This window comes from Petromyzon marinus, chromosome 38, assembly GCF_048934315.1.
Source record: "Petromyzon marinus isolate PM22_M1 ecotype Great Lakes invasive population chromosome 38, UKy_Petmar_22M1.pri1.0, whole genome shotgun sequence".
In the NCBI taxonomy this organism is placed as follows: Eukaryota; Metazoa; Chordata; class Hyperoartia; order Petromyzontiformes; family Petromyzontidae; genus Petromyzon; species Petromyzon marinus.
In genome coordinates, this window is record NC_133704.1 from 10,870,007 (window position 1) to 11,000,593 (window position 130,587).

Sequence of the window (130,587 nt, forward strand, 5' to 3'; positions counted from 1 at the left end):
TAAATACAGAAATGTGCCTCCGGGATCTGGAGACCACCTGGAGAATATTCCAGGCATTCGTTGACAATGACGGCGAACAATTGAAGACGGACTTTTCAAAGCTATTAACGCATTTGTTATCACGTTGCAGCGTATCGTCCGTTCTTTTTCCATTAAAAACGATAGTCCGAGGTGTTAACATGTTTTTTGAAGCACCCTGTATATACTGTGATAGGCGACATTTTGGGCAACCAAGCCCATTTTCTTCACATCACACAAATGAATGCGCTTTTAGACTCACCCCTGCCATAGGAACGTGACATTTCCACCACCAGCTTCAAGGGGGCTGTTAACAGGCGACGAGCTCCCGCTACCGCATTGCATAGTCCGGGGGGGTGGGGGGGGTGTCATTTGCTGTTTGTGTCTGTGTGTGCGCACGCACGCGTCATACCGAGTTCAACACCAAAAGACAGCGCGTGTGGGACCAGCTTTGCTAAAGTGCCATTTTTATTATTTATTCATATTCATTAAACGAACCCCCGCCCCCTCTGTGGAACCTTTTACACATTCCTGAGCGGTTGTATTTGCTGTCAAGTTGGAACAATTTTTTTTTTAAAGCTGCACTCAGTGACTTCTACTCGAGCATGCACACACACACACACACGCGGGCACGCACGCACGCACGCGCTTGTTATTTGCACGCAAAAACAATTATTGACAATAAAATAATCAGTGCACTTTACAGTTCAAATCTCAGTGTCCGTTCACACGACGTGATGTATAAATCTTCCAAAAGAAAGTTGTCATTAGGAAAAACGCATACGGCAATAAGCATCTTAAAAGTTGTAAAACTAAATATGAAGCCTGGATAAAAATCACAACTACAGTAATTATATCATCGAAATCATTGCACAGGCTCGATTCGTCGGGCATACGGTATTCAAATGTCGATTAACGTTAAAGAGACTGCGGACGCCAAAAGGGGCTAAATCACCATCTCAAAAAATAAATGTTTCCACGGGCTTTTAATATTCACTTCGGTCCAAGGCAGATGAATCAAATTTTCATTCCGATAGTGAAGGGCTTAAATTTTGGGACTCTCATTAAGTTTGGATCGCCTAAGGAAAAGCAAGATGCAAATCATCACACTTATCGCCCATGCTTATGAGCTGACTTTGACAACATTCACCACTTGGCAAAAGTGTGTGACCATCCAGTAGGAGCTAGGTGCTCAAGAGTCATCATCCCAGACGTCTGGGATAGAGACGTCTGTAATTGTCCTACTCATTTCCATGCACAACTAGAATGAAAATAATGCAAAAAATAACAGCGCTTTCGTGAAGAATGCATAGCACTCTCAACGTACACAATGCGCGAGGGGCGTACGCAGCCACAACGAAAAACAAAACCTCAAGATGGCTCTATGAAAGTCGAATATTAATGTACTGCATTTCAAATAGCGTTCCAACGAAGCAAACGCGAAACAAGCAAATAAAACAAAATTGGGCCAGAAACCGCACTCACGTGCCCGTTCACCTTATCTGCACTGGGCGGAAATACATTTCAGAGATATGTTGTGGCACTCGTCAATATCGCTCGCCGTTAATTGGTTTCAATCGGATTCTTTTTGTTTTTTAAACGCATTGTGTCACATCTTAGTTTTCGACCGTGAAAATCAATGCAATTAACAAAGTGCATTTCGCACGCACAGACAAACTCTTACAAAGCACTTACGCCTTCAACGATGCGCGCAGAAGGACGACTTGAAGAAGCGTGTTATCAAATAAACCTTTACTACCGGCCACTAAAAACTGCATCAGTAAGGCATTTCAAAGTCTTTGATTGGCCACCAAATTATTTGACACGGAAATTATGGGAATCGGTTGACATCGTTGGGTCCATTGAAACCAGACAACAAGTTCAGGCATTGAATCTCAACAAATCAAGCAAAGGCTGAAAAGCACCCAAAATGAAACGTGGCGAGTGAGAATCAACGCTGGGCCCAGCAATCCGGGAAAAGTCTCTCCGAAACTCATTTTACGGAACATACATTTTCGACACATGGCACATTGTCACAATTAACGAACACCAGTCGTGTCCGCCCACCAATGGCGTACATTAAAGCAAGATACACCTCGGTCGCTCTATGACCAGAATTCATTCTAAAAGAGCCGGCGGATTCCATTGAGCACACATCACCACCTCGTTGAACCCGCTACACACATTTCACACATCACGAATCATCAACTCTCCTTCCCCTCCCCACCCCCCGACATCGCTCTTCGGTTTTTCAGTCCGTGTCCTCACTTTGCGATTTGTTCTTAAGCACATTTATCATATTGAGTAGCTGGGCGCAGATCCATGGAGGTTATTATTTTAATCCGGGGAATATGAAAAAAAAACTTCCTAAACACGACATTGACAAATTTACTTTTCAACGCAACGATGCATTCAACGCGAGAGCCTCCTGACGACGCTGTCTCGCCTTTTCCCACCTCCAAACAATCCACGAAATCCCGATCACAACTGACAGCATCACAGCGGATAGTGAGACCACACAACAACGCCAGACATCAGTAGTACCACATCTGCATTATCTGTAACAGTATACATAACAAAGTTGTACATTGTTGTGTATTTTATGACAAAAATCATACAAAGGGCTTAGCCTCCTAAGTACAACGCATCTATGAAGTTGAAATCTGTTAGTAGAATCTTACATTGCTATGCTATAGTGTGGAAGCCATACCACAAACTCTTTGTTGTTTAAAACCAAATTTATCTTTAGAATCGATGCAACCAAGTATCCACCGATTTTGTGGAAAGGAGTTCGAAACGACGGGAGCCAACTGGACGTTGCAGTGGGTGACAAGTAAAGGTCCCGTGACAGTAAAGGTCGCGTGACAGTAAAGGTCGCGTGACAGTGAGGTCGCGTGACAGTGAGGTCGCGTGACAGTGAGGTCGCGTGACAGTAAAGGTCGCGTGACAGTAAAGGTCGCGTGACAGTAAAGGTCGCGTGACAGTAAAGGTCGCGTGACAGTGAGGTCGCGTGACAGTGAGGTCGCGTGACAGTGAGGCCGCGTGACAGTGAGGTCGCGTGACAGTGAGGTCGCGTGACAGTAGAGGTCGCGTGACAGTGAGGTCGCGTGACAGTGAGGTCGCGTGACAGTGAGGTCGCGTGACAGTGAGGTCGCATGACAGTGAGGTCGCGTGACAGTGAGGTCGCGTGACAGTAGAGGTCGCGTGACAGTAGAGGTCGCGTGACAGTGAGGTCGCCCCGCCCTGCAGGATTCTGCGATGGCGAGTGACCTCCAAGTCGTCCCCTCTCCCCCCCACCGCCCCCTGGTGGGTGCACGTGTGGCTGTGTCCGTCCGGTCTCTTTTTTAATACTGAAAAAAAAAAACACTTTAACACTGACACTACAAAGGAATTAGTTCACTTGGAGGAAAACTATATAATTATTAAATAAACCGCACTCCACTCTTTAATTGGTTTGCATAAATTAATATCACATATATTTTAAACAATCTTCCAAATATGCATATAGCAAGTCAGCGGATTTACCTGACGCCGATTCTAAACGCGCCTGCCTACATAATGAACGCGGCCCACGGAGTAACAGCAGTCGAGGCTCTGGGCAGAGGGCAGAGGGGGCAGGCGGGTATAGATGCACAGATATTATCATCATCACGTGGTGCCATGTAAACAACTTAAATATGCTCTTTTATAAATTCATAATAAACAGAACAATATATACAAACTTCCAGTTTAGCTCCACAGCCCTTCCAGTTGGGGCTTGTTCAACAATACCAACATTTGTCACGGGCAAGCAGACTGGATGCAAGGGGTGAAGTCTTACACGGATGCCATTCCCAACTATTCCAACAAAACTGTGTCTCTGAATATCAACAATTAATTCGCGCTCTCTCTCGCAGAAAACATTTCCTTGTGCAAAGGTAAGGGTGCAGCCCCGAAATTGCTTTGCGTGTACGCTGAACTTCTTTCGCACCGCTACGTAAGCTCACCCGTGCTAAATCGGGAGGCGGGGGTGCTTTCTCACACCACTCCTGCTCGAGCGTATTCTCCCGACTTGTCTATGTAGGACAGACGTTCTGGCAGAGGTGGGAGCATCCACACTCTACCCCACCACATATGGCACCTACCGAATGACTAACTGCGGTGCACCCAATGTACATTGCCGGCTGGACAGAGGCAGTGGCGGTGGCGGTGGTTGGGGCGGGGTATTTAATCATCTCGCCACATTCTTTCGACTGCCGCGCCGGGAGATCAACCCGAACCGGTGAACCTCTGCATTGCGAGTCCCGGCGCGCTCGCCAATAATTGCCGTTTCGGAAAACGTCGACAAAGTTGAACGATCCCTTATTACGCGACCCACGAATTGACGCGAGACGACACGCGCGTCCCCCACGGTGCCATGCGTGCGGGGCTTGAACGTAACTCCGCGAGAACACAGGTCTGGGCGCGCGCGATTAAAAAAAACAAACCACGCCGTCACGCGCCGGGGGCTGCACACAGTGGCTGGGTGAAGATTCTCTTACGCCTGTTGTCAGTCGAGGCCGGGGATTTCAAATCGCTGTATGCATTTCTACACACGGGTACGTTAATAATAATAATAAAAAAGTTATCGGCTCCGTCTATAGCAGCGGTTCTTCTTAACCTGGGGTGCACGCACCCCCTGGGGGTGCGAGATGCCCTTTCTGAGAACCAGGCTGGAGTAAAGGTGAAGAACCACTGCTCTATAGGATAATGCATGGGGGACAAAAACAAACCAAGCCTGCTTATTGTGCTAATCAGAGGCATTAACCAGGAGGCTATATACATCCTTGTGTTTTATATATAATGTATAGGCAGTATACAGCAGATATATGTCGATGCGTGAGGAATCTGCATGTAGCATTGCATGCAAGTCCCATTTTTGTTGACGGGAGTCAATCGAAATCACCGAATCATCTCGTGGCCTTCATCCAGCAGCGGATCGAACATGGCCCGACGACGATGATAATTACAAATGAAGTAAAACAAACGCACAGGTGGGTACGGCGCGGGGTGCAGATGGAAGTCCTGCACAGAATAGCCCCAAAGTGCCAAGCAGCACGGCAGAAAAAAAACAAACCCCAGCACTTTTAAAGTTGTAATAAATAAGACCCGAAATAAAGGTTGTAACAGATCCACGTCTAAAAGCGTGAGGGGGGGCTTGAGAAACGCGGATGATTTGCAGCGGAAGAATGTCACAGCTAGAATTGTTGTGGAACTTTGATTTTGAACCTTTCTTTAAATATACCCCATTTCAGGCTACTCTCTGCAGCAGCCTACATTGGAATAATCAAGAGCACGACCTTTGTAGAATCGTCAACAGATGGAGCGGCACGAGATGGAATGCATTTTTTCTTCTCACATTTGATTACGCGCCGATGACAACAAAGGGTTGTTGTACGGGGCGTGACGTGACGTCGACAGTGTAGACAATTCTGAAAAGTGAATCTGACTTGACACGTGGAGGGGAAACGAATCGTATTGTGGTTCGACGTCAATTCAAAATGAATAAATTTAACTATTTAGATGGGACGCTCGCAAAGGCTCCAAAGCAAGACGCTTCAACCACACCAAGGTTTGCAGTGGAATTAACACGTCAATGCCTCTTCCCCCCCCCCACCGGGTTTGTTGGAGCTCAAAATTCTCTGTCACGTGTCAACCCAAAGACTGGAAACCCGAAACGTGACCTCCACAAACGTTGTTCGCATGGTCGGCCAAGTCTAGTGGCACACTCCCCCCCCCCCCGTTAACCAGCTATTTGGAGACAAGGGTCCATGTGTAAGATCTGGTGGTAAGAAGTAGGTACGTAGAGAATAAATGAGAAAATAACGGCACCCTGTGTAAAAGGTAAAAGAGAAGCCCTGCAAGTTCATTCTCACACTCCAAGCTTTATTGGAGGGAGCTGAAAGTGCCCCCCCCCCCTCTGAAGGGTAATTTGGCCGACTCCTCGATGCTAACCAGACGTCTTGCAAGAGCTGTGAGTAAATCTGCATCGCACGGATTTGTGAAACTCCAAAACCCGTAGGACTGCCAGGTGGTCGATGGGGGGGGGGGGGGGAACGAACTGGGCTCATGAGCTCATCTGTGTGGACCTTAAGAGTTGTTCCCCTACAGATGCGTGGATTTTCTCTGTATAATTCCAGATCCTTCCCATAACTCCTTAAAAGGAAATTGCCAAACATTCCAATCCAGAACCTTCATGAGAAAGCGCCTTGAGAATCGGCGCGACGTTTCTGGATGAACAGAGAACATTGCTTGTCGTGTTCTCACGGCGTATAATGGCACGTGTGGATTATCTCCCGTGTCTGCGAGGCTTAATTGGTCCATACGGAAGGGTTTTGTTCACCTGTGTGGATATGTACTTGTGGATCCATGCACATGTTTTTACGAACGCGCACGTGTACGCGCAAGGTCCGTGACCGAGTTGCGCTTGATCCGGTGAATGCGCGGCCATTCACCCGTACGCACACGGACGCCGGTGCGGGAGTGCAAGTGCGTGTGCTTATGCGTGTGACACTCTGAATTCAACTGATGAAAACAGTTCAGAAGTGGCCCTCCTCCGTCCAGACCACATCGGTAGAATTTGCCCTAATCCCGCAGGTCACATGTCTGCGTGATGAGGGCACGGCTAAAAGTGCTCTCAAGAGTAACCGGTCAGAACCCACTGGGTGCGAACAGCCACAAAAACAGGTTTATGAAAGCAACAAACCGACACTTTTCTGAGAAGTGCATACGCAATGCGGGCTCTACATGGCAATGCGCGTGTGTGTGTGTGTGTGAATGGCACGCCTGTCTTCACGGCATGGCATATCTCGTCCCTAACACATACTGCACCGAGGCTCCCTCCGTTTCCCTGGCACTGGGCAGGCGTGGAGGGGTTGGCAAAGGATCACCAGCCAACATTTGTCCTTGGCCTGGTGTCTTGCACTGCGTCGATAAGAGTCCATGCCAACACTTCGTTCTGAACCCGGAGCTCTCTCTTCAAGGGCCTGCAAGCAGACGCACTTTCCTGACACGGCCGTGGGTTCTTTTGATGTCAATAATATTTGTGCTGTGATTTATCTGGGACACAAACACACGTGCGCATTCACGCCGGTATCCTGTGGGGGGTGGGGGCGGGGGGGACGAGGGTGGCACTTGCTGGGGCAGGTGTGGGATAGAGGCCACGTGAGGTCGCTTTGTTTCACTTGTTTGGTCCCGTGTTGACCTCCAGCTGGTACTGCTCACATGACAATAAACCCCGCAAAGCAAAGCTGCTTCACGTCAACGAAAGCTACCTAAGATACCGGATGAACGAGTAGCTGTACGGAAATTTCTTTCAAGGATGCTCGGGAAGACTGCACTGTGGACACGCACGGTGCATGCCAGGGGAGAAGCACGTCTCAAACTTGGACACGTGGACTTCAACAAAGAGCTCTACAATTTCACGGGCCAGTATGCTCCAAGAGACTGGGCTTGACGATGGCTGGAACAGCAACATGCACCACTTACTTGCACCATTTTTCGACGCAGAATTTGGAAAGCCAACGGCGCGGCAACGGCAGCGTGTGTTCGTTCCGCGTTGACTTCAAAGAATGAACACGGGCAGACGTCGCGTGTCGAGGGGACAAGCGCCAGCCTTGGGGGAATTACGTTTGCGAGGAGCGACGCTGCGCGACGGCGCTCGTCCGGTCGTCGGCGCGGCCCTCGAGACGACGTTGTGCGCACAGGACACGCGGCCGCGCCCCACAGGTCCAAAGGTCGTCGTCGTCGTCGTGGTGCATGCTGGCCCAGAAACGCCCGTCGGCATACGCTTGCACGCGACATTAACGGGCCCACCCCGGGATCGAGACGCGCGCAACGTTCATCGGAGGCCCGAACTCAAGTGCGGCGTCCCAATCCAGCGGCGGCGGGGGACCTCTCCCCGGTCGTCGCAGCGGGAGCTACTGGATGACGCAGTACTTGCGGTAATCGGACTCGAAGTCCTCGTCCAGGCTGCTGGTGTCGACGGGGCAGCGTCCGTGCAGGGTGGGCAGGAAGGCGCGCCCGTCCAGGCCACGGCGCTCGTAGAAGAGGAGGTAGGCCGAGTCCGTGTCGATCTCGTCCTCGTGGACCTCCTGAGGCCGAGAGGACAAAGCGCCAGGTGAGCAACGGGTAATGTTGGCGGCGGCGGCGGCAGAGAGAGCAACGAAAGGTACGAGGCGGAAATGTCATTCGTTAATGAAAGTTGCCGTTTGACTACTGCGCTGGGGTTTCCGTGCTCGTGCTGCATAGCTCTCCCACGTGTTTTCGGGTCGAGGCGCATTTCGTTCCAAGTTCTGAAAGGTTCTTAAGTTCCTGAAGAAGGTCCCAGCAGGTGGAGAGAAACATCGGGACCACCCCATACCCCCACCCCCATCATCAAGCTTGAGAGAGTTCCACAATTATGTGAAATCCACCAACCCTCGCCCTCCACGGTGCTCTCGGCACTGCGGGGGCAGCATCCACACACAGCGATGGCAACAGCTCCAAGTGTCCTGCTGCTCACCTTGCAGCTGCTGTCATTGTAGCAGTACCACTTGGTGTTGGGGTTTCGGGCATAGGTCACGTAGTGGCCTCCGCCCATGATGCCAGAGTGACACTGCGTACACAGACACACACACACAGCAATACCCGCAATTTGCCATTGAATGACGGTTACGTCACCACGGTGTCTGTGCCAGGCCAGGTGAACCTTGAGGCCATATAATGTGGGAGCCAGAGGACATCCCTGTCGCACCCCCCACAAGGCCCTTAATGATTTCTAGCGGAGAGTCAGGGACTCCGAAAGCACCAATAACAGCCCAGAACCCTGGCCTGTTTGATGCTTACACATACGTACATAAAGACAAACGTAAAAATATACATATACACACACACACAAAGATCCCCTTAACAGACTGTTGGGACGAGTGCTGTTAACGAGAACCAATGTTGGCTAGCAATGCGTACGATGGGGTGGTGTGGCTAACACCATGTGCTGATGTTCATACAATGCACCAGGTACTCACTTAAAGCTGATCTTTACCTAGGGGAGGGCCGGGAACGGTATCGCTCGCAACAACTGTAAACACCGCAGAACCGTGGAAACGAACAAGACTGAACGATAATATCCTTGTGGCTCTCCCGTTCGCGTATTCTTTTTTGAAATGGTGACTTTCAACTTCACCGCTCAATATTAAAACCATTCACATATGTATAACTTTCAAATATGAGCCGGTTGTGGAAATTCCACATTCGCATTGCAGAGTGCAGCATCTCTACAGGTCTATCACTACTTGCTTCCCACAAAGGGCTATTTATTAACTTTAAAATCATAGGCAAAGACAATGCTCGACCAGGTTTTTTAAGTAAAGTCCTCTACACCAACTCAGTCATACTTATATATAAATTAAATATCATTGGCACACATACACAATGCAAAGACAAAGATCCACCATATAGCCTTAACAGACTGTTGGGGCAAGTGTTGTTAGTGAGCACCAATGAAGGTCAGAACGGTACACATTGGCGTGGGTGGCCAACACCACGGAGACCGCCTATGTCTCCCCAGTGGTGATGTTTATGCACTGCTCCAGGTACTCATTTGAGGCTGATTCGATCGAGTGGAGGCCCAGGACCGGTTCAGATAATCATCGGCGATGTTGGTCGTGAGGTGGGTTCATAGCGCAGCACACTAACCGCTACACTACGGCTCCCCACACACACACAACCGCACGCACTCACGGGCAACGCCCCCCCCCCCCCCCTACCGAAATGGCGTAGAGATCATAGATGGGCTTCGTCTCGTCAGAGTCTTCAGAGGTTTCCGTTTCACAGTCGCTTCTGTCCGCACTGGCGGACGGCTCCAGAGGCATGGCACCGATGCCGGGGGCTCCGTTGGGGAGTTTGTCCGAAGCCACGCTCGTCGGCCACATATCACCACCGCAGTCCTCCTTCACCCCATCCTACACAGAGAGAGAGAGACGCGCAACTCTGTCACACACACGCTCATTATTCCCACTGAACCTCATCGGCGATAATCAATGGAATGGCCTCCCTCCCGAAGCCTCTGCCATCTCGCAGAATCCCGTGATGTACGAATTATCCTAGCACCTGCATATGAGCAACTTTTATCACTCCATCTCCAGAGTGGATGTCCTCTCAAACAGATGCCATTCATTGGCTCACACTGCGTCATTAGTCTCGCCGAGCGTCCCCGTCTGATGATGTGTCTTGCCCTGGCCCACTCACTTTTCCGTCTCTCGCCATGACCACTTTCGCCGCACACTATTTAGTCCCCAATAATTGAACATTCAAATTATGCGAACATGGTCTCGAGCTTTTAACTTTAAGGCGACTGCACTAGGGTCTGGTAACAGAAAACTCAACATCCGGAAGAACACTTAAGATTACAAGTGGCTGCGAAAACAAAAAAAACCTACGAGCTAAATAAGAAATAGATTTACAAGCAATTGAGTCTTACATGCACGGCTCATTGAATGATTTTAACAGATTAATTGATACATAATTAAATCTGTAGCTCTAAAATCTTATTTTTGTTTGAAAATAAACACCTGTCTCATCTAGAAATCCCTCCCACGGTCTTGCCCCACCCGATCTTTCTTCTCTGATATCTTACGGTGTCCCATCCCGTTCCTCTCCGCTCCCAATCTCTACCATCCGTCTCTGTGCCTCCCTCGCCCTGCGCCCAGTCTCGCTCTCGTTCCTTTGCCCTTCTTGTTCCCCTTAACTGGAATAAACTCCCACTGCAGCAAAAAACAATCGTCTTCTCGGACCTGCTTCCGCTCCCATCGCTTCTCCCTTGCCTATCCTACTACTATCTAGATTTGAAGTTTTCGTGACTGCAGGGATCCATACTCTTTTGGTAAAGTCACGTAGGTATAATTTATTTTATTTTTTATACCTACGTGACTTTACCGAAAGAACCAAAGAGTATCCTACTACTGCTCCCTGCCCCCACCCCCCCACACCAGTTACAACCAAGCCCACCCCAACCCATATCACTACCCCAACCCCTATCACTAACCCTAGCCTTATCACTACCCCAACCCATATCACTAACCCTATCACTACCCCAACCCATATCACTAACCCTATCACTACCCCAACCCCTATCATCACGAACACTTGCCTTATCACGACCCCAACCCATATCACTAACCCTATCACTACCCCAACCCTTATCACTACCCCAAACCATATCACTACCCCAACCCATATCACTAACCCTATCACTACCCCAATCACAAACCCTCCCCTGTCACTACTGCAACCCCTATCACGAACCCAACCTCTATCACTCACCCAACCCCTATCATTACCCCAACCCCTATCACTACCACAACCCCTATCACTACCACAACCCCTATCACTACCCCAACCCCTATCACTAACCCTACCCAAACCCCTCCTTAACCACTCCCACCTCTTCCCCAAACTATCAACATAACTACTACACCACCACTTTTTAATACTCCCACTCTTTATTTCATCCACCATCATCTTATTGTACAATGGTATAATTTTTCGATTTAAAGCTTTCGTGACTGCAGGAATTCATATTCTTGGTTCTTTCGGTAAAGTCACGTAGAAGGGAAATAATAAAATAATAAAAATCAAACAATTAAATTCTCACGACGTTTTAAAAATAAAAAAACCGCCACTTTTTTCAAATTTTCTTGCTGTGGTTTTCACACCTGATGATGATTGCTTGTGTTGCAATCGAAACGTCGTGAGCATTTAATTGTTTGATTTTTATTATTTTATTATATTCCCTTCTACGTGACTTTACCGAAAGAACCAAGAAAAATGGTATAATTGTTGTAAAGTGCCTTGCAACAAGGCGTTATATAAATAAATATAAGACACAATGATTGATTTAAGGCCAGGTTGCTTTGGATCAGAGGAAAGACATGTTGTGAGACAACATGTACGGAATGTCACTGCAGACGGCAGGGTTCACCTGGGCAGAGAGGTCCTCCTTGCTGCTGAAGCCACTGCTGCTCGTGTCCAGCGTGTCGAGGCAGCTCACCGCCGCACCAAGCGCCTCCCCGCTGCCGCCCTCCAGGGTCTCGCTGCTGCTCCTCTCTAGGCACACCTCACCTGCCACCTGCACGCTCCCCTCCGCGTTGTCACCGTGGTCGCTTCTACTGCCGCCGCCGCAAGTGCTCACGACCTCGAGGCTCGCTCCGCTACCCGCCCTGCGGAAAGCGTCCCGCAGCCGGGAAGAGTCGCTGCATTCAGGCCCCAGGCCGCTTTCGCAAACTCTCACGCAGCCTTGCCGGCCGCTCTCTGTCGAAGGAAGGCACTGCTGGCCGCTGTCACCGTTGGGATTTTGGTCATTTGGCAAAACCAAGGACAAGGCGTCTTCGCCGGCACCGCCAACGAAGCCGGCTCCTCCGCCCCCCGCCGCCGACACGGCGTCCGTCGAGCTGGCCTTGGAGTCGCCCCCGTGCAGCGGGGCCTGTCCCTTGCAGGGGGCGGCCGAGTCGACTCCCTGCAGGTTTTCCCGGCTGCCCGCGAGGCCGTCTTTCTTTTTACCCCGAGCCAGGCGCAGGGGACCCTTCCCCGGCGCAAACTGCTTGGGCCGCAGATGCGAGCGCGCCTTGGTGCCGAAGCGCGGGCTGCCGGCGGGGCTGCCAGTCCTGCTGCCTCCGCTGCTCGGGCTTGGGCTGTTGGAGCCTCCACCTGAAGCTGTCAGAAAGAGACCGGTCGGGTTTAAAGACCGGTCAGGTTGTGTTTGTAAGATTAACGAGTGAAAGTAAAGAATAACCACCGTTCATCAAGGTGTGGATTAAAAGCAAAAAACGGTCACACGGGTAGTTCTTGCACGGACCAATCTCTAACATTCGGGGGGGGGGGGGTGGGGTTGGTGGTTGCGCCGGGTCTGCTTGAGTTCCGAACTGATAACTAGTATCAGGGGACATGATGCTACAAAAGCACAATTGGAATAAGGCTGGGAAAACTAGAAACTAGAATGAACAATGAAGCTCGCACAAGGGTGCTTTTTTATCACAGATCCTGAGCGCAGACAAAACTGGCCAAGTGGTCAGCAACAAACAAAATTATTGAAAACGAGGTCAAGAGTGAATGTTTCTTAAATTGAGTAAGATTATACGAGACGATGGGAGGAAATTCCAAAGTGGAGGAGAAGTGTGGAATGAAGCAAAGAGAGAAGACGCATTTAGACCTGCAGCGTGCCGCTTGAATGAACACAGTGCGGAGGAGAGATGAAACGGTCATTCTGGTCAGAGGCCTCAACGTGGCGAGCAGGAATCAACGAGCGATGGTCACGGGAACGGCAACCGCGGTCGTAGCGACCGGAGAGTGATCAGGAGGCGGCCGACCGCCGGTGAGCCGAGCGGGTTCGAGTCGCGGTCCAACGAGTCGACCGGAGCACGGCGGCCGCCGCAGGACCGCTCACCTTTCGCGCCGACGGCAAACCCCGAGTCGGACGAGGACGACGAGTGGACGGCATCGAGGCCGCCGTAGAGATTCGCGCCTGGCGCGGCCGCCGTCCCCCCGCCTATGTCGTGCTGCACCTCCTTGAGGGCCGCGATGGCCGCCGCGGCCGTGGCGAACATGGCCGTGGTGGCGGCCGCCTCGGCGGTGGCGGTGGCGGGCGAGACGGCGTGAGCGTCTTCGGGGTCGCGGCGCGGGGCCAGGAAGGCGCTGGGGTCGAGCCCACGGCGGGGGAACTTCACGATCTTGTGCGACTTGATCCAGCGACCGTTCACAAACTGGAACCGCTTCAGGTGGATGATCTGTGCACGGCAGCGAGCCCACAGGTGACGAATCACTCGGTCTCACACTCCATTGTGGATATGCCCACCACACCCCTGCACTGACTAGCAGGGTGAAGTATGCACAAAATAACTTCCCCCCCGCCCACCATGACCAACAAGGCACAGGGAGGCAATGGACTAACAGAGGCCCGCATATTATTATTTTTACGCCGAGCATTCATCGTGGCAACACGCCACTGCCAAACGCGGCCACAGCAAGACAATGGAAGACGTTCTATTCGTGGACCTCAGCATTTCCAGAAGAAGGCCCGTCGGCCGAAACGAGTGCCAGCATTGAGAAACCTGTCGTTGAAAAAATAAGAAGAGGTTTTACCCTTTCTGGCAATAAAACAGGTGTTAAGATGTCCAAACACCAAATAGAAACATTTTGCAAGGAATCAAGTCTGCATTAACCACACACAGTACTACTTGTGTTGAACATGGAAACAAACAAGCTCTGATAATAAATAAATATATGCATTGCTTTTGAAACTGGAAGGCTATCTCTGGTGCAGTCCAATCAGTTTCAAATGCAATGCAGATATTATCAGAGCATGTTGTTTTCCATGTTCATACACGGCATCTGCTACACAGTGGACGTTAAACATCCCATGGACGTCATTCGCATAAATAGGCCGTTGTGTGCCAGCGTCGTGGTCCAAATAAAAAAAAATTCCACATTACTCGGATTGGAAAAAACAAAGCAATCATCGCACCCCCACCCCACCCCCCCTTACTGTGGAAACTTGGCAGGACCCTCCTGAAAAGGAGTCATGAGAATCACTGGGACTTTGCTGGATAAACGAGTGCCATAACAATTGTTATTTTAGGGGTGGCGGAATGGACAAAACTGTTAAAATGGAGACAGAAAACGAGAGAACAACAAAATCGTTCCTTAAACTTGAAAGGAAACTTACAAACATTAACAATCACTGGAGGGGGTGAATCACATCAATAATATAAAAGGAATTCACGTAAATGTTATTTGTTGTAAAGTGCTCTCCGAGTTGCCTTTACGGCGTAAAGTGCTCTATAAAAATATAGATCGACGGAATCCGCCTGACGCGTAACATTGAGTGGGGGGGAGGGGGTGGCATAAAACGGGTAGCGCGGGGGAGGCTTACGAGGCTGGGCGGGAGCCTCCAGATATCCAGCTTCTTGCTGGCCAGGCGGTGCGCCCTGCACTTGGAGCAGTAGTAGAGCTCATCCTCGCCCAGCTCCTCCTCCTTGGTGAACGCCTGCAGGCAGCTGTTCAAGCTGATGGGCTCCGTCTGCGCACGGCGAGACTCGCCCACGCTCTCGTGCTCAAGACACACCTGGCAGGCCGCCACGCACGCAGGAACGCGCACGCACGCACGCACGCACGCAGGAACACGCACGAACGCAGGAACACGCACGCGTTGGTGGAGTGGGCCTAGTTAGGCCTTCGTGGAATTAAAGGGGTTTTGTCAATACAACCTCTATACTGCGGCAACCCCCACTAATTAATTAACCTAGTCCTTGTGAGGACATACTTAGCATAGACTGTACCATCAGACAGTCAAGATTCACCATGCGGACACAGTCTGCTTTGTGTTAGTATAACTATTAAATGCATCACATGCTATGCCAATGCAACAACAGCACCTACCAATGCCCTGTACTAGCGGTAGTGCCCCGCAAATGTGGGACGAGAGAGACGCAGAGCGACGATGCAATGCCGCAGTGAGCGCTTTGCTTTACCCGTTCCTGTGCCGTCTGATAGCGCAGATGCAGGGCTGTGGGGTCCCAGTCGATGGCAATGTACACTCCGCTGCTTCCAACAAAAACCACGGTGTTGCACTCGATCTTGCATCCACGGCAAAACCTGTGAAGTGTGCGCAGGCAGTCCAATCAAGACACGAGAACGAGACACGGCAGGGCTGTCACACTCGCAGCTGTCAACGCGAAATGGCATAAGTGGATGCTGCACAAACAGGAGCGCACAAATGCACCGCTATATGCGTGTGGGCGCACCAGGAGACATGACGGGATGTTTGCAGACGCAACGAGAACAAATGTGGAAGCGCAAGGCACACGTTGAGACGTGCAAGTTGGAACATCGGGCTCGGTCACCTCGAGCTTACCGATCGGACATCGTCTGATTCAAATACTACAATGAATCATCAGAATAATGATAATACATCGACAATAATGATCAGCTCAGTGTCCAACTACTGCTGCAGCAACATGCGGCTGAGTGCAGGTCGGAGAAGTAGGACCCAAGCCAGTTCAGACCTCACTTGCCACTGACATTAGCCATTGATGGGAATCGAACTTAAGTCACCGGCTTTATAGCCAATGAAAAATGTGACTTAAAATAAAAATTACATTTCGTACACTGCCCGTGACTCCCTTGCTCCTGTTCAAACGCAGGATATAGAGAAAACTTCCTTTTATTGCTCTGCCTCTGACATCCTCCCTCTCGAGAAGAGATGTCCACAGTTTCTGCAGGGCATCTTGAGATGTGGTCGCATTAAGAAGCTATATAAATAAAAACTGGTATAATATTATTTATTTGTAAACAAATAGTGTATCAGGATTGTTATTGCATTGCCCAACATAATACATTGATAAGATACATACAATATGAACCTTATTAATGGCCTATGTGAGAGCCCATTTGAAGGGGAGGCCCTGAGGCCACAAGGTAAAGAATGAGCACCGCTGACTTGAGCCATCCAGCAGACAAAGAGCCCTGACAAACGCACGTTGGAAAAACTGAGAAACGGTCTAACGCGTCTGGGGACGTACCAGCGTGGAATAACCCCCAGACACTCACCTATGGCTCCGACATATACTCATCCTGGAACAGGAGGGTATACCAAAAATTGCCCATAAGATGGACACTACCAGGCAAAAGGAAACCTGGGAGACCCAAGAACAGCTGGCGCGAGACCGTGAAGTCCGAGCCGGTAGCAGCGACCAACCTCTCTTGGGGCGACGCCCAACATGTTGCCAGGGGCAGGAAGAAGTGGAGGGAACTCAATGCGTGTCCCACAGGGGATGAAGAGGATTCACTAACTAACTAACTAACTAACGCACCTATACCAAGGGCACCAGGCGCACGTGACCCCGTCCTTTTGCACAGCGGACAGCGTGAAGGGGTACTGGTAGCCCAGGCTGTCGTCACTGCAAGGGGGGGGGACACACAACAAGGGCAGGGGGTTGGACCGTTGCACAAGATCAACATTAATTCTGTTGGCAGCGTTGCACCCACATGGAGGAAACCTTCAAACGGGCATAACAAGAGTTCAACCGGCGATGGGGGCACTGAAACAAGCTGTGGTAGAGGCTCATGAAAATAACTGGGCGACAAAATACAGTTACAATTCTTGATTGGGTTTATTTTGAATTAGGCCGTATAGATCTGATCATCTGATGTCAATTAGAGCTAAAACCCATCCACTGCCTGGCACAATCGTTGGAATCCAGTTGTCATGTCAGAATCTGAATCGTTACTTAGACTGGAGGAATCCGATGAGCTATGAAGCTCTTTTTCACAGATGTCCATCCGGATAAATGTGGGAATTGATTTTCTTTACAATTAAACTTACAATTAAAGTTACCTCTAGAACACTGTCACTTTCGGCAAAATAACATGCAAACGGTAGTATAACATGATTATGACATGATATTTTAATTATGACGGGCAAAAGCTAATTTAGTTAACTATGCTAATAACCATCAAAACATGAAACAAAAGTCAATGTCGTGTTAGGGGAAATGCAATGGTAACTGCCACTTGGGCACAAATAATAATGAGTGCAACAACGGCCCTGCTATCACAGTCATCACACCACTGCTTATACCCCATAACAATACGAAATTACATTTTAACTTTCTGGACTGAGCACAATAAAAAGGAACTAAACAAAACTGTTCACAAGACAAATAATTTGTCAGAATTGGCAATTAAATAGCGAGTTAGGAATACTGCAAGTAAAGCTGTATTTTTCACAATTATCCTGAGCAGTAATTTACTTTTTTATCCAGGAGAGCTACGCTGAGCTAGAGGACTCTAGTTCAGGAGAGTCCTGCATTGGGTCTTTATTTTAAGATGTTTTCAGCCAATTAATGATGAGAGTATTTTATATATATAAGCAGGAGGAGAGACTGGAGCACCCGGAGAAAACCCATGCATGCGAGGGAACAACATTATCTCCGTACGGATGGAAACAGATGGCAATTTAGTCCGCGTACTGCACTGCCTTCTCCTCGCGAAGCCAGTGTTTGGCTCCTCAGTGCCCGAGGTGTGGCACCAATACTTGTAATAACTGCATGGTTTAACATCTCCATGAGTGCGTGTATTAGCACCGGGGAGTCAAACGTGGCCAGGCATGGTGTTTAACAACACCACACCCTTGTGTGCCGTGCCAGCCTCAGTCGGAGCTTGCAGTCCTGGCCACGACAGCTTGTGAAAGGCTACACGAGAGAGGATCTTTGTGTTTTTGTTGTTGTTGTGCGAGTGATGCGCGGGTGGCATTACCAGTCCTGTGCATGGTTGCTGGCCTCCTGGGGTGGCAGTGGGCTGACGAGCCGAGCCACCTGGCCCCACACCAGGTCGTACAGGTGGCAGTGCTGCGTGCCGGCCGCACACGGCACAATGAGTGGCATCCCAAACAGGCTCGGTCGGTTCTTGTGCGATGACAGGAAGTAGACCTCCATACGCATCTGCCACGTGCAGAGCACCAGATCAAGCTAGAGGTCAAAAGGCCGTCACAGATAATATTATGGATGCCACTGCACGTGGCTATTGCTTTCTTCCGCTATAATCTGGAGCCGTTAAACAGTCGACAACTGACCTCCAAAGGACTGTGTTGACAGTATCTTACCTTCTGGCTACAGGTCCTCCTTTTGGATGCTGACCTCTAGGTGCCACTCCAATACATTCATCAATAAACTTCCCACTTCCACCATGCTCAAGTTTCTCACCCATTACAAAATTGCAAACCCTATCTGGCCATACAATTCCTATAATCCTCCGCGATCGAAAGGCACAACACGAAGATGCGCAGAGTAAGAGAAGCGAAACGAATGCTCAGCCCATGCCATCACGTCGCAGACATGGGTGCATTTGATAAACCTCCAAACGCCCAAAAAAATGTGGAAAATGTATAGGATAGTATTTATTCATAAAAAGACATTGTAAAAAGTACTAAAACTAAACTTTATATTGGATTTTGTCAGGTAAGGCCTCCTGAGCTATATAGATATTTTTCTGCAGCGACCTAACTACAAGTGATAGCTCAACGAAAAGGCTTATCGTCACGAGGAAATTTATAGCAAAAAAAAACTTGAACCGCATGTTTCTAAATGTGGAAGTAAAAACTGGCGGACCCGGAGAAAAAAAACCGCACGACCACGGGGAGAGAGACGTGCAAACTCAAAAAATACAGGCGTCAGGGCCGGCATCGAACCCACGACCTCCTGTATACCAAGTGAGGTAGTTAACATCTCGCAACCGCGGCGCCCCTCCGACTCCTCTTCACCACGTGAAGAAAACAACGTCAGATCGGCTGTTCCCCATATAAAACAGGTTTTGTGAATAAGATGATAATCAAAAACAGGATTTTTAGGCAAATATGTTTACAAAATACTGCAATAACATAAAATACTGTTCCCCGAATAACTGCCGACATTGGCCAACGAATGCCTCAGCTGTCATTGCATTAAAAGCACAGCTTTTACAGAGACACTCAAGCCTTTTACCGTGACACGGGCGTTTAAAAACAATCCCGCTGAGCGGCACTATGCTTAGAGCGCTTGGCTCGCAATCGGAAGGCTGCACACGCAAATCCTGGGCTAAGGTTGATCACGCCCCATCATTCATTTCCTTCATCTTCTCGGCCAAAAGTCCCATGACTGGATGACTGGGTGGTTGTCGGGCCGCTCGGATTTTCTTTCTCCACCCGCTTCCATTCTGCCGCGTCTCCTCCGGCCGCATACACAGCGCCTCGTGCCTCGTTCCGTGCGCATGAGAGGCGTGGGGGTGAGGACGGTCTACCCGCGGGAAAGGATAATCAGCCCGCGGATAACCCGAGAGCGAGCCGTGCGAGCGAGCGCGGCGAGTGGGTACCATCTTGCGGTGCACGGCGATGGCGTATCCGGAGGGCTGCACGCCGCCGAGCTGCTCCGGACGGCAGGACTGCGCCAGGTGCCCGTTGGTGAGCCCGTTGGAGGCGCTCTTGGCCAGTCCGCCCGCACCTCCGGCAGGGGAGCAGCCGCTGCTGCTGCTGCTGGGCATGCAGCTGTCGCTCTTTGCTTTGCGCAGGCAGCCCACGTCCGCGGGTGCCAGCGCATCGCTCGCGGCTCGCTCCTCTGGGAGGGTCGCGCAGTTGGGGGACACAGTTCACGCGGAAGTCGGTTGTGGGCATGGTTGGTGACACACCTGCGGTAGTTTGCTTGTGCTTATGTGTGCGGTTGGCGCAAAGCATGGTGGCAGGAGGTTATCGTTTAACACAATGAATGTAAAAACTTTATTTGGTGCTTTCGTGACTGCAGGCATTACTCTTTGGTTTTGTCGGTAAAGTCACGTAGAAATAATAATAAAATTACATAATAGCATACGGCGTTTCGATTGCAATGCAAGCAATCATCATCAGGTATAGAAGAGCTAAATTTAAGAGAGAGAGGAAACACAGAACCGCAGATATATATACAGACACCTAAGTAGAGGGAGTTAACACAGAGACACAAAGAGACATAACGTACGGAGCACAGAGAGATAGGGTCTCTGTGCCGAGGCCTTAGGATGTAGGAGAGACAAAGAGAGATGGAGAAGCACATCAAATCGAACAAGATTTAGAAAAATTTGGAAACAATATAATGCAGCACAGAGGGTCGGTCAAAACACAATTAACGCATGGTCTGGCTGATTGCGTTATTTCAAAGATTGCTAAATTATAGGTTAAGAGTGATAGAGTACAGATCGCAGACACATATATAGACATCTAAGCAGAGAGAGTTAGCACAGAGACACACAGACCTGACCACAAATGATAGCTCAATCAATTGGCTGATCATGTGGAAATTTATAGCAGCCAAACACTCTTAAGACGTGTGATGATTTTAAATGAGGGAAAAACCAGAAGACCCAGAGAAAAATCCAAAAGACCACGGGGGAGAGAGACATGCAAACTACAAATATACAGCAGGCGTCAGGGTAGGAATCGAACCCACGACCTCCTGTAGACCACGTGAGGCAGTTAACATCTCACCACCGTGGCGCCCTACAGAGACACAGACTGCAAGAAGCAACGAACTGACCTCCGATGGGTGTGAAGTGTGTGTCGGTGGGCGACGTGGAAGCAGGGTCCCCGGAGAGCACCGGTATCTCGAACGCGCACAGATAGCTGGTGGCACCGGACCTCACCTTCTGATTGTCGTCCGGAAAGTTCTGGCCAAACAAAAGGAAAGTTCAACAATCCGCCTCGTGTTTGCACACAATAGCCCGGTGACGCAACGTGTGCAAACTGTGTTGAGCCAAGAGGTAAGTGGGACTCCATAGTTTCACCACGGTTTTGATGCACAGAAGAGGTGGCGGTGGGGGGGGGGACTCTTTCCTTAATGAGGACAAAAATAGAACCTTTGGTGGACCACACCATTAACACTCTTCCCCCCGGCATCATAAAAAATGCAAATCCCGTGTCTGTCGACCGAATATAAAGAAGCCCAGATTTATTTACACATCTGACTTGTGTAAATTTTCTTTTACTTATACGTCGTTCGTACTTTTGTTATTATTTGTATGCACTGAAAACGTTACAAATGGATCATGATAATGCTCAGATAATAATGGAGGATGACAATGATGATAACACTCACAGTGATGACGATGACAATGATGATAACACTCACAGTGATGACGATGACAATGATGATAACACTCACAGTGATGACGATGACAATGATGGCATACGATGGATGATGATGACCTGACGACGATGAGGGTGATGATGCTCCGTTGACGACGATGGATGTCAATGACAATTGCCGAGTTTGCAACGCCTGCCGATGACGATAGCAATGTGCAGTGGCTTACGGCGATTATAGTATCAACGTGTTCTTTTTATATTTAGCATCAATCATGAAAATTGCGTCTGAAAACGCTCGAGAATTTGTGACGCGCACAGATTTCGCACGGAGGCGTAGGCAACCAAGGACAAGTGAGAAGGGAACTAGAACCAGCGACGGCTCCTGCCCAAGCTCTGTGGTCCTATGATAATTTTGTGCTATTTACGGATCTTTGGCCAACTCCATGAATGAGCGTTTATACACAACAGGAGGAACCCAGAGTACTTGGACAGAACCCACACGGGCGAGGGGGGGTAACACACTCAATCCCAGTGCAGATGGAGTAAAGATAGACATAAATCCACTTAAATTTTGATTTAAAGCTTTCGTGACTGCAGTGATTCATATGCTTGGTTCTTTCGGTAAAGTCGCGTTGAAGGGAAACAATAAAATAATAAAATATATATAAAACAATAAAATTCTCACGACGTTACGACTGCAACACAAGCATTATTTTATTGTTTCCCTTCCACGTGACTTTACCGAAAGAACGAAGAATATAAATCCACTTACTCTGTATTACCATCATACTCTGGGCCAGCCAGGAGATGGCGACCTCGATACCCATGAGTAGGGAGTGTCACGAATTTATGCGTTCCACCAACCCTCGCCTACGAAGTACTGGATTACAGGCATGCGCGCCTGAGGACCATGCCGATCAGAATGATGACGGTGATGACGGTGATACTGATGATGATGATAATGATGATGACGACGAGGATGCTAACAATGCCGCCATCGCCCCATCCTGTGAGGCTCACCCTGATGTTGGAGGAGAAGACCTCCGCCAGCAGGATCTGCTGGGGCTGCAGGCTGCACAGCTCGCTCAGCTGCTGCTTCAGGCCGCTGTACTTGTCCTCGACGCCCAGGCGCAGCCCGTACCTCACCGGCACAGAGCCGTCCAGGCGGATCACTGCGGCAGGGCAACCAGCCGGCCAGCAATCCACAAAAGCACACGCGTCAAAACGGGCTTCCCGCTCACGACGAGCGTGCGCAGTTGGTTGGAGCCTGCTCGCCGCTCGTGTACCAGCCCTGTGCCGGCGGTGAAGAGGTATCCGCGAGGCTAACAGAATCCCAAGCAGAATCTTTATTTAGACTGCAGGAGGCATCCGATGAGCTACGATGCTCTTTTTAAAAAGATGTCCAGTATGGGGCACGGGGTCGGCAAAGTTACAACTACTTTGGGGACTCCTACGACCCCTTCGCCGGAATGCGCACAATCTCGCCAGATCACGGAGGCCTAGCAGCTTTTGAGAAGTGCTCATACAAAATGTTATCGGATGCTGGGGCCACATAGCAGTGGGCAGCAGTGGACAGTGCGGCAAGGTCGATTATTGTATTGTACTTCTATGCTCCTCACCAAACGCAATAATAACACTGTGACCTTAATTGAAATATATATAACAGGTGACAATTTGAGCATTGGCCCTTCTTCATAACACAATGACTCTAAAATCTTCTAAAGTTCTACTGTTAGCAATGGACCAGTATAATACGAAAAAGTGTTCAACACACAAACAGTTTATCGCACAAACAGTTGTGAGCGAATGCCATTTCAAGGTTTTCATTAACTTCCTAATCTCACTGCAAGCGGAGTTAGATTTGGTAAGTGTGCACGTGCAATTTGGTAGGTGTGTGTGCACAAGTGTGCACATGTGGGCACATGTGTGCGCAGGAGCCATGCCGGTCTCCATATGTGCTCACGAACAGCACTTGCCTCAGCAGCTTGTCTGACTACAAGAGGGATCTTTGCCTTTGTGGCGGATCAGTAGTGCAGTGGTTAGTGCACGTTTTACGAACCCGGTGGGCCCGACTTCGATTGCCGGCGACTGCTAAAACAAGGGGCAAGTATCTGAACTGTGGTCCCAGGCTTCCCCTAGGTCAACTTAACCTCAAATGAGAACCTGGCGCGGTGTGTAAATATCTGCACTGGGGAGACAAAGGTGGCCGGGTGTGGTGCTAGACAAACTGCCCCCTCTTGCGCCATGCTGGCCTTCATAGGTGCTCACTAACAGTACCGGCCACAACAGCCTATGTGGCTATACAGGGGAACTTTCTCTCTGTTTAAGCACACGAACGTGTGCGTGAAATGTCTCTGTGAGATGTGTGTGGGAAGCGGTAGTGTAGCGGCAGCGTAGCGTTAGCGCGCTGCGCTATGAACCTGGCGACCCGGGTTCGATTCCCGCTCACGGCCAACACCAGTGTCGATTATCTGAACTGGTCCCAGGCCTCCCCTAGTTCGACTCAGCCTCAAATTGAGTATCTGGTGCAGTGTGTAAACATGACCACTGGGGCCAGGCGTGGTGTTGGCCACCCATCCCCTCGTGTGCCGTGCCGGCCTCCATAGGTGCTCGCTAACAGAACTTGCTCCTACAGTCTGTTCAGGCTATACAGGGGATCTTTGTTTTTGCTATGTGTGTGATGTGTGTGATGTGTGCGTGCGCACGTCTCAGTCCCACGTTTACCCGTGATCTCCACGTGCATGGAGCTGTCCATGGGCAATGGCAGCGACAGGAAGTTGAAGGGGTCGAACCGCACGCTCACGTGGTCGCACATCTTGCAGCGAACCTGGGACTTGAGCTGCCCGTGAAAGAGGTCCACAACGATGGACTTGTTCCTCAGAAGGTGGTTCTCCCAGGCCTGCGATGCAGGGGGCAATGAATTGGCCACAGGTTTTAAGGTGCTAAGGGGGTTTCAGGTAGGCGGGTAACGTGCGAAGATAAACTTCTTTCCCTTAAGCTTCCGCGCGCACCTGAGAATGTGTCCGATCTACACCTTTTTTTCCAAAAAAACGATTCCACAAACCGTTCAAGTGTATCGGCAGGGATGGTGGGGCAATGGGCGTCACGACGCACTCACCTCTGTGGCGACCTCGTGGTCGGGGCGCCCGTCGCTGTCCTTGAGCTCCACGTATGGTTTGTCGTGCACGCGGTTCAGGTCTTCGTGCAGGCCGTCCAGCAGGAAGGCGAGCAGTTCCTGGGAGTCCTGCTGCTGGAAGCCGTTGAAGCGAGGGGCGTACTTCCCGATGGTCCACTGCGGGTTGCAATCCAAACCTCGATCAAGCACGGTTTGGCTACGTACGGTGTGAAATAAGTTCTACGTACGGTGTGAAATAAGTTCTACGTACGTATGCGCGTGCGTATAAACTTGACACCGCAGACAAACCATATGCAGGAGGTGGCCGTGTGGCTCACAGGTTGATCACCCATTACTGCGCAAGGTGATCACCCATTCAAACACTAGCCAAGAGTTATCCCCCTATTTTAAGCTTCTGAGATCTGATGAGATGGGGCGAACCGCCGGGGTGATTTTTTTTGTCATAGTCCATTGCAATTCAACGCCGGAGCCGTGGGTGTGCAATGCATCCTCACTCGCAGCTTGAGCGGTGCCACGTTCTTCTGGGTGCCACTCCACAGCTCGTTGATGAGGTCCCCATAGCACTTGGCCATGTGGCCCTTCATGCCCAGCGGGTTCGTGCTGTGGAGAGAAGTGTGACGACACCAGGCAGGTTTATACTGCGTGACATCAACAGTTGAGCAGTAATTCATATTCTTAGTTCTTTCGGTAAAGTCACGTTTAAGGGAAACAACAAAATAATAAAATCTATATAAATATATATTACATGTTATATATATATTTATCTATTATATATCAATATATAAAATATAGTAATATATTATATATAATATATAAATATATATTATATATGATATATGTATATATTATATATTAATATATTATATATTTTATTATTTTGTTGTTTCCCTTAAACGTGACTTTACCGAAAGAACTAAAAATATGAATTACTGCAGTCACGAAAGCTTTAAATCAATATTTAGTTGAGCAGTAGTGACTGTGTGTGTGTGTGCGTGCGTGCATGTGTCCACGTGTGTGTGTGTGCATGAGTTGAGTAGTGGCTGAGCGTAATTGTAGTGTATTCATGGAAGCTGTGTGTGAATGTATCCGTGTGTTAGTTGCATAGTGGTTGCATGTATTGTGTGAATGGTCTGTGTGTTAGATTGAGTAGTGGCTGGGCATATTGTACGATTGGTAGCTGTGTGCAAGTTCGTGAGTAGTGGCTGGGCATAATGTACGATTGGTGGCTGTGTATGCGAGTTGGTGAGTAGTGGCTGGGCGTATTATAGGATTGGTGGCTGTGAGTTGGTGAGTAGTGGCTGGGCCTATTGTACGATTGGCAGCTGTGTGTGTAAGTTGGCGAGTAGTAGCTGGGCGTATTGTACAATTGGTGGCTGTGAGCTGGTGAGTAGTGGCTGGACGTATAGTTACCGGTTGAGCTCGTAGAGGTGCATCCCAGAGAGGAAGTACTGCGTGAGCTGCCGCGTGTTGCTCACACACTGGATGCTCGAGTTCATGAAGCAAGTGTTGCCCAGATTGCTCAGCCCGGTCGCTCCTTTTTCTGTGGGAACTGTAACAAACACACACACACACATATCCATAACTCAGAACTCTGCAGGGCCTCATGCCTTGCACAACATCTCCCTCAGCAATCAATTCCCGGAATACATTTAAATAAAGTATTGATGTCCTATACAAGATATTTTTTTTAAAATCCTTTACTTTACCAAGTACTTAAATGGGGGCAACTATTTTGTCATAGTAATACGCAGTGTCTTTATAATGCCAAATGGAAACATCAGTTTTGGAAATCTTTTGCCAATCCCCATTAATGTTTCAACAAAATATCCAAATGTCACATCTTCAATGGTACTTCCGTGTGCATGAAACTACCAAGTCATGTTAAACATATAAACAGTTGTGAGCACAGAAACCCTCGGGCGTGGATTCATATCCTTCAAGTATCAATACAGAACTCCGCAACACTGTCCTCTTATAAGCACTTGTGCCAATGCCATCCAGGCACCGATTCCTTCACAAAATACATTTGCACAGCAATTGCGGCAGAATAACGACAATTGATCATTTCAAAATATCAGTATTGTCTTTAAAAATGTTGTTTTGGGGGCACCTAGCTTGCTCCGCTCCAGGTTTTTGCGGTTCGCCAACGAGGACATCTCTTCGGGCCAGCTCATGTCTTTGTTCCGCACTGCAGGAACAAACCAGCAACAAAGTGATCGGAACACGAACGACCCAGGAACTGCCCTGACAAGTGCAAAGAATAATAACGATAGAAAAACACCCGCACGTTATTTTCACAACATTTTTAATTCGTCAAAATACGAGCCATATCAAAATAGATGTCCCACTTAACGATTAAACCGTGCACGTAAAATATTTTGCATTCGTTATATTTGGATCCAAAAGCTTCTTTGTGTCAATCAGAAACACCCAAGAGGTAAAGGTGCAGCCCTGAAATTTTCTCCACACCACTGGTGGCGGAAGGTCCTCCACTAGAGGGAGCTCTTGGGACCTCCCATCTAAGAGATTAGTTGGGCCTATACTTATTCCGCTTGCCATATATCTTGGAAACGGTGGGAATACCCACACTTTAACCCACTGACCCTACCCATCGCCACAACTCTGGGGTACCGATGTAAACTGCTAGGTCGACAAAGCAGCGGGGCGGGGGGGGTTCAATAAACTCTCACGGTTTCAATTTCCAAGCCACGAGATTAAATCAGCGACCTCGGTATTGCAAGTCAATGTGATAACCATTACACCATGCCAGCTTCCCCAAGAATTTGTTTAACAAACAATATAATAAAAAAAATAATGTATTTCTACGAACAAACCTCAATATTATTTAAATAAATATTCGGTAAGTAGCTGGTGCTGCAGTTAGAATGCTCAATTCACAAGCAGAACGTCAGGAGTTTCAATCTCTGCTGTAGTTCAACTCATTTTATCATCTGTCCGAGGTCAATTATTAAACGAGTACCATGCGTGGGAAGTCACGAGTGGTTAGCCAAAATTTGAGCGAACGGGCCCTGCCACAAGAAGGTAAAATGTTCATGATGAGCATGGACTTTGAACAAAGATGATTGCTGCTCCATTATTAATTTGAGCAGGGAGAGAGACGTGGCACTTTCAAAGTAATAATACAATTGAAGTTAACCTCTAAATACCGACATGTGTGTTAATTTGATTGATATGCACAGGAACCACAAAGGCTTTAGAAAGTTGCATTAATACGCCAATCGATTATTTGTGACACAACTGAGCTGTAAAGCGACGCCATCACTTATGGCTTGTTCAATATTATCAACATTTATCGTGAGCACACACATCTCACGCCAAAGTTGCGCACTAATGGAATCTGTTTATAAGCAATTAACTTGTTACTAAAAGCTTTCTTTTGATAACAAAGCATTTTAATGCACTGCATCTGAGAGGACAGGAGGTTGTAAAACCCTGTGGATATTTTGACACGTAGCTGACATTCAACAATTCCTTTCACAGTGCATTCACATTTTCCAAGCCGAAGTAGGCTTGAGTCTGGATATTGCTGGGATGGACATTACCGCGCATAAAACAGGTCTATTTTTAAGAGACTCTTACAAGGCCTACCATCTCTTTCGCCCGGCTTTCGAGTGACAGAGCTTGGCTCCGCGCCTCAGAGCTACGGTTTTCTATGGCCGTGAAATACTGTGAAACTACATTATTATTTTGAACACCTGTTAATAGGCAGTGTTCCTCACCTTCACCAACCCACACTGCTAAGCGTGGGGAAATCTATTCAATTTTCATTTTACCAGGAAAGGCCCACTCTGAGCTATATAGCTCTTTTTCATAAGCGACATGGCCACAAATGATAGCTCAAGGAAGCGGCTCATCATGTGGAAATGCATAGCAGCCAAATACACTAAACGCTTGTTCAACAAATGTGGAGGGAAAAACCAGAGGACCCGGAGTAAATTCCACGCGACCACAGGGAGAACATGCGAACTCGAAACCACGACCCCTCGTGTAAACCGGGGCGAGGTAGTTAACATCTAGCCACCGCGGCGCCCCTGAAGTAAGGTCAAATAACCCACCTCCACGACCCGCACGGCGTTGGGAGGCCCTCATCTAGTGGGGGCTTAACATAGGGCTGTACATCAGCGCTTCGCAATCTTTGTCATTCGACGGTACTCTCGTCGAGCTTACTCGAATTTCGCGGCACACCGAACAAAAAAAGAAAAATCGCTTTCAGCCCTTCATCCAGCAGTGAATTGATCGTGGGTGCTGATGATGTGTGCCTGTGTAGCAGGCGTCTCTTTCTCAAGTGATACTTCGCTACGGTCGGACTCGGTCCCGTTAAGGAAATGTGGAATTTCCACAACCTCGTGTGTTGCTCTCCGCTCGAACATTGCGTGTGAAGCTCGGGTTTAATGTACGTATGTATGCTGAACTTCTTTCGCACAGTACGTAGCGAACTGTGTTAATCGCCGGGGCACCCGGCTCAGCCAATTAACTAAGAGGGGGAGTTGTGTGTTTTATGTGCGTCCGTCAGTGCAATGCATGTGTCCGTCTGTCTGTGCGCGAGCGGGGAGTAGTAGGGGCCTACCCTAGCTTGGCTAGGCCCCAAATGCGTACCTGATGCGGTGTGTAATCATCGCCACGAGGGAAACAAGGGCGGCCGGGCGTAGTGTTGGCCACCCACCCGCCCGTGTGCCGTTCCGGCCTGTATAGGTCCTCACTAACAACACTTGCCCCAACTGTCTGCTAAGGCTATACGGGGGATCTTTGACTTTTGTCTTTAATTGGTTATTGTTTGTTAGGGTGGCCATCTGTTTTTCTCGTTCATGCTTTTATTTAGATTTCTGTGTCTATCTCCTGTATTTATATCAACGCCTGTGTCGATTTAATTGTATTATGCTGATGTATGTGTGTCTATGTGCTTGTCTGTTAATTATTTAATGTAACTGTGTGTCTGTTGTTTTATTTCAATGCCTGTGTGCGTATTTAATTACTTTACGTTGACGTCTGTGTGTCAATGCGTTTACTCTTTATTTTATTTCAATGCCCGTGTGTCTGTTGATCAATTCCAAATTACGGGGCCACAGCGGTTGCAGAGCGCCCTTGTACGTGATAGGCTTCATATTTGCTACGTCCAGGAAATGGTACGCCTGCCAGCCGAATGGAGAACACTTCACATGATAAATAATGATAATTGGAAATAGAATCGCTATGAAACTTACTACAGCTTGCCAATACCAATGCCCATATCTATACAGTTTTTTTGTAAGATTGGCAATGCAATACTATCAAATAAATATTTTTCTAATTAAGACATTTTTTTAAAACTGCGATTAGTATGTGTGTGTGTTAGAATGTGTGTGGATGAGCGGTAGTGTCGTGGTTAGCACGCTGCGCTCTGAACCTGGCGACCCGTGTTCGAGTCCCGTTCACAGCCAACACCAGTGACAATTATCTGAACCGCTCATCGGCCTCCTCTAGCTCGACTCAGCCTCAAATGAGAACCTGGTGCGGTGTGTAACCATCGCAACTCAGGAGATAAAGGCGACCAGGCGTGGTGTTGGCCACCCACCCCCTCGTTGCTGTCAGCGAGCACCTTCATAGGTGTTCGCTAACAGAAACTTGCCCCAACAGTCTGTTAAGACAATGCAGGGGGGGTATTTGTCTTGTGTGAAGAGCATGTGGCCTAATGTACGCATCCGCTGGTACGTGTTAGACCCTAGGGCCAATTTACCGTTGCAATTACAAATCTAATGTTAAACTGAAATTAAAATCACATTGCAATTCATATTCATTATGAATTACACGATTACAATGGTAATTGACACGAGGCGTGTTGTCTCTGGTCTGTGCCTTTGCATGTTTGAGTGCACACATTTCGTTGCAAAGTCGAACGCAATCACAAACAAACACAGGCCGGCTTGTTTAGGCAAAGAGGTCACCCCGAGGCCAAAACTCACAATCGCACGTACACAAAAATTGATGAGCGAGTATCACGATATGATGACCGCGCGCAGTTCGAACGAATAAAACGTCATTCAATCAACTCTCAGCGTTCAAATGTCGTGCATAATGACTGACTGGTGTGCCCTGATGGGACAAACCTATCAGCTAGGCGGATTTGTAAATCCCAATTGTATTGCACTGTAGGAATTCCTGAGAGATGAAAAGCCATGCCATTCGTTGGGCAAGACCATCCGATTTAAATTGAACATTGGCTGGTTTCGCGCAAAATCAATAACATGCCCTTTCAACGCAGTAATCACTCTTCAAAATCTATTACTAAAAGGTCAAGTCAATTGTGCAGTGTTGAAATTAATAACAGTGGCGTACAAATGAAATGCGCAGTGGTAAGGACGGTGAATACACAGGCAAGGCGTCAACAGAACCATTATATGAAACAGGAGGCGTTAAGATGTTCAAACACCAAATATAAACCTTTTGCAAGGAATCACGTACTGCATTAACCACACAGTACTGGTGATGAACATGCAAACAAAAACATGTTCTGATAATAGATGCATTGTCTTTGAAACAGATTGGTCCAACACCAGAGACAGCCTTCTTTAAGGTTCCATGACAGAACAATTATATATACTTGGTCACCTTTGGATGGCCTAGCATTTGCTATTTTTAGCCAATGATTGATTAATCTGATTTACAGGGCTCATCTGCCAAAGCCAAATAATCGCCGTCTCCAACAGAGGTGCGATGGTGCGAGGTGGCCGGCCAGCATGGCACAAATGCGGGCAGTGGTCCTAAATATTTTACAGCTACTAAACTAAGTAATATTTAAAAATACTTTTTTTAAAGCACTCTTTAATTAAATGTACCGTACGAGTAATGGCAAAACTCCACGACTCCAGGAAGTGGCCCCGAAGCTTGCCACAACGTAAGGGGGACAGTGGTGACTTACAGCCAACGTCAGTTGAGCGTGGACAATTAGACCCAAGCCGAAACATTAAAAAAATGGTTTAAGTTTTTAATTTTTAATGACAGAATATAGTATTGTCATCAGTATGACATAAGTATACCAAGTTTGCGGTCGATACCACTTTGGGAAGTGGGTTAAAATTGAGTTACAAGATTTGAGGATACAGCAACAACAGACAGACAGAGTGAGTTAAATAAAAGCGTGTAATAATAAAAAATAACCTATTCCAGTGGTGTAAATGCACTTTCAGCACACTGAAAGAGGCGTTTCCTCTGAGCAAACTGAAAAAAACTTGCTTCCACTACAAAATGAAAACGTGTTGACTGACAGATCAACGAGCATAATCAAACAGCTAATCAGTTTTAAGCAAATAAATTAAGTAGGATATGAATATGGTGGATACTAGAATGAGCCCTGCCTATTCGTCTTTGACGGCAACTCCCGCTCAGAAAAGAGTTGAGACACTAGGAAAGGGCACCGCATAAATGTGTTTCAAAAAATCTACAACCAAATCACCGGGAATGTGGCCAATCTTATCAGATCTCAGAAGCTAAACAGGGTTGGGCCTGAATAGGGCTTGGGTGGGAGACCATCGTGCACAAGTCAGGCTCTCATAGGCCTTGGGGGGCTACATAGCGGGCAGAAGAGGGCAGTGTAGCAAAATACATTGCCGTACAGTACTTCGAAGCTCCCACGTCTTCTGTGCTTCACGGCTTCATCAACCCTCACTGACCGGCTTGGTGAAGTTACACTCAGGCAATGCCCCAGGACGCACATGGACTGGACGGACCCTCATCCAACAGTAGACTGCCAAAAAGGTTGTACATGTAACTCACGATTGGGTCAGATCATGGAGGTATAATGTCAATTTTTTAAATAATAACCCAACCACCACCCGGCAGCCAACGAAATCAAACTGTCACGTGGGACAATAGGCCAATTGATGTCGTTTTTCAGTAACTGTTTTGTGGAGCGTTTTGTCAGCGATTACACCCAGCACCGTCAGGCCTTGACAACAGCGCAACTGTCACGTGGCTCCTCATGTACATGATGGGTGTTGCAGCATCCGTACCTTCAATCAGGATCTGTTGGTTATCTTCAATCCTCAGACTCTTTATTGTTTGCTCATCATCGTCCAGAAGAGTCAGGTTGTTCTGATAAGAATAAAGTGAAAAACCTTAATCAAAAACACAATTATGAACTTGATTCTTCAACACCAAATATCAGGCTATGGGGGGGGGGGGGAGACAGTATCAATTTACTTCAGAATCTTTATTTATCCTGCAGAAATCCGATGAGCTATGAAGCTCTCTTTCACAGACGTCCACAAAGGCTTGTTTGCCTGCTTAGTAGCTCACAAAATAAAACTGTTTAACCCATCCATTTATTTTCTCTCTCCAAACGATGCCTGGGCTTGTGACGAACGGCTTCAGCCATCCACTCCCCCGGAATTCCTCCCCATGTATATTGGAGGGTGTGCCTCGTGCTGAGGCTTCAGTGTGTGTGTGTCCCAGGCTGTGTGGGACCTATACAAGGACAAATGCACCCCCATCTGTATATATACAGAAAAGCCTCACCCGGGCGTCAACTCTTTTTTTAGGAGCGGTACTTTTTTGGGACGTTTAACCAGCTCCTTTGTTCGAGTACTTTGCAATGTGGAAGGAACCAGGGTGCTTGAAGGTACCCACACACACTTATGAGGGGGATACGACTCAAAGGAGCTTCACAGAGATGGTTTGTTGCGAACTCCCTGCAATGTCACCTCTAGCTGATAACTTTGGCGGCCAAGCGGATCTCTACGTCTTGGTGTACATGACGACAGTGGTCGCAACAACAAACCCCAAACCCTGCCGACAAAGCTGGATTACAGATTACAGGTCTTACGACCTGAATGCACCTGTTCTTCTCGGATCTCTGATGCGAAACTCGATTGAACCGGGTTAAGTACCGGATGGGTGACCGCCAGCACACGCACACATGTAGTTGTGGGAGCGGGGTTACCGAGTGGTCAAGAGATAGTAGGAATATAGTAATGGATTCAATCGACAGACTGAGTCAGTGTTATTCGATTATCTGTGCACTGAATTTACCCATGTGGAGCTTCAAGTGCTATCTTCTCCTATGTGTTTTTTTGTGTCCCCCAGCTCCTCCGGGGTTTGCTTCCACACGCCATACATCCCAATGCAGGATCCCTTCTGGAAGATCTTCAACTGAAACTCAGCGAGGCTTTCCTGGGGAGTGGTGCCCCGGTGATCATTACACGATTCTGAATTTGATTCCCAGCCACAGCAAACATCAACGGAGAGTGCCATTCAGACCTGCCGTGGACCCTCCCTTCACCAACGTCCCACGCTAACCAGAGCGGTGAAGCATGGTCAAACAACCTCCAAGATCGACAGAGCATGGGGGAGGCCCTTATCCAGCAGTGCGCGCGTTGTTGTTACATTTACATCTTGATTATCCGTGAGCACATTTGTACGAGTTGCAGATCATACTACTTTAGTGCTTCGGTTAAATCATAAGTGGACACCGATGCACTCAGGACGTTGACGCTAGAACACCATTCTAGTGTCCTAGCACTCAGGGATCTAAGCTCATGCAAAAAAATGTCATTATGCATTTAGGAGTGGGGGTACCCCTCCCGCTCTGGGAAGGGGCCAGAGGTCGTGCCTCCTCTACCCACGTGACCTCCCCGATTACATTAACAAAACACGGTGAGAAAACACACCCGCTGACCTTAATCAACACTGTCACTCGCTTTCCCAGTGCCTTTACACGCCACACCTTACTCGGGTTTGAAGAGCAGGATTGATAAATACTCGATGGCTACAGCCGTTACTTTACCAAGCTGATGAAGAAAAAGTTCCCGTGGCACCGAGCCAGGGAACTTTTAGCCCCGAGGATGATGGCCGAGGGGGGGGGGTGGGTCACGTAGGTGGAGGCTCGATCCCTGGCTCCCTAACCCCAAATGTTATGAACGAGTGCAGGCACTGGAACGGTGTTCTAATGTCTGTCCGGAGTATGAATAAGTATGAGTAAGCGTGCTTGCGAAAGAAAGTAATACAAAAAATATTCAACGTGCACGCTGGTTCTACGTATTAGCTTCCCCTCACTCATCTAGGGGTACATAACAGCACAGTTCTGCAAATAAACCGATTGCTTTAAGAGACTATAAACACAGAACAAAACGTTCCGTGTCTTCACCCCCATTCAACACACACCTGTGTGGCCTAATTTATTACCTTGGCCACCAGTACTTGCAAACAATACTCCGGATAATCAGAAGTTGACTGTATTTGTTAACGTACCCGCTGCCGATAAAGGCGTTCACATTGCACTTAAGTTTTACATTTTGTGTGCGCTTCCATTATCCGGAACATGCCTCCCCCTTCCAAAGTCTCACCAGAGGCAATCCTGAGTTGATAGCACCATTCTTATTATTACTATGACCATTTATTTGCGGGCACGACTGCAGGCGTGCGGGCATCGAGGGACCTCGCTCTTCACCTCGTCTTTGAGCAGCCAGAGGCGCAGGTCCTCCTGCCGAAGGCGCAGCCTCTGCGCCAGGAACTCGTGGATTTGACGCACGCTCAGCATGGTGCTGAAGCACGCCGTGTAGGCCAGGTAGCGCTTCGGAGGCGCCGGCGCCGAAGCTACGCCACCTGCAGCAGCAGCAGCAAATGACAACAATAACGAGCCGCTGTCAAGCAGAAGGCCTCCACCGTTAAGTGAGAAAGGCAGGTGAAGGCAGGCGGTCCCCATTGAGATGTCAGTCGCATGGGGTGAGGCCAATATCCGGTAACGTATGCCTTACAATATGCACGATGCTATCACATGCGTCCATCCATCGGGCAATTCCGGTGAATTTTAATTGTGGCTTCTAAAATCGAGTCGTTGATTGACAATTATATAAGTAATGTGTAAGATATTGACGTGTTATATAACTATTGTTCCGATATTAGAACGTGTTCCAAAGTAATTTGAGCATTATTGCAATTTTTTGTTAATGGTTATAATACCGATTCTGTGATATTTTTTTTTCTCTCGTCTTACCCTAACCATTTAAATCACACAGGCAGAAAAAGAGATCCAACAACATTTTGGCGTTTACAATGAAATCAGCGCTGATGAACACGCACGTGTGTAAGCGCGTTTGTTGGGTATTCTAAATTGAAGACTCGTTTCGTTAGAACTGCTTCTTCTATTTAACTTTTGGTCCTTCCCGGCCGCACCTCCGACGAACGCGGTTGGCTCTGTCCGGAGCGAAAAGAAGTCGAACGTACACGCGCTACGTACGTACGGTCGTGCACCGAGCGAGTGAGCCTGCGCGGTGTGCGAAAGGCGTGGACGCTATACCGAACATGCTGTTGTGGATGGGCCGCGCGGACGTGGGGGGCTGCTGGTGCCTCAGCAGGTAAATGCACACGGGGTAGAGCTCCAGCTCCAGGGGACGTCCGTTCACCTGGGGGATCACCTAACAGGAACAACACATCAACTTATTTAATTATTAACCACTCCCTCCTACCCCTCTCTCCCCCACCTCCCCCATCAGTCTAGGCCAAAACAGTTACTTAAACCTCCACACCGTCACCCGCTAGGTACAACACATCCACTTAATTCATTATTAACCACCCCCTTCCTCCTCCTCCTCCTCCTCACCACTCCCACTTCTCCATCACCGTCTAGGCCAAAATATTTACCCAAACCTCCACACCGTCACCTGCCGGAGCAACGCAGCCACTCAAACCCCACTGCCACACTGCGTCCGTGCCGCGTGCAAAAGGTGGTGCTGTGGTTTGAGCGCTCTTCTCCTCGTAGTCGGATATGTGCGAGTTCTAATCCATTCCTGGGTTGACTCAGCCCAACATTATCATCTCTCCCTGGGGTTGGTTAAATGAGTACAAGTGACCCTGAAGTAAGCATGGGGCTACGAGATGGCCCAAAAAGAGTAGGACTCCCAAATGTTAAAGGAGTTACAGGATTGCTGCTTGTAAATGCTGCTTGAAAACAATGCCCATTGGCTGATGCTGTTTTGTCTTCCTTTTGGTCGTGAATGAAGACCCGGTCCTCTTTATTCATCGTTTACTCTGCCTATTCTCCCGACCAATGCTCTGCATGGGGCTCACTTGTTCCACATTAAATTGCTCAAAGTTCATGTCCACCAGTCTGCAAAGTGTTACTTCCTGGCTAGATGACACCAGACTTCCGGCCATGCGGCAGTCTAACGCGGTCCCTTAGTTTTCTAATGCAAGAGGCAGTTCTGAAAATACTCGGCTCGGTCCGAAAAACTGGAATGCGTGGAGGACCTGCGCTGTGAGATGCGTGCAAACCGATGCAAATGTTCCAAGCGAAAGAGAGAAAAAAAAATCACCGTTCTTGGCAGCACGATGTTGTAGCCATACCAGTGAGAGAGGGAACGCCACACTGGGTCTGGCACAATCTCATAATCCTGGCCCCACATGAGTGGAGGGCTGCACTTCAACCTGCCGCCCTCTGCCGTCAGCGTGGGCACCTGAAGGGAGAAGCGATCATGAAAGGCGACAATTTCGCATCACGCGGCTCAAGGTACGTGGCGGACACTTGTCGGCCAAGTACCACACTTTTTGTTAGAGTATTGTTATTCCGGACACTCCAAAGGCACAAGTACAACTGACAATGAAATCCAGTCAAGTGGGACGGGTTTTAATTAATCAGAATGACAATGAAGATAAACTCAGCTTATCATCTCTCTAGGATCAATAAAACGAGCACCGCTTTGTGGGAAGTCAACTGTGATTTTGTTCTGGACTCATCCTACCACCATAACGATAAACACTCCACTTGCTAGGTCACCACCCCCACTGTTTATTTAAGAACGGAGACGCATTGATTTTTCAACTCCTAATGATTATGACAGAGTCAGAAACCCTCGACTCGACGGTTCCGACGTTTGTCAGCGCGGGTCAATCCGAAGCACACCTTGACGGCGTCGCTGTTGATGAGTGGCACATTGTCGATAACCCCGGGCTTCTGGGGTCCAACGGACAGGCAGGCTTGCTGCGGAACGATGGGCTGGCTGGCGGAGGACGGTACGCTGTTCCCAAAGCAGCGCGTGGTGGCACCGTCGGGACTCAGGCTCTGGCTGTGCGTCAGGAAGCAGCTCTCAGTGGCCGGCGTCAGCGGCTGGGGAAAACCTGCGGGGCGCGGCGGGGGAAGGGAGGTTACGCACGCGTGTACGGTGCACAGGCGTGCATCAGGGGGGGGGGGCAAAGGATGGGTCGGTTTACATTGCAGTGTTTAATGGGTTGGTAAATGAAAACCCGAACCGAAAAGAACAAATGGCCCTAACAATCTGTTGACAGATACAATTATGAGAACAAACAGCTGCCATCGTATATTTGCGGCACCTTAGCATGCCACGTCAGTTTGAAGCTTCTCATTGCGAAATAGAAGTTTAAAATTACTTTCAGACACGCTCTAGTGATGTCATTACAGTCACTTTAAAAAGTAGAGCGGTCACAAATTGATGCAAGTTACCTCCAGGATTCCTAAAAGCAATTTTAAAGTTTTTGTTTTCTCTCTCAATACATGAAGCCTCAAAACTCACATCGGGCAGCCCAGAAATACACAGACCGGATAGGCGTATGCCTTTTATTTTGGGTTTTATTTTCCTCTAATCAGATCCCAAACATGACAACACCGAGGTTGGTGTCGGTGACAATCATCCTAATATTTCCGCAATGCATTCTGGCCCGAAAGCACTGCAGAGCGGAACGTTTCAACTTGGAGCGATTCCAGCGCTTACGGGCGCCTGATCGCATGCACGCTCGCGGGAGAGCACACGGAACGCACACACACACACATACTGCTCTCTCTTTTCCCTCTCTCGCACGCCACACAAGCGTCTTCTCACCCATGCTCTCGGAGGCCTCGGAGGCGAGGGAGACGCTGTCGAGCGATGAGCCGGAGGGCGTGCTGTGCGGCGGCGCATCTCCGTTCTCCCAGGCGCGTGCTGCGGAGCGCCCTCGCGAGCACGACACCGACAGCGGCTCGCTGACCACCGGCTTCGTGTCCTGCGAGGACAAGAGACCGACTCGTAAATGTGCTGCAAGGGACAAAGGTCGAGGAGTGGGGTTGCTGCTCATCTCCTCTTTCCAGATCTCGGTTTTTGGTGGAAATTCCGCATTACCGTGGCGGGAGGCGGGGGTGGGTGAGTGAGTCTATTCGTAGGAGAGCCACTCTTTTCATTTTCCATGAAGTGGTACTCAAATTAAGGCCCCTTCAGGGACTAAGAGCTGCGTTAACCATTGACATGGATTTCAATTCACAACCTTCCAATTACGATTCGCAGCAGGATTTTCTCGCAAAAAAACTCTTCTCTCCATGAGCTCTCTCTCAACTGGTTATAAATATCAAGTTTATATTCATATGGATAATGCCAATAACGCTCTTTACTCAAGAAAGACCCCTTGCATTGCAACATTTGGGCACTTCCAAACACATGCGTGGCATGCACTCTTAACCACCGAGCTACCCAGTCCAAATGGCAGACCAAAATTTAATATCACGTAATAAGCATAAACCAGCAATCCTCAAATATTCCATCATGGGAGCTGTAGAGAGCTGTAGGTGCTCGCTAACAGTACTTTCCCTAAAAGTCCGTGCAGCTGAATGAGTAATGTTTATTTTGCCTGTGTTTACGTCTGCTTTAAAGCCCATGACCACTAAGCATTTAAACTCAACCCTGCGAGTAGTTTTATTTTATGCAAAATAAAACAGCCTATAACAATAAACCGACATTGATGTTTCAATGCATTCATAAACTAGGACACAACCCAAAAGGATAAACACCTCTCATCTTATAGACCCGTATTTAAGCGCTGTCTTCTAGGGTTGTCTGGAAACCATTTGAAGCTTCGAGTGCATAAAAACAAAATACAGTAATGAGTACTGTCCCGACACCCTGCAGTGCAGATGCATTGAACAGTATGGAAGGGATGCCATCAAAGTGCTCCTCAATCACAATTATTTGAAAGCAATTTCCTCCTGACCAAAGCTTCATATTCGTGCAGAGAAACAGTTAGATGTCTCAGTGGGTCGCGGCAGCCAGTGCTGGATGTGCGCCGGGTGCCCCGATTGGACGAGTTAAGGACACGTGGCCGAAAGCGGTGCCTCGATTGGACAAGCTAAGGGCATGTGACCTGAAGCAGTGTCTCGATTGGAGGAGTTAAGGACACGTGGCCGGAAGCGGGGGCGCCGTCCTTGATACAGTAAGGGGCGGGGGCCGGGGCCAGGGGATAAAAGGGGAGCGCGTTCGGGGATTCGGGGCTCGTTCAGAGATGAAGAGCGTAAACAGACAGGCACATAGTGAGCAGCCTAGAATAAGTTAGCCACACTTTGAAAAATAGATTGGAAACACTGCAAGCTAAAGGTGCAGCCCTGCAATTGCTCACGCCACATGCCGGAAGAAGGGCCTCCATGCCAGGAACGCTAGAAAGCACCTCCAAGGGTATTTGGCCTTCTCCTTCACCACGCTGGCCAGACAATTTTTTGGAAGAGTTGGAGGCAGCCACACTTAACCCCACCTCACACGACGATGACCTGCCGATCAACTCGCAGTGGCGAACCCGTTGATACCGCTGGGCGGAAAGAGGCAGCGGTGATGGTGAGGGGCGGTGATGTAAAAAAAACACTTACACCACTGCTTCAACTGCTATGCCGATGAGATCGAACCGGTGACCTCCGGATTGCAAAGTCAAAGAGCAAACCGTGACGCCATGACGGGTTCTCTCCCCGCGACCCCACCACCCCCATGAGTCCAAAACTAAATATTTGCACACCATTCAACTCAAGGTGGAAATGGGAGAAGGCCCGTGAAGAGACAAGGTGACTCACGTATCTGACGTAGTCCTTCCACTGCTGCCACCACTGCATGGAGATGAGATACCAGAGCTGTCCTGGCCTGAAACCCTGCCGATGTTCCCTTTCCAGCCATCCCCTGCGCATATCAACATGCACAAAGGGTTGAATTAAATAAATAGATGCGCATATACTCATGAATTACAATATTCCCAGCAACAACAACTTCCATTCACCACTAAGTGGCGGTGACGTCACCATGGCTCTTGTGCCAGGCGAAATGCACTTTAAGGCCACATTTAGTTTCGAATAGCCTTAGAAAATAGATCAAATGACAAGCACACGCGCACATACAAAGATGCCCTCGAAGCTTTATAGAACGTAATGGCTGTGCTCGTAGTGAGCAGCTGCTTATATCAGCATAGCACACAAAATATGTAAGTGTGGCTCAGCCCTCCTATTCGCCTACTCCTAGAAATTCCACATTCTTATGGTGGGGGGGACAGTTTACCAACCATTGTGTATTGTTTTTTTAATCTTTCCCCCAAATGTGCTCTCGGTGTCAAGTGAAGAGTTGAAACATTCATGCGTATCTCTCGATGAGCAAATCCTGCGTTAGATAGGACAATCCTGCAGAAGTGGAATTCGGAGAGCTACCTTTGAGATTCATTCAATCGAACCACTGTCCTACACAGTTTGGGGGCATAACTTTCCCAACGAACTCCACCACTCAGAGTAATGTTTGTCGCATGACATTCAAACATAGCTTTTTATTATTATTATAATTGTCAGAGCTGGATTCGAACCCAGCTCAGCCCACAGTCCCTTTGAGTCATCCGGCCACATCAGGACAACCTGTTGACTTCCCGACAAGTGGCACTCACTCTATTATCCCAGGGGGGAATGACAGGCCAAGGTGACCGACCCCTTGATCAGAGAGAAAAAGGGTTCAATGACAGTTTAGAAATTAAATTTTGTTTATACTCGTTTGTTGTGTACATTGTCTACACCGTATTGCTTTAAAGCGTCGCATTTGGTCTGCAATAATTTCCTAACCGAGTATTTATGTACTACACTGCCGTTTCCCTGGTGTCTCCAGATGCACTGCATTTGGGGTGCGCGGCATAAATAATAAACGAAGATCGTGTTGATAGAATGTAAATCAGACCGCTCTTTTAGTGCCACCTGAGCAAAGCCTCTCAACGTCGTTTTGTTATTAGTTCATCAAGAAGAAACATATTAAAGTGAAGAGATCAAAAGACAGAGCGTGTTGGTCACCTTATGATCTGCCCTTCTTCCCCAGGGCTCGCTGGCCTTAGACCCAGCACTATGTGACAAACCTGCAGGATGCAATACAACATTAATATTCATTATGGCTTTCAATTTACACTTCGTTGGGAGAGTTCCTTCGTTTCACGATAATTTTACATCGTATATGATTTGGTACGTAATTATTTTTCATTTCTAGCAAAAGTCTTTTCGCAAATGGTCATTACAGGAATTTCACCAGGAAATAAAAACACACGATGATCACACCATGCTAACCGTGGTAATAAGATCGACTGTTATCCCCAACCCATAACTGAAACAAGCAACCACCACACACACATGCTGCTAATATAAAATTACTCCATGATCACAATCAGAATCTTTATTTATATTGGAGGAATCCAATGAGCTATAATGCTCTTTTTCACAGATGTCCAGTAGGGGCACGGGGTAAAAACGTTACAACAACAAACAGTGAGAAAACACGATCGGACCGCAAAGTACAAGGAAAATAAATAAATAAATCGGCCAAACACTAACAAATACAACAACTAAACCATCCCCATCCTACCAGGCAAAGCAACCTGAGGTATTAACCTTAATTTTCAGAAGAGACCTGGCCACAAATGATAGCTCAACAAAGTGGCCCATCATTGGACATTTATAGCACCCAAAATAATCTAAATAATCTCAATGCATGTTTCTAAATGCGGAGGGAAACATCGGATGACTCGGGAGAGAAAAAATCCACGTGGCCACGGGGAGAACACGCCAATTCCAAATATACAGATGTCAAGGTCAGGATCGAACCCCTGACCGCCTGCATACCAGGCGAGGTAGATAACATCACACCACCCTGACGCTTACAGAGTCCCATAAAATTACCTTAAACTAAAAAAAAAGTAAGTTTAAAAATGAAGATTCTTGAAAATTAACAGGGGAATGGTCTATTACCAGCTGCACACCTAATTCCTTATTAGGAACACTCTCAGTGACCTCCTGTTTAGAGCACGTGTTTAGCACGGAGGGCATAGGAATGCCCGGGGTATGTATGTCGAACTTCTTTCGCACCCTACGTAGCCAACCGTGCTAATCGGAGGTGCGGTGCGCCCAGCAACTGGGAGACTAGGAGGCTGTGCCCACCTGGAAGAGAAGCGTCAGAAACTCGTGGGCCAGTGTGCTGGTGACGCTCCATATCTGATAATCCTCAAGACTCAAGCTCTTCTCCTGTCCCGAGGAAGGAGAAGACAAAGGAGCGTGGGAGACACACGATCACAGTGAGGTGAGAGCAGCGGCGGCAAAAGGGACACTCTGGGTGGGGACCTGGATACATCGTTTAATTTTCTGGAAGCACGTGATAGTGGATGATTTGATTCCACAGAATATCTTGCTGCCATGGACTTTTCAGGAGGCATGGAAGTTACAGAACGGCATTGCCCAGAAATATCATTAATGCGCCCACAATTCAGCAATGTAAGACTAAATTAAAGACATTATTTTATGATAGCGGAGGATTATCTCAAAATAAGAAACTTTATTTTGACTGGAAGAATCCGATGAGCTATGAAGCTCTTTTTTCACAGATGTCTGGTAGGACATTAAATTAAGTGGACAAAAGAGAGAAAGTCTCAAACAAAATTTAGCTTTTCAAATGGTTTCTCCCGGTTTGCTGCTGCGTATACTGTCTCTATTGTTTTAGAACATCATATTTTGTCTGCGATCACGTCTTTGCAGAGCGACGATCTCAAATACCCCTTTGGCACCTCGACACGTACTGTATGGGAGGAACGATATAAATGAGAAATTATTCTAATGATCAGCAAATTTGACGACGCATCGTCTGGGAAGCCATTTCCCTTTTAAAAAGGGCAGCGTTTGCAGGGACAGCAGTATCATCTTGTACTGGCTCAATATAAACGGGCGAGGGTCACCTGCTCAGGCACAAGGAAACATTCTGTCGCCTACACCTGACTGGATGTCAAAGGCCAAGGAGGATTGCCAATAAATATTTTCACATTTTCTCACCTGGTTGGTGTCGTGCATCTGCAAGATTGCATTGACCACAGCTGCCGTTTCCATGTTCATTTCCTGCAAGAGGAAAAAAGTGGGAATTCAAAGAACTGCTTGCTCATCAAATGAGCGATTGTGCAGCTCTTGCCTCTTTTGACAGGAGCCAGTTTGCTTTTGTGGAATGATGAGAGGCTATGCGCCTCACCCAATTGAAAGTTGTGATGACGTTATTTCATTCTGTATGTTTCATTTTTATGGAAGGATATAAAAGCACTTTTTTTGTAAAGCCAAAGTTCAAGGGTGCAGTTATCAAGTACTTAACTTCATTGCATTTTTGACGTGTTGTGCAACATTCCACATTAAACAATGTGACTTTGTTGCTGCTGTTTGGCAACGCAGTATCGTGCTACAGATTCATTAAACTCAACGAGGGCCTATCTCTCATCATCACTCGAACTCTGGTCATCCTCGTAGCGGCTTTTGGCTGGCCATTGAACAAAGACGGGGTCACCGCATCACGCGCTTTCAGATTGCGCTTCTGCGGCCGTCTGGAACGCTCTTCCTTCCGATGTTTGGAAGCCACTGAAGTTATCCACTTTTAAATCAAGATTGAAAACTCATTTCTTTAAAACTGCTTTTTGTGTTTAGTTTGTTGTCCCTCCCACGCACCTCCGATTTGCACGGTTGGCTCCTCATGGTGCGACAGAAGTTCAACATACATACATCTCATTGTGTTGAGTCTCTCTTAAGGCAAAAATAGGAAAATAGAAAATTGCATTTTCACAGACAGATTCTTCGAGATTTCTTAACAAACCACAATCCCATGAAGCCAATCGGTAAGCGAAATATTTCAATGGCTTTTGGAACAACGTTTCCCTGTGCTGTAGGACAAACTGCCACTTCACTCAATGTCAAGCAACACAGACAACAGAAAGTTGCTCGCATCGTTACTGCGTTTTAACGTTTGCTTTCGTATAAATCCTGCACTATGGCACACCGTGATCACATACACTGTTTGATATTAAAAAGGTGACACCGTCCGAAATATTACTTTAACATTCGAACGATTTTGGTGGTTAAAATTCGACTGCAGTGTTATTTCTTACGCTTTTCAACCAACGTTGAAAACGTTCGTGAATTAGCTCTGTCTATTTATCTGTAATGGGGGGGGCAAGGGTGGAGGGGGGATTGGGCACACTGAAACTCTCGTAAAGAAGCTCCAATATGAACAAAATGTGAGGTTAAAGTTGCATCGCAAAACTGGCCACGGTGATCAAAAGGTTGCCCCAACGCTTTGGCGACATTAAAAAAAACCCGGCGCTAAAAGTATTGGCATTCGCGATGATATCACTGCGTGCAACGTTGTCTCGGGCGAGGCCACTCTCGCGTGCCCACATGCCGACGACACGCCGACCGTGAAAATGCAGCGGGGGGGGGGGGGGGTGGGGAGCACTTACGGGACACAGCTCGGTACGGTTGCCACACCACACAATGAGCAGCGCCTCCACCATGTCGTGAAGCTCCAGCCACGACAGCAGCCCATCCCGGTCACGGTCAAACACCTTGAAACAAACTGCAGGCACGTACACATATGCCAACACACACGTGCGCGCGCACACGCACACACACAGAAAACAATGATGAAGATACACGTAGATAAATAAATATGCCCGGTATAGCCCTGTTGGGGCAAATTCTGTTCGCCGGCAGATATGTTAAGACCGGCACGCCGCACGAGGTGCAGTCACCACCGCGCCTAATCCCACTTATTCTCTCCAGCGCCAATGTTCACACACCGCGGCACGTACTAATTTAAGGCTAAGCCGACCTATGGGAGGCCCAGCACTGGTTCAGATGTTCATCACTGATGTCAGCCGTGAGTGGAAATCGAACTCAGGTCTCCAAGTTGGCAACACGGTGCGCTAACCACTGCTGTACCCACACAGACCGACACGCGATTGCTCAATATGCATGATGCATGGGCCAGTGCAGAGCAATTACATTACCAATAGGCACATCTGACTTGCCCTGAACAAAGGAGTGAAATGATAAAAGATATGATCTATAATGTCAAAAGCTGGCCTATTTAATCCTTTACACGCATTATTATGCAAATGCTGCCCTTCCGCCTATTTCAGACGCATTCAGTGTTAATCCATACGCTAGGAGATTCTGTCAGTCAATTTCAGTTTACCCTTTTAATTCTGCAATGCATACTTCATAATTGGAACAAAATGCTCGTCACAAACATGTCTTCAACGATCTCTGGTGCAGACGGACCACGGAACGGTGTTCACGTCATGAGGAATGTGTCAGCTGCTGTAGATAAGTAACATTTGTCATACATGTGAGCACTGTGATCTTTCCTCTGACTGCAAATAAGCGGTGAAGGCGGGGTTGCCCTGCAGTTTGGCTCGCACCACTGTTGGCGGAAGAAGGGCTCCACTGGAGAGATCTTCAGGGAGCCCCACACTAGAGGTTGTTTTGACTTTCTCTTCCACATCCTGGAATAGGTGGGGGTACCCACAATTTAACCATCGATCGATTAAGTGTGGTGTACCCATTGATAGTACCGGGTGGACAGAGGCGGGCAGGGGGAATTTAACCCTTTCCCATTAAATCAAATAACTTTATCGGTACGTCTTCAGGCCGGAAGATGTCCCGGGGCTCCCACAAGGCCATGCGGAAGGGCGTGTGGCCCTCCCTCATGGCTTCTGCGGTGAGTATAATGTTTTTAAAAACAACGGCACTACGCCTCTTCAAAATAAAAATTAACGCTAACCGCTTGCACGTTCCGAGATTTAGCGGTGAAGGGGACCCACCCTGCAACTTGCAGACGTCTCAGAGTGTTAAAGAGTGAAGAGACATGCCCATTTTCTTCAATTGCCTCATCGGGAGATTAACCTGTGACCCCTAGATTAACACGTCCAGTGTGCTAAGCTTAACACCGTGGCAGTATCCTCGACTGTAAAAGACCCCTGTTATAATTGTCAACGAATCTGATATTCACTCGCAGCTTCATACATTACATTCTCATGTATAGCAGTTTAAACCCACCGTCTAAATAGATAGTTTCAAAGTTAAAGAAACAAGTCAAAATATTACAGCGAGGTAAATGAGCTTAATCATTAAACACAACATCAAAAGCACATCATGACCGAACAGAGTGGGCGTCTTCTGAGATTGACAGCGTTGACTGAGCGTACAGGACGTCCGTTTTTTTGTATCTATTTTCGTTAGATCAATGCCGTGACAGATAAGGCCATCACTCTCAGGATTTATACTCACCATTGACATTATGTGTGGGGATTGTAACATTTTTCAGTGAACAAAATTAGATTGGGTTATGGTCCACGAAACAATGCAGCTTCACATTTATAAAGTGACTGTTTAATAAATTGGGTTGAGAAACCAATTGAGCACAGTAGACTCTTAAACATCTAATCGGAAATGCCAGAGGAGGAGCTGAACTTGAACAAAACAACCAAAAATTTAAAATCTGGCCTCCGAGTACAAATGCACACCGATGATTCTTGGAGGAAAAGGGGCAAGCAGCGTAAAACCTCGAACTAAGACTGTGGTAAGAGGGCGTCGTCATATATGTGTGTACAGAAAGAGGAGGTTTGCGATGGGTGGGGTAACAACACCTAAAACCAGATGGTGGGATTATTGCTGTAAAGAGCAGACATTGGTGATCGAGTGTCAACTTCGCAACAGTTGCAGGATTAAGCAGAAGACAGAAAGTGACGGCAAGGTGAGGCTGCAACGACGTTATCTGGCCCCTGGCGATGCCTTCACCTTACTCAGAGCAGAGAACAGTAGCCAACATTTAAAAGTGCGTGCTGGTGCGATTGAACAAAAAAAATCGGTTGTGTAGATTTTGGTTTCGTCGGTGGCACATCGAGAACACGATCACACGACCAATGCTGTAAACCGGTCGGCACACAGACACTCACATTTCTGGCGCTCTGCCAAGGGCCCGCGGCAGCAGGCGGACAGGCCGCACGAGATCTCCTTGAAGTCAATGTGGTTGTCTCGATTCTCGTCAAAAGCGTTGAAAATGCCTGTGGGCCGAGCGCGGCAGTAATGCATCAAAATTGACAACGGTGTCTGCAAGGGCATTATTTATGGCTCTCAACAACCACCAACTCCACGGGTAATGCCCATTAATGTGTTGATCCGAGACAAAGACAAGTCGGAGCGTCGCCATGCTCCAAAAAGCATGGGGTAACTGTTGACGCGCGTACAGTATCTTGCATGTCACGCACAATGCACTTGTACTGAGTGGATTGTGCTACATTAGGAACAGAAGAGCACCCCACTATATTTTTCGAGCCAGGATATCGCCCAAAAACAAAAAACACAGCCCCCTTTTAATAAGGTTCATCATGTCTCATCCAATCTCCCGTAAAAAAATGTCAATAACTGACACTATCAACCTGGGGCAGAGCAGTAACATCCATTGCCGTACTATACTATGCTCCCTGCCTTCACCAACCCACACAGAGCAGCGTGAAGTATGGACAAATAACCCCCATGACCCGCATGGCATCAAGGCCCTCGTCCAGCAGTAGATTGTCAAAAGGACCACGCATGTACATTATCAATCAGCAGCCTGGCTGTAGTTAAAAGTTGGTCTCTGCAGTGCGATACCACCACCCACCATCAGTCTCACGGTGCTACAAAGCACTCATAATCTCATAGTGTGGCCATTACGACATCAGATATATATGTTACCACCTATCCTCTGCCACCTTCCTGCTCTCATTATATTACTTATGCTTCTGCTGCTACTGGGTGTCATACATACCCACAGTGATGGGCCCCAGGTGCCGGGTGCCATTTGCCGTGTGTTATTTGCCGTGTGCCGTATGGCGTATGGCGTGTGGCGTGTGTTATGTGCCGTGTGTAACGTGTCTGTGCTGTGTGCCGTGTGCCATGTTATGTGCCGTGTTCCATGTGAAAAGCGCCATGTGCCATGTCCCGTGTGTTATATGCCGTGTAGAGTGTGCCATGTGGTGTGTGTTATGTGCCGTGGGCCATGCACTGTGCGCTGTGTGTCGTATGCCGTGTGCGGTGAATTATATGCCATATGCTGTGTGGAATGTGCCGTGTGCCATGTGCCGTGTGTTATTGCTGTGTGCCGTGCTCTAATGTGCCTATTGTTATATGCCATGTGCCGTGTTGGTATGTACTGTGTGCCAGGCGCCGTGTGGAATTTTACTCTGTACGCACCTTCGGTAAGTGATGGCGGTAGAGGGGGAGACACCAGCGGGGCAAATGTCTCCAGATCGAAGTGTCCGGTCCTCGACTGAGCTTTGAGCAACCAGTAGCGCTTCTCCAGGTCAATAATGTCAGACTCCTCCACTGTTATAGGAAAAACAGGCGAGTCCCTTAGCAACGCGTGCTTCGTATGAATGAACGGCACTCTACAATATTGGTGAAAAATGAAAATTCCTGCAAGTGTTGCCTCCAACAAGAATGTGCGCATTGCACCAAAGCGATAATTTTTTACAACATTAATAACGGACTCAATGCTTTTATTGACCTAGTAACTAGACAACTGTGGTACATTCGTACCAACCGTACATTAGTGCACTTAACACATCAGGATAAACAGCACAATTAAAGTGTTGGAAAAAATGCAAATATTGGGCAGAAAGATTGCCACATTCCCACATCAAGCAGGACCGACTCAATCATAGCCAAGAGACTTCTAGAATCCCAACACACAATTTAATTTATTTCACCTTTATTGTTCCAGAGTCAGGGGCTTATCCATGACAATGCTGCCGTGCACCAGTCAAAGTGGCTCGCAGGCTTATAATCATACTATTAAGACCACATTCAGTCCTCGGACTCGTTTTCAGCAGCGTCCCGCATTGAGTTTTTATTGTAAGATTTCTGTTTCGGCCAATTAATGATGATGATGAGTGTTTATACAAGTGGGAGGAAACCGGAGCACCCGAGAAAAACCCACGCCATGTGCGGGGTGGCAACACTATCCCTGCACAGATGGAAACAGGTGGCGAATAATCCGCTGGCCGAAAGGCTGGATTATGGACCGGGCCAGTGGGGACAGTGCCCCGGGTCCTCGGACTGCCAGGGGGCCTCCAAGCCTCAGGCCGCGCACGGTGCGTGGCCCAAGACTTCCGAAGGAAGCTGAACGCCAGGGCCCTCAGTGCACACAGCGCAAGCTGATCACTAGGCCCCTGGGTGCTTATAGAGTGAGCTAACCACTCGGGGCCCCCCAGACCCCTCAGTGCTTACAATGTGAGGGCCCCCCAGACTCCTTGGTGTTTAAAACGTGAGCTGACCACTAGGGCCCCCCAGACCTCGCAGCGCTTACAGTGTGAGGGCTCCCAGGCCCCTTGCCTTTTAAGAGTGAGCTGACCACTAGGGCCCCTAGGCCCCTGGGGTTTAAAGCGTGATCTGACCACTAGGGTCCCTGGGCCCTTCGGTGCTTAAAGCGTGAGCTAACCACTACTGCCCCCCGGGCCCCTGGGTGCTGACAGTGTGAGTTGAGCAGTAGGGCCCCCCGGGCCCCTGGGTGCTGACAGTGTGAGTTGACCAGTAGGGCCCCCGGGCCCCTTGGTGCATACATTGAGCGTAACACCTGGGCCCCTTGGTACATACGGTACATGCCTAAAACGAGAGCCTCTTGGAGAGTACAGTGCTTCTGTACAACTGAGCCACTGGTTGACACGCCACAACATGCTACAATATTCACCAACAAGTCAGTTCATTCTGCATACCAGGACAGTTTGGGCGTCATATTATGGCAAGCCGTTCGTTATTTGACTTACGGTAACTAGCTATCCCTTTATATTAGCTAGCTGCCCATTTTCCCCTGCTAGCCCATATGATTCAGCTTAACAGAAATTAGTTAGCTAGCTGCTATTTTTGCCAGCTAGCTGCCCTTACAACCAAATTAATGCACTAAAAAGCCAGCTAGTGAGACCGAGGGCTCGTCGTTTGTTGAGAGCTTAGTTAGCCGTTGACAAATCAATTATTAAAAATACACCACGGTTTTGTGAAACATTAAAAAAATATGCCAAAAGCTATATTTTTTCATACACTAACGCATATATAAGAGACCCAATCCATACTTAAAGATGAAGGAAAATCTTGACTTAAAGCTTTCGTGACTGCAGGAATTCATAGTCTTTGGGTTTTTCGGTAAAGTCACGTAGATAGGTTCAAAGAATTTAACAAAAGACTATGACGTTTCGATCGCAACACAAGCGGTCGTCATCAGGAAAAAGGGGTTATCTTCTAAACCAGGGGTCCCCAACCTCCGGACCGCGGACCGGTACCGGTCCGTGGCCTGTTAGGAACCGGGGCGCACAGCAGGAGGTGACAGCGGTGAGTCTACGCGTAGCCCGCCCCATTATTTTATTATTTACCACTTCCGTCCGCGCCTCTTTCCCGCACTGCACACTTGTCTCAGTCAGTGTTGGTAAGCCCACAAGCTAACCCCTAGCCACAATGAGTAAAAAACAAACGTCGCTGGAGAGCTTCTTTGAAAAGGGGGAAAGACCCAATGATGAACCCCCCCCCCCGGTCCGTGAAAAGATTGTCTTCCACGAAACCGTTCCCTGGTGCCAAAAAGGTTGGGGACTGCTGTTCTAAAGGGAAACTGTTAATAAAGATTTGAAATAGGCGTAGCCCAAATGTCAGCAGCATGGGCGGGGCAGCTTATGTTAATGTAAGTGGTGGGCAGCGACCGTGACGGTGGTGGGTTTTCCACCAATCAAAGGGCTGCCAGGTAAAAATTAGCATGTTAATGTAAGATTGGTGAGCGGCCTCCACGGCGAGCGTGCTGAGGTGGCTATGTTAATGTGAGAGATAAGCATTGGCATCCTAGAATTTCTATTTGACCCATTCTTTGCTGAACATATTAAAACGTTTGGCGGAAAAGGAAGAGGAACAGTGTCCCTATTTGTCATCGACAATATGTGAACAACTCATTGAGCTAATGGGTAAAAAACTCGCCAAACAATAGCAGATGAGATTCGGGATGCCAAATATTTTTCCATAATTGTTGACTCCACCCCAGACCTGTCACATGTGGATCAATTGAGATTTATATTCCTGTTTGTTAACAGCAGCGGGAATGTGGTGGAGCGATTCCTGGACTTTGGGCCTTGGGTTGGACCTCTCACACTGTAGAGGTCAGTCATATGACAATGCAAGCCACATGTCAGGAAAATATAATGGGCTACAGGCCCACCTGAAACAAAAAAACCCTCTCATAGAGTATGTGCCTTGCGCAGCGCATTCACTTCATATGGCAGTAGCCCAGAGGCTGACGAGTTTTTTTACATGTTGCAGTCACTGTACACATTTTGCTCTTCATCCACACACAGATAGGGGAAAGTCTTTCGGAAGACAGATGTCAGACTGACATTAAAATCGCTGTCCAGTACTCGGTGGAGTGCTCGGGCAGAGTCAACCAAGGATAAATTACACCCACATTAGAGAGGCCTTCAGTGGTATGTGCAATGATGATAATGAGAAAAGAGATACTCGAATTGAGGCGGCTGGACTATGTGCTAAATTGGATACCTTATAGATGGCGTTCATGGCACATTTCTGGGACGTCATAGTTGACCGGTTCCACAGCGAGACCAGTTTGAGGCTTTTGAAAGGGCAGCCTTAAATGTGACAGGCGTCTCTCAGTCATATAAGCACGATCTTCAGCGAAACATTTGCAGATGAGAGCTCAGAGCCAGGTATGACACTTGTGGGGAGAAGTTAAAAATAGAAACATTTTATGTGGTAATTGATAAGCTAGTGGTATGCCTTGCACATCGCTTGGATGCTTACAAGCGTTTGACCAGTCTCTTTGGAGTTCCATTTATGTCAGATCAGGTGTCTAACAGTGATGTCATAGTGGAAAAGGTAAATGCTCTCTCCGCTGCATATCCATCAGACCTGGACATGAACTTTTCCAACAAACTCATCCAATGCAAGTCTTTCACGTCCGACTCTGAGGGGGTGAGAAGTGCCCAACTAAATTTCTTGAGACGATGCAGGCACATAATATGCAGTCAGTGTTTTCGCAGCACTTCGGATTTTTCTAACTTTGCCAGTGACAAACTGCCAGGGTGAGCGGACATTTTCCCTTTTAGGCTAGAATACAAATTGAGCTGCGGGGTAGCCAAACCAGCCAGAGAAGACAACCATAGTGGGGAGTTGGAGCACCGACACCAGTTCACGTGCAGTAGTCAGATGGAGCGTGATAACGCAGGACCATGGCAGATGGAGGATGTGAAGGGGAGGCCTTCATTCCAGGTGTGCATTGATAATGGACTGCTGACGACAATTACCATAGCCAGCGACACGTATCATTCCGTGTGGCTTTTCCACGATTCTACATTGCAAGAGTGATAAGGTTCTGTGCATTAGGCACTGTAAGCGTGCTTTGCATGCACATGCAATATTCGACCGGATAAATACTATGGCAGCCTAGCCTCGGGAGGATCCAGTGAAGACCGTCCCTACGTAACAAAAAGTGTACGGAGCACCTGGTGGTGTGAAACGGAGTTTAAGTCTGCCAAACCGTAATGGGTGCAGTCAGACGCTTTCCTCATAGAGATCTGTTGACATCGCTGCACTTGTTGTATTTAACACTTGTAAACGTACAGGATTGACTACACTCACGTTTGAGAAAATACGTTTCATATACAGTCGAATGTAAAATGATAATGACGGGGAGGATGAACGTAGACATTAAAAAATATGCATTTTCCGCGGATCTCTATGCCAAAAAACACTAATTATGGATCAATTATGTGTAAGTTAAGAAAATTGAGTTTGTCATCACTGCGCGTGCTCAATGATAACACTTTCCTGCTCCAGCGCAGAAGACTCTGCCCACTAAGTGGATGATATCAGAGCCACGCCAATCAACATCAATCAAACTCCGCTCACCGTTGTAAAGATATGCAACTACTGTACTGTGGAGGCGATCCGTGGATATTGCATTAACCGGAGCACAATATTTGTTCAGTTATCGTGGATAACCCCTAGATATCTCCCCTGCTAACAGAAACTTGAAGCAATGACCCGGGAGTGACCTCAGCTGATGTGCTCGCTGCGAACTTCCGCCCTCTCACCAATCTACTCAGCGGCAGAGGATTGTGCTCGAGCCTGGTCTGTGGAGCTTGTACACAAAACTGCCAAGATGCACAATTGAAAAACGCAACGCCCTTCATAACCGGAACACTAAAACCGACACCAAACCCCTGGTTCGCCGTTCAGGCAAACATTCTGCCACCAAATATCCACGGAGACATGCACACTGTAAAGGAGTCTACATGTTTCACTGCCAACGAAAACCACATATCCATCAACCGTGACCTCAACGACGATGTACCTCGCCGCGAACTCAAGTTCTGATTTCCCTTCTGGGAATCAATGTGTTGCCATCCTAGAATTTCACCCAGATCAGGAGAATAAGCAATATTTTAAAACACTTTTTTTAAACATGCTTTAATTAAATGTACCCTACTAGTAATGGAAGAACTCCACGACTCCAGGAAGTAGCCCCGAGGAATGCCATAACATAAGGGGACCGTGGTGATTTACAGCCAACGTCAGTTGAGCGTGGACAATTAGACCCAAGCCGAAACATAACACATAAAAAAGAATGTTTAAAAATATTTTGTATTTTATTTTTTATGATAGAATATAGCATTGTCATCAGTATGACATACATATATCAAGTTTGCAGTCGATACCACATTGGGAAGTGGGTTAAAATTGAATTACAGGATTTGAGGAAACAACAACAGACAGAGTGAGTTAATAGAAAGCGTGTAACAAAAAAAAATGGAAAACACAGGCTGGAACAACAAGGACGTCCAGAAAAAACACCTGTTCGTTCGAGACCCAAACATCGCACTCCCCTGGCTTTGACATTCTTCCTTGAAGACACGAGTGGTGTAACCATCATCCTCATCAGAACATCAAAAGGGTGCTGCACACGTCTCGTTCATAAACGGAAGCTTAAAGGCACCGTTGAGTAAACCACTGTAGTCTGCTCTACTTCAAGTGGAGGATTACAACTTAAACGACAAAAAACTCTCTCTCAGAAGCCCTCTCGCGGCAAGAAGAACTCAACATTGTTTCTTAAGCTAATGGACATATTGCCACAGGCAAGCATAGAAAGCGATACAAGTTGATTGAATAGATTGTTGGTGTCACATCATTATAATTAATGGCTAGATGGTTTACTGGCATTATATATATTTAGCAAAGTGTTATTTCGTAAGGTTAATAGAATTAGTTTGTCTTCTTTGGTTCTTTCAGTAAAGTCACGTAGAATGAGAATAAAATAATAAATTGACAAAATAAAATAACACAATAAAATTCGCACGACGTTTCGGCCACAACACAAGTGGCCTTCTTCAGGTGAAGGGACGAGACTGTCTGGATGACAGCGCTGGAGCTCGTCCCTCCACCTGATGAAGGCCGCTTGTGTTGTGGCCGAAACGTCGTGAGAATTTTGTTGTGTTATTTTATTTGATCAATTTATTATTTTATTCTCATTCTACGTGACTTTACCGAAAGAACCAAAGAAGACGATTCCTTGCAGTCATGAAAGCTTTAAATCGAGAATTAGTTTGCTCGGTGGCCGCTCGTCCGTCTGTATTGATGGAGCGCCATGGGCAACAGACCCACTCAACGGTTTTCGTCGAGTAGCTTTTAGGTTGAGCACACACAATCTAACCCAAAAATAAATTAATTATGCACCAGAATAGATTCATTTATTTAGGAACTCAACAGATTTCCTTCTTCGGAAGAGAGTCAACAGGTCAATGCGATTAATGATCAAGCTTCCACCAGCATGTGGATCGTAATGTCGGACACGATGCAACACGTGGCAAAACCCCGAAAAACACACACTGGAGGAGGGCTGTATAAAGCACAACCACGAAAATCTATGCACTAGTAAATGTGTCAAACAATGCATTTTAACATCACGTTGCAGAGTTTTTGCAACAACAAAAAAGTGTTAGAAAATGACAAACAATAATTGATTTTACAGTATTTATTTTTTAAATATAAAAGTAAAATATTGCAGTGAGTAGGTAGGGGGAAGGCGGGTGTGAGAGGCGCCAACCCTTTGGAGCCGTGCAGCTCACGGAGTATCGGGGGGGTGGAGACACAGACCGGTTCCACGTTGTTGAAACTGAAACGCTAAATGGGCCGAAGAAGAGCCCACTTACAAACGGCCAAGGAACCATAGCAAGAGACTCCCCTGGAGACAGCTGATTAAATCAAAGGGCGCAATAACCGATGACAGGTACATCGTTCGAGCACATTCACCGTTGGCGAGTACGGCACGGTCGGTTCATTCTTTGGCAGATGTATCGATCGAGCAAGAATTTAGATTACTGTGGCGCAAATAGGATCACTCGCTGGCGAGTGATCATGAAGTAACCGTCCTGAGATTCACAACAGTAATCCTAAGCAAGAGGCTTAGTCCATCACCTTAATCTTTAAAGAGGATTCGTCGTCGACTTTCTGGAATTAGAAAGTCCAGCTCGAAGCATTACACAAAAATGCATAACACAACTTACTGATGGCCTCATTTAAAAAAGAATGCTTCTGGATCTAAATATTTGCCACATCTACTGGCAATTGCATGCAAGTATTCTGTGACATATGCAAGGCATTGGTAATATAAAGAGACTGGTCACCGCTTATCGGAACGTGGAATTTCCACCAATGGCACAAAACCACCAATAGAGAATGATTGTGGCAACCTTTTGACAATTTTTAATCTTAGTTCGTCCTACTTTGTTGTATAATTATAGTCAGGGTATTTTATTTTACTCCTTCAAATATAACAGGTTATGTTTATTGTTTAATGTTAATTATGCAAGGGGTATTTAAAATGATTCTTTTTTAATTACCTCACTGCTTCAAAGTGTGTGGTGCAGACATGGGATCAATTATAATCACTATTCAAGCAGCGCCGTTAGGTGTAGCTACAATTACAATGTGATTGAATTTAATTACGCATGACACAATTAGAATAGTAATTGACCCCAAGTCAGATGTGCTGCATAAGTTTGTGCACATTGAGACCTTTTCACTGTTGTGGAGAAGCCTGGAAATCTTTCTCTTTCTAAATCCCATCAGCAATCCACAACATCCACACACAACCATTGCACTTCTGTGTGTGCAGTCGTCAATAACACTCATCCTCTCTATCATGAATGCTACCGTATAGGAATGATTTCCTTACTTTCTGAATGTGAAGAAAGATGAAAATTGGACCGAGATACAAAAATATAGGATTATCTGAAAAAGTTTATTTATGATTGAACCGAATGTGACATCAAATGGGCAACAAAGACGGATTTTTTTTCCCTTAAAAAACAGAAATCACATTTACGCTATGCACTACAGCTCACAGCCAATAGTCCACAGCAACAAAGACCAACATCACAACCCGAAGGAAAGACTGCCACAGTCATGTCACACAGAAGGACTCCCCCTGAGGGTAGTGTTAATGCCTGAAGTTCATAAGAGCGAGGATGAGGCTCCTCCTTTAGGGTAAAAAATGTGCTTCAGCTGTGTATTGAACCACTGTCTCGGTTCGTTCAGGGCTATGGATTTCTTTCACTGAATGTGGAATGGTCACATTTTCTCAATTTCATTGAGTTTTCCAAAATAGTGTTTTTTGGGTTAAATCGCATACATATATATGCTATGGTTCTTTCCGTAAAGTCACGTAGATATAAAAAATAATAATAAAAAGTGAATAAAAATATCACGACGTCTCGATAGCAACACAAACGGTCGTCATCAGGAACAGGGAGATAAATATAATTGCATCGTTAAACCCGCCAATACAATTAGTAAGGTTTGTCATGTAAACAAAACGTGCCAATTCGTTAACGACACATTTCTATTTACGCGTTCTAACCCAAAAGCCCCTATTATGGATAATAAATGGTCGCGAAAGCCTACCGGGTGTTAAACGTCTTTGAGTTTAAATGTACGAATGACAAAATGACCACACACATTCAGTTGTTTTCAGCTGGTGGCCTGGAAAAGGCTGAGGGCTTCTGTATGCGCACCGCACCATCGTCTTTGTGTGCAGTGAATATATTCCACAGACTCGTCAAGTCTTCGTCAAAAAAAATGACATCACGTGACGGCATCCTTGTTGGAAAGAGCACAGAAAATTGCTACCGAGCCGCTACCACGGTAAACCTCTCTTCCGCGCTTTTTCCTGACAAAAGTTACGTCAGGCAAATGACACTTTGATAACGTGTCACGTGCATTTTGGCTCAAATTATTGGAGCAGGTTCTTCATATGAAAATGATTTTAACAAATTGTGCCAATGAAATGTTACGGATTTTTTTTTTAAATATTAAATTATAAGTCGAAAAAAATTGACATTCAGCGCAAAATGATGCAAAAGTTGATGTTGAAATAATTTTTTGGGGAAAAATATCAAATTAAATATTAAACTGGGCCTAAAAATCCAATTTCCAATAAAATGACACCTGAAGCTCATCCCGACCCACCTTAACCCAGACAAATATATACACACGGCATTTTAACATTTTGACATTTTGCGAAATGGTCCTGCAGAAAAAAAGGCAGAAAGATCGACCTGTTGGAGACAGAACTTTAAAAAATACTGCTGGTGATTGGTGATGGCGGAAAGGGCAGAAAAATTGGAACACCGATAACTGGAGATTTCATTTTACAGTGCGCCACTTGTCAACCACTGGAAATTTGAAATCAGTTCACTAACAATTTTTACTCCACGCATGAACTGTTTCCCATTACACTGCGGCCAATCTTCCTGCCCCTTCTGCTCTGAAGAAGGGCCTGTACCCGAAACGTCAGCCCACTATTTTTTTTTTCCTGCGAAAAGGCAACGATAATGCCAAAGGTGGCGACCTGATTTTGCGTGGGCTAGCAACACCACCGTCAATGCACTCCCCATATTTATTCGACCGTTTTATTCATTTATTTTTGACATAAAAGGAGGTTGTGCAAGGCTTCAGGTGTCATGTGCAAAGGGGCTAACACTGGGACAATGGAGCCCAGTGAACGCGGTGGAGGTAATTTGGCAGCAGAACGACTGTTTCCAGGACCCTAATTAGCACATTGTGAAGGCAAGAGCCCCCGAGAGGCACTCAGACACCGACTAAACTGCCAAGGCATGCTAAACATATCAGAGGGGACAGAGAAGCACTTAACCACCGCTATGGAGAGCGTGCGTTACTACGCTGTATTTACCAAACAATACTCAGGAGGTGCGCGCTCCACAATGCGTAATAAAAAAAAGTATAATTAAAACAGCTTAACAGAAATACAGTTTGCAATGCTCTATTTCTGAACTGTTCTAAAAGCACGCGAATAATTTTAAACGGCGTGGCCGGTTTTGCGTAACGGCGCCCGGATGATTTGTTTCCCACCCCACGTATCGCGATTTTTAAACGCCTACGGAGGAATCTGCGCCGAAGATGTTTTCTATGCAACTTGGCCGCTGCTATTCCATTCTGATTAACACTCTAAAATATGATAAGCGGCGGATCATCCGACTCGCGGATTAACCGTGCGTGCAATTAAACGAACGTAACCTTTTAAACGTGCGCGCCGTTTCAACTCGTAGCTGCTCCCCCCCCCCCTCGTCTTCGAGGGGTCAGCGACTCACACAGCTGCAAAAACTGTCGGCAAGTCGCACTTATTATTTTATCATTTTAGGCGGCAATACTAATAGATTGCACGTTATATGTCTTCACCCCCTTCTACGCAAGTGAACAACAAATAATTGATTTTTAGCTAATTTACATTTTTCTTATTACAATCCGTGTTTCTGTTTTATCTGGGCCACCCCACCACGCCATTACCCTGGATAACAGACAGCTCATTGCAAGTTCTGTATGGGAATTAATGCAAGCCCATTATAGGCAGCAGCGCACAAACAAATGGGGCAAATGTAAAGTATGAATATACATCAAATGCATTCAACAGAGATCGAATAAATATGCTTATAATTAAAAATAATTAAAAGTTTTTTTTTATGAACTGGGATAAATTTGACAAGTTAAACTTTTCGCGACGCTCGAATGCCCCGCCAAGTGGGCTCGCAACCTTTGCTCTGCTGCACGCGGTTGGCAGTTCCACTTCTGCTGGAAAGAGCAAAGTCAACATTTATGACCCAGGGACATCATCATTCACGAGCGTAGGTCACCGTGTGACAGTTTTCACATTACTGTGACCAAAATACGAGAAAAAACAAATAGGCAATTTCCTTTCATTTTATTTTTTGATCCTACAATTGCTAGCATTACACACGAGCGTACGAGTTTTACGAAGACACGAATAATATTTATCATTAGTTTTTTTTTCTGATAATGTGGCAAGTGAAATTAACTGGGATGAAATCGGCACATTTAAATTGAATTTAGAAGTGGATTGTCTCACAGTAAGGGACTCTTCCAACACAGACAGGCAAGTCTGGCGGGGTAATGGTGATCACCGATTGCCCAGAGGCCTAACTGCCCTGGATGGTTCCCAAAGTAGGCTACTCACTTAAAGCTTTATCTGCCATTAGAAGTAACATATTATTTATTTTTAGCCATTAAAGATACCAATTTATCTCCTAAAAGAAAATAATTTGGTGATGCTGCATTGATAGAAGTGCATAAGCAGAATCAAGGCCGTAGCCATGGAGTCAACATTGGGGGGGAACAAATCCTCCAGGGGGTCTGGGGTCCCCCCTCAGAAAAAATATATAAATTTGAAAACTAATTTCCTGTCATTTCCTGCCTAAAATATTACAAAAATTCACTAACCACTGGGATGGACTTTTAATTTATTTTGTTACAATAATGTCTAATAGTGAATTGTATTATATTGCTGTTCTTTTTTACCTTTTCTTATTTCATTGTACGTAATGGCGGAGATTAGGGATTCATAAATGACTTGGAGAAGATCTTCAAAGAGGAGTGGGACAAAATCCCTCCTGAGATGTGTGCAAAGGTGGTGGCCAACTACAAGAAACGTCTGGCCTCTCTGATTGCCAACAAGGGTTTTGCCACCAAGTACTAAGTCATGTTTTGCAGAGGGGTCAAATACTTATTTCCCTCATTAAAATGCAAATCAATTTATAACATTTTTGACGTGCGTTTTTCTGGATTTTGTTGTTGTTATTCTGTCTCTCACTGCTCAAATAAACCTACCATTAAAATTATAGACTGATCATTCCTTTGTCAGTGGGCAAACGTACAAAATCAGCAGGGGATCAAATACTTTTTTCCCTCACTGTATATGAAGACAAGTCCACATATTGTGGCCAAGGTTAAGCAAATTGTTGTTTTTTACATATTATTTTTTTAAAATTTTTTTTTTTAAATGTTTATACCAATATATTGGGGGGGGGGACATTTTGAGCATATTTGAATATTGGGTGGGATGCGTGTCCCCCAATATATATTATAATTACGGCCTTGAGCAGAATTAGCAGTAAAGTTCACAACATTCATCAATAACACCGTAGACTTTAAAAGTAAAAATATATAATAGCCAATGTTGCGTGCAATTGCCTTTCTGCAGAGCATATAAAAAAGGGTCACTGCAGAAAATGTGCCTATTATGTTTTTCCTTTAAGGCCACAGTGTGTTTTTTTTTATGTAAAGCTTTCGTGACTGCAGGGATTCATATTCTTGGTTCTTTCGGTAAAGTCACGTAGAAGGGAAACAATAAAATAATAAAAATATAAAACAATAAAATTCTCATCATTAGACCTCCTTTGCCAGTACCTAAATGTAGTAATATTTTTCCCCTTTTTATTCTGGCAACAAAACTGAAACCTTTTTATGAGGATCATGTCTGCATTAACCACAATACCTGCAGTAAAAATGCAAACAAATAACATACTATGATAATATATGCATTGCCCTCTTTGGTTCTTTCGGTAAAGTCACGTAGAATGAGAATAAAATAATAAATTGATAAAATAAAATAACACAATAATATTCTCACAATTATTTTTATTATTTTATTCTCATTCTCATTAGACCTCCTTTGCCAGTACCTAAATGTAATAATAGGGTTTTTCCCCTTTTTTCTGGCAAACAAAACTGAAACCTTTTTACAAGGATTCATGTCTGCATTAACCACAATACCTGCAGTCAAAATGCAAACAAAAAACATACTATGATAATATATGCATTGTCCTAAAATTCTCACGACGTTTGATGATTGCTTGTGTTGCAGTCGAAACGTCGTGAGAATTTTGTTGTTTTATATTTTTATTATTTTATTGTTTCCCTTCTACGTGACTTTACCGAAAGAACCAAGAATATGCCACAGTGTTATTGATGAATGTGTTTAGTTTTATTTTATTTAATCTTTAACAGTAGTATCCTTTGAAAAACAACTATAACTATAACCACAGGCACACCCATATATCAAATTTCAAAAGAAAAAAACGTGTTTTAAGTGATATTCATGTATTGCCGTGTTTATGCCATCACCAAGACAAAAGTCATTAATCTCGATTAACCATCCTTTGGAGAATAAAGATTTCAACAAAATGAAAGATCTTTCGTAAAGCCTGGTTTTGTTTCAGAACCTTATAATCTCATTAATCAGACTGCCATTTAAAAGGAAAGTCTTCAAAGGGGAAAAACTGTAAATTTCCCAAGTTACATTTTTAAAAATGCGTTCGCTTAAAAGGTGTTCACACGAAATATTATTTCAGCATGACACAGTGATTCGCGCTCAAAGTGGCACCCTCTAAAACCAGGAGGATTCACTCACACCGACAACTGCAAATTCCCCCTTGAAACTGAAGACGCATCGTGCAGCCTCATCTCAAAGATAACGAAGCAACAAACAGAGCAGCTCTCGCGGATTTGAACGTCCACAGAGCGACAAAGGGAGCAACGATATTGGCAACAGCCGCTGTGCTAGAAATGTGCTACGCTTCGACTGGGCATTCGTAAGAAAAGGTGCAGTCTGGGCAGATCAATGCACACAGGAGCAGGTGGAACGAAGGGACTGGCATGCAAGGAAGGAAACCAGCAGGGAGGCACAGGGTAGGTGGTCCCTACCTGCTGGCACGACGCGCCACGCAGAGCAGCACAACAGGCGTTTGTGCCGGTCGGGGTCTCGCCAACCCGCATCCTTTCCTGGGCTCGAGCCCATGCATCCTCCTGAGCGGCCCACACGCGCGGCACTAGCAGAGCGCGGCGCCAGATGCGCTTACTCGTCCGCGCGCCGGCCGATGCTGACCGTCCGCTAAATCCCCTTGAGCGATCGCACCACCGTCATTCCCGGAAGTTTGACGAACATTGCGCGTGAGAGTGACTCTTCGGGGCACAACGAAAAGAAACACTTTTGAAGAACGCCGTACGAATTGTGTAAACACGTTTCTAATAGGTTTCTAAAAGGTTTGCAATAACAGCCCAACCTGTCAGCGATCAATAAACGACTGTTAAATTTGCCCGCATTATCACTACCCCCCCCACCCCCTCCCCCCCCTTTGGACCGCGAAGACACCACAGGCGTTACACGTTAGTCGGACAGACAGACAACAAGCTGGAACTGCTTGCGGTGCTCGGAGGCGAGGCATGGCCACACGCAGAGGCACATGGGCCAATTACTTCAACGCAATTACACCACGAGGGATGTATGCCACAGCAGCGGCGGCAGAAGCAGCGGCGAGTGCGGGAATTCCTGTCGTTTGAGGGAGATGGGGGGGGGGCTTGCTTGCATGTGCGCTGCAAGCGCATGCATGCAAAGAGACGGCGCTTAGAAAAAGCCAGGATGTACCCTGGAAGCTGCTCCGCCCGGACCGATAATCCAACCAGTGGAAGAATTACTACAAATCAATAAAGCCAGCGAGAATCAGATTATATGACGGGGGACAGCCTGCTGATTGCCTATATGCCCGGGAGAGAAAAAGGCTTTGCCGATGCTGTCCAGGGTTCTTAAGGCTCACACTGTACCGTGACCGGGCGTAATGCAACGGGGCGATGAAAAAATAAATCGCATAACCACGAGGCCCAGGGGGATGGTTTTAACGGAAAGCGAAACTCACAAACGAGTGCATTAACTGGCTTCAACAAAAGACACGGCCACATCACAATGAAGTGCACCTGCTTAAAAATGGGGTGCTAATGCTTATGGTGAAATATCATTATTCTGCATTTGTTTCGTTCGTTCGTTCGTTCGTTACTCAGTCCGCTTGTCCTGGTGAGGGTCACTGCGGTAGCATGTTGAGTCGGGTGGTCCAGACGTCCCTTTCCCTGGCCAAAGACTAGCTCTTCCTGGGGAATTCCCAGGCGTTCCCAGGCCAGCTGAGCGACATTGTCCCGCCAGCGTGTCCTGGGCCGGCCCCAGGGTCTTCGCTCATGGGGAATAAGAAATTCCCCATAATAAAATATTCCCCATAATAAAAAAAAATCCCCCTGAGCCCTTAAGAGCCTCTACAGTTTAGCATAAGCTGTGCATGCTGTACTAAACATCCACAGTGCATTGCCACACAAAGCCTGTCGGCTCGCCGCTACAAGTGCTGTGTAATATCTCACCTGGAGTGGACTGACTTAACAAAGTTGTTAGATGAAAATGCCTCGAGTTATCTCAAGTTAGTTAAGATCTTAGCAGAATTATCTCGCTGCTCAAATGCGTATTGGGACAATGTTAATTTCCACTGATAACCTCTGAACTTGGAGTGGACTTTCAACATTACAGTAGCAACAGCCAGTCTATCCACAGGAAAACCACTTTTGACTTCCCATTTTCACTCCAGAGGAAGGAGAGTACTTAACCAACTCATATTTTCCGACAAAAATCATTCATAACAACACCTGTAAATGAACAACTAAAAAAACTAAAGGCAAACTTAATAATCAAAGCTGCAAAAATGGGGGTGCAGGAAATTAATATTCATTAAAAATGTTCTTCGTTTGAGAAACTGACATATTGCTCCACCATGATCCAAGTTCGCATTTACAAAAGTGGCCCCCTCTCTCATCTACCTCTGTAAAACCATTTTCATCTCGGTACGCCTTCGATAACCGCCCTGCATTCTAGTTGTGCCCCTCCAACAAATATCTCCGCTCTTTAACAATAATCCGCCTGAGCCGATTCACGATAAGAGGGATAATTTTATTATCTAACGATGATTTATGTTTGCGAAACGTTTTCCGATTTCCCATGAGATTCAAAAGTTTTGCTTCATTGCTGGACTTTATCTGTTTTTTCTTTTTTGTGACCCAGGTCACTGCTGCAAAACACTCATCCCGGTTGTCTTGAATTCTTACCTGGTTAATCTTATCAACCTAAACTTGCCGTATATGATTTTTTATTTTGCTCATATTTATCTTGAGTGGAAACATTTGTAACCTTTTCAATGAAGTTATTCTAAATTTTTTCCGAATTTATGTTCCAACAAGGAACCCACCGTCGAAGTTGAATGTAATGAGACTTGAATGTGCCTCAATTTAAAATAAAATTTCTACTTAACTTCAAGTGCCGTGCAGCACCTTCCTCTTATTTTGGGACAAGGGAGTAATTTCTGGTTCCATTGCTAAATGCATTTAGTGGCAGAAAAGACTTTGAAAATGCACACGAAAAATGTATTCTAGATTAAATGACAAAAACACCAAAATATATGTTCTGCTATCGTAAGCAAATAATCAGATTTAAATATGATCGTAAAGTAAGTGTTTATCGCACCCTTTGCTGTAAGGAAACAAAATGTAATACAATTTAAATGTTTTTTTCTCTTGTATAACACTAATCCTCCTATTAGCATGGTTGCCTACGTACGGTGCGAAAGAACTTCAACATACATACAACCACAGAGATTCATAGAGACCCAGACCCATAGAAACCCATAGATAAGCACGGTTGCCTACGTACGGTGCGAAAGAACTTCAACATACATGCAACCACAGAGATCCATAGACACCCAGACCCACAGAGACCCATAGATTAGCACGGTTGGCTACGTACGGTGCAAAAGAAGTTCATAATCACTGTGGCAGGCAACCACAGCTCAGCAACTCCTGCTGGAGCTTGTTAAGAGATATCAGCCAGTGAGACATTGCCAGAAATCTTTCACTCAACTGCAACACAGCCTGCCAATTCCACCCCGCCAACGTGCGTATGTTAACGAGGTTAAAAATATATATATTGTTGTTGCTAAACATTGCTTGCCGCTGTGTCACACACATGTAGAAATGTCTCGCAATCAACTGAAAATGTTTAGCTTAAGTGAGTGTTGTGTTGGTAATGGCCATGATCAATGGATGGCACGGCAGTTGAAACAAAAGCGGGAGATCTCTTCAATCCCGTCGCGCCTCCTTCCACCAAGCAGTACGAATGGGTACACGACATTGAAGTCAATCAGCCGGCCGGGTGTGCTAGTGTAAACGTGTGGTGGTTCGCGTGCAAGAGTAAGCCAAACACCTTCTAGAACGCCCCCTCTACTCGAGGCCCGTCCACCGGCAGCGATGCGAGCAAGAAATCGCATGGCTGCAGTTTTGCCTTTTAACTGAGAAACAAGGGCGAATGTAGCACGCGATGGCTCAGGCCTGCTCGCTGGTGCTTTAGGATGGCTGCTACAGACCCCTTATGCGATTTGCGTGTGTTCAGTGTCATGTTTCAGTCAATTGACAGTGATACAATTAGTAAATGTACCGATGGGTAAAGATATAATATATTCTTACTCGAACTATTCAAGGCGTTTAGTATTTTATCTGATGAGCTGATGCTTTTACGTAATGTTCTGTATCATGCAGTCTAAACAGATACGATCACACATTCTTCTTCTGCTTAAATACCACAACAATTCAACACATTCATCAATAACACTGCTTTAAAGGAAAGTACATAAACAATGTGACATTTATGGAAAATGGCCCTTTCTTCATAGCAATGAAATAGAGAGGCCAGATAATTAGTGCTCCTCATTCCCGTTAACACATCGTCACAGATAATGATGGTAACCGTTAAAGTGCTGACATGCCCCCTCTACTGGCTATACATCTAAATTATTTACTCCCCCCACCCCCCCCCCCTGTCTACCAATGAAAGCATCTGAAATGCATGTAAATTTACCAGCAGGTCGTGGCATCAATAAGACTCCAAGTAGCTCCCACTGCACCCCTGGCTCATAATTCTTTGATTATATTTGCAATACTTCTCGTTGTTCTCGCTTGCATTTTTGTTTATTGCACATATCAACCATCCACTCCTCAAACCGATTCTCATTTGATGTTCAAAAGACAGTAAATTATGGTCACGAGAACCGGTGGTGCAACGATTCACCGCTCAATGATCTGACGAATCGTCACAATCAAAGGGTCGTGACATGGTTCACGTATCAATCTTTTTGTTTACGTTGTGATTAATTATAACGGCAGCCTCCAGCGGCTCTGCAGGGGTCACAAGAACGGATCTGCGAGCCAACCTGTATGAAACGAAAAGCACAGATTCGTACACAATCCAATGCACGTATCGTGGAGCTTATAGAATCCACGTTATCGGATGGATGAGAACACAGCGCGGCAATAATGCTCGTGTACTTTTGCTGTGTGCTACCGGATGGGCCACAGAATGTTTGTGGAGGACTCTTGCCTGCAACATCAGACAACCCAGCAACATTTTATAAGGCCACTGCTGATTAGACTCAAAAGAGTAAAAAAATCTAACCAGAGAGCATCCCTGTCTAAAGAAAACGCCTGTTGAAAAACAATGATTCAGAAAGCCGAAAGGAAGACAAAAGAACACGTTATTTTGTTTCATGTGGCAAATCGGACCCTTGCAAGGCTATTATTTTATCACCACCAATGCAGTAGTGGGGTTTCGCAGAAAACAGAGCACAGCAATTTATATCCTGTGACAAGCTAATACTTATTTATATTTATAACATTACCATATCTTGGGAACAATCAGGATATAAATGTTCACGAAAGCAATTCTCTCCATTGTTTTTGTAACTTGTAAGACAGACGGCCAAGTGTCTCGCGCGAACGATTTATATTGTTTGATGAGAGCGAGTGATAGTGATGTTTTATTTATATATCACTTGTGGGTAGTAAGAGGCCAAACAAGAAATAAGTGCAGTGATTTGCAATCCCCCACCCGGACCGATTATGCTGCATATTTCAAAGAACAATAACACGACCGTGCACAATATGCATATTCCGTCGTTAGCATATGAACACACACATCGTTTACATATGAATGTAGGCGATAAGACAGAGCTGACAGCAGCCGAGTGGGAGGGTCACGAGGGCTGGAATCTGACAACTGAGTTAGGGGTAGACAAAAGTGGTTCTGCAGAAAAGAGGCCTTTCAAGCAAGCTCAAACCGCGCGGTCACAGCCGCTAATACGACCTCCCTAAATGTACATTGCTTTTTTTATATTCTTACATGCGCATTTATGCGCATTTAAACAATTAAACATTATCTCGTACTTAAACTGCACGGCACACTGAGTAAAGTCAAGAGACCATCCTGAATAACTTTGGCTGGCTTGTTGTAGACAATAACGCCGACACTTGCGAGTTACTTGAAGGCTCTCTCAATATATGTTGCAACATGCCTGATTAACAAACGTACGGAATGCAAATCAGTCACACGTATATATATCTCCATTTAAGCTTATTTATGGAACACACTCAAAAATGACGCATTAAGTATGTGTTACGAAACAAGAGTGCATTTTGTTCGGAACAAACTGCCAAGTGTTAATGTAACTCAGAAGGAAGTAATTAAGATGTGATTATTATAATTATGTATGTATGTGTATATACAAGCAAGCAAGTATCAATTGCGATGTGTGTAGCTGGAGAGAGCAAAAGACAAGCAGCCTAATTCATGCCCTGCAGAAATCACTTTTTCCAACATATATTAGCAAAAAAAAAACATGGACTTTCACGTTCATTGTTTTACAGAAACTTTACTCAAGAGATATGCAATTTAAGATCCATTATTTAACTTAGGACTTTCGTGTGCAATGACATAAAGCCCCAGAGGTAATGGTGAATACAGTGATGAAAATGGCAGCGAGAATGAAGATATGTGCGACGTTTGTGAGGGCGGTGACAGTGGCGATGGGAAAAGGTGATGGGATGGTGGCGTCGCTGACAATACAAAGAATAACAAACGTGACGATTATAGTGGTGGCGGCCGTGCTTATGTTGCCACTCACTCGACTATCACAGTTTGTCCTCAAAATAACACATGAGCAGATACACTGTCTCACACATGACAAGAGTTTTATTGGAGGACCCTCTAAAAATAAAAAGAGGAAAGAAATTGAAAATCTCGCTTCGAATCCCAAACATATAGCAGCCTGCAAAGCAATTCCAACTCTACACCGCACAGAAACATCACGGGCAGGGCAGTACCACTTTAGAACTTTACAGTCACTGCTGTATAGTACAGTACAACTCCATCACACCTCTAGACCACAATTTCTATTTGAAGTTTTTGAAGTTACTTTCTCCTCCACTCCTCTGCGAAATGGCAGATTTTCACTCGAATATCAGATACTGGTCGTGTTTCATAATAATAAGAATAATTATTGAGTACACAAAAGTAAAATAACAAGCTTGAAAGTGGCAATATTTTGGCGCTCAAGAGAAATAACGAAGTTTTTTGTAAAGAAATCGGATTTATCGGGGGTGCCTCCCCCACCATTGAATTTCCCTGCGGCACCGAGGACAAACCGATGCTCTCCGGACCCAAGCTAAGTCCCACCTCGCGCAACGCTGACACACCGCCAAGTGTAACACCGAGCGTGCAGTACGAGAGACTCACAGTGAGTGACTCCGGCGAGGGTCTGGTAGAAGGTGGGCGTGTCGCTGTCATCCGTCAGGGTCACGCTGACCGTGCTCGCCAGCAGCCAACGCGAGAGGATGAGCAGCTCCTTGTTGGCGAGCAGCCACTGCTTGAAGCGCTCGTAGTTGGCCCGCTCACTCTGCGCACATTCACACGGTTGAATGTCAAAAGTTATTTCCTGCTCAAATGACCACGGAGGGGCATTCATCTCCTGTTGATTGTCCCCAAGCCAGTGGTGGTAATTCCACATTCCCCATGGTAGTAGCTTGTCCCTCCACAATGTTGTTAGCCAGTAACTTCACACTTTTGGGCAAAGACCTACCCTCATTTTCATCCATTACATTATTTCCTTAATTGTTCTTGTCCAGTAATGGCCTCCGGATTCATTGATTTCATCTCTCGCATCTCTTCAGCTGCCTTCCTCTCCTGCGTTTCCCCTATTCTCAGTCTCCACTCCCTCGTAAAATGTGTCTATTTCTCATCGGTGGTCCTCATGTCAACATGGCACGAGAACCACTGCTGGCTTCCAGTTCCCAAGAACGTTCAATGTATTTAACAGAGACAATGAGGATCCGGTTGATCCCCAACCAGAATTTAAACTCACAACGCTCCCAACGCCAGTTGTGCACTCTACCCAATGCACCACCAAGCCAGATAAAAATCACACAGCACAGTAAGAATAATTTCTGAATTTACATGCAATCCCCAGAAAGCAAACACCTTCATGGTAATGCCGAATTGATAGTGATAGGTCGCAGTTAATTTTAGCTGCATACATTTTCTTGAAAGTATTTTGATAATTTAAGTCCAATATCACAGAATATGCCCTTTCCATCCACTTCAACACATTTCTACTTTGTTGTGCAAAGCACTCGCGACACAATTTCTACGCACGTTCTTAGGCAATGCGATATCACTGCTAAGATTCCAGGTTCAAACACCAGGGTTCCAGTCTGAGATTAAATTCTCAAGTGACAAGAACATTGACAGTCGGTCACCCGGTAACGAGCAACAGCACGGACATCAGTTGCATGAATTTAGTTTTTCAACTCATCCGCCGTAGCCGAGGAGGTGCTGCAATTCTCGCACACGAATGCCACAGGGTTGCAGTGCAGCCGATGAGACGTAACTTAAATCGTCCGGCAGAAAAGCCTGTGATGAAATGCCTGCCTCGGGCTTCGAGAGCCTCGACCCCCTAACACTGCTGAGTGCTGGCAGAAAACCACTCCTGTCAGGTGGCAGCTCAAAGGGATAATTACTGCCAGAGCACCGAGATCCCGGCTTTAAGCCTCGGCAAATCTCCCGCGATTAAAATTGGGTTCTCAAAAGTAGCGAGTTGGTCGTCTCACCCCGGTATTCAATGAGTGCCCAAAATAAAAAAACGGTCATGTAAAAATGTGCTTCCACTTAATTCAGCATCTTTCAGGTTTAAGGACTGTTGTTTTTGTTAGTTTATCATGTGTGAGAAACACCTCTATAGTCATCCATGTGAAAAGGCACAATGACCCTCGTGAGGATAAGAGACAACCGAAGGAGAATCTCATACAATGCAACAATTACAGGAAGCCATCCTACAATAATGGGGAGAAAGCAATGATTTATGCGGGAGTTGCAAAATAAAATGTAATCGTCTCGTTTTGTGACGCCGATAAGTACAATATACATAGGAACATGCTCAACACAATTCAATACAAAATAAAGACATGTAGTCCTGCCTCCTCCTCAATGGGATGTTGCTGTGGTGTGATGATTAGCACACTGGACCTGCAAGCCAGAGGTTGTCAAATCAATCTCCTGGCACGGCAGTGAAAACATTGGGCAAGTTTCTTAAATACCCCCCCCCCATCTCTGTCCACTCAGCAGTGGAAATGACGACAAAGTCAGTCGCTCAGTCAGTCACGTATGGTGGGTGACAGTGCGTGTGCGCCCGCCAGTTCCAAGATTTCTGTCCAGCATCAGGGGGGGGGCTTTTGGGTGGAGGCCCTTCTGCCAAGCAGTGCCGCCGTGTTCAGGCGATTGCAGGGCTGGACCTTTAACTTTTAAACTGTCACCTTTACCCACCGGACAGTGACATCGCCTAGCGTGTTCGCCGCTTGCTACAGGGGTTAACAGTTCGAACCCAGCGGCCAAACTAATACTGCGAGTGTAATAGCCGGAACAACAATAAGCGTCGTCCGCTTCACCGTCATCATTAAAGAATCCCTGATGTCATTCGCAAGCATACGCCATTGAGTGTCGGCATCAGGATAGAAATTTGTCAAATTCGAAAATAGCATCACAAATTACTAAATTGGGGCTACGCATAGCAGTAATCGCCCCATGCTGGCAGACTAACGCCCCAGCTCACTCTTGTAAATTAAGTCTATCCTGGTCTCTTGAGATCTCAAATTGTTAAGTCAAAATATATTTGAAATTGAAATTACCTCCTAAAATCCAGCTCTTTCTTGGGTGTAAAGAGATCCAGCCAAACTTCAAAGAAGGACTGTGCCAACAGTTCCTTATCAGATTGTCTTAAAGGTTTAAAGAGTCGTGCAGCTAACAAAATAATACGCTCATAGAGGTGAAATGTGATCACTAGTGCAGCAGCCTAATGAAGTAATTTGCATTCTTTGGATAGTGCTCTTTCAGTTGCATCCGGAAGGACAATGGAACTGATTAAATGTAACGCCTCTTCAACTGCTTGGTGTTCAATCAAAGTGGTTAAAAATGTAGGAAAATGGAATAACACAACAATGTCAGCCAAATCAATTAATAAAGTATAATCATTTATAATAGCATGAAGTGAAAACCTTCACTTAACCCAACAGATAATTTGTCTCCCACTGAAGGAGAGACTGCGACGAAATCAATTACGGCGCTTGCCATTATCTAGGTGGGGTGCTTAGTCACCACCGGCTGCCGCAGACGACATTGCCGACCACGGCATCTCAAAACACGGCGAGAATCCAGGCCCTCTGAAAACCCATCAAACAACTTTTGCCTTGTTCCCGACAATGTTTATTTCGTTCCACTTAAGGCACAAGTACACGGTGGAGCTATTTTGTCATTCCACCTCTGGATGAGGGCCTCCCCACATCGCCGTGCATATCACACGGGGTGGGGGGGGGGGGTTATATGACCGTGGTCAATTCACCACGCTGGTTCAGTGTGGGTTACTAAAGGTGAGGCACCACACACAGACATACGTGGAAGCATAACATCAGATCCCAAGAATGGAATTTTCTGCGCTGCACATTTCTGCAAGAAAAGGTTGAGAGGCAAGTAAGTCGCTGGTGACCTGTGCTCTGATGGGCAGAGAGGCATGGGTGACCCGTGAGAGCTCACCTCTCTGAAACACTGGCGCACGGTTTCGGCCAGGGGCTGAGTCTCACACGCCTGGAGCAGCCCCTCCAGGCCTTCTCGGCTCACATAGCTGCCCGACTCGTTGGCACACAAACTGAAGATGTCTGCACTCTCCCACGGGGCAGACACGGCAGGTGGCGTTCACTTAAGTTTCACGCACGGTTCAACGTCGCATATCTGGCCATTGCATATCCACCCTGACTAATCAACCACCTACATCCAGTAGCATATATTGCGCATGGACTGTCATTTTTCATAGATTGTGACATATCTGACCTTTTTCACATTTCCATTTAAGCCTGTCGCCAGCAAGTCGTACTTGCAACATTGTACGGTAACTGGCAGTGTGAGAAAAGCTGTGTCCTTTACAGGGTTAAAGTACATAACAAATAAATGGCCAGCGCTCTGATCACCGTCCAGCGTGCGTGTGGCTCATGGTTCATCAACAGTGGTTGGGATTTTAGCGAGAAGCACTACTACCCGTGCACAATAACTCCACTCGTGTGACACACACACACGTACAGCCGTCACGAGACGCGCACTCGGATGCCCCGCTCGCTCACATTTTATCTTCTCCTCATCCCGGCCGCGGGTGAGCAGGACCAGGCCCACCACCAACTCCTTGAATGACAGCCCCTTTGAAGAGCCGCCGAATGAGTTGTATATCACCTGCAAAAGGCAGACGTTCAATTAGTACCCTAAAATCAACCAACGCAAGGCCTACATTTATTTTGTATTTATTCACCAATTTCCACCCCCCCCATCCCCGACTGTGCCGTCGTTGTCATTTCACGAGACACAAAAGGTTGCACTGCCCCTCGCAGCAACACCAACTCTTTGCGTTAGAAAAGAGCCAAATTGAGTGGAATTGTCTTGTTTGTGCAGTGCAAGGTGAACGGACTGACGCTACAAACTCACGACACTTAAGAACCTAGTATAATCACAGGCGACTGCCTGGATTTGAATCCAGAATCTCAGCGGCACTGGCTCAATGCTCTGCCCTGAGCCATCTAAATTAACCTAATGAGTGCAATTTGAAAGGCCTAATTCGTCCATCTTGTGAAACGAAAAAAAAACGATCTACAGCTCTTTATCAATCCAACACTGACCGTGGGCCTCTCCTTCCTGTATAAATAAAAGTGATTGCTTGACCATACTTCACCGAACTGGTCAGTGAAGATCTTTCCCTTAGGCCAGCAATCAAATTCAGGTTACTGGGTTCACAGTGCAGTGCACTAACCACTGCAACTTTGTGAAAAGATTACTTACATGATGAAGAGACATTACTATTGTACGAAATTTTTCAACAAAAAATCCTGGGGCATTTTAATAACTTGGTGCATACGAATTTGATTGAATAGTCGTGATGCATCTTCAATTCCTTTTATCCATTCCATTGTTGACCTACAGGGACACATTTTTTTTACATTTCATTCCTCTCAATTATAATCCAATTGTGTTATTGGCAGCAGAGCATTTGTAAATGCACTGCGCATGTTTGTGTGTTAGTACATCTATTGGCAGCGTGTCAGAAGACAAATTACCATTTGGAAATTTCACCATCCAGGGGTGGAACTGTGACACTGTGGTGTGTGCACTGAACTATGAACCCGGTAACATGAGTTGTATTCTTTGACCAAGGCTAACATGAGTGATCTCAAAATAAGTCCTTGGTATCGGTACAGAGCATCGTAATGAAGTAAAGTCACCACAGATCAGTGAGATTGGCTACGTACGGTGTGAAAGAAGTTCAACATACATACATACAAACAACCCCCGTGGATCAAAAAGCATGGCATTCATCCACCAGTTGATTGATAAAGAGCTGTAAATTATTAATGTGTTTTTACATTTGTAACGAGAAGTGTATCACCGTGTCAGATAACGGCCATGGAAGGTTACGTCACAGAACTATACTCCTCGACTTGCTTCAATAGGCCTCTTCATGCACACTAGGGCCACATATTTTTCCATGCCCCGCAGAGAGGGTGTTTGCCATAAGCCACTCAAAGTAAAACTTGAATTCTCAGAGGCAAAATCAACCCAATGAAGCGAAAAAACAACTCCGATGTGATTGTTTATTTGTGCAGTCATTAGTGACCGGACTGAGACCATCACTAGACTTGAGAAGCTGGTTGAAATCACGGCCTGCCTGCCTGGATTCCAGAACAGAATATCTCAGTGGTGCCAGCTCAACAATATAACAATATTTGCCCCCTTAGACACAGGGCAACCTCACCATTGTAACTTGTCAATAGTCACCAAGTCTTCATTTCTAGACTGGAAGGCAGCTGACTATACACTCCCACAAGATAATAGCGGATATGTAAGCAAGCCAAGAAAAAAAACAATAATACCATAGTGACGAACCATTATGATGGGTTAATTTCTGTTTTCAGAATTTCTGATTTTGTAGATATCCAAAAATGTATTTTTTAAATGCATACACTTATGTGTAGCATGACCCAAGATTAACGTTACTGAAAAGCCTGAAAACCCAGTTTGGTTAGTCAGTCAGTGCACCCAGCTGTGATATCAACAAGTGTTACAAGCATGCATTTCCTGTCCTTTCCAACCCACACTGGAATACCGCACACTGTATAGTGAGTGCATGTGCTAACACATTACACAGCTGTACGTGCAAGCAAACACTGCCAAGTGACACGATGTTGTCATTGTTCGCCTTACATAATTTCCACTAACTTGTTAGATTAGTTTTAGAATTGATATTATAAATCGATAAACTCACGCACGAGATGACATCACAACGTAAGAGTCCACGATAAAAAAAATGGGTTGCTGCTATATTAGCTTCCATTGTTGCAGGATTACTACTGAGTAGTGTTAATATGGCTGCACTGACTGAGGATTATTAATAACCTCGCCTGAGGATTCGTCGTACTTGAAGTGTGTGCTATTTTTTAAAACTTTTATTGACGACAGGCTCTCCAGATTTTAAATCATGACAGACAGGATGATTGGTGGTTCTCACCTCGGCCACTTTAGGCGGCACCCCTTCCCCAAGCACCTCCCTCACAAAGCATTGCTGGTTCATGTACGCCAGACCACATGACCGTTTGAAGGCATCGCGTAGCCTCTTCAGCTCATCATCCGTCACTGTGTGCAGAGGGAAAAGGTCACAACACGGAATTAGCGGTGGCAACTGAACAATAAGCAACATCGCATATGTGAATGTCATAAAAAGACAACCATTTCACAGCATAGACGAGGTAGTGAAACGATGTATTGTGTATTTTTCTGGCATGACATAAACCATTCCACAGCATCAATGAACTAGTGAACTAGTCTTCTTCTTGTGTATGGCTGGATGAATAGCAAGTTGTAAGTCTATGTCTGGATTAGTTAACCAGAAGAATGGCTTCAACTGATGTGCGGTAGAGTTCTGCAAGTGTGGTGGATTGCTTTAACGTGCTATGCAGCATAATTTTGAATTATGTAGAATGCCAACACGCCCTGAGAGTGATGTTAAACTCCGACCCGTGACGGTGTCACCTAAAAAAACTATTCGGGGAAAACCTCAACCATCTTTCCCTAGTTATGGCTCAAGAACCCTGGCATGGAGTGCGGAGTTGCAAAGGTAGAGAGAAGAGGAGTGGTGACTGGATAGGATGGAGAGAGCTTGAGCCAGGGACCTGCCTTTGGGTACATTGAGAAGAAGTATGCAAACACATCTGTACCCTAAGAACATTATCACTAAAATTATAAAACGGAAAATATAAAACGCCTTTTGACTGGAGCTTTGGAACAACATACTTTGATGCTGTTCCCACCAAAACTGGCATGAGCCTGGTCTTCCAAAGCAGCTTTCAATATGCAAAGGTGGCTGTAGTCCCAACAACCAAATTACACATGCAGCAAATACATATTGATTGGCAAATTTGTAGATGAACTGCTCCAAAATAAATGCATTTCATTTATTAAAAAAATTACCACTGCATCTCAGTCCTGCCACTGTGTTTCCAATTATAAGCCAGAGGAAGTTTTTTTTTTGTAAATGCCTACACTTGTGATTGGCACCCCTAATCGACCTAAAGATATTTAATTTATATATACGGTTATATATATATGCTTATGAGTGTATAGATTTAATATCAGAAATAGTTTTCACAAATTTTTTACACGAGTTCAAGGGCTGCCTGGGCTTATTTGTTTCTCATTTCAATTTCACGTTGCTTTACATTTTGTGTTGCTCTGCGATGTCCGACCTTGTATTACGTTTGTTATGCAGAATTTTTATGGGCTCTCAGCTGTTTTAACTAAAGGTCATCTATATATTCCACTTATACAAATGAATACGTGTACAAAACTTCCTCACGTGAACATATAATTGCTGATCTCCAGCAAGATAATTTTGTTAAAGGAAATATTTTTTTCATTAACTTAAATGATTTTCCAAATGCTTTACACTCAAATAAACAACACCCAAGGAGTACAGCAGTGGTACAGTTAAATTTTGATTTAAAGCTTTCGTGACTGCAGGGATTCATATTCTTGGTTCTTTCGGTAAAGTCACGTAGAAGGGAAACAATAAAATACAAATATAAACAATAAAAATTCTCACGACGTTTCGACTGCTTGTGTTGCAGTCGAAACGTCGTGAGAATTTTTACTGTTTTATATTTTTATTATTTTATTGTTTCCCTTCTACGTGACTTTACCGAAAGAACCAAAAATATGGTGGTACAGTTGTTAGCGAGCAGTGCTCTGAACCCGGCAACCAAAATTCAATTCCCATCCACAACAAACATCAGTGGCAATTGATATCAGAATCGGCCTTACCCTCCCCACCCTCACTAACCCTGACCTGTGTAGTGAAGTATAATGTAAGAAAACCTTGACCAACACGGATGATGTACGGAAGCTTTCATCCATTGGTGGAACGTCGTGAGAATTTTTACTGTTTTATATTTTTATTATTTTATTGTTTCCCTTCTACGTGACTTTACCGAAAGAACCAAAAATATGGTGGTACAGTTGTTAGCGAGCAGTGCTCTGAACCCGGCAACCAAAATTCAATTCCCATCCACAACAAACATCAGTGGCAATTGATATCAGAATCGGCCTTACCCTCCCCACCCTCACTAACCCTGACCTGTGTAGTGAAGTATAATGTAAGAAAACCTTGACCAACACGGATGATGTACGGAAGCTTTCATCCATTGGTGGAATTCAAATGGATGGAATTGATTTATGTTATACATAACACTTTACGACGTAAAAACAAAACTAATTGGAAACCCAGTGAATATTTGAGGGGCCCTGGACTAGGATGTTTGGCAAATCCCCTTTGGCATACGGAAGGGAAGCAGAGTACCTAGATTTAAAAAAATACACACGAGGCAATAAAAGTCGAAAGTCTGAAAATGGGATACAAACGGATTTGCTGTACTTGCCACCTTGCAGCCCCTGAGGGGGTATGAGAGTCTCACATCACATGCTGACCTCTGTGTGATCCAGCAACGCTGCCTCAAAAGTGCCAGGTTACTAGCATGTGCCACCACGCTCGACTAAAAAGTCAACCGTCTATTGAAAAGCACGTTTACAAAATCACCTACAAGCAAGCAAACACCTTGTTCACCGTCCCTGGGTAACAAAAGTGGCAGTACGCACACAAAGCCTGCTGCGGGTTACGAGTGGTGTACACCACAACATTACCAAGGAAACAAGAATACATCTAGCTGTCTGTGCTATTATGTGTGGGAGGCAGGCATCTTCTTATCAAGTTAGTGAGACGCGGTAAAAAAAAAGCTTTACAGCTGACACCTCAACTCACTCAAGACACGAATCAAATGAAGGAAAAAAACTAGCTTCAGCACCCTGTTGAGATTTCGTTAGGGTCAAGTCCATTAGAGCTGAATCCAGGCCTTCAACATTTGGTTAATCACACGTGACTTTTCCAGTTAGTGTCCTTACTCCGCAAGTCAGAATTAATTTGAAATAATGTTGATGTCAGTCACGTTGTCCTGTTTCATCAGAATGTACCTATGAGCCATGCCGTTTCTCACCGCTGGCTGCGTGTTTGAAGCCCAAAGAACCCTGCTAAAATAACAGTACAAGACGTACGGCTTATTCTGCACACAATGCGGTACATAAGAATACAGTATTGTCAAATAATCATTTTAAGGACGGTTAAGTAAGCCGTGTGCAAGTAATAATATTTGACGAATGTGTTTGAGTTTATTGTTATTTGCTGTTGCCCAGATCCAATTTAGATATCACGAGCTACGGATATTCGCCGTTGTCAAACATCCAACTTAAGGTTGCCAAGTTTAAAACGCTGTGCACAAATAACCGTGTCATCACTCCTCTAATTATTACCACAATTATTATTACTGGAGAACCCGAGGAGCACATGCTGCCACGAAAAATGTTGCCATGTATCATGTCCATAAGCAACCTGCAAAGGTGGTGTATCATCACGCAAGGGGGTCAGAGCAGCAATAACTTGCGTGAAGCACCTACTTCAGGTGGGAACTTGCACTTACTGCGTGCAGTACAGAAAGTAGTCTCTGTCATGAGTGCAATTTGGGGGGATGCTCTCCTCAAATGCATGCGATTCCTCCAAGCACTCTGGTTTCCTCATACTGTACATGCAAAATCCTAAAATAAATAGACTCAATATCCGAAGTGACTTCCTTCCTGAAAAGGTGATTTAAATATTGTCCTCAGCCAGACTCTACGGTGTAAGTTTGCTACTTATAACAGAGTTAAGGCATTCCTAGGGTTTATGATTAATGAAAAAGACTCAAGGAAATAACACAGCACTGTTAGGTTCAAAGTAAATCTTCCAGGAAGTCTCGCAGTTAGAATAACATAGCCCCATGATTCTCATCGTCATGATCGATTTTGAAAACTGACATGATAAATGCTTCCTGAAATCACATTTTATTCGCAAGATTATCTAAGGCCTTTGTTGAATGTGTAAAAAGAAAAGAAAAGCCTTCCTAATCAACATTTAACTCATGTGGCATCATAGCTTCACCATTGTACAATGTGCTCAAGATAATTTAGAACGCACATCTCTTGCATTGTGCAGAAGTGCAAGATCTGCAACAAAAGATATAGCACTGAAACTTCTTTATAAACGAGAGCCAGTCTCGGGATGTGATGAAAGCAAAGACCATTTCCGTGAACAAGGCTAAGGGCTTTCTGGATAAGTGTTTTGCAACGGCATTTGTTTAAACAGGGAAACCATGTAGTTTCCTTCTCACCATCATTGGCAAATGTATTAGTCAAGAACACTCCATGAACACCGCCGACTCCCATTCATCACAATAGGTAGCTTTGTATTCAGGTTTACAATTTGTGTCAATAGTAACGGCTGTAATTGTCACGTGTACCTTCTAGGCTTAAGGTTACTGTAAAGCGGTTACTATAAATACACGCTGTACATCTTCATGGCATCAGATGACTGTCGGATGTTTATTGGTTGTTATATTTAATCGCTAATTACTGTTAATGTGAAATATTTAGGCATTGAATTTTGGGTCAAGGGTAATAGTTTCTGGTCAAAACGCATTTTTCATTTTGACATGTGCTAACCAGATTCTTAGTTCTTTCGGTAAAGTCACGTTGAAGGGAAACAATAAAATAATAACATATATAAAACAATAAAAATTCTCACGACGTTTCGACCATAACACAAACACCTGAAGACGACCGTTTGTGTTATGGTCGAAACGTCGTGAGAATTTTTATTGTTTTATATATATTTTATTATTTTATTGTTTCCCTTCAACGTGACTTTACCGAAAGAACTAAGAATATGAATTACTGCAGTCACGAAAGCTTTAAATCAAAATGTATGTGCTAACCAGATTAATAGTGCGTGTGAAATGCATGCACGTAATACCGTGCGCTATTACATCATTTATTCACATACGATCATTACTATCTGTATGATGGCTCAAACTAAATCCCTATGAAAACATGTCTTTGTCAACAAGGCGTAAAAGGGTTCAATTTGGGCAATCACCAGTGCGCACCATTGCTCTTTAACATTTAACTTTAATTTTCGAAAGGCAGAGCAGGGAATGCATTTTAAAAAAGATTTAAGCAAACACTGTACACTACGCTGAATTAGCCAAATCGTTGGCATTTTTTTACTCTTCCCGAGTCCATTTGCTGTATATTTAAATACAATATTCTACTGTAATGCAAACGCATGTTGCATTTTTGCTCTGCAGTGTTATTTTGAGAGACCCTTTCACAGTGACCCATTACAATGCATGTCAAAGCTTTACGCACTGACCACTTGAGTAGGCCTCCATAACGTGACAGGTTTGTGGGCTCACACACAGCGAAATCACCTCGTGTACCGCACGAGACTCCAAAGCCAGCCGCTGTTGCAATCTGTACATATGCAGCGCAGAAAGCAGGTCTCTTTACCTACGCTCAAAAGTTGATATTTCAGTGTTTTCCCCTGAATATGCATTTCTCCGTGCATTGCCATTTCCTCTCACATGCAAAAATGCTCAATAAGAAACTACCCCCACATATCTTAATATAAGGCCCTCCAGAGAGCAATGCGACTCAGTGCAGCTTTTCCTGGATCCACAATTGGACATTATTATTCAGTCACAGTGCCTCCATTCACACACGAGAGTGGGACGGTGTTATTATACATGACAACGGGCAGTGATGGAAATGTCACATTTGTATGGTGGGGAACCATATCTCCATAGCCACAACTGCGGCCACTGCCTCTGCAGTCTACAACAATTCAGGATCCATTTTTATTGATCATGGAGGGATGATTATCATCATCATCACCACCACATGGAAATATGTCACTTCAGACATCAGCTTTACCCAAACCACGCCTCAAGCAGCGGCTTGATCTGCCCAAGGTGGCATTACACGTCTGCCGAGCCCCAAATCACCACGGGAAACCCAATGCAGACCCCCATGCAGTCTCGCTAGATCACAGCCCCCAGACTTAAGTCACAAACCGAGATGGGACCTTGGCAAACTTAAAGACAGACTCTCAGATCCTGGCTCAGGCCCATGTCCTCTCTCAGCCAAGGAATTAGACCACACCCAAGCTCAATTCCAGACACAGCACCGGACTCATCCCGGGCCCGGATCAGAACCATTTACAGCCCCAGCCCCAAGCTGAGACAGCCGAAGATCCAGAAACAGGCGAAGTAAGCCCAGATCCATGCACAGATCCAGCGCCAAATTCAGACCCAGAAGCAGACAGAATCCCAGAGCACCAAACCCACACGCAGAACTCACGACCAAAAATCACATCCAAGAGCCAGTGTCACACCATAGACCGGAACCTAGATGAGACACATAACCAGAACTAATCACGTACACGGCAGCATCAGACCCAGAACTCAACCGAGACTCCAAACTCAGCACCAGAACACACCAAACCTAAACCCAGAACCCAGTCGCCACCAAACACCTATAAAACACCGATAACCTGATCACCCACATACCCAAACCCAGAAACACACAATAACACAAACCATAACCAGCATCAGACACAGCATTAGGCCATAAACCCAGACATTTAAAACGATATCCAAGACGCAGTTCCATCCCAAAGATTCCCGCTGTGTCTGGCTCAGGAGCCAATGCTCGGACGTTTACACGGCGCCAGCGGACGCAGCAATCAAGGAAGGGAAATGCAAGCAGGTGCGGCTATGGATGTCAGGCCGGGAAAGGTTGGTAGGGCAGGCAGGTAGGGCAGGTAGGTAGGGCAGATAGGTAGGGCAGATAGGTAGGGCAGGCAGGTAGGTCGGGCAGGTAGGTCGGGCAGGTAGGTCGGGCAGGTAGGGCAGGCAGGTAGGGCAGATAGGTAGGGCAGGCAGGTAGGTCGGGCAGGTAGGTCGGGCAGGTAGGGCAGGCAGGTAGGGCAGATAGGTAGGGCAGGCAGGTAGGTCGGGCAGGTAGGTCGGGCAGGTAGGGCAGGCAGGTAGGGCAGGCAGGTAGGGCAGATAGGTAGGGCAGGTAGGGCAGGCAGATAGGTCGGGCAGATAGGTCGGGCAGGTAGGGCAGGCAGGTAGGGCAGGTAGGTAGGGCAGACAGATAGGGTAGGCAGATAGGGCAGGCAGATAGGGTAGGCAGATAGGGTATGCAGGGCAGGCAGATAGGGTAGGCAGGTAGGACAGGCAGATAGGGTAGGCAGGTAGGGCAGGCAAGTAAGGCAGAAGGGTAAGGCAGGACGAGAGAGGTAGGGCAGGCAGGGACGTAGGGCAGCTATGGCCAGTGAACGAGGGGGGTGCTGGCAGGAAGGGCATGGAGTGAGGGGCAGGAAGAGCCACGGTGTTGACCGTGGACACGGGAGAGAGCGGGCGAGAGTGGCTACGAAGGGCGGCGGGGGTAGAGATTGAGGGCGGCCGTGTTGAGACGAGCAAGAAGGGACACGGGGGGAGGAAGGGGCGTGGGGCCGACGGCGAGAGGAGCCGACATGAGGAAATGTGGGCGGACATCGAGGGCGGCCAAAGGCTGCAGCAGCCAGGGAGGGAAGGGTCGCCGAGGAAGGGCAGACGGCGGGATGTGGACTGGGGAGAGACAAGAGGCGAGAGGGCAGCGGGAGATGGTGGTGGGTGGTGGTGGGTGGTCGCGGCCAGCACCTCTCTTGAGCGCGTCCTCGTACGCCAGGAAGCCCAGCTTGGATTCCTTGGCGCCCATTGTGCCCTCATGTCACTTGCGCGGGACCCAGGGGCGCGTACAGGGTGGTGGTTCTTGTTGTTGACGGGGCAGCGCACGTAGCACCGAAGACGACGACGATGATGATGAGGAGGATGATGAGGTGGTGGTGGTGGCAATCGCAGCCGAGGGATGTCGCGGCTGCTGCTGCTGCGGCTGCTGCTGCGCCCCGTGCTGAGGGCGGGACTCCTCTGCGTGTGCGGCTCGGCCGCTGGAGGCGTTGTCAGATGCGAGGGACTTAAAAACCTCTGTCGGAAAAACAACAACAACGTCGTCGTCGACGACGACCACGACCACAACAACAATAATAATAAGATTAAATTTATATATTTTTTTAGAGAGACAGATTGCTGTGTGTGTGGCTATTGACTGATGTAACCGCCGTGAATAGCGAAGCAAAAGCCGCGTTCGTCGTTATCGCTGAACGAAACCGAGACGGAAAAAAGTGCGAGATTTGTCGTCTTTTTTGTTCTTTCGGTCGGAATAAAACAGATTAAAGCACGACGTTTCGGGCGCAACACACACAAGCGTCCGTCAGCAGGTGTGGGGGACACAACCACAGCAAGAAACAATTGCTGAAGTTGTAGAACGGTGGCTGTGGGTTGCTTTAGCAACCCTGCTGGATGATGATGGTGGTGGTGGTGATGTGTGTGGTGTTCGATAGAGAGGGCAGGAACGTTAAGCTAATAAAAACTGTTGTTTATTTTACCAAGTAAGACTCACGAATTATTATTGCTCAACGAAGTTGTCGGCTTCTTATCATAATCATCATCGTCGTCATCATCTCGTGGACATTTATAGCAGCCCAAAATACTCCCAAACGAGTAGTGATGTGCCATGCTAAATGTGGACGGGGGGAGGTGTTTGTGTTAAAACCGGAGGACTCCTAGAAAGAACCACGCGAACCACGGGGAAAGAGAGACAGAGAGAGACAACACAAACTCCAAATATACAGCAGCAGGCGTCAGGGTTAGGGATCGAAGCCACGACCTCCTGCACACCAGACGAGGTAGTAAACATCTCTTAGCCACATGATAATGAGAGAGAGACAACACAAACTCCAAATATACAACAGGCGTCAGGGTTAGGGATCGAATCCACGACCTCCTGTATACCTGGCGAGGTAGTAAACATCTCTTAGCCACATGATGATGAGAGCGAGACAACACAAACTCCAAATATACAGCAGGCGTCAGGGTTAGGGATCAAATCTACGACCTCCTGCACACCTGGCGAGGTAGTTAACATCTCTTAGCCACATGATAACGATGAGAGAGACACGCAAACTCCAAATATACAGCAGCAGGCGTCAGGGTCGGGATCAGCATCGAAGCCACGGTCTCCTCCTGCACACCGGGCGAGGCCGTAGCCATGGAGTCATCATTTGGGGGGACCAAATCTTCCAGGGGGTCTGGGAGGTCCCAACCTAGAAAAATATCTACATTTGAAAACTCGTTTCCTGCCATTTACTGCCTAAAATATTTTTTAAAAACTCACTAACACATGGGATGGACTTTATATTTATTTTTTACAATAATGTCTTAATTGCTCTGTTTTTACTTTTTTTACCATTTCTTGTTTCATTGAATGTAAAGTTTGATATTAGGGATTAATAAAGTACAACCATAACCACAATCATATGAACAGAAATCTATGCATTGATTTATGTGAAGACAAGTCCAGATATTGTGGCCAAGGTTCAGCAAATTGTTTTTATTTACACAGCATAGCAATTATTATTACTTTTTAATATTTTTATAGCACTATATTGGGGGGGACATTTAGAGCATATTTGGATATGTGGGGGGATGTGTCCCCTCCAAATATATATTATAATTACGGCCTTGTCTCAGAGCCACCGTGGCCCACATCCCTGAGGATGTTGGTGCCTTTGAAGCACTCGCGTTGATCCAGATTGTGGTGGTGGTGGTGGCAGTGGTGGTGGCTGGTGGTGATGGTGCTAGAAGGGGCAGAAAGATGAACAGTTGGTACATTAAAAATAACTCGAGCAGTTCAAGAAAGTCGAGACCACTTGTTTTGGATTGACATTTCCCATGAGCAGACGTTCACAAGGCACCCGAAGCCTTAAACAGGCGGGACGAATTTGTAAGATGTTAAGGTGCAGCCCTGCAATTGCTTTCGCCTCCACTAGAAGAAGCTACAGAGAGCTCCTCCACGCGCTATTTGGCCCTCTCTTCCACGCTGGATAGATGTGCAAAATGTGAGAGAATTCCTTCACTTTCCACCACCAAACACAATGACCTGCCTGCCTGCCGATCGACGTTGGTGTTGATGCCCATTTGTAACTGCTGGGTGGACGGAGGTGCAGGGATTTAAGAAACGTGTTCATTGTTTGAGCTGCCACAACGGGAAATCAAATTGGCGCCCTCTGGCGTGTCCAGTGTGCAAACCATTTCACTACGGCAGAATCCCGTGTAACAATTGGCACACTATATATTCTTGGTTCTTTCGGTAAAGTCACGTAGAAGGGAAACAATAAAATAATAAAAATATAAAACAATACAATTCTCACGACGTTTCGAATGCAACACAAGCAATCATCATCAGGTGTGAAAACCACAGCAAGAAAATTATCTTGTTGCAGTCGAAACGTCAGAATTTTATTGTTTTACATTTTTATCCTTTTATTGTTTCCCTTCTACGTGACTTTACCGAAAGAACCAAGAATATGAATCCCTGCAGTCACGAAAGCTTTAAATCAAAATTGGCACACTATTAGTGGATTTCCAATTATAAACACAAATTACTCCCAATTACATGGATTACAAAAATATGTTTAAATGCATTTAAAATACATGTACTGTATAGTATATATGCTATGTCCTGGTCTGGAGTGGTTACATTTTTTTTAAGGGATATGTAATTCTGTGCGTGGCCTTTTTTCCCAATCCCTTCATTATTCATGCTCAATCCACTGCTGGATTAAGGCCCTCCCCAAGCTGTCGCCATCTCTCATGGGCCTGAAGATGTAACCATTATTTAACAGCAATTATTTTACCAAGAAACAAATTTTGCCCAATCAACGTGAAAGTTTGGCCAACATCGCCATTTGCTTGGAACCCATTGGACCAACGTTTGCCCCAATCTTCCATATGGTTTATTGGTTGGAAAGGTAAACAAGAGGCCCCATTGTACTGATGTAAAATACAACTGAGTCTCTATTTCGAAATTCAGTACAATTTATTCAACATTTACTGTATCCTTAATACGTTCATTTGAATATCTAAGCAGCCGTGAATGCGGCTTGGCCTTCAGTTGGAGGTTGTTTTTTTAGGACATCCACGGTAGGAATGCCTCCTATCCCGAGATGTGAGGATGAAATCGCGTATCCTATTGTCCGCAATTTTATCTGAATTTACTCAGCTTATATCTGCCAACAAAAAACCGGGGATAATCGCAAATCATAGGATGAATTTTACCATGGAAGTCACTTATCTACGAAACATTCGCGGAAAATGGAACATTGAACATAAGTGAAGGGTCGTTGACAAAGGGAGTTCCAACACACACGTGTAGTCTTTAAAACAGGACATTTACAGCAATGTTACTTTACCAGATGCGCATCTGTGGCCGTCTGGAACGCTCTTGCCACTGGAGCTATGCACTTCTAAATCATCTACATTGAAAACTCCTTTCTTTAAAACAGTTGTGTTTGTCCATCCCCCGCGGCTTCCATTAGCACGGTTGGCACATGCATACTCGAATACGTCTTAACGTATCCGGCCAAACAAGCCGCAGTAATTGTAAACCCATTCTTTGGGTGCTACAGCACGAACATCAGGCGATTAGGGAAGCGAGTGGGAAGCACGTGGGAAGCAAGTGGGAAGCACGTGGGAAGCGAGTGGGAAGCATGTGGGAAGCAAGTGGGAAGCATGTGGGAAGCGAGTGAGAAGCACGTGGGAAGCACGTGGGAAGCAAGTGGAAGCGAGTGGGAAGCACGTAGGAAGCGAGTGGGTGGCACGTGGGAAGCACGTGGGAAGCGAGTGGGAAGCATGTGGGAAGCACGTGGGAAGCAAGTGGGAAGCAAGTGGGAAGCACGTGGGAAGCACGTGGGAAGCGATTGGGAAGCACGTGGGGCGCAAGTGCAAGCGAGTGGGAATTACGCGGGAAGCATATCGGAAGCAAGTGGGAAGCAAGTGGGAAGCACGGGGGAAGCAAGTGAGAAGCAAGTGAGAAGGAAGTGGGAAGCGATTGGGAAGCACGTGGGACGCAAGTGGAAGCGAGTGGGAGGCACGTGGAAAACAAGTGGGAAGCGAATGGGAAGCACGGGGGAAGCAAGTGAGAAGCACGTGAGAAGCAAGTGGGAAGCATGTGGGAAGCAAGTGGGAAGCGAGTGGGAAGCACGCGAGAAGCGAATGGAAAGCACGCGAGAAGCGAGTGGAAGTGAGTGAGCAGCAGGCGGGCGGGCAGGCAGGGAGGCGGGCCTGACAGGCGGACAGGTAGGCAGGTAGGCGGGCAGGTAGGCGGGTAGGTAGGCGGGCAGGTAGGCGGGTAGGTAGGCAGGTAGGCGGGCAGGTATTGCTGGCAGGTAGGCGGGCGGACAGTCGCCCTACCCTAGGGGTTCAGTGGCCCCGCCATCGTTCGCGGTGGAGGAAGAGGAGGAAGAGGCTGCGCGCGTCTTCTAATCTCGCTCCGCGCCTCCGTGATTGCATCGGCCCAGGTCGAAGGTTCTCACCTGTACCGGGGGAGGTGTTTGAAATGTGAAAAGGGATGTCAGAATTCTCGGAAGTCTCGCTACACGCGAGGGTTTCACACGCCTCGGGCTTGCGACAGGCTATCTGACGCTAGTTATCACTGTGCCCGTATACTTGGCGTGGAAGTTGTTAGCACAGTGTCATGGGACGTCCTTTGTAAGTATCAAAACATAAGAGTAGCGTGTACCCTTTCTGGCAATAAAACAGGTGTTAAGATGTTAAAACACCAAACTGAAATCTTTTACGAGGAATCCTGTCTGCATTCACCACCCGTACTTGTGGTGAATATGCAAACAAAACAAAAACATCCTCTGATAGTATATATGTTATAACGGTGGTTGTGCAATACGGAAACTCGCCGTCGTAATGTGGAATTTCCACCACCGGCTCAGTGGGGTGGGAGCTGTAATCAGGCGAGCGACGCTGCGATGCTCACCCCGGGCAGGAGATACCTTTGTCACTTTTAAACTTACATTTTGATTTAAAGCTTTCGTGACTGCAGGGATTCATACTCTTGGTTCTTTCGGTAAAGTCACCACGTAGAAGGGAAACAATAAAATAATAAAAATATAAAACAATAAAATAATAAAAATATAAAACAATAAAAATTCTCACGACGTTTCCACTGCAACACAAACAATAGTCATCAGGTGTGAAAACCACAAATTTTCTTGCTGTGGTTTTCACACCTGATGACGATTGCTTGTTTTGCAGTTGAAACGTCGTGAGAATTTTATTGTTTTTTTAATATTTTCATTATTTTATTGTTTCCCTTCTACGTGGTGACTTTACCGAAAGAACCAAGAATACTTTTTAACTTCTTTCGCAACGTTACTCATCGGAGTCGTGTTCCAGGAACGGTGATGAAAGAGCGCTGTCGAAATGCCGCTGCCCGGCCACAGCTGGCGTGAGTTGCAGGTGACAAGCTGCAGGGTTCCAGACAATTTATCCCAGCCCCGTTATGTGCCAGTGTGGTTGAATTGTGACCGCACCCCCCCCCCCCCCCCCCCCGTAACAAATGGCCTAGATGAGAAGCCTTCATCATGCAGAGGGTTTTTTTGGGGGGGAGGGTGAATTAGTTTTGTTTTAAATTAAACACAGGTTTAGGAACGTTGACACCCGCGGGATTGTGAAAGCGCGTGTCTGAGTTGTGTAACATTGTGCCTCCTCCTTGACAAGATGTTGCCTTCTCACTGTACACACACACACGTGTCTGTGTACACACACACACGTGTCTGACCACACCACACACACGTGTCTGTGTACACACACACGTGTCTGACCACACACACGTGTCTGAACACACACACGTGTCTCTGCACAAACACACGTGTCTGTGTACACACACAGACACGTGTGTCTGTGTACACACACACGCGTGTCTGTGTGACCACACACACGCGTCTGTGTGACCCGTGCTTCCACTCGCTTCCCACTCGTATCTCGCGTGCTTCTCACTCTCTGCACAAACACACGTGTCTCTATACAAACACATGTCATTACAAATACACATGTATGGGAAGCACGCGGGAAGCGAGTGGGAAGCACGCGGGAAGCAGAGGATGTTTTTTTTGCATGTTCACCACAAGTACGTGTGGTTAATGCAGACATGATTCCTTGCAAAACGTTTCAGTTTGGTGTTTTAACATCGTAACACCTCCTGTTGTATTGCCAGAAAGGGTAAAACCTACACTTACATTGCATATTGACACTGGCAAGGGAGGTCACGCGGTGCTGCCCTGCCCGTGTGTGGTCACGTGACCCCCCCTCAACTCGACCCACGTGACCCGTGCCCCCCCCTCCCTTGGACCCACGTGACCGGAGTGTTGCGCCTCTATTTAAATGTTATACCCCATCGTTGTTACGTTTTCTTTGGTTGCGTTTAGTGCCCCGGTGTTAATTCACTAATTAAAGGCGTCGGCTTTCGCGGCGACCAATGTGTATCCAAAATTGAGTAAATGGTGAATGTTTAATAGCAATGACTACAATAAATAATACACCAGAGAGAAGATTGGGTCCATTTGCTCTTTCTCTCCCCTGGCTGCTACGGGCTGGAATTCCACACAACTCTTCCCACTCGCTTCCCGCGTGCTTCCCACTCGCTTCCCGCGTGCTTCCCGCGTGCTTCCCACTCGCTTCCCGCGTGCTTCCCGCGTGCTTCCCACTCGCTTCCCACTCGCATCCCGCGTGCTTCCCACTCGCATCCAGCGTGCTTCCCACTCGCTTCCTGCGTGCTTCCTACTCGCTTCCCACTTGCTTCCCACTCGCTTCCCGCGTGCTTCCCACTCGCATCCCCCGTGCTTCCCACTCGCATCCCGCTCACTTCCCGCGTGCTTCCCACTCGCTTCCCGCGTCCTTACCACTCGCATCCCGCATGCTTCCCACTCGCTTCCCGCGTGCTTCCCGCGTGCTTCCCACTTGCTTCCCACTCGCATCCCGCGTGCTTCCCACTTGCTTCCTGCGTGCTTCCTACTCGCTTCCCACTTGCTTCCGAATCGCTTACCACTCGCTTCCCGCGTGCTTCCCACTCGCTTCCCGCGTGCTTCCCACTCGCATCCCGCGTGCTTCCTACTCGCTTCCCGCGTGCTTCCCACTTGCTTCCCACTCGCTTCCGGCGTGCTTCCCACTCGCTTCCCGGTGTGCTTCCTGCAAGTTGTGCCGCACACACAGGCGTATGGTTAGTGTTGATTGTAAATTTAACACGTGGGCATTCGCGACCAATGCGATTTATAATACAAGTTTTTTTTGGTACGATCGCTTAAATATGAATGTGTCGTTAAGCCAGCCACCACCCTACACAGCCAATTACAGCGGTAAGGGTTGTCACGTAAACAGACGTGCCAATTAGTGGCTGGACTACTTCAGCACACCGCTACGTTGGAGAGTTAAACCCACAACGTTTGCAATTCTACTTATACGACGTTTCGCTGGTGATTACAACCAGCTTCATCAGGCCACTGGCTAATCACGATTGCCTAATCGCCTGATGTTCAGTAATAAGGTAGGGCACTGATAAGGGGTTGACAGGTTACTACTCCGCTCTCGTTTCAGCAAACTCGATGTGCATACCCTCTGGTTCTTTCGGTAAAGTCACGTAGATAGAAAAATAAATTGATGTGCGTTTGACGATCGACGGACTTGGTGGCAGTTTTGTCAGGTTTCGCCGGATCGGCTACGGAAGCGGTCGGACCGTCGATGATCGACTGGAGTTCATCACGATGGTTCATGTGCGGTTGATGGTCGGGAGTGCACAAGTTATGTTGCACTGCCTTCTACTGCTGACCAAGGCGTATTACATCTTCCCCGAGCGCATGCTGCATGTGTGTGACCCGTTCATTCAAGGGATTATCGTGGCTTCTGAGATCTGGCATATTGGACTCGTACCGGGCGATTTGGTTCCCCGGGACAAGAGTTGTATGTGTAAATTTAGTTTACTTTTCATGTATTTCCATGTTAAATTGTTACAGTGTACAGTTCCAATTGTGCCTTGTTTGCTAAGATGGATGAAACGAGGTGAATCTGTTTTTGATTAAGTTTGGGATTCGAGATAGATTTTTGTGACCCGAATCAAAAAGGTACAACTTGTTTCGTAATTTTCTAAGTCTATTTCTTTTAAACACCGTACAGCACATCTACTTAAAGCAAAACAGTATCACTTCATTTGTTTCACGATTAAAATAAGAGATGTGTGTTTTTCTAAAGAAAAAAGTAAAATCTAAAATAAACTTTGTTATTCAATGCAAACATTAATTCTGGTATACAGGAGGTCGAGGGTTCGATCCAGACCCTGACGCCTGCTGCTGTATTTTTGGAGTTTGCGTCTCATCATCATCATCATCACGGTGGCTTGGAGATGTTAAATCCCTCGCCTGGTGTGCAGGAGGTCGCTGGTTTGATCCAGACCCTGACGCCTGCTGCTGTATATTTGCAGTTTGCGTGTCTCTCTCCCCGTGGTCACGTGGATTTTTTCTCGGGGTCCTCCGGTTTGTCCCTCCACAGTTAGAAACATGCGTTGAGGCTATTTAGATGATTTTGCTACTGAGTCAGTATCTACAACTGAGTCAGTATCTACTGAGTTAGATTCTACAATAGAGTCAGTATCTACTGAGTCAGTATCTATAAAAGAGTCAGTATCTACTGAGTGAGATTCTACAATAGAGTCAGTATCTACTGTGTCAGCATCTACAATAGAGTCAGTAGTATCTACAATAGAGTCAGTATCTACTGTGTCAGTATCTACAATAGTCAGTATCTCTTGAGTCAGTATCTATAAAAGAGTCAGTATCGACTGAGTCAGTATCTTCAATAGAATCAATATCTACTGAGTCAGTATCTACAACAGAGTCAGTATCTACTGAGTCAGATTCTACAATAGAGTCAGTAGCTACTGAGTCAGATTCTACAATAGAGTCAGTATCGACTGAGTCAGTATCTACAACAGTCAGTATCTACTGAGTCAGTATCTACTAAGTCAGTATCTACTGAGTCAGTATCTACTAAGTCAGTATCTACAACAGAGTCAGTATCTACTGAGTCAGTATCTAAAATAGAGTTAGTATCTACTGAGTCAGTATCTACAACAGAGTCAGTATCTACTGAGTGAGTATCTACTGAGTCAGTATCGACTGAGTCAGTATCTTCAATAGAATCAATATCTACTGAGTCAGTATCTACAACAGAGTCAGTATCGACTGAGTCAGATTTTACAATAGAGTCAGTATCTACTGAGTCAGTATCTACTGAGTCAGATTCTACAATAGAGTCAGTATCGACTGAGTCAGTATCTACTGAGTCAGTATCTACAACAGAGTCAGTATCGACTGAGTCAGTATCTACAACATAGTCAGTATCTACTGAGTCAGTATCTACAACAGAGTCAGTATCTACTGAGTCAGTATCTAAAATAGAGTTAGTATCTACTGAATCAGTATCTACAACAGAGTCAGTATCTACTGAGTGAGTATCTACTGAGTCAGATTCTACAATAGAGTCAGTATCTACTGAGTCAGTATTGACTGAGTCAGTATCTAGAATAGAGTCAGTATCTACTGAGTCAGTATCTACTGAGTCAGTATCGACTGAGTCAGTATCTATAATAGAGTCAGTATCTACTGAGTCAGTATCTGCTGAGTCAGTATCTACTGAGTAAGATTCTACAATAGAGTCAGTATCTACTGAGTCAGTATTTACAATAGAGTTAGTATCTACTGAGTCAGTATTTACTGAGTCAGTATCGACTGAGTCAGTATCTACAATAGAGTCAGAATCTACTGAGTCAGTATCTACAACAGTCAGTATCTACTGAGTCAGTATCTACTGAGTCAGTATCTACTGAGTCAGTATCTGCAACAGAGTCAGTATCTACTCAGTCAGATTCTACAATAGTCAGTATCTACTGAGTCAGTATCTATTGAGTCAGTATCTACAACAGAGTATGTATCTACTGAGTCAGTATCTACAACAGAGTCAGTATCGACTGAGTCAGATTCTACAATAGAGTCAGTATCTACTGAGTCAGTATCTAAAATAGAGTTAGTATCTACTGAGTCAGTATCTACTGAGTCAGTATCTACAATAGAGTCAGTATCTACTGAGTGAGTATCAGCGGGCAATGATTGTAATTGCTGCTTGAGGACGACCAACCCATGATTCCGCCCAAGGCTCAGAACAAATTGCCCACACATTTTGTAAGGCAGGCAACGAACGAAGCGGACAGGGTGCAGGGGAAGGCAAGTGCCACACCTGAGTCAGTATCATCAATAGAGTCAGTATCTACTGAGTCAGTATCTATAATAGAGTCAGTATCTTCTGAGTCAGTATCTACAATAGAGTCAGTATCTACTGAGTCAGATTCTACAGTGGTCAGTATCTACAACAGATTCAGTATCTACAACAGAGTCAGTATCTACAACAGAGTCAGTATCTACTGAGTCAGATTCTACAACAGAGTCAGTATCTACTGAGTCAGTATCTACAACAGAGTCAGTATCTACTGAGTCAGATTCTACAACAGAGTCAGTATCTACTGAGTCAGATTCTACAACAGAGTCAGTATCTACAACAGAGTCAGTATCTACTGAGTCAGTATCTACAACAAAGTCAGTATCTACTGAGTCAGATTCTACAACAGAGTCAGTATCTACTGAGTCAGTATCTACAACACAGTCAGTATCTACAATAGAGTCAGCATCTACTGAGTCAGTATCTACTAAGTCAGTATCTACAACAGAGTCAGTATCTACTGAGTCAGTATCTACTGAGTCAGTATCTACTGAGTCAGATTCTACAATAGAGTCAGTATCTACTGAGTCAGTATCTACTGAGTCAGATTCTACAACAGAGTCAGTATCTACTGAGTCAGTATCTACAACCGAGTCAGTATCTACTGAGTCAGATTCTACAACAGAGTCAGTATCTACTGAGTCAGATTCTACAACAGAGTCAGTATCTACAACAGAGTCAGTATCTACAACAGAGTCAGTATCTACTGAGTCAGTATCTACAACAGAGTCAGTATCTACTGAGTCAGATTCTACAACAGAGTCAGTATCTACTGAGTCAGTATCTACAACAGAGTCAGTATCTACAATAGAGTCAGAATCTACTGAGTCAGTATCTACTAAGTCAGTATCTACAACAGAGTCAGTATCTACTGAGTCAGTATCTACTGAGTCAGTATCTACTGAGTCAGATTCTACAATAGAGTCAGTATCTACTGAGTCAGTATCTACTGAGTCAGTATCTACTGAGTCAGAGTCTACAACAGAGTCAGTATCTACTGAGTCAGTATCTACAACAGAGTCAGTATCTACTGAGTCAGTATCTATAATAGAGTCAGTACCTACTAAGTCAGTATCTACTGAGTCAGTATCTACTGAGTCAGATTCTACAACAGAGTCAGTATCTACTGAATCAGTATCTACAACAGTCAGTATCTACTGAGTCAGTATCTACTGAGTCAGTATCTACTGAGTCAGTATCTACTGAGCCAGATTCTACAAGAGAGTCAGTATCTACTGAGTCACTATCTACAACAGAGTCAGTATCTACTGAGTCAGATTCTACAACAGAGTCAGTATCTACTGAGTCAGTATCTACTGAGTCAGTATCGACTGAGTCAGTATCTACAACAGAGTCAGTATCTACTGAGTCAGTATCTACAACAGAGTCAGTATCTACTGAGTCAGATTCTACAATAGAGTCAGTATCTACTGAGTCAGATTCTACAATAGAGTCAGTATCTACTGAGTCAGTATCTACTGAGTCAGTATCTACAACAGAGTCAGTATCTACTGAGTCAGTATCTACTGAGTCAGTATCTACTGAGTCAGTATCTACAACAGAGTCAGTATCTACTGAGTCAGTATCTACAATAGAGTCAGTATCTACTGAGTCAGTATCGACTGAGTCAGTATCATCAATAGAGTCAGTATCTACTGAGTCAGTATCTATAATAGAGTCAGTATCTACTGAGTCAGTATCTACAATAGAGTCAGTATCTACTGAGTCAGATTCTACAGTGGTCAGTATCTACAACAGATTCAGTATCTACAACAGAGTCAGTATCTACAACAGAGTCAGTATCTACTGAGTCAGATTCTACAACAGAGTCAGTATCTACTGAGTCAGTATCTACAACAGAGTCAGTATCTACTGAGTCAGATTCTACAACAGAGTCAGTATCTACTGAGTCAGATTCTACAACAGAGTCAGTATCTACAACAGAGTCAGTATCTACTGAGTCAGTATCTACAACAAAGTCAGTATCTACTGAGTCAGATTCTACAACAGAGTCAGTATCTACTGAGTCAGTATCTACAACACAGTCAGTATCTACAATAGAGTCAGCATCTACTGAGTCAGTATCTACTAAGTCAGTATCTACAACAGAGTCAGTATCTACTGAGTCAGTATCTACTGAGTCAGTATCTACTGAGTCAGATTCTACAATAGAGTCAGTATCTACTGAGTCAGTATCTACTGAGTCAGATTCTACAACAGAGTCAGTATCTACTGAGTCAGTATCTACAACCGAGTCAGTATCTACTGAGTCAGATTCTACAACAGAGTCAGTATCTACTGAGTCAGATTCTACAACAGAGTCAGTATCTACAACAGAGTCAGTATCTACTGAGTCAGTATCTACAACAGAGTCAGTATCTACTGAGTCAGATTCTACAACAGAGTCAGTATCTACTGAGTCAGTATCTACAACAGAGTCAGTATCTACAATAGAGTCAGAATCTACTGAGTCAGTATCTACTAAGTCAGTATCTACAACAGAGTCAGTATCTACTGAGTCAGTATCTACTGAGTCAGTATCTACTGAGTCAGATTCTACAATAGAGTCAGTATCTACTGAGTCAGTATCTACTGAGTCAGTATCTACTGAGTCAGAGTCTACAACAGAGTCAGTATCTACTGAGTCAGTATCTACAACAGAGTCAGTATCTACTGAGTCAGTATCTATAATAGAGTCAGTACCTACTAAGTCAGTATCTACTGAGTCAGTATCTACTGAGTCAGATTCTACAACAGAGTCAGTATCTACTGAATCAGTATCTACAACAGTCAGTATCTACTGAGTCAGTATCTACTGAGTCAGTATCTACTGAGTCAGTATCTACTGAGCCAGATTCTACAAGAGAGTCAGTATCTACTGAGTCACTATCTACAACAGAGTCAGTATCTACTGAGTCAGATTCTACAACAGAGTCAGTATCTACTGAGTCAGTATCTACTGAGTCAGTATCGACTGAGTCAGTATCTACAACAGAGTCAGTATCTACTGAGTCAGTATCTACAACAGAGTCAGTATCTACTGAGTCAGATTCTACAATAGAGTCAGTATCTACTGAGTCAGATTCTACAATAGAGTCAGTATCTACTGAGTCAGTATCTACTGAGTCAGTATCTACAACAGAGTCAGTATCTACTGAGTCAGTATCTACTGAGTCAGTATCTACTGAGTCAGTATCTACAACAGAGTCAGTATCTACTGAGTCAGTATCTACAATAGAGTCAGTATCTACTGAGTCAGTATCGACTGAGTCAGATTCTACAATAGAGTCAGTATCTACTGAGTCAGTATCTACTGAGTCAGTATCTACTGAGTGAGATTCTACAATAGAGTCAGTATCTACTGAGTCAGTATCTAAAATAGAGTTAGTATCTACTGAGTCAGTATCTACTAAGTCAGTATCTACAATAGAGTCAGTATCTACAGAGTGAGTATCAGCGGGCAATGATTGTAATTCCTGGTTGAGGACGACCAACCCATGATTCCACCCAAGGCTCAGAACAAATTGCCCACACATTGTGTAAGGCAGGCAACGAACGAAGCGGACAGGGTGCGAGGGAAGGCAAGTGCCACACCTATTGAGTGCGCAGTCAGGCGGTGAAAATGCACTCAAGGTCCATGATAAGGGGTGCATAATTGCACATGGGAGTGGGGGGGACCATTTCATTCCTGGCACCAGGACCTGTGCCAAAACACGCAACGCCACTTCAGAAAGTTGAAAAAAATTCGTAGCAAAGAAAGAGCTGGCGTGCAGGGTCGGAAGGAGGAAAGCAGGAGAAAGCTAGGTACCCGCTATTAAGACGTTTAACTTTAGGCGGACACAAACCAGATTGTATTAGAATGCCTTAAGCGCTTGCGTTGAGTGTGACACGTCCTCCGAGTGCGCCGGTGTATACACGCAAACGCGACGTGTGGGGATGTGCGGGGTGCTCAAACGCGGCAAGTTGGGGCAAATGGGCCTTCTGCAGATTTGTACGTTGCTCGTGCGTGTTTGCGTAAATACAATATGTATGGTGCCACGCGACACAACCCTTGCCTCATTTCCTTTCCCCACACTTTTAGTTTCGCAAATGCCATTCCGCGGACGTTTCTGCAGACCAGCGGCATCTGGGAAGCGCTATTTCTCGGATTGGAAATTGAGCTGCGTGCAGACAAATTGCACTGTCTGCTCGGGCCGTGTCTGTCCTATTGTTTTTAGGGCTATGGCAGTTGCATGCATGTGCAACGTAATGACTTCAGAGACACGAACTGTAGAGGGCTTATTTGTTATTTCACATCGGCTTACTGCTACGACTTAACGACAGAGTCACAGGGTAACATATCGCTGGCTGACTATATAGCGACGACGGCGGTGAAGGGATGACAGCGATGACCACCAGGACCCCGAACCCTCACGACAGCCCAGAACCCCGTTTCTCTCCGCCTTTTATCTCCCCAAGCGTGGCCCCTGGCCACGCCCCTCTTCTAGAACTCTCCCGCGGGTTCTGGGAGCTTCTGGATAGATCCCCTCTTTGACCCTTGGCCTAGTTGTCCCCCCTTGTGGTTGCTCGCGGCCGGAAAGGTGAGTAGATACGGAAAAGGGGGGGGGCCCATTTAGTCAGCTCGAGCTCCAGGTGATATACGTGCTCTGGGACGGGTAGGGGAGGAGAGGAAGGGTGCTGGCTGGAGGGGGCCACTTGGCTGAGCTATCATTTTTGGCCAGGTCGCTTGTGAAAAAGAGCGGCGGGGCCTTACCTGGTAAGATAAAACAAGCTACCGCTCGATTTTTGGAGGCAACAAAACTGCCCTACAAGCCACGACCGGGAGAGTCCGTGACAGATTATCAACCTTTCTTCTTCGTTTGAGACATTTAAGACATCCGTGGCCCATTGGGGACCACCTGTTTTGAGTCATTGGCTGTTCGCTCTATCCGAGGTTCATGAGTGTCCGTCGTTTTGGAAAAACTGCCTGAATCCCATAGACCTCTTTGGAGCCGGGCTGAACCGTGGATCTGAAGCTGGAGGGATTTCTGACTGAAACTCAGACGTCCTTTCTAGACTACTTGTGACAGGACACGCTGGTTTTACTGACGCTTGTCTGTCTTGTTATTCACGCGTTTCGGGTTACGATATATTTGCCGCTTGGGAGGTTATTACCATTTTTGTTGGGGAAAACTTAATCTCTGCCTGACTGGTAGGCTCCTGAGTTTTGTGTTTTTGGAGGTGGCTGTTGCTTGCGATAGTGGCTGTCTGTGGACCACAAGAGGGAATCATTTTAGGTCCAAGGTTGACCAACCCCACAGCCACCGCAGGCAGTCGCGGGCCATCAGAGGTGGCAGAGGCCCCAGCAGGGCTGTGAAAGTGCAGGCCATGCGCGAGACACCGGGGGCTGCACGAACGCCAGCAGGCAAAGTCGCCCAAAGCGGGCATGCTGGGGAAGCACGTGGGTCGGCGAGAGAGGCCGTCTCGACGTGATTGGAAGTATTGAGCCGTGGCAGCAGTAAATGAGCTCTTTCTGTGGTCTGCTCGTGCTATGCTGCAAGATTAGTGCCATGATTGTGTTGGGGTTTATTTATCTCGCTCCCGTGATCGGCTGGGAGTTGTGCCGTGTGAGGGTTGAGGCTCTCCACTGACTCACTGGGGCTACGCTCTGTGACGGGGCTACCAGGATTTTTCCGCGAGGCCTGTTTGTGGACGGGAGGGTGCGACTGGCATCGCTGGGGCGCACAGTGTGTGTTTTGGGTGATGAGCTGGGGACGGTTTTGAGCCTCGTGTACATTGGATTTTTACTGTTTTGAGACGCAATGGCATTTGAGCACTTACTAAGGGCAAGCTCTACATCCTTTTGTCCTCACAACTGCCCTTTCCATTCAGCACCCCCCCCGCCTTCTCCACCTGGCATGGGCTGTGGGTCTAAGCTGATTGTACTGGTGGGGAACGTCAGAGTTTCTAGACGAGGGATGGGTACAAAACATTGATAATTTGGTAATATGGATGTTTTTTGTTCTGATACGTGGACGTTTTGAAACGAATGCTTGGCCCCACCGATACCAGTGGAACATCAATGTTGTTTTCATGTTTTGCACTCGATGCGATAACGCCAGAAAAAAATGCCGGCGTATGAAATATCTTGCGGGTCCCTCTGCCATATTTTTTAACAGATGTATATACAATACTGTGAATAGGCTTCGTTTTAATATTCTCGAAAGGAGATGCAAGTTTGCTGCTGGTTGAGTGTTGACCTTTCCACAACAGCCTTGTGCTTTTTAATAAAAAAAAATGTTTAAATGTATTCGTTATTGTGCGTAATAAATACATTTTACTATTTACAATTCCTTTTTCTCACAGTTAAATTGTTTGAAAGTTAACTTAAACAAAAAACATCAAATGGGAAAATTAAATTATCATAGCAATCTTGTACTGTATATTCACGTTTTACATTTTTGTTCAAATGGAGTGTGCAGTGTATTGATGTTTTACTTTTGATGTCCCATGCCTATCCCAGACCAATATTATCAAGCGGAATTTCTGTTTAATCAGCCGTCTGAGTCTCACTCACATCAAGTCGGGTTTGTTGATCAATGTTGCTCGATTACGAAATACCATTGGCAAGAGCGTTCCAACTTGTTTCACGAGCGTTTAATATTCCCAGCTGCTATCCGTGAAAATAATAATTAAACCATGCAGCTTAATAGCGAGGACTACACTCAACTATTTTCTGGATTAATTTGTTCATTTATATATATACACTCTCCTGCAAAGAACAGGATTGCGCGTGTTTTATGAAAATAATCTAAATGCCCCATATCTGTCCTACAATGTTTGTTATAAGCAGTAACACAATCCAGTAGCAATTCTTTCGCAGGCCATACTTTCCAACGAAGGCTCGACGTGAATTGGCCTGCGTCGCGTGAAAAGTCGCACGCACGCTCAACCTTGTACACAGGCCCCACGGGCAGAACCCTTTGCTTTCATGTTTTGAGAGCCTCATCGCAGACATGGCCAGGTCGCTTCTGAAAAGTAAGTTAAGAGCTCATTGGGCTTTACCTAGCGAGATTTAAAAAAAAACCTTGCTTTATTTGTGTATAAATGTTTTAGATGTATTTGTATATTATTAGTATACATTATTTGTACATATTAAATTCTTTATAATAATATTTCATGTTATTTATGATTTATAATTTATAATTATGTATATAATATTGTTTGTGATATTATTTGTACGTATATTTGTATTTATTTTAAAGTGATGTGTTTTCCCTTTCTGATGCTTTCCACTCCTGTCGTGTTTTTGTACAGTTTGTTGTCGTCACGTGATGACCCACCCCTACTGGACATTTGTGACAAAAGAGCTTTATAGCTCATCGGATTCCTCCAGTATAAATAAATATTCTGAGTCTGTAAGTAAGAGCGCTCCAGCGCTCCTGCCCTGGCTCGCATGACATTTCCTAACACTAACCCAAGTTGTCCCTACTGGACGGCCGATGGTCCTCCTGGGCTCTGGAGTTGACACCCCTTCGTCTTGCCCTTCCATCCCGGCTTCACAGAGCCCTAAGGCGCTCTTCATCTCCCCCTTTCTGATGCCAACGCCGCTCCGATCCACTCATTTGCATCGTGATTACAGCCGAGTTCGGCTTGCCCGTCACAAGCTCCCGTCCGTTAATTGCCCCGACGCTGCCAAACCCGCCACCCCGACACGGATGGCTCCTGTGGAAACTCTGGCACTGTGGTCCACACACGGTACGAGTCACAGGTGATGATGAGTGACGAGTCACAGGTGAATGGTGAGTGACGGATCACAGGTGAATGATGAGTGACGAGTCATAGGTGATGATGAGTGACGAGTCACAGGTGATGATGAGTGACGAGTCACAGGTGAATGATGAGTGACGGGTCACAGGTGATGATGAGTGACGAGTCACAGGTGATGATGAGTGACGGGTCACAGGTGAATGATGAGTGACGGGTCACAGGTGAATGATGAGTGACGAGTCACAGGTGATGATGAGTGACGCGTCACAGGTGAATGATGAGTGACGGGTCACAGGTGATGATGAGTGACGGGTCACAGGTGAATGATGAGTGACGAGTCACAGGTGATGATGAGTGACGCGTCACAGGTGAATGATGAGTGACGGGTCACAGGTGATGATGAGTGACGCGTCACAGGTGAATGATGAGTGACGAGTCACAGGTGATGATGAGTGACGGGTCACAGGTGAATGATGAGTGACGAGTCACACGTGATGATGAGTGACGCGTCACAGGTGAATGATGAGTGACGGGTCACAGGTGAATGATGAGTGACGAGTCACAGGTGATGATGAGTGACGCGTCACAGGTGAATGATGAGTAACGGGTCACAGGTGAATGATGAGTGACGAGTCACAGGTGAATGATGAGTGACGGCTCACAGGTGATGATGAGTGATGGGTCACAGGTGATGATGAGTGACGGGTCACAGGTGAATGATGAGTGACGAGTCACAGGTGAATGATGAGTGACGGGTCACAGGTGAATGATGAGTGACGGGTCACAGGTGAATGATGAGTGACGAGTCACAGGTGAATGATGAGTGACGGGTCACAGGTGAATGATGATTGACGGGTCATAGGTGAATGATGAGTGACGGGTCACAGGTGAATGATGAGTGACGAGTCACAGGTGAATGATGAGTGACGAGTCACAGGTGAATGATGAGTGACGAGTCACAGGTGAATGATGAGTGACGAGTCACAGGTGAATGATGAGTGACGGGTCACAGGTGAATGATGAGTGACGAGTCACAGGTGAATGATGAGTGACGGGTCACAGGTGAATGATGATTGACGAGTCACAGGTGATGGTGAGTGACGAGTCACAGGTGATGAGTAACGGGTCACAGGTGAATGATGATTGACTGGTCACAGGTGAATGATGAGTGACGGCTCACAGGTGAATGATGAGTGACGGCTCACAGGTGATGATGAGTGACGGGTCACAGGTGATGATGAGTGACGAGTCACAGGTGAATGATGAGTGACGAGTCACAGGTGAATGATGAGTGACGGGTCACAGGTGAATGATGAGTGACGAGTCACAGGTGAATGATGAGTGACGGGTCACAGGTGAATGATGAGTGACGAGTCACAGGTGAATGATGAGTGACGGGTCACAGGTGAATGATGATTGACGAGTCACAGGTGATGGTGAGTGACGAGTCACAGGTGATGAGTAACGGGTCACAGGTGAATGATGATTGACTGGTCACAGGTGAATGATGAGTGACGGCTCACAGGTGAATGATGAGTGACGGCTCACAGGTGATGATGAGTGACGGGTCACAGGTGATGATGAGTGACGAGTCACAGGTGAATGTTGAGTGACGGATCACAGGTGAATGATGAGTGACGAGCCATAGGTGATGATGAGTGACGAGTCACAGGTGATGATGAGTGACGAGTCACAGGTGAATGATGAGTGACGGGTCACAGGTGATGATGAGTGACGAGTCACAGGTGATGATGAGTGACGGGTCACAGGTGATGATGAGTGACGCGTCACAGGTGAATGATGAGTGACGGGTCACAGGTGAATGATGAGTGACGAGTCACAGGTGAATGATGAGTGACGAGTCACAGGTGAATGATGAGTGACGGGTCACAGGTGATGATGAGTGACGCGTCACAGGTGAATGATGAGTGACGAGTCACAGGTGATGATGAGTGATGGGTCACAGGTGAATGATGAGTGACGAGTCACAGGTGATGATGAGTGACGCGTCACAGGTGAATGATGAGTGACGGGTCACAGGTGATGATGAGTGACGCGTCACAGGTGAATGATGAGTGACGAGTCACAGGTGATGATGAGTGACGCGTCACAGGTGAATGATGAGTGACGGGTCACAGGTGATGATGAGTGACGGGTCACAGGTGAATGATGAGTGACGAGGCACAGGTGATGATGAGTGACGCGTCACAGGTGAATGATGAGTGACGGGTCACAGGTGATGATGAGTGACGCGTCACAGGTGAATGATGAGTGACGGGTCACAGGTGATGATGAGTGATGCGTCACAGGTGAATGATGAGTGACGAGTCACAGGTGATGATGAGTGACGGGTCACAGGTGAATGATGAGTGACGAGTCACACGTGATGATGAGTGACGCGTCACAGGTGAATGATGAGTGATGAGTCACAGGTGAATGATGAGTGACGAGTCACAGGTGATGATGAGTGACGCGTCACAGGTGAATGATGAGTAACGGGTCACAGGTGAATGATGAGTGACGAGTCACAGGTGAATGATGAGTGACGGCTCACAGGTGATGATGAGTGACGGGTCACAGGTGATGATGAATGACGGGTCACAGGTGAATGATGAGTGACGGGTCACAGGTGAATGATGAGTGACGGGTCACAGGTGAATGATGAGTGACGGGTCACAGGTGAATGATGATTGACGGGTCATAGGTGAATGATGAGTGACGGGTCACAGGTGAATGATGAGTGACGAGTCACAGGTGAATGATGAGTGACGAGTCACAGGTGAATGATGAGTGACGAGTCACAGGTGAATGATGAGTGACGGGTCACAGGTGAATGATGAGTGACGGGTCACAGGTGAATGATGAGTGACGAGTCACAGGTGAATGATGAGTGACGGGTCACAGGTGAATGATGAGTGACGAGTCACAGGTGAATGATGAGTGACGGGTCACAGGTGAATGATGATTGACGAGTCACAGGTGATGGTGAGTGACGAGTCACAGGTGATGAGTAACGGGTCACAGGTGAATGATGATTGACTGGTCACAGGTGAATGATGAGTGACGGCTCACAGGTGAATGATGAGTGACGGCTCACAGGTGATGATGAGTGACGGGTCACAGGTGATGATGAGTGACGAGTCACAGGTGAATGTTGAGTGACGGATCACAGGTGAATGATGAGTGACGAGCCATAGGTGATGATGAGTGACGAGTCACAGGTGATGATGAGTGACGAGTCACAGGTGAATGATGAGTGACGGGTCACAGGTGATGATGAGTGACGAGTCACAGGTGATGATGAGTGACGGGTCACAGGTGATGATGAGTGACGCGTCACAGGTGAATGATGAGTGACGGGTCACAGGTGAATGATGAGTGACGAGTCACAGGTGAATGATGAGTGACGAGTCACAGGTGAATGATGAGTGACGGGTCACAGGTGATGATGAGTGACGCGTCACAGGTGAATGATGAGTGACGAGTCACAGGTGATGATGAGTGATGGGTCACAGGTGAATGATGAGTGACGAGTCACAGGTGATGATGAGTGACGCGTCACAGGTGAATGATGAGTGACGGGTCACAGGTGATGATGAGTGACGCGTCACAGGTGAATGATGAGTGACGAGTCACAGGTGATGATGAGTGACGCGTCACAGGTGAATGATGAGTGACGGGTCACAGGTGATGATGAGTGACGGGTCACAGGTGAATGATGAGTGACGAGGCACAGGTGATGATGAGTGACGCGTCACAGGTGAATGATGAGTGACGGGTCACAGGTGATGATGAGTGACGCGTCACAGGTGAATGATGAGTGACGGGTCACAGGTGATGATGAGTGATGCGTCACAGGTGAATGATGAGTGACGAGTCACAGGTGATGATGAGTGACGGGTCACAGGTGAATGATGAGTGACGAGTCACACGTGATGATGAGTGACGCGTCACAGGTGAATGATGAGTGATGAGTCACAGGTGAATGATGAGTGACGAGTCACAGGTGATGATGAGTGACGCGTCACAGGTGAATGATGAGTAACGGGTCACAGGTGAATGATGAGTGACGAGTCACAGGTGAATGATGAGTGACGGCTCACAGGTGATGATGAGTGACGGGTCACAGGTGATGATGAATGACGGGTCACAGGTGAATGATGAGTGACGGGTCACAGGTGAATGATGAGTGACGGGTCACAGGTGAATGATGAGTGACGAGTCACAGGTGAATGATGAGTGACGGGTCACAGGTGAATGATGATTGACGGGTCACAGGTGAATGATGAGTGACGGGTCACAGGTGAATGATGAGTGACGAGTCACAGGTGAATGATGAGTGACGAGTCACAGGTGAATGATGAGTGACGAGTCACAGGTGAATGATGAGTGACGGGTCACAGGTGAATGATGAGTGACGGGTCACAGGTGAATGATGAGTGACGAGTCACAGGTGAATGATGAGTGACGGGTCACAGGTGAATGATGAGTGACGGGTCACAGGTGAATGATGATTGACGAGTCACAGGTGATGGTGAGTGACGAGTCACAGGTGATGAGTAACGGGTCACAGGTGAATGATGATTGACTGGTCACAGGTGAATGATGAGTGACGGCTCACAGGTGAATAATGAGTGACGGCTCACAGGTGATGATGAGTGACGGGTCACAGGTGATGATGAGTGACGAGCCATAGGTGATGATGAGTGACGAGTCACAGGTGAATGATGAGTGACGGGTCACAGGTGATGATGAGTGACGAGTCACAGGTGATGATGAGTGACGGGTCACAGGTGAATGATGAGTGACGAGTCACAGGTGATTATGAGTGACGCGTCACAGGTGAATGATGAGTGACGGGTCACAGGTGATGATGAGTGATGCGTCACAGGTGAATGATGAGTGACGAGTCACAGGTGATGATGAGTGACGGGTCACAGGTGAATGATGAGTGACGAGTCACAGGTGATGATGAGTGACGCGTCACAGGTGAATGATGAGTGATGGGTCACAGGTGGATGATGAGTGACGGGTCACAGGTGATGATGAGTGACGCGTCACAGGTGAATGATGAGTGACGGGTCACAGGTGATGATGAGTGACGGGTCACAGGTGAATGATGAGTGACGGGTCACAGGTGATGATGAGTGACGAGTTACAGGTGATGAGTAACGGGTCACAGGTGATGATGAGTGACGGGTCACAGGTGATGATGAGTGACGAGTCACAGGTGAATGTTGAGTGATGGGTCACAGGTGATGATGAGTGACGAGTCACAGGTGATGATGAGTGATGAGTCACAGGTGAATGATGAGTGATGGGTCACAGGTGATGATGAGTGACGGGTCACAGGTGAATGTTGAGTGACGGGTCACAGGTGAATGATGAGTGACGAGTCATAGGTGAATGTTGAGTGACGGGTAACAGGTGATGATGAGTGACGAGTCACAGGTGAATGATGATTGACGAGTCACAGGTGATGGTGAGTGACGAGTCACAGGTGATGAGTAACGGGTCACAGGTGAATGATAATTGACTGGTCACAGGTGAATGATGAGTGACGGCTCACAGGTGAATGATGAGTGACGGCTCACAGGTGATGATGAGTGACCGCTCACAGGTGATGATGAGTGACGAGTCACAGGTGAATGTTGAGTGACGGATCACAGGTGAATGATGAGTGACGAGTCACAGGTGATGATGAGTGACGCGTCACAGGTGAATGATGAGTGACGAGTCACACGTGATGATGAGTGACGCGTCACAGGTGAATGATGAGTGACGGGTCACAGGTGAATGATGAGTGACGAGTCACAGGTGATGATGAGTGACGCGTCACAGGTGAATGATGAGTAACGGGTCACAGGTGAATGATGAGTGACGAGTCACAGGTGAATGATGAGTGACGGCTCACAGGTGATGATGAGTGACGGGTCACAGGTGATGATGAGTGACGGGTCACAGGTGAATGATGAGTGACGAGTCACAGGTGAATGATGAGTGACGGGTCACAGGTGAATGATGAGTGACGGGTCACAGGTGAATGATGAGTGACGAGTCACAGGTGAATGATGAGTGACGGGTCACAGGTGAATGATGATTGACGAGTCACAGGTGAATGATGAGTGACGAGTCACAGGTGAATGATGAGTGACGGGTCACAGGTGATGATGAGTGATGAGTCACAGGTGAATGATGAGTGATGGGTCACAGGTGATGATGAGTGACGGGTCACAGGTGAATGTTGAGTGACGGGTCACAGGTGAATGATGAGTGACGAGTCATAGGTGAATGTTGAGTGACGGGTAACAGGTGATGATGAGTGACGAGTCACAGGTGAATGATGATTGACGAGTCACAGGTGATGGTGAGTGACGAGTCACAGGTGATGAGTAACGGGTCACAGGTGAATGATAATTGACTGGTCACAGGTGAATGATGAGTGACGGCTCACAGGTGAATGATGAGTGACGGCTCACAGGTGATGATGAGTGACGGCTCACAGGTGATGATGAGTGACGAGTCACAGGTGAATGTTGAGTGACGGATCACAGGTGAATGATGAGTGACGAGTCACAGGTGATGATGAGTGACGCGTCACAGGTGAATGATGAGTGACGAGTCACACGTGATGATGAGTGACGCGTCACAGGTGAATGATGAGTGACGGGTCACAGGTGAATGATGAGTGACGAGTCACAGGTGATGATGAGTGACGCGTCACAGGTGAATGATGAGTAACGGGTCACAGGTGAATGATGAGTGACGAGTCACAGGTGAATGATGAGTGACGGCTCACAGGTGATGATGAGTGACGGGTCACAGGTGATGATGAGTGACGGGTCACAGGTGAATGATGAGTGACGAGTCACAGGTGAATGATGAGTGACGGGTCACAGGTGAATGATGAGTGACGGGTCACAGGTGAATGATGAGTGACGAGTCACAGGTGAATGATGAGTGACGGGTCACAGGTGAATGATGATTGACGGGTCACAGGTGAATGATGATTGACGAGTCACAGGTGATGGTGAGTGACGAGTCACAGGTGATGAGTAACGGGTCACAGGTGAATGATGATTGACTGGTCACAGGTGAATGATGAGTGACGGCTCACAGGTGAATGATGAGTGACGGCTCACAGGTGATGATGAGTGACGGGTCACAGGTGATGATGAGTGACGAGTCACAGGTGAATGATGAGTGACGAGCCATAGGTGATGATGAGTGACGAGTCACAGGTGATGATGAGTGATGAGTCACAGGTGAATGATGAGTGACGGGTCACAGGTGATGATGAGTGACGAGTCACAGGTAATGATGAGTGACGGGTCACAGGTGATGATGAGTGACGCGTCACAGGTGAATGATGAGTGACGGGTCACAGGTGAATGATGAGTGACGAGTCACAGGTGATTATGAGTGACGCGTCACAGGTGAATGATGAGTGACGGGTCACAGGTGAATGATGAGTGTCGAGTCACAGGTGAATGATGAGTGACGAGTCACAGGTGATGATGAGTGACGGGTCACAGTTGAATGATGAGTGATGAGTCACAGGTGATGATGAGTGATGCGTCACAGGTGAATGATGAGTGATGGGTCACAGGTGGATGATGAGTGACGGGTCACAGGTGATGATGAGTGACGCGTCACAGGTGGATGATGAGTGACGAGTCACAGGTGATGATGAGTGACGAGTCACAGGTGAATGATGAGTGACGGGTCACAGGTGATGATGAGTGACGAGTCACAGGTGATGATGAGTGACGGGTCACAGGTGAATGATGAGTGACGAGTCACAGGTGATGATGAGTAATGCGTCACAGGTGAATGATGAGTGACGGGTCACAGGTGATGATGAGTGACGCGTCACAGGTGAATGATGAGTGACGAGTCACAGGTGATGATGAGTGACGGGTCACAGGTGAATGATGAGTGACGAGTCACACGTGATGATGAGTGACGCGTCACAGGTGAATGATGAGTGACGGGTCACAGGTGAATGATGAGTGACGAGTCACAGGTGATGATGAGTGACGCGTCACAGGTGAATGATGAGTAACGGGTCACAGGTGAATGATGAGTGACGAGTCACAGGTGAATGATGAGTGACGGCTCACAGGTGATGATGAGTGACGGGTCACAGGTGAATGATGAGTGACGGGTCACAGGTGAATGATGAGTGACGGGTCACAGGTGAATGATGAGTGACGAGTCACAGGTGAATGATGAGTGACGGGTCACAGGTGAATGATGATTGACGGGTCACAGGTGAATGATGATTGACGAGTCACAGGTGATGGTGAGTGACGAGTCACAGGTGATGAGTAACGGGTCACAGGTGAATGATGATTGACTTGTCACAGGTGAATGATGAGTGACGGCTCACAGGTGAATGATGAGTGACGGCTCACATAGTGATGATGAGTGACGGGTCACAGGTGATGATGAGTGACGAGTCACAGGTGAATGTTGAGTGACGGATCACAGGTGAATGATGAGTGACGAGCCATAGGTGATGATGAGTGACGAGTCACAGGTGATGATGAGTGACGAGTCACAGGTGAATGATGAGTGACGGGTCACAGGTGATGATGAGTGACGAGTCACAGGTGATGATGAGTGACGGGTCACAGGTGATGATGAGTGACGCGTCACAGGTGAATGATGAGTGACGGGTCACAGGTGAATGATGAGTGACGAGTCACAGGTGATTATGAGTTACGCGTCACAGGTGAATGATGAGTGACGGGTCACAGGTGATGATGAGTGACGGGTCACAGGTGAATGATGAGTGACGGGTCACAGGTGATGATGAGTGACGAGTCACAGGTGATGATGAGTGACGGGTCACAGGTGATGATGAGTGACGCGTCACAGGTGAATGATGAGTGATGGGTCACAGGTGGATGATGAGTGACCGGTCACAGGTGATGATGAGTGACGCGTCACAGGTGAATGATGAGTGACGGGTCACAGGTGATGATGAGTGACGGGTCACAGGTGAATGATGAGTGACGGGTCACAGGTGATGATGAGTGACGAGTTACAGGTGATGAGTAACGGGTCACAGGTGATGATGAGTGACGGGTCACAGGTGAATGATGAGTGACGGCTCACAGGTGATGATGAGTGACGGGTGACAGGTGATGATGAGTGACGAGTCACAGGTGAATGTTGAGTGACGGGTCACAGGTGATGATGAGTGACGAGTCACAGGTGATGATGAGTGACGAGTCACAGGTGAATGATGAGTGATGGGTCACAGGTGATGATGAGTGACGGGTCACAGGTGAATGTTGAGTGACGGGTCACAGGTGAATGATGAGTGACGAGTCATAGGTGAATGTTGAGTGACGGGTAACAGGTGATGATGAGTGACGAGTCACAGGTGAATGATGAGTGACAAGTCACAGGTGAATGATGAGTGGTGGGCCACAGGTGATGATGAGTGACGGGTCACAGGTGATGATGAGTGACGAGTCACAGGTGAATGATGAGTGACGAGTCACAGGTGAATGATGAGTGACGAGCCACAGGTGATGATGAGTGACGGCTCACAGGTGATGATGAGTGACGGCTCACAGGTGATGATGAGTGACGGGTCACAGGTGATGAGTAACGGGTCACAGGTGATGATGAGTGACACGTCACAGGTGAATGATGAGTGACGGGTCACAGGTGAATGATGAGTGACGGGTCACAGGTGAATGATGAGTGACGGGTCACAGGTGAATGATGAGTGACGGGTCACAGGTGAATGATGAGTGACGAGTCACAGGTGATGATGAGTGACGCGTCACAGGTGATGGTGAGTGACGGGTCACAGGTGATGATGAGTGACGGGTCACAGGTGAATGATGAGTGACGGGTCACAGGTGATGATGAGTGACGGGTCACAGGTGATGATGTATGACGGGTCACAGGTAAATGATGAGTGACGAGTCACACGTGACGATGAGTGACGGATCACAGGTGAATGATGAGTGACGGGTCACAGGTGAATGTTGAGTGACGGCTCACAGGTGCTGATGATTGACGAGTCACAGGTGCATGATGAGTGACGGCTCACAGGTGAATGTGTGGTGACCGAGGCATGGAAGGAAAACATCTGAGATGACGTTAAATTTGAGGGATGGAACAAACAACGCAATTAGCCCACGCCCAGATCAGGTGTTTGGCGGGTTCATGGCATCCCAGGAGATGATCGGCGCGTGGCTTGGACGATCTTTCCCAAGCAGAGGAGTGAACCACGCACGGCTGTCATGTAAATTATTCTCCGCACTGGCAGCGTTGGATGAAGACGACCTTTGGGTTTTGTTTGTTGACAAGAAGGCTGGCGAGTCTGCCAACAATCTACGCGCTAGAGGTCTCTCTTTTTGTTCTCCCCCAGATCAGTATAACAATTAAATAATCATAGATTATTGCCAGAATAAACCCCCTCCATTGGACTCTCTGCTTGTTCATCCGTTCGAGGCGAGTGCCACAGAGACGCTCGCAACGTTGAGTGGAAGTTTTCCCCCCATATCGTCCCATCGCAGTGAGTTGTTATACGCGCTTACGTATTTATGAAATATCAGCGCAGCGGTTTATGATAATAATTCGTGAATATCGTTACCTCCGATGTACGCTTGGTTTGGGTTCTGAAAGACCTGAAATGTTTAGTGAAAAATAGATCATAATAACATCGTTTTTATTACGACATAACCGAAAGATGCGTGATTTTAGGAAATATTTTCTGACCATAAAACCTACGAAAATAACACTTTTAAACACAACGAAGTTAAATATTGATTTGAAGCTTTCGTGACTGCAGGAATCCATACTCTTTGGTTCTTTGGGTAAAGTCACGTAGGTAGAAAAATAAAATAAATCACGACGTTTCGGGCGCAACACAAGCGTCCGTCATCACGTGACTTTATCGAAAGAACCAAAGAGGACAACTAAGTTACTTTCATACTTAAATATGAAAACGAATAACCTAATAAAGGTGATTTTAAAATACTGTACAGCGTGGTCCAGATGTCTTGTGACCCCCATTTAATTTTCTTAAACTTTATACTGTATTGGTGTATACCAACGGGTGTATAGTGTAATGTAAGTAATATCAAATAATAATAAATTGATGTAAATTAATCGAGGGGGGTCACAAGTCATCTGGATCACCCTGTACTATACACTTTTAATTTTCTAAGCAGAAACTGCGGCTGTATGTTGTGGGTTTTACTGGGGGGGGGGGGGGGGGGGGTGGGGTGAGAGAGTAGCTGTAGGTTCGTCTACCTGTTGGGGTTGTTACGTATCGTGACTATGCCATATTGATACTACAGACCCAAAGAGTGGTGGAACGTGCAGTCGTTTTTACGATGTACTTGGCTTGTAAACGAGTGGCGAGGCTTTGGAACGTGCAGCATGGAGTCGAAATTATTGGTGTAAGACACTGTCCATTATAATCCTCTATTGTTGTACTCTGTATTCCTATGTACGCATGTTGAATTTCTTTCGCACCGTACATAGCCAACCGTGCTAATCGGAGGTTAGCACGATTTTACCATTTTTTCGCAATAGAACAGTAGTTAACATGTTGAAACGCCAAAAAAAATATTTGCAAGGCATCACGTCTGCATGAACCACACACAGTAATTGTGGTGAACATGCAAACAAACTTGTCTAAAGAAGCTCCCTCGCAGGTTACATTTTCTACACCATTTACTTTACAGTAACGTATTTACCAGGCGAGAGTACGACTCACGCGTTTCACAAGGCTATGGCTCTCTGCAGCCCCGGTGGTTCCCACTAGATTAATCTCAGACAGTCCTTCTTGATGGTTTGCACCATGTAGATCTCAGACAGACCTTCTTGATGGTTTCCACCATATAGATCTCAGACAGTCCTTCTTGATGATTTCCACCATGTAGATCTCAGACAGTCCTTCTTGATGGTTTCCACCATGTAGATCTCAGACAGTCCTTCTTGATGGTTTCCACCATGTAGATCTCAGAGAGTCCTTCTTGATGGTTTCCACCATGTAGATCTCAGACAGTCCTTCTTGATGGTTTCCATCATGTAGATCTCAGACAGTCCTTCTTGATGGTTTCCACCATATAGATCTCGGACAGTCCTTCTTGATGGTTTCTACCATGTAGATCTCGGACAGTCCTTCTTGATGGTTTCCACCGTGTAGATCTCGGGCAGTCTTTCTTGATGGTTTCCACCATGTAGATCTCAGACAGTCCTTCTTGATGGTTTCCATCATGTAGATCTCAGACAGTCCTTCTTGATGGTTTCCACCATGTAGATCTCAGACAGTCCTTCTTGATGGTTTCCACCATGTAGATCTCAGACAGTCCTTCTTGATGGTTTCGATCATGTAGATCTCAGACAGTCCTTCTTGATGGTTTCCGCCATGTAGATCTCAGACAGTCCTTCTTGATGATTTCCACCATGTAGATCTCAGACAGTCCTTCTTGATGGTTTCCACCATGTAGATCTCAGACAGTCCTTCTTGATGGTTTCCACCATGTAGATCTCAGACAGTCCTTCTTGATGGTTTCGATCATGTAGATCTCAGACAGTCCTTCTTGATGGTTTCCGCCATGTAGATCTCAGACAGTCCTTCTTGATGATTTCCACCATGTAGATCTCAGACAGTCCTTCTTGATTGTTTCCACCATGTAGATCTCAGACAGTCCTTCTTGATGGTTTCCACCATGTAGATCTCAGACAGTCCTTCTTGATGGTTTCGATCATGTAGATCTCAGACAGTCCTTCTTGATGGTTTCTGCCATGTAGATCTCAGACAGTCCTTCTTGATGATTTCCACCATGTAGATCTCAGACAGACCTTCTTGATGGTTTCCACCATATAGATCTCAGACAGTCCTTCTTGATGATTTCCACCATGTAGATCTCAGACAGTCCTTCTTGATGGTTTCCACCATGTAGATCTCAGATAGTTCTTCTTGATGGTTTCCACCTTGTAGATCTCAGACAGTCCTTCTTGATGGTTTCCACCATGTAAATCTCAGACAGTCCTTCTTGATGGTTTCCACCATGTAGATCTCGGACAGTCCTTCTTGATGGTTTCCACCATGTAGATATCAGACAGTCCTTCTTGATGGTTTCCACCATGTAGATCTCGGACAGTCCTTCTTGATGGTTTCCACCATGTAGATCTCGGACAGTCCTTCTTGATGGTTTCCATCATGTAGATCTCAGACAGTCCTTCTTGATGGTTTCCGCCATGTAGATATCAGACAGTCCTTCTTGATGGTTTCCACCATGTAGAGCTCGGACAGTCCTTCTTGATGGTTTCCACCATGTAGATCTCAGACAGTCCTTCTTGATGGTTTCTATCATGTAGATCTCAGACAGTCCTTCTTGATGGTTTCTGCCATGTAGATCTCAGACAGTCCTTCTTGATGATTTCCACCATGTAGATCTCAGACAGTCCTTCTTGATGGTTTCCACCATGTAGATCTCAGATAGTCCTTCTTGATGGTTTCCACCTTGTAGATCTCAGACTGTCCTCCTTGATGGTTTCCACCATGTAAATCTCAGACAGTCCTTCTTGATGGTTTCCACAATGTAGATCTCGGACAGTTCTTCTTGATGGTTTTCACCATGTAGATCTCGGACAGTCCTTCTTGATGGTTTCCACCATGTAGATCTCGGACAGTCCTTCTTGATGGTTTCCATCATGTAGATCTCAGACAGTCCTTCTTGATGGTTTCCACCATGTAGATCTCGGACAGTCCTTCTTGATGGTTTCCGCCATGTAGATCTCAGACAGTCCTTCTTGATGGTTTCCACCATGTAGATCTCAGGCAGTCCTTCTTGATGTTTCCACCATGTAGATCTCAGACAGTCCTTCTTGATGGTTTCCACCATGTAGATCTCAGACAGTCCTTCTTGATGGTTTCCACCATGTAGATCTCAGACAGTCCTTCTTGATGGTTTCGATCATGTAGATCTCAGACAGTCCTTCTTGATGGTTCCCACCATGTAGATATCAGACAGTCCTTCTTGATGATTTCCACCATGTAGATCTCGGACAGTCCTTCTTGATGGTTTCCACCATGTAGATCTCAGACAGTCCTTCTTGATGGTTTCCACCATATAGATCTCAGACAGTCCTTCTTGATGGTTTCCACCATGTAGATCTCAGACAGTCCTTCTTGATGGTTTCCACCATTTAGATCTCAGACAGTCCTTGTTGATGGTTTCCACCATATAGATCTCAGACAGTCCTTCTTGATGGTTTCCACCATGTAGATCTCAGACAGTCCTTCTTGATGGTTTCGATCATGTAGATCTCAGACAGTCCTTCTTGATGGTTTCTGCCATGTAGATCTCAGACAGTCCTTCTTGATGATTTCCACTATGTAGATCTCAGACAGTCCTTCTTGATGGTTTCGATCATGTAGATCTCAGACAGTCCTTCTTGATGGTTTCCACCATGTAGATCTCCAACAGTCGGCCCCGATGTCGTCCACCTGCAGTCGTCCTTCAGGCCCCAATTGTGGGCCTCGCTCCCCCTTATTTCCCCGCTCGGCCATGCCCCGGTAACTTTCAGCACTTTCCCCCTGGCAGATTCTTCCAGCAGACTCCACCGTCTTCTCCTTCCCTTCTTGAATCTTCTCTCGTACAGTACCCTGCACCTGCTTCCACCCACTTCCACTACAACCCTTGCCATGTACAGTGCCCTACACATGCTCTGGTAATAATAATAATATACACATTGTCTTTGAAACGTATTGGCTTACACCAGAGACACCCATCTTTACGGCCATAAAGGCCATAGATAATTCTATGAACAGGCTTATACAAAATTTAGATGAGTAAAAATAAGGCGAGATCAATGGGTTGGTTGCAAGCCAACATATTTTCTGGAACAGCGTTGCAGACTTTGTTCCGTCCTGAAAAAAAATATGTAAGCCCTGCAACAGCGTGCGATGATGTTTGTGGATTTCTCACAGCTCCGGCAACTAAAAGCGCCACTTGTCGCACGCGCTCTCGCATCCGCACGATGGCCTTCCGTCTGTTCGAGCGACCCGAACATGCCGAGGCGTACAACCTCTACCACCCGGGGGTGCCGGACGCCGCCTTCGGAGCTATCATGGACTACGTGCGCGCCAAGGTGTGGAGTTTTTAAACCTGTGCGGTAAAAAAAAGACACCAACAACGGACGAACGGGCTTGGCCGTGATATGTATAACCATGATATATCCTCCGTACGATATAAAATCCCACGGGCGATCGCTGTTATCGTCCGTTTTTGTTCGCTATCGCTGTGTACCGTGATTGATGTGGGTGTTTTGTCTTTAGGTGTTTTTGCGTTTTTTTTATTTTTCCTGACCAAATAATGTACGAAAAAAACCAAAGTCGAAAAATTAAAGTTCCAAAAAAAAGTTTGCCATTCGTGAGCATACTGTAGTTGGCAGATTTATTTAATAATTTAGTGTGTCACTCATGGCATGTGCGGTTTAAGCTGGGTGCGATTTGATGGGGTGAGGGAAGAGAGTTAATGCTGCGTGCAATGCCAATGAAGCAATTTGCAGTAACATTTTCAGCATTGGGATGTTTGGGCAAGCCCAGTTATACACTGTATGGGGTTTTTTTTTGTTTTTTAGCTATGGCAGGGAACCGGACAAATCGGAGGAAACTCATGTGGAGCAGGGGTGGGGGCACATAAACTCCACACAGAGAGGAGATCGAGTTGGGAGTCAAACCCAGGCAATTATTACTGTGAGGCACGAATGATAAAACCACCGTGCCACCACCCTCACGTGCTAGTGGGTGCCACGGTGGCTCAGAGATGTGAACTCCCTCGCCTGGTATACAGGAGGGCGTGGTTTCGATCCCGACCCTGATGCCTACTGCTGTATATTTGGAGTTTGCGAGTCTCTCTCTCTCTCCCCGTGGTCACGTGGATTTTGCTACAGGTCCTTTTCTCCAGTTTTTCCCTCCACATTTTAGAAACATGAGTTTAGAGTATTTGGCTGCTATAAATGTCCACACGATAAGCCACTTTGTTGAGCTATCACTCGTAGCCAGGTCGCTTCTGAAAAAGAGCTACATAGCTCGGTGGGCCTAACCTGGTAAAATAAAAAGTTTAGTTTTAGCTGTCCCATTGGACAAACAAGCAGAGTCCAGTGGGGGGTTTTTGGCACGCAGATTTTTATTCTGCCAATAATATACAAAGAGGATTCATATTTGTATTTTACTGTGATAATCTGAAAGTAAAAAAAAACACTCTGGTATGTTAGATTATTGGCGGAATATTATTAATATTCTTGCTGCATCGAGTGTACACGCCCCGTGCTTACGCATGAACAAGAAAAACAAAGGCATATGTGTAAACACACACACATATGCCTTTGTTGGCTCGCACTTACAATCGTGGACATGTTCTGTCAGTTCCCGTGCCGAGCCACAACTCTGCCACGGCGGGCCCTGTTTGTACAGCCGTCCCCTGTGGGCTGGCCTCCGTCGTGGTTTTTAATGAACTCGGTCGTCTGGTGGCACGGGTGGTGACTCGGCGCTGAAGTTTGCATCAGCGGCGAGGTGGACTCTCAACCCTGACCCGGGCCCACCCCCTAGGTCGACGGTGTGTAAACGTCGGCATTAGGGAGACAATGGCGGCCCAGGTGTGGTGCTGGCCATACCGCCCCTTCATGTTGTCTTTTCGGCCTTAATAGGTGCTCTCTAACAGCACTTGTCACAGCTATGCTGGGATTGTGTTGCGTGCAGCGTGTGTGTGTGTGTCCATGTGTTTTGTGTGTGGCGGAGTGGGGAGTGGTGGCGTAGCGGTGAGCGCGCTGCGCTACAAATCGAGATCGATTCCGGTTCACGGCCAACACCGGTAAACTGCTCCTCGGCCTCCCCTAGGTCGACTCGGCCTCAAATGAGTGCCTGGTGCTGTGTGTAGACGGTGCTGGCCACCCACCTCAACGTGTATTGTTCCGGCCTTCATGGGTGCTACTCGCCAACAGCACTTTCCCCAAAAGTCTGTTGAGGCTATACGGGGGGAATCTTTGTCTTTGTTGTTCATGTGTAGGAATTTGATTTGTGTCTAACATCGGTGGCAGACGATATCGCAACCGGTCCTTCACCCTCCTCCCTTCAACCAGCCGTAATGACCAAATTGGTGAAGTATGATGATGATAAAAAAAACCTTCGTGCTCCACATGCCATAGGGAGGAGGCCTTCGTCCATGGGGGGGGGGGGGTATAGAAAATGGTTGGAATTTAAACACCAGCCCAGTAAACGTACAACGTCGTGGCCAACATTGACTCAGCGTTTGTGCATTTGCAGTACGAGAAAACTGATGATGATCGAGCAGAGCGTTAATGGCCATAGCCTGAGCGTCTTAACTTGACGACGCCACGAAGGCTCTTAATTATTTTTCGTTTCGCCGAATGATATTTGCGATGTTGTTGAGCGTTTCCCAGCGGCAGGAAACGCTGCCCCCTATTTCTCGTTGAGTGTCACGTGGGTGTCTCCATCACGAGACCCTCCCTTGCCAGTATCAAAATATGAGAAATAACTTTCACCCTTTCTGGCAATCAAACAGGAGGCGTTAAGATGTTCAAACACCAAACTTAAACCTTTTGCAAAGGAATCATCTCTGCATTAACCACACGTACTTTGTGGTGAACATGCAAACAAACAAAAAACACATGCTCTGACAGTATATGATGATGCATTGTCTTTGGTCTGATTGGTCCACACCAGAGACAGCTTGTTTGAGACTAGGCTCTAAAGAAAGCTGTCCCTGGTGTGGACCACTTCGTTTCAAAGACAAAGCATCATATCCTATCAGAGCATGTTTTTGTTTGTTTGCAATTTCACCACAGGTACTGTGTGTGGTTAATGCAGACACGATTCCCTGCAAAAGGTTTCAGTTTGGTGTTTTAACATCTTAACGCCTCCTGTTTCATTGCCATAAAGGGTGAAACCTCTTCTCATAGCGCTCGACTGTCACCGCACATCGGCCCGGTTGACTGGAAGTGATGTCGCAGTGTGCCGATTTGCTGAAGCATATCCTGGCGTGGAACAAGAATCCTTGCAGCACCCCCCCCCCCTCCCCCGAGTCTTCAGCTGAGAGAATACCTTCGCTCCACGTCAGCATTACTCGGAGGCGTGGCGAGGCCGCAAAACGGGGGCCGGGCGCGCGTTCGCCGCTGCCGCCTTGGGGAAACGTCTCCGGGCACTTCCACCCAGAGCTGCCCTGCGCAATTTCGGCCACCTGTGCTCCTGCCTCTCAACACAACCGGCGGCGTAAGCATCGCATCGCATCTGGACATCGACGGGCCGATGGGCCACCGCGTCTCCTTCACGAGTGAAGAAAAGGCCACAAGTGGTGTGATTTGTGTGGCCATACAACCCAAGATATGGAACAAATGCCGTGAACCGATCTTAGGCTGCGCTCCTTCAAAGGAAGAGGAGGAGGAGGGGCAGCAGCAGGACAAACCAGCAAAACTACACAAACTCTCTCCCTGAAGTCCTCTCTCGTCGTGCCCAGCAGACCTTGACGTTGGATTTCATGTGCAACAATCTGTCCTCTTCCACCGCTGGAAGTTGATGCTCTCCGTACCGTGCATCCAGGTCGCCTTCAAAAATGTTCACGACGGAGATGGTTGCTCTGGTTGAGGCTTTTCCTGGGGTGGGGGAAATAATTAACCGACTGAATGCTGACAGGTTTTCACCAATATTTATTGGCTGGATGTCACGACTGTTCGTGGTTTGGTGGCAGCTTCGGGAGGCAAAGTCTCGGCAACGAGTATTCACGTTGGCTCCGACAGTGTTGCCGATCAAAATACAGGTTTTTTTGGGTAAGATCGCGTAAATATTTACGGGACCTAACCCCACCCGCCTCCCTCCCCCAAAATCCTGTATTATGAAATGAATGATATTGGTCGCGAAAGCCTACGTGATCAAACTGAGTGTTGTCGATCTTTGCATTTCCAAAACAAACTGTATGCTGACATTAACGGCGCACTGTGGAAAGCGACTGGCTGGGTCACGCCATCAAACGTAATTTACCATCAGATGGAGGGGAGGGGATCCTTTCTGACAACAACACTCTTGAAACTAAACAAAAGTCACGGGGAAAGACTGAATGGAGGTCCAGCCGTTTTTTTAAAGGCATTGGAAGAGGGTTATTGATTCTAGCAAATTATTGCAGAACTGGTGTTACAAACGGCAACTGCAGTTTACTGACAAGTTCGAGACATACATCCCATACGCGACTTTCGCATTTTCAACATCGGTGTGTGTCCTTGCTCTGTTGTTAACGCAACTTCGGCTCGTGCCACCGATCCAGTGGGTGCACGACCGTGAATGGAGCGTCATCTGGCGGCTGATGGCTTGAACGGGTTTCGGAAGGGTGTCGACCGTAGTTTGAATCGGTTGGTGTACATTTTTGCGTATTCACGACGTCTCGGGAGCTCTGAGTAAACCAGCTGTGGGAATGCGAGATTTGCCACCGTAGATTGTGCGTGGAAGAAGCGTTTCGACGGCCTTACTGGCACACTGCTGGATGTACTGGCCATACGCACTTCATCAGATTCGAGATACGGGTGCCTTTTTCGGTCGAGATGTCCGATGGATTTTTTTTCCCTTCCCGAACCCACAAAAACGACTGCATCCCGTCAGCCTCAAATCCACCGGCTGAAATCCAGCCACTGCCAAGGAACGGAATCGGCGCTTCTACCGATTCGCGTTTCAAACTTGACTCATCCCAAACAAAAATGTCGACGCAAATCTTTGTTTTTTTTTTGTTAGCAGGAGCTGAAACAACGCACCGCAATGCAAAGCCGTTTCACCGCAGTCGCCCTACGTGCTCTCGTCTGCAACCAGGAAAAGTGGCGTCACCCAAGGCCCTTTGTTTATGAGGCCAGGCAGCATGCAGGGAGCCGACGACGTTTCAACGACGTACCGAGTGCGTGTGGTGGCGACTTCGTGCGCCTTTCTCGAAAGCCGAGCTGACAAAAGTTCCTCGAGGTGGCGATGCACGGAACGACAGGAAATGTGGCAGGCCGGTGTCAGCCGGTTGGAGGTTTTTAGCAGGCTGAATATTTTCACGACTGTAAATCCGACATCTGTCGGGCGCATAGATTATAATTGTGGTGGTTTATGCTTGCAAGTCCCTGCTTATTGCACAAGGTCTGCATGATGTGCACGAATCTCAGTTTTATAACAAAAACGCATGCAGCTTTACTGTCAAAACTAACCACAAGACTTTTTAGCCAATCTTTCAATTCCTTTTTACCACTCATTGTACTTTTCCCCCTATTTTGCCCACTGACTTGGTCTCAAAATTGCACCTAGCACGGCTTCATTGGAATGTGACTGTTCTCTCAACTGAACGGGAGTGGGGTTAGGAGGATTCTAAAACGACGTGGCATATACATTGCCACCAATCACCAAAAACCACTCCTACAACCAGCTCAACTATAACTCTGTGTTGAAGTCTTTTTTTAACAACATAGATTAATAACATATATTTATATTTTTTTAAACAAGAAATCATGCAATGGTTGCACGGTGAGCCGGCCTAAACCCTGATTGGCTGAATGCAAGTCAAAATAATTGAAGGGTACATCACGGGGCCTCCCTTGCAATTATATTAAAAAAATCTCAATTAGTCTTCTGCGTTCTTTCGGTAAAGTCACGTAGAATGGAGATAAAATAATAATTATTTTATCTTATTCTGTTTTTATTATTTTTATTATTTACCTCTATTCTACGTGACTTTACCGAAATAACCCAGAAGATGAATCCCTGCAGTCACGAAAGCTTTAAATCGAAATCTCAATTGGTGTTTTAACATCTTAACACAGCTGTGTTATTGCCACAAAGGGTAAAACCTGTTCTTATATTTTGATAATGGCAAGGGAGGTCACATGATGTAGCTGCTCAACCCGAGCTCTCAATGTTCTGATAGTGGCATTGTCTTTGTGCTGTTCGCCTTTTGGCGTCCTCTGGTCTGACACTATGTGAGACGAGGCTCTAAAGAAAGCTGTCTGTTGTGTGGACCAATCATTTTCAAAGACAATGCATATAATATCGGAGCATGTTTTTTTTATTTGCATGTTCACCACAATTATCTGTGGTTAATGCGAGCATGATTCTTTGCAAAAGGTTTCAGTTTGGTGTTTTAACATCTTAACACAGCTGTTTTATTGCCAGAAAGGGTAAAACCTACACTTCTAGAATTGAAGCAGTTGCATCAAGGACGGACCGCCTGTGATTGTCCGCAGATTTTAAAGGCTGCGGAATGTATTTGTCGTCTTTAGTCCTTTCTCCCTATGCCTGGCCCCTGATACTAAACACCTGATGGAGCTGAAACACCTGTTTATCACCATTTGCGGCGTGACAAATTACATTTGTATTCACGGTAAATGTCAATAACACTAATTTCCTGAGTTTCAGATTCATGACCACAATTCAAACTGTTCAGGACAGGTAAATGGGCTTGTGCAGGACACGTCACCTAAAAGGGACCATGGCCAGTGGTCAATGATGACGACGATGAAAATTAAAACAAGAGTGGCTGCCAAAGGATGGAACAATCACCCCCATATCTCCCCCCCCCCCCGCCCCTCTCACCTTTGGGTCCACCACTGATGGTGAACCGGGGACTTGCTGGGCATGCCGCAGACCGGCGGCGTGCCGAGTCTGGCCGTGGACGTCGGCTGTGGCAGCGGGCAGTGCACGCGGCTGCTGTCGAGGTGCTGCCCGCGCGTGGTCGGGGTGGACGTGAGCGAAGCCATGATCCGCGAGGCGACTCGAGTCAACCGCACGGAGAACATCGCCTACACGTAAGGGGCGGCGTGCCACGGCGGCGGATCTTTGATCTGGCCGACCCTTAAGAGGGACATTTGAGCTTTTGGCTCTGCTCCTCCCGAATGTCCCGAACAATGAATTTCAACCTGTCAAAATCTGTCATCCAGGCTGCTGAAATTTGAATCGGCGGGCCCCCTCTCTCTCGTTCGCAGCTCTTTCCAAATAGGTTTCTGGGATTGTGCCGTGCACGCGTGGCTCAAGATCCAATCGCCGAGTCGCTGATGAATAACGCGTACCCTTTTCTCGCCTATAGCAACGGTATGCGTGTAGAAGAGGCCTCGCTAACAGGTTGGCAATCGCGCCTTCAAATACGTGATGTACAGCGGCAAAGATACGGTAAAAAAATCTCACTTGGCGCCTCTCTGGGCCGAAACACGCGACCAAGCGCAACATAATTTAACGTTCGATGTTATCCCATGCACGCCCGCACTGGCTACAAACGCAGCAATCCATCCAGCACCTGCATACGAGCTGATGTCGCTCCATCTACTTAGTGGACGAGGTCTGAGACCCCCCCCCTCCCCGTCCCATTCCTCAGCTGCCACTTTTATTATTAACTAGCTGTACTTCCCGGCTTCGCCCGGGACTTGGATCCACCACGCCCGGCCGCCTTTGTCTCCCCAGTGGCGATGTTCACACACCACAGCAGTTAGTCGTTTGAGGCTGAGTCGACCTAGGGGATGCCCAGAAGCGGTTGAAATAATCGTCACCGGTGGTGGCCATGCGCGGGTCACGTGACAGATTTGACGTCACAGCTCACTTGCCGTGCAAAAAATAAAAGCATTATTGAGCTCCCCCCCCCCAAAAGTGTATTTTTATCATTTTTGCATGGTGTCCAGTCTGGAAAGTACCCACATGCCAAATTTCCAGTTTGTTGCATGTCGGGAAGTACGCTAAACATTTTGAACAGACACACATTCACAACTTTGCCTTTTATATACATGGAGATTGACCACTCGCCATTATCCCTCCTGTAAGTGCGTCCTTGCCCAAGTCCACTTACTTTTCTGAACAGTACGGAAGGTGCCTTTTGATCTGCTCATGTTCTCCAATTCGCGCGTCGCTCCGTCGCGCAATGTCATCCCAAGCATGCATCTTGCCATGCAGCCATCCCACCCTTTTTTGAGCAACGTGTCCCGCATGAGCCAACTTCTTAGGAAGACGAAATTGCATCTCCTAACGGGTTTTTTGTTCGGTTGGCTGCATTTGCGGTTGCCCAGTAAGTCACACATCGCACCGGTTTATTTTTTTTAAATAGTCCTAATTTGCCAATCTAGGCCGGCTGCTGTGCGTTGACTTTGGTTTGAAGGGTCGGCACGGCGGAGAAGCTCCCCTTCTTGGACGGCTCTGTGGGCCTCCTGTGCGCGACGTCGGCTGCCAACGTCTTCAATCTGCCCGACTTCGTGCGAGAGGCGGCGCGGGTCCTGCAGCCGGGCGGCTGCCTCGCCGTCTACGCCATGCTCTACCCAATGCGGCTCAAGTACGGTGGCGTCTCAAGCGAGCTGACCGCCATCCTCCAAGAGGTAGCCCAACAACAACAACAACACCGCTCGCTGGCAGCTCGTCGTTGTGGGCCGGTCGTGGCCCAGGCCCCCACGAGTTGCAATGAGCAAGAGAAAGAAGCAAAAAACCACAAACTAAATAAATCCCTGAATCCTTATCCGCTCATTATAAAGATTATCAACCGCATACATCGCCCTTCACATGGAACTTGGACAAAACTTGTTACCCTTAGAGAACGAAAGGTTAGAGAACGTTCGCGGGCTTGCGGTGATGCGATGTGGCCTAGCCGGCAAAGCATTTACCGTTTAATGCAGAGGTTCACGTTTCAAACCCGGCAGAAATCCCGATTTTATTACTGGAAGTGTAATTAACTATAATAATAATAAGTGCCATCTGCTTCGCCAGTGAGGACAAAGATCCTTGATGTCATTCGCATTCTGCGCTGACAGCGGGGACCAAATGTGCGGCGAAATTCTCTAAAATTACCTGCAAAATTACCCAATTGGGATTATAAATAGCAATCGTTGGTCCCCCTACGGGCAGACTTCAAGCCCAATTTGCAGACGAGGTGCTGAGTCCACCCTGTGCCCACGGAGACGGCTGTCACTGGGGGTGAGGAGTGGGGCAGTGACCCGTCAAATGTTTGAGATGGGGATGTGTAAGAGGGCGTTATATCAGAAGCAATGAATGATTATAATTCAAAGATGTCCCCATTTTGACCGTTAAGAAAATAAAATAGAAAGTGGCCTCGGGCAGGACACGTCGCCGGAAAGGGGGACGGTGGCCGATGGTCAAAGGCCCAACCACAAAGTGGGGAGAGCTCGGGGAGGGGGGTGAGAACGCGCTCCGGAAGGATGTCGACCGCCGAGGAAGAAACCACGAATTCGGCTGCCGTGCCTGGTGCCAGGTGATTTGATACATCGCAGAACCTTGAGAGATGGGGGAGGGGGGGGGGGCTTGTAGTGGGGGAGGTGGGGCGGCCTTCAATCAGCAGTCAATTGATCGTGGGGCACGATTTGATGGCGATTGTAAGCCGGGCCAAATTTCTCGACGCATCCACGGCGTTTGTTTGCAGATGCTGGAGGAGCTCCGTCCATACGAGCACGAGAGGATGCGCCACCTGCGGAACGGCTACGCTGACATCTACACGGGCATCACCTTCGCTGACAAGGAGCGGTGAGAATACATCACCCTCCAGCGTGGCAGGCCTTTGCTCTTTCGTCCTATTCAAAAATAATCTTTTTTTGCCGGCTTTGAAAACAGGGGATATTAGTTAAGTGAATAAAAAAATATATCATAACTTGGGCCTCCTTTCAATGTAACCACCCCCACACATATTCCTAAAGGCCGTGAACGCCACCTGCTGCAAGCCACGGTCGGCATGTTCCCTTATTCATCGGGAACTCAACACAAAGTTGCAAACTGTCAAATGTTTGACCATTTTAAGGTGTCAAATGTCGAAATACAAATTATCCAGGTACACCGAGGTGTACTGCTGGTCACATTAAATGGTTAAATTGAGAATCCATAATATAGGTTTTTTTTGGGTTATTGATCGCGTAAATATGAATGTTGTTAAACCCGACACCACCCCACACAGCCAATTAGTAAGGTTTGTCACGTAAACAGAACGTGCCAACTAGTGCACCACACTGTTGTGTGTTGGAGAGCAACGCCACAACATTTACAATCTTGAGTACGACGCTTCGCCAGTAATTACAACTAGCTTCATCAGGCGACAGCCAGATTTGTGGAGAAGTCTAACTGTTTCGTTCCTTAAATAGAGGCGTAGATGTTATGACGTCACTTGAGCACTTCTTGAGCGAAGTAGGGGGGGGGATTAATTAATATAAATGACAGTGGGTATCCATTGCTGGTTGTTTACATTGTAATCAACGTACATTTTGCATCCAAGCCCATTGTTATTGTACCGTCTGTCGATTGTGAATGTCACAAAACATGGCTGTTTTTGGTGGGGGGGGGGGGGGGAGGTAAAGCCTGGAATGGTAAATGCCAAGTTGTCATTTTCTGTGTCGCTGGTTGGCACGTGAATGGCAGCCACAGCTATACTGGATGTGGTGTGCCGGGTGTGGACACATTTTCCAGGCTTCGGACAGAACCGGCTTAAAAATAGGCTCCGGTTGTCTTTCGAGGAGGAGATGGCTCCTCGCTGGTGGTGTTTTTGTACTGCTCTCGGCTCTCAGGAAGGAGGGCATTGAGCTGTCCGTACAGATGACACTGCAGGATCTGCTGAGGTTCATCGGCTGCTTTTCCGAATACCAGGCGCTGCGGAAAGAGAACCCTAAACGCGGGGACACCTTCATGCAGTCTCTAGGGCAGAGGTGTGTGTGTGTGGTAACATTCGTATGTGGTGAAATTCACAATGTCGATTATGTGCTGCATGTTAAAAATATATATTTAGGTACGGCAGTCGAACGAGTCCGCAGTTGGCCTGTGGCCACATCTGCGGCACTAAAGGTTCGCTGCTGCTGCTGCCTGCTGGACGCATTTGATTCGATGCTTCGACAACCTGACGACTGAAACCTTTTTACGAGGATTCATGTCTGCATTAACCACAATACTTGCAGTCAAAATGCAAACAAAAAACATACTATGATAATATATGCATTGTACTTGAAACTGATTGGTCCACACCAAGGGACGGCTTTCTTTTGAGCCTCGACCCAATTGGTGCTCGACCAGATGACGCCAAAAGAAAGCCGTCCCTTGGTGTGGACCAATCAGTTTCAAGGACAATGCATATATTATCATAGTGTGTGTTTTGTTTGCATTTTGACTGCAGGTATTGTGGTTAATGCAGACATGAATCCTTGTAAAAAGGTTTCAGTTTTGTTGCCAGAAAAAAGGGGAAAAACCCTATTATTACATTTTGGTACTGGCAAAGGAGGTCTAATGATGTAGATGCTCACCCCGAGCCCTCATTACTTTGATAGTGCATTGTCTTTGAGCTATGTGACGCCTTTTGGCGTCATGTGGTCGAGCACCAATTGGGTCGAGGCTCAAAAGAAAGCCGTCCCTTGGTGTGGACCAATCAGTTTCAAGGACAATGCCACATATATTATCATAGTATGTTTGTTTTGTTTTTCATTTTGACTGCAGGTATTGTGGTTAATGCAGTAACATGGATCCTTGTAAAAAGGTTTCAGTTTTGTTGCCAGAAAAAAATGGGAAAAACCCTATTATTACGTTTTGGTACTGGCAAAGGAGGTCTAATGATGAACATGACGACTGCTTCGTCTTGTCTTCTGTCGGCTCAGCCTTTCCTTTTTAGGACCCGCCCCTACTTTAGGCCCCACCCCCTCTTTGTTTAGGCCCTGCCCCTTGGGTGGGGGTGGGGGCGGGTTGGGTGGTGGTGAGGGCGGGTTGTGGGGGCGGGTTGGATCGTGGGGGGGCGGGTTGGGTGGTGGTGGGGGTGGGTTGGGTGGTGGTGGTGGGGGCGTGTTGTGGATGAAGGGGGCGTGTCCCTGGCACAGCGACCTTAAGAGGACAATTCTGGTAAAATCAGGACAGAAACTCGAACCTCAGGATATGCTCTTTCCACTTCCTCTCCCATTGATCTTTTTTTTAATAACTATAACATCGTCTCAATGCAGCAGTGGAATTCTCTCACATAGCCCAATGTGGTGCTGCTGCTATAATTTCCCTGCCATAGTGGAGGTGTCTGTTGTCCGTAGTAGTTGTAATCGTACAGGTACTTTTTAAATGTCAGTGTTACGTCCTGAGAGTTTGAAGCCTGATGGATGGAGCGGTGTGCTTCAGGTTGCAGGAGGCGAGGGGCAGAACGGCGCCAGACACCGAACTGGAGTTGAATGCCGACACGGCAGTGCTGCTGGCTTGCAAAACCCCGACAGCTTAAATTATACCCATCCCCGAAAAAGTAATGAAAATTGTTTTAAGAACATATAATTGATAGACTCGTGTTTTGTAATTGACAGCCGAATAAACGTGACCAACTCTGGAGCTTCCACCGAGCGTTTACACCGCTTGCATTTTCTCATCAACCATTTGTTTTGATGGTGCTTGTGGGTTCCGAAATTAAGTTACTAACAGACGAAGATCCCCCGTATAGCCTGTAACAGACTGTAGGGGCAAGTGCCGTTAGCGAGTAGCACCTATCAAGGCCGGAACGGTACACGAGGGGGTGGGTGGCCAGCACCACACCCGACCGCTTTTGTCTCCCTGGTAGTGATGTTTAGACACCACACCAGGTTACTCATTTGAGGCCGAGTTGACCTAGGGGAGGCCCAGGACCGGTTCATGTAATCGTAACTGGTGTTGGCCGTGAGCGGGAATTGAACTCGGGTCTCTGGCTTCATAGTGCAGTGCGCTACCGGCTCCCCACACAATAACACAGACGCTCGCTGTGCGTGCCACATTACACACGGGCAGAGCAGATCACCAAAATGCATTGACGCATGAGAAAAATTGCTGACAATGTATCGAGCGGGGGGAGGGGGGGTTGGGGACGTTCAAATAAATAATTCACCCAGGGAGAGGGGATCACGGCTCAGGATGCACCTCGAGCATGCCTGGAGCGGCGCACAGAAATAGCATCCGTCTGTACCCCCCTCCCTCCCCCCTCCCATAATTCACACCTCCGATTAGCACGGTAGGCTACGTACGGTGCGAAAGAAGTTCGACATACGTGCAACACGCACACAATCCTTCTGGCAGCAGTGACGAAGAGGCCAGCGAGGGTGACCTTGGCAGGCAACGAGCTCGGGGAGGTTGACCAGTCACTCACAAGTGGGGGGGGGGGGGGGCGGAAGCCAGTCCAAGAGAGGAGATCCCAACGCTGAGAGGGCCCCCCCCCCCAACTCTCCCGCTAGCCAGAGATGAGTGTGGTGCCGCAGCAGTGAAGCCGCTCCGTCGGAGCCGGGCCTGCCACAGTGGTGCCGCAGCAGCAGCAGCAGCGAGGCCGTCCTGACGACGCCGTGGCCGCGACGCCGCCACCTCCGAGCGACGGGGCCAACGCTGCTCTTCCCTCACCACCCCCCACATGAACACACCCCCCCCCCCCACTTAGAGCCCCCACATGAACACACACACACCCCCACGTAGAGCCCCGAGGGGAGGTCACCTGGTCGACAGGTTTTGACTCAGAAGCCCTCTCACGGGACCAAACTTCACGGTTTCCTGCGACCAGGGAATTGGGCGACCTCCCCCGAGGCTAACGTGCACCGCGGCGCCGTGACTTGGGTGGTAATCACGTGGTCACGACGGGGCTGCTGAGCCACCGCGAGTAGAAAACACACAAC

At 46.8% G+C, this 130,587-nt stretch overlaps 2 protein-coding genes across 2 annotated transcripts; one reads left to right on the plus strand and one right to left on the minus strand.

Annotated features, from left to right (window-relative positions):
• Positions 1–468: 468 nt before the first annotated feature.
• Positions 469–84,319, minus strand: USP32 (ubiquitin specific peptidase 32). The gene is made up of 35 exons (XM_032967618.2): positions 83,635–84,319; positions 76,020–76,144; positions 73,591–73,696; positions 73,010–73,131; positions 69,665–69,824; positions 49,075–49,206; positions 47,796–47,903; positions 45,297–45,412; positions 43,855–43,917; positions 42,973–43,056; positions 41,839–41,900; positions 40,597–40,699; positions 38,615–38,774; positions 37,681–37,895; positions 37,094–37,234; positions 36,079–36,196; positions 35,230–35,384; positions 32,795–32,876; positions 26,899–26,976; positions 26,199–26,337; positions 25,283–25,388; positions 24,771–24,944; positions 24,377–24,551; positions 22,673–22,824; positions 21,105–21,234; positions 19,915–20,156; positions 18,325–18,509; positions 16,881–16,967; positions 15,540–15,663; positions 14,942–15,133; positions 13,457–13,796; positions 11,996–12,726; positions 9,783–9,977; positions 8,540–8,632; positions 469–8,129 (listed from the first exon to the last, which is right to left on the minus strand). Exons 1-35 carry the CDS (start codon positions 83,690–83,692, stop codon positions 7,956–7,958), a joined length of 5,427 nt encoding a protein of 1,808 aa, XP_032823509.2. The 5' UTR covers positions 83,693–84,319; the 3' UTR covers positions 469–7,955.
• Positions 84,320–112,378: 28,059 nt separating this feature from the next.
• LOC116950130 (putative methyltransferase DDB_G0268948) lies at positions 112,379–129,296 on the plus strand. The gene is made up of 7 exons (XM_032967625.2): positions 112,379–112,498; positions 116,933–117,093; positions 123,620–123,780; positions 125,115–125,328; positions 126,384–126,484; positions 127,513–127,650; positions 129,089–129,296. The coding sequence occupies exons 2-7, from the start codon at positions 116,983–116,985 to the stop codon at positions 129,183–129,185; spliced, it is 822 nt and encodes a 273-aa protein (XP_032823516.2). The 5' UTR covers positions 112,379–112,498; positions 116,933–116,982; the 3' UTR covers positions 129,186–129,296.
• Positions 129,297–130,587: the final 1,291 nt, after the last annotated feature.

Coding starts and splice junctions, on each gene's coding strand:
- USP32 (XM_032967618.2), bottom strand. CDS start 83,692: ATGGGCGCCAAGGAATCCAAGCTGGGCTTCCTGGCGTACGAGGACGCG. Junction 40,700..41,838: donor GAAGAAGGGCAGATCATAAG/GTGACCAACACG, acceptor TGATATGCGCAG/GGGATGGCTGGAAAGGGAAC. Junction 37,896..38,614: donor CGAGGCCTCCGAGAGCATGG/GTGAGAAGACGC, acceptor CGCGCCCCGCAG/GTTTTCCCCAGCCGCTGACG.
- LOC116950130 (XM_032967625.2), top strand. CDS start 116,983: ATGGCCTTCCGTCTGTTCGAGCGACCCGAACATGCCGAGGCGTACAAC. Junction 117,094..123,619: donor TGGACTACGTGCGCGCCAAG/GTGTGGAGTTTT, acceptor GGCATGCCGCAG/ACCGGCGGCGTGCCGAGTCT. Junction 125,329..126,383: donor TGACCGCCATCCTCCAAGAG/GTAGCCCAACAA, acceptor GTTTGTTTGCAG/ATGCTGGAGGAGCTCCGTCC.